At 39.9% G+C, this 144,179-nt stretch overlaps 5 protein-coding genes and 1 pseudogene across 27 annotated transcripts in view; all 6 read left to right on the top strand.

Moving 5' to 3' along the window:
• Window positions 1-16,428, top strand: part of LOC311088033 (protein NLRC3-like) — a gene marked incomplete at its 3' end in the record, with an annotated part of 18,079 nt that extends 1,651 nt beyond the window's left edge. The window contains exons 2-9 of one of the 8 annotated variants that reach the window (XM_084121663.1): window positions 3,408-3,431; window positions 8,370-8,468; window positions 8,720-8,842; window positions 9,073-10,953; window positions 11,128-11,301; window positions 11,381-11,554; window positions 14,811-14,857; window positions 14,939-16,428. In XM_084121663.1, the coding sequence (XP_083977789.1) occupies window positions 3,408-3,431; window positions 8,370-8,468; window positions 8,720-8,842; window positions 9,073-10,953; window positions 11,128-11,301; window positions 11,381-11,554; window positions 14,811-14,857; window positions 14,939-15,462 (3,046 nt within the window). Of the gene's footprint in view, window positions 1-3,407; window positions 3,446-8,354; window positions 8,469-8,719; window positions 8,843-9,069; window positions 10,958-11,127; window positions 11,302-11,380; window positions 11,555-14,810; window positions 14,858-14,938 lie in introns of those variants that run through there. The other 7 variants (XM_084121662.1, XM_084121667.1, XM_084121664.1 and 4 more) reach the window with 7 other exon arrangements.
• Window positions 16,429-16,790: 362 nt separating this feature from the next.
• On the top strand, window positions 16,791-43,147 carry LOC311088036 (protein NLRC3-like; the record flags this gene model as incomplete). Of its 11 annotated transcripts, none has more annotated exons than XR_014607419.1 (9): window positions 16,791-16,875; window positions 20,157-20,291; window positions 20,777-21,816; window positions 27,253-27,369; window positions 27,575-29,461; window positions 29,552-29,714; window positions 35,703-35,876; window positions 40,954-41,000; window positions 41,086-43,147. XR_014607419.1 is itself a non-coding variant. In XM_084121672.1 (4 exons), the coding sequence occupies exons 2-4, from the start codon at window positions 20,239-20,241 to the stop codon at window positions 29,463-29,465; spliced, it is 2,061 nt and encodes a 686-aa protein (XP_083977798.1). In that variant the 5' UTR covers window positions 16,791-16,875; window positions 20,157-20,238. The 11 variants fall into 11 exon arrangements, 1 of the variants encoding a protein (XP_083977798.1); XR_014607420.1 differs by having other exon boundaries at window positions 20,772-21,816; window positions 27,256-27,369; XR_014607421.1 differs by having other exon boundaries at window positions 20,772-21,816; window positions 27,578-29,461.
• Window positions 43,148-49,513: 6,366 nt separating this feature from the next.
• LOC311088037 (glutathione hydrolase 1 proenzyme-like) lies at window positions 49,514-81,676 on the top strand. Its single transcript, XM_084121673.1, has 11 exons — window positions 49,514-49,634; window positions 49,807-49,869; window positions 54,116-54,250; window positions 54,379-54,509; window positions 64,802-64,891; window positions 65,053-65,245; window positions 65,403-65,560; window positions 66,177-66,326; window positions 66,960-67,117; window positions 78,039-78,146; window positions 78,257-81,676. The coding sequence occupies exons 2-11, from the start codon at window positions 49,841-49,843 to the stop codon at window positions 78,407-78,409; spliced, it is 1,305 nt and encodes a 434-aa protein (XP_083977799.1). The 5' UTR covers window positions 49,514-49,634; window positions 49,807-49,840; the 3' UTR covers window positions 78,410-81,676.
• An 8,514-nt stretch (window positions 81,677-90,190) lies between these two features.
• Window positions 90,191-113,063, top strand: LOC311088035 (NACHT, LRR and PYD domains-containing protein 3-like; annotated as a pseudogene). Its single transcript, XR_014609618.1, has 6 exons — window positions 90,191-90,443; window positions 103,367-105,228; window positions 105,351-105,533; window positions 105,619-105,792; window positions 106,913-106,959; window positions 109,380-113,063. The product of XR_014609618.1 is annotated as an NACHT, LRR and PYD domains-containing protein 3-like (transcript).
• A 10,314-nt stretch (window positions 113,064-123,377) lies between these two features.
• LOC311088667 (uncharacterized protein) lies at window positions 123,378-125,167 on the top strand (the record flags this gene model as incomplete). The annotated part of the gene is made up of 7 exons (XM_084122910.1): window positions 123,378-123,677; window positions 123,766-123,857; window positions 123,998-124,102; window positions 124,199-124,392; window positions 124,493-124,657; window positions 124,796-125,040; window positions 125,127-125,167. The coding sequence occupies exons 1-7, from the start codon at window positions 123,500-123,502 to the stop codon at window positions 125,165-125,167; spliced, it is 1,020 nt and encodes a 339-aa protein (XP_083979036.1). The 5' UTR covers window positions 123,378-123,499.
• Window positions 125,168-128,219: 3,052 nt separating this feature from the next.
• On the top strand, window positions 128,220-137,354 carry LOC311088032 (NLR family CARD domain-containing protein 3-like; the record flags this gene model as incomplete). Of its 5 annotated transcripts, XM_084121660.1 has the most annotated exons (9): window positions 128,220-128,309; window positions 129,392-129,605; window positions 130,250-132,202; window positions 132,373-132,654; window positions 132,841-133,014; window positions 134,845-134,891; window positions 134,975-135,227; window positions 135,696-135,755; window positions 136,942-137,354. In XM_084121660.1, the coding sequence occupies exons 2-9, from the start codon at window positions 129,454-129,456 to the stop codon at window positions 136,991-136,993; spliced, it is 2,973 nt and encodes a 990-aa protein (XP_083977786.1). In that variant the 5' UTR covers window positions 128,220-128,309; window positions 129,392-129,453. The 5 variants fall into 5 exon arrangements, with proteins under 5 accessions (XP_083977786.1, XP_083977784.1, XP_083977785.1 ...); XM_084121658.1 differs by lacking the exon at window positions 136,942-137,354 and having other exon boundaries at window positions 135,696-136,909; XM_084121659.1 differs by lacking the exon at window positions 136,942-137,354 and having other exon boundaries at window positions 132,481-132,654; window positions 134,975-135,836.
• Between the last annotated feature and the right edge of the window lie 6,825 nt (window positions 137,355-144,179).

The following is a 144,179-nucleotide window of genomic DNA, read 5'->3' as shown; positions in this document are numbered from 1 at the left end:
TTGCAAAATATTTCATCATACAGTATACCATTTCTATTCATTTACCACTGAATTTTGCGAACTGACCTAAAACAGGGTACAGAGCGATGTCTGTCTGTTCTTTTCCGGGTTTTGCATGGGTTTATGACTCAGTGCACGCTGATTCCATCTGGAGCTGTCAATCATCTTACATGCATAATTCCTGCCTTCTGCATAACCACGTCCTGTGTAAACTTCCTCCATCACAGCTCAGTGAAAAACAGAGCCAAAGAAACATTTCTACTCATTAACAATGAAGAGAATAAACACATGATTACAATAGTAGGCTATGGGCCCTATTTTAACGATCTGAAACGCAAGTATCAAGCGCGAAACGCAAGTAACTTTGTGGGCGGGTCTCGGCGCTGTTGCTATTATACCGGCGGGATAAATGACTCTTGCGCTCGACGCAAATCTAAAATGTGTTGGTCTGAAGCAGCTTCATTACTCATAGGTGTGGTTTGGGCGTAACGTGAAATAAACCAATCAGAGCGACATCTCACATTCCCTTTAAGAGCAGGCGCGCTTGTTCTATGGCGGATTGCTATTATAACGGCGGATTTGCCAGGAGCGGTTCACAGCCAAGGAGACCGACGTTCTCGTCAGGGCCGTAAAACACAGAGAAGTGACATTAGGGATGGAGAAACACACCCAGATTAGCTTCGGTTAAACAGGTGTATAATACTTTGGGTAAATGTGTAAGATAGATTTATGCCTATTTTTTCACTTCTTCATGGACACCACAATGATTTCCCTCGTGTGTTAATATTTTTCCTTGTAATAATGTATGGTTTTCTAAAAATGAGAACTGCTGCTTCTGTGTAGATGAGAGAAGCAAAGTGTATGTGTGTTGTGCACACGCTACATTGGTTATGGCCAAGCATGCGCCCTTAAAATAGCATATGACTAACGCGCAACACGGCACTGACTAGGGTTGTGCCGATAGACGATAGTATCGTGTATCGACGATAGACAGAGATATCGCTGCTGGCAGATGCCTTTGACGATATCAATACGATAATTGGCTTGTTTTCCCATTAATGTATTAAATTATTATTATTATTATTATTATTATTATGAAGCTAGTATAGTTATTAAATTAATTAGGAACTACAATTATATTTGCCTTGCCTAAATTCATAACGACATCACCACATAACCACACTTGCGACATCACCGACGCGCGCGTATATGAGGACTCCTCAAAGAAAATGTTTTTAAAACAGACTAAAAAAACTACATCCCACAACGAAATTGAATTGCAAGGTGATCCATTCACAAATTGTCAAGAGTGCTTGTTTTAACAGACGCATCATTCTTATACAGAGCCAAGATGAAGACGGCATCGTTGTTCGTCAGTATTTTGTTTCCATAGCACATTAACAAAATATTTAATGACACTAATAACACTAAAAACAATACAATTACAAAATATTAATTATAATAATATCAATAAAATTATATAGGCCGCCTAGGCCTAAAAGACTTTAGTTCACGAAGCATATCTGTGAAACTCTGCCATCTGTGAAAATCACAAGCAACTTCAAACTTGTTTAACAAGAAATATTCTTCAAATTTTTTCACTGTCAATAATGTAAGTCCACAAGAGAAATATTAAGGCAGTAAATTGATAGTTGCTGTACCGTTATGTCCACCGTCGTCTCTGAGAGAACGCGCCGTTAATGCAGCGAAAGCTCAGTTCGTTTCTGCTTTCATTTTCAGGGAATGAGCGCGTTTACATGCACGTTATTAACTCGATTATGCTGAATAAACTGACAATGCATGTGGTCATGTAAACGCATACCCGTTTTCCTTTATCAGAGTCAAGTCATAGGTTTAAGTATAACCGATCGACTTTTAGATTTTTGCCTCTGATTTCTCCCGGCATTTAAAACCCGCGTTATTTGGGCTTATTGAAGTGCGGGGCGCATAAGTGAAGTGCATCCAGACAGAGAGAGCACTGGTGGGAGGACATATATCGCAGACTCCAACACTTTTTTTTGACCCAAGAAATTAAAACGTGTTCTCATCTCGTGCAGAAGTAGCCTACAGGCAAAATGCTGCATCTGTAACAGCATGAGAGGATAATGTGTGTCCGTAAATTTCCCGCTGACGATTAGGATCTTTTTTTACCTCACTATACCGGGAAATAACCTGATTTAGCCTGTTAATAAACACTCCACCTTTGCTAGCAAAATAGAAAAAAATTCTCATATTTAAAACGAAGTAATAAAACAAGCAAATTGATGAGTAAATAAGCAAGTTAATAATCAAATAAGTAAGCCCCGCCCCCCTCACGATAATATCGTGTATCGCCGATCTCACAGGCTGACGATAAGACGATATGAAAATGGAGCATATCGCCCAAGCCTAGCACTGACTTTAGACGAGGTTTTTCTAATTGTTTTCTAAACCTGCAAAATACGTTTGCGCCAGAACACGCCTCCTCTTTTCACTGAACCGCCCCCGGGAGCGCAAGTTCATTTGCTAGTTTACCGACGTGCGTCTGTGGAGGGAAAAGTCTGCTGTGCGCGGGTGAAAAATAGGAATGAAACACGCGTCGGTGTACAAAGTCAATTGCGCTGGGTGCAAGATAGAGCCCTATATGTTTTATGTATGTTTTCATGCTATTTGGGGTATTTTAATATCAATAACGGATGTTTACATTATAAATGCTTAGCAGGTGTAGCGATTAGCTGCGTAAAAAATGTTAAATTTAACATACTTCAACAACATTATTTGACCAAAATCCATATTAGATCACGATTGGAAGTTAATACAAACACTCGACACACATAATGGCTGAATACAAAGAAAGAATAATGATAGAAGAAAAAAGAAGATTAAGTCTCATACCAGCAGAGGTGCTAACATTCGTGGAGAGAGAACAATTTAATCGAGAATGGGCAATTCTCCGCGCCAGACATTAGTATGCAGGGGAGTTATAGGGGCCATAAATAATTTCATTAGCATTTTATTAGCCTTCTCACATTACATGGTCTTAGAAAATGTTCCATAAACTGCATAGTTTTAGACATACAGTATCATCCTCAGATTTGAGGTGAAGCATGAGCACACTTGTGGCTTCACCGTAACTGTGTTTTTATACATAAAAAACAAAAATAAAAATATTGAGAATATAATTTTTAAATGTATAAAAATATTATATATTTTATAATATTTTTATACTTTAAAAAAATTATATTCTTAAATATAAGAATATATTTATACTTCTTTTATACTTATGAGCAGAAACCTTTTTATTTGTGTGTGTGTGTGGAGGGGGGGGGGGGGGGGGAGGGTTAGTAAGGGGTTAAAAGACAAACAACAAATAGGTCTAAAATTTAATTTAATTTTTTTTATTATTTTTTTTATTTATCTTTTGGTAGTATCAGCATGAGGCAGAGACAGAGTCCTCTGACCCCAGGTAAGAACTAGCTAGTTTTGCAGTGTAACAATGAGGCAAGGACGAAGCGGAGAGAGAATCCACATGCAAGCACTACTTTAATGAAACAAACAGGTAATCCAGGGCAAACAACAGAACAGGGAACTCAGGACAGGGACTAGGAAAAGTTAACAGCAAACAGCTACAACGACCGACAAACAACAACTGAAGCACAGAGGTTTAAATACACAGGCAAACAAGCTAAACAAGATAACAAGGGGGCGGGGCTAATTAGAAACACCTGGAGAGACTAATAAACAAGAAAAACTACAAAGGACTACAAAACATGGCACAGAACAGGAAATAACAAAAGTCCACACAAGACAAGGGGAACACAAGACAGGAATCATAACAGGCAGACACTAATAACAGAGGTTTAGATGTTGATGTTTAATTGAAAATGTTTGGTTTGACATCACCATTATGGAGATCAGTGTTTGCTTTAGTTTAGCTCTTGACCCTTGACTTTTTAACATCAGTTTTTTGTTTCTCTGACTGCATTAACTGTCTTTGCAATCCACATATGTTATGCTGATAACGATAACAATAAAACTATGACTATAATGGAGATCAGTGTTCGCTTTAGTTGGGCTCTTGACACTTGACTTTTTAACATTAGTTTTTCTCCTGCTGCTGTGACAATGAGTTTATAAAACACATTTGTTATGGCAAGAAAAGGCCTAGATGAAGTTGATCACGTGTTTTTGGCTGTTGTGACGATGCTGTAATCATCTTGGACTTTTCTGATTCACTGATCTCTTCCTGTGTCTAATCTTTAATTTAATGGGTATTTTAAAGCAGAACTTGGTAACTTTTTTAACTTAATAAAACTGTCTAGAAATCATTTGGATGGTTAAACAACCTGTTCTGGTGATATTGGTGACTTTCCCCGCTCCCCCCAGCGTTCCCAGGCGGAAAACCAACCTTGCAACTTGGGGACTACCGTCCCGGCAAGATATAAAGAGCGTGAAACACGAATTGCTTTACGGCAATTCGACATAAACACACACGCATGTATGATGTATTACCAGATTACCCACCTCGGTAGACATAGCTCCACACGATACAGTTGGCTTGCTCCGATCATAACAAACGCACATGAGCAGCGGTAGAGAGGGGGAGGAGGCCACCACAAGTGAGTTTTTTACGACCGTGTTGTGAAATATACGCCCCACAGCTGTAGCGCTCGTGGGGAAAACATGCGACAACAAAAGGGAAAATCAGCGAAGAAGTGACTAGAGTTCGCTAGAGTTGCCGAGTTCTGCTTTAATTTTATATTTATTGATTATAGTATCTCTGTGAATCTACAGCATGAGATCCAGCAATGCTTCAGTAATGAGTTGTTTTGAAGGATATTACAATCATATAGGGCATAAAACATTTTGAACTCCTGCATGACTTAGACACACACAGATATCAACAATCAGCATATGAATCTCAACAATCGTGACAATCAAAAGTTTCATGTTGTAATGCACGCTGGATGCCAGCATAGTGCAAAACTCCCAGCATGCACCTCAGCATGAATAAATTATGCAGCTGAATGGTCTTTTTTTATTGCCACCATTGTTGAGATTCATGCGTGATTTTTTATATCTTTGTGTGTCTAAATGACTCTATAGCAATTTTTTTTTTTTTTTGTATGATGTGTTTTAACTCTTGCTGAAGCTTCACAGTGGTGGTAATGTAACACTTTTGATAAGGAATTAAACACTGGATGAGGTCAGTGAATCAATAGACTATATGATGGTTATGATATCAATACACAACAATCACCATAACGGCGGTGTTTTGATGGAGGGAGGAGCCATGGAGGAATACTGATGAGGGCCGCATGGGGCTGACCGGAGACGACGACGGTGAGGATGGAGCCCACCGCGCAGCCGATGAGCCGAGGTGGTGGAGAGATGGTGGAGATCTTGGTGGCTGCGACAGAGCCGCAGCGATGACCTCCCGAGAGCGAGGTGGGGGTCTGGAGGTCTGAGGGCGAGTTGGGGCGACCGAGGGCGGAAGTGGAGTGGCTGGCATCTCTTTTCATTGTTATGCTGATGACACTCAGTTGTACCTGCGAACCAACTCAAACCTATGCTCTACCCCGGTCCTTTCATCATCATCTGCTCCCTCATCATCTTCTGTTCCCTCTTCACCATCATCTCTAGCCCTCTCTAACTGCCTGGAGGAGATTAGGGCATGGATGAGTCATAATTTCCATTCAGATCGACACCCCTCATCAGGTCCAGTCATCACCCATAACCACTATCTCTTTCTCCGGTCAAGACATCCCCCTCTCAACTACTGTTACCAACCTCGGTGTGAAGCTGGACCCACAACTGACCTTTGCAAATCACATCAAATATCTGTACAAAACCTGCTTTTTTCATATCAAAAACATTTCAAAACTCCGCCCCTTCCTCACTTTCCCTGACGCAGAAAAACTCGTCCACGCCTTAATTTCATCCAGGCTTGATTACTGTAACAGCCTGCTTATCGGTATACCAAATAAACACCTTCAAAAACTTCAATTCATTCAGAACTGTGCTGCCCGAACTCTGATGAAAACCCGCAAATACGAACACATCACTCCCATTCTTCAGAACCTCCACTGGCTCCCCATAACCTCAAGAATTCAATACAAGATTGCCCTCATCACCCACCTTTGCATCTATAACAACGCCCCACAATACCTCAAAGACCTCATTACCCCTCACACATCCACCCGTAACCTCCGGTCCCAAAGCACAAACCTCCATCAGCCACGCTCAAGACTCCGCACCATGGGAGACCGAGCCTTCTGCTCTGCTGCCCCTCGCATCTGGAACTCCCTCCCTGAACATCTGCGAAAACCCCAGTCTGTGGACACTTTTAAAAAAGAGCTTAAAACTGTTTTGTTTAGGCAGGCGTTCTTAAGTTGTCCTTAGGCTTTGCTAATTTCATTCTGCACAAAAAAAAAAAAAAAACTCCTCTTTTAGCTGTTTTTTCCTTATGTATTTTATCACTTGTTTTTTATCTTTATTTTTCTGTTTCTGATTTTAATTAGTTCAATGTGGTCCCTGTAGCACTTTGAGATTCTTTTATGAAAAGTGCTTTACAAATAAAATGTATTAACATTGGAGCCTGAGGTAGGGTGGAGCAAGCAGCAGCAGAAGGGGTGGAGGAGTCCACAGCGGAGGTGAAGCGATGTCTGACCTCGGTGGAGCCGACGTGCAGAGGGAGTCCGGCGAGTCCGAATGGCTGATGGTCCACGCAGAGGTCGAGGGTGGAAGGAGCGCAGGTGCGGGAGCCAGGGCGACAGGTCGATGCAGAGCGTAGCGCACCGAAGCTGCAGGTGGATGCCTCGGGCTCCTCGTGCCCAGGAGAAGATGGATCCCGACAGGTCCGAGGTGGTACCACACTAGTGAGAGACAGAGGTGGTGCTGAGGGACTGAAGGGTGACAGAGATGACTGGGTGGCACAGATGGCTGGAGACTAGGGGATAGACTGAAGTCCTATGCAGAAACCTAAAAAAAAATAAAGTGTTCAGGATAGTTTGGAGAGGTGGTGGGAGAGGAAGGCTGGCCGGGGCTAGCGTGACAGGTAGAGGACTGACAGGTTCAGGACTGACAGGTTTGGGCAACAGTACAGGGGCTAGACAAATCTCCTCTCCAAACTCAAAATCAAAAAGTGTCCTTGCCAAAAACGCACTCTCAGTAGCGGGGGGTGGGGTGGGGTGGGCGGGGCTCACATCCAAACCCTCGAAGTCCACCAGTACTCGCTCGGATGGCTCGGCCGGCTCGCACACCTGGTCAGGCGTACGCTTCTCGGGCTCCGTGGCGATGTGGTCCTCAGTCGTTCTGGTGGGCGTGGGCTCATACATTGCGGCGGTCTCCGTCGCGCTACCTGCGGTGGGCTCAGTTCGTCAATCCTCGCCGTCTTGATGGTTCTGACTGGGCACTGGATGGAGAGTGAGGCACCCACTCCACATATGTTGTGAAGCTCTCTCTCCCCGGATAACGTGTGGCGGCGTTGAGTCCGACATCCAGGAATCTGACAGGCAGTTGTCCGGGAAGGTGGTCTGATGGGCGAGATCCAGAAATGTTTCTAAATGTTCCTCGGGAGAGCATTCTCCCTGCTCAAGGCACATGAGTTGAACTGCAGGAAAGTTCATGATGCAAGCAGAGGTGGAAAATGGAACAAAAACACTGAACACGAAAATGGGGAGGAAAGAAAAATATACAAACGCTTTCAAATTGTTTGGTCCGGTATTCTGCCACAGGTGGTTGCTGACAGACAGATGAGGAAGATGTATAATCCAATACAAAGGTTTATTTACTAGAGATCCAACAGACAGGCGAACAGAGAGCAACACACACTTAACATTGACGATACCGGACATTGAACTGAAACAGAACTGAACATATATACAGGTGTTAATGATGGTGACTGATGAGTGTACAGCTAAATGTAATTTGTGTTCATGACAACTGATGAGTGACGAAGGCAGTTGAATAAAAAACATAACGAGTCCAAACTAACATGAATGTAACACCCACGAAATGTATTTTAACTTAATAAACTGTAAGTTAAAAAACAGTAAGCAGTGACTGTAGTTGCTGATCTAATGAAAATCTTTAGTGTACTAAAATTAAATTATTTCACAGTAATAATATGCTCACATTATTAGCACATTATAAATATTAGTGTATGGCTGTTGGTCAATTTAAGGCAGTCGATTTCTGCAAATGAAATGAGTTAACTCAAGTTTTCATTTAGTACCTGGGATTTTTACAGTAACATACTGTAGATTACAGTAAACAACTGTAAAATTAACTGTACATTTTACCATTAATTTGCGAGACAGTGTTTTACAGTGTATGTAAAATGCTGTTTTTGTCTATCTTCTTGGTATATTAAGTGGGAAGAGACAGAGATCAGAATCTCCAGAACCTAGTGGTGTGTCTGTGAAGAGTAACAGATCCATGATGCAACCCCATACATTCAGTGATGCTACAGTGACCTCTGACCTCAGGTAAGAACTAGCTCTTTTAGCATTTAGCAGACACTTTTATCCAAAGTGACTGACAGTACATTCCAGAAGCCTGCAGTTGGTGAGTGAGCGGCATCTCTGGTACCATCTCAGAGAGGCACAGTTTACTGAACATCAATGGAAACATCTTCCCATCTAATCTTCGAATTTTGTATTACTTAATTACTAATGTCATTTATATTGAATATAGCTATACAAAAAGTATATGTAAAATGTTGTTTTGTTCTTCTCAGTATCAGTAGGAGGAATAGACAGAGATCAGAGTCTTCAGAACCCAGTGGTGTGTCTGTGAAGAGTAACAGATCCATGATGCAACCCCATACATTCAGTGATGCAAGAATGACCCTTGAGCCTTTGTTAGTATAAACATGTACTTGCTGATTTACTGTAGTGCAGTGTCAGATTAATAATTATTTAAGAAACTCAATGAAATAACACCTAAATATACTCTAAAATATGCAACATATGCTCTGCACAAGGGGGTGTCAAAATCATATCCAGTAACCAATTTATTTCTGATGGTCTCCAACAGTCATTGTAATCACTGTATCCGTGCTCTTTTATTTTGAATTTTTCTTTTCAGCAGGAGGGAGATTCATGGGCTGATCAGATCTGTGCCGTCCTCTACATCCCACTATCAGACCCACATCAGACAGGACAAAACTGAAGCAGTCCTACAGACACACACATTGGAGACTGGAGACCTGCAGAGAGTCAAAGACCAGCACAAAACCAGCATGAAGAACAAGTACGAGAGATTATTTGAGGGAAGCAAACTCCAAGAGAATAAAACCTTCCTGAACAGGATCTACACACAGCTCTACATCATAGAGGGAGAGAGAGAAGGAGTGAATGAAGAACATGAGGTTTTACAGATGGAGAAAACAGCCAGAACACAACACTCACAAGACACTCCAATCTACTGCAATGACATCTTTAAAGCCTCACCTGAACCAGGACATGAGGAGAAAGAGCAAATCAAGACTGTTCTTACTAAAGGCATCGCTGGAATCGGGAAAACCGTCTCTGTGCAGAAGTTCATTCTGGACTGGGCCGAGGGAAAAGCCAATCAGGATGTAGATTTCATGTTTGTGCTGCCATTTCGAGAGCTGAACTTGATCCGAGATCATCAGTACAGTCTTCACAGACTTCTGCTGGACTTTCATCCTGAACTTCAAGATCTGGACTCAAAGATTTATGAGGAGTGTAAAGTTGTGTTCATCTTTGATGGTCTGGATGAAAGCAAAATCACACTGATGTTTTCAGACGCTCAGAAAGTCTCTGATGTGACTGAGACTTCATCAGTGGGCGTGTTGATATCAAGCCTCGTCAAAGGAGATCTGCTTCCGTCGGCTCTCATCTGGATCACCTCCAGACCAGCAGCAGCCAATCAGATCCCCTCCAAATACATCCACCGTCTGACAGAGATTCAGGGATTCAATGAACATCAGAAGGAGGAATATTTCAGGAAGAGAATCAGTGACGAGCATCAAGCCAGCAGAATCATCTCACTCATCAGAAGAGCAAGAAGCCTCCACATCATGTGCCACATACCCGTCTTCTGCTGGATCTCATCCACTGTGTTTCAAAAGCTCCTGGAAGAAGATCTGAGTGCAGAAATCCCTCAAACTCTGACTGAAATGTACATCCACTTCCTGCTGATTCAGATCAACATGAGGAATCAAAAGTATGAAGAGAGAGATCCAGAGAAACTCCTGCAGTCCAACAGAGAAGTGATTGTGAAACTTGCTGAAGTGGCTTTCAAACAGCTGATGAAGGGCAATGTGATGTTCTATGAGGAGGACCTGAGAGAGAGCGGGATAGACGTCACTGACGCCTCAGTGTATTCTGGGATTTGCACTGAGATCTTTAAGGAGGAATCTGTGATTCATCAGAGGAAAGTCTACAGCTTCATTCATCTGAGTGTACAGGAGTTTCTCGCTGCTTTCTATGTGTTTTACTGCCACATAAGCAGCAATTTAGAAGCATGTTTTGATTCACTGCATAAACTCTATAAAAGAGTAGTTGATGAAGCCATTATGACCAAGAATGGTCAGCTGGATCTGTTCTTGCGGTTCCTGCTGGGCATCTCACTGGAGTCCAATCAGAGACTCTTACAGGATCTACTGACTCATACAGAGAACAGCTCAGAGAGCATCAGAGAAATCACACAGTACATTAAAGAGAAGATCAAAGATGGACATGGACTCTCCACTGAAAGATCCATCAATCTGTTCCTCTGTCTTCTGGAACTGAAAGATCAAACTCTGTCCAGAGAGATTCAGGAATTTGTGAAATCAGACAAAGACTCGGAGAATAAACTCTCTCCTGCTCACTGCTCAACAATCGCCTACATGCTTCAGATGTCAGATGACGTGCTGGATGAGCTGGACCTCAAGAAATACAACACATCAGATGAGGGTAGAAGAAGACTGATACCAGCTGTGATCAACTGCAGAAAAGCACTGTGAGTCAATTACTTTTATTAAAGTTACGAACTGTTTCTGCAGTGTTAAATTATCCTCTCTTAAAGGAAATTATAAGTTGTGACATTTGCAAGATTTAAATTGACATTGAAATTTGCAGAGAAAATAGACAATAATAATTTATTAACTGAAAATGGTGCTTTGCTTTGTTCCAGTTTAGCTGGCTGTAATCTCACTTCCCAGCATAGTGAAATTGTGTCATCAGCTCTAAAATCCTCAAACTGTGTCCTGAGAGAGCTGGATCTGAGTAACAATGACCTGCAGGATTCAGGAGTGAAGCTGCTCTCTGGTGGACTGAAGAGTCCAACGTGTCAGCTGGAGATACTGCGGTATATAATGCTGATATGTGTTTGTATGTGATCTGACTGTGTATGTGTGTCAGTAGATGATCTGACTTTGTGTCTGTAGGTTGTCGGGCTGTATGGTGACAGAGGAAGGCTGTGGTTATATGTCTTCAGCTCTGAGTTCAAACCCCTCACACCTGAGAGAGCTGGATCTGAGCTACAATCACCCAGGAGAATCAGGAGTCCAGCTTCTCAACCACAAACTGAATGATCCAAACTACAAACTGCAGATACTCAAGTATGTGGGGCATTTTTTTTTTTTTACTCAAGATCACTAATACTGATAATCTGCTAATGCTTGGAGACAACACTTTCTCTTTAAAAAGCACCAGATCTTATGGATTTAATCTGTTTCAGTTTATCTGTCCCTTCATGTAATCTCAGACGGACTCGATGAAGGTGAGATCAGATCTCTGTCTGGATCACACCGTCTGTAGTTAGACTCCTTGTTCAGACAAAAATCACTACATTTTGACAATATGTGTAAAGAATGTTTGGAAATGTAAATTGATATTTCCTACTGACTACTACTAAAGAAAAATATATGAATAAACATCTTAAATCAAATGTTTTTTAACCATCTAAATTTGTGCCTAAAATAAGACTTTAGCATAGTACTAGATACATGTATCGTGCTAGTCCATAACAGCTTGAGGCTGTCCACAATGGATGCATTAAAGCAAATATTTGAATTCAATTTGTCTTTTGTGTTGAAGTAGTGCAAGTGCTGGAGTCTGTCAGAAATAGAACCAGGTTTCAGTTTACTTGTCTCTGACTCGTTGTGTGGCACTGCATTTAGTGTAGATACACTATCTCTGATTATTATGGGTTCTACTTTTAAAGAATAACAATGCATGTCTCGCATCAGGTGTTTACAGGGTGCAACCCACACCATAAAGGCCCGTTCACCATTACGGAACAAAAATATATTTCCATATACAGTATTTATGATCAATATATTATTTGGTTTAAATATACTGAAAATTTATGAAATAATATATTACATAAATAGATTGTGTTATATATTACAATATATTGAACAATACATAAGGATTTGCCGCTAAATATAATTTAATTTCATATATTGGTAAATATATTTACAATATATTTACACTGTAAAATGTAATTAGTTGAGTGTACTTAGAAAACGTGGAAAACGATTGGCTTAAATTTGTAACTTAAAAGTTGTAAGTTGCTAATATAAAAACACACAAAAGAGTGTCGGGACAATGATGACTGTGCATTTATTTGTATTTAACAAACTGAAACTTAACTGAATAAATAAAATAAAAAAGATTAACTTAACAAAGACGACAGAAACCCTTTAAATCCCAACAGATCATTATACACTAACAGATCTCTCAAGATCTCAGCAGAGGAGGATTAAACAACTAAAACAGCATTACCAGCTCCACTTATTACTAACCAGATTGACTTTATTCCTGTCATTCGTCTACAGAATCTCAATACGTCTTACTGAGAATTAACAGAGGTTTAGATGTTGATGATTATTGAAAAGAATATAATGTTACAGTCACCGTTATGGAGATCAGTGTTGGCTTTAGTTGGGCTCTTGACTTTTGACTTTATAACATTTGTTTTTCTCTGGCTGCTGTAACTGTCTGTTTATACAACACTGTCGTTATGGCAAAAAGGTGAGTCACAGATCTTATCCCAAGGTTTAGTCAAGTCACCTTTATTTATATATCAACAGCATCAACATTGATTCCATGTGACAATATTAGATCTAAAGTATATGATTACGGTAATGAGTGGGTCCTGACACGTGTTGCCTCACTCCAATAGAGTTCAGAATGCCTGTAAATGCCAATCCCAATGCGACTTTTTCATTATCTACATGTATATTAAAATCACCAACAATTAGTACTTTATCTGCAGCCAGTACTAACTCTGATAGAAAATCAGCAAATTCTTTGATAAAGTCTGTATTGTGCCCTGGTGGCCTGTATACAGTAGCCAGCACAAATGTTAAATGTGATTTATCATTTACACTAGATATTGCTATATTTAGCAACAACACTTCAAAAGAATTATATTTAAAACAAGACTTCTCAGTAATTCTGAAGATATTACTATAAATTACAACAACACCTCCTCCTTTGCCTTTCAGACGAGGTTCATGTTTATAACAGTAATCTTGCGGGGTGGACTCATTTAAAGTAATGTAATCGTTTGTTTTTAGCCAGGTTACTGTACTACTATACACAATAATGTTTTGTTTATTATAAGCGCACTGCAGTTTTGTCGTTTTAAATGCTCGAGCTCTTTAAAGCATGATCGATTCTGATTGGTTGTCTGTGTTTTTATTGTTCATCAGTTGGAAAAAATCATTCTGAAAGTGATTCCAACCAGGGCTTAAAAACGGGGATAAAATTAAATCGGTTCACTCCAAGCAGAATCAGTAATTTAACGTTTCGTTTCATGCGTTCCGTCTTTAACATTATCGTTCTGAAAACGTTTTGATTGGAAAAGCTACTGGTTAATAATGTATTTTTAAAAAAAAAATGTGCCTATACTTTATAATAGAGCTTGAATTGAACTTTATACTAAGAGCTTAACTCGAATGGATCCTCAAACGAATGGCAAAACCTCACACAGAAGCTCCATCTGCCTCAATCGTGAATGAAGTCTTGCACGTATTTTGGAGACTGTCTCTGCTTGTTTTCAGTGCAAGGGTAAATAAAGAACTGGTTCTAAGAATAAGTACAGCATTTTCTTTATTCAAAACACAATGTATGTAAAGGCTAATGTTTTATATATTTAAGGAGTGGAGAAGTCTTAAGTCAGGTATTTGCTGTCTAATCATAGCCAATACAGTCTTTGCATAGCACTTCATCTTGACAACAAAGTAAAAAAAAAAATTGAATTCCAGAATAGGAGAGGTTCTACACTAACCTGCAATTTTCACTGGTATCAAAACACACCACGCTGGATATAACTCATGTGATCCAACAGCTAATGCCAGCTGCACATTGCCTTGCGACTTACATAGGATGACTTGACAACTGAGACTGTGACTTTCACACACGTTGGAATGCGTCAACGCCACATTTGCATAGGCCGTACTATTTAAATTTATATTTGATTGACTCTTAACTAAAAATCTTAAACAATGGTATAATAATGGTATTTCAAATAAGTGTTTCCATTCAGTTAAAATTGCATTAGTTTCCTGTTTTTATTTTCATTCCTTGAACCGGTCTAGAGCCCTGATTCCAAAGATATTGTTTCTCTGCACTGTTATCGTTATAGTTGTGGTGTGAACTATGCTATTCTTTTATTTTTAGAACTAGATTTTTATTGTTATAGTTATCATCCTTAATGTGAACAGGCCTTAACACTCTAGAATTAATTATACTGTATTTGGCTCTTGATTTTGGATTTTGAGAATTATTCATTGATACTCACTGCTTCTGGCACACTTTTAATAATCAAACATTTATCATTTGTGCTTCATATTTGTGTCTTTCTAGTTTGGATCATGGAGAACATTTAAGAATCACACCAGGACTGAGAAAATGTAGGTCTTTTCTCTCTTTCACATACAGCTCTAAAGTTGTCCTTCATGTACTGTAGTTCTGATCTCTCTTGTTGTGTTCAGATGCCTGTCATCTCACACTGGATCCAAACACAGCAAACATTCATCTCATCCTGTCTGAGGAGAACAGAAAGGCGACACATGTTCAGGAGGAGCAGCCGTATCCTGATCATCCAGAGCGATTTGAGATCTGTGAGCAGGTTCTGTGTCGAGAGAGTCTGACTGGACGCTGTTACTGGGAGGCTGAATGGAGCGGCTGGGCTTATATAGCAGTGACGTATAAAGGAATCAGCAAAAAAGGAGGAAGTGACTCTTGGTTTGCATTCAATGATAAATCCTGGTGTCTGTACTGCTGTGAAAACAGATTCACTCTCTGGCACAAAAATAAGAACATTGACATACCAGCCCCTTCATCCTCTAATAGAGTAGGAGTGTATGTGGATGAGTCAGCTGGCACTCTGTCCTTCTTCAGCGTCTCTGACACACACACACTCACACACATACACACATTCAACACCACATTCACTGAACCCCTATATGCTGGATTCAGGGTTTATGATGCCTCAGTGTCTCTGTGTGAGATTTAACAACCCGCTGAAAGAAACTATTGAGACATCAAAAACAAACCGTCTATTTTCCAAACAGTCACAAACTTTAATTTTCCAATTTCTTAAATAAAACAACTTATACACAAAAACTTTATGAAATCAAAATAATGTTTATAAAGTAATAAAGTCTATTAGCTTTGAGGTTATCTACATGCTAGTGTACATTGACCAAATTTTTTATTTTATTTTTTTCTTGTGTGTGTGTGTGTGTGTGTGTGTGTGTTTGCCATTGGGAAAGAAACTCTTTCCCCGATCTTGCAGTCTTATATAACAAGCTGTTCTGGTATCAGGTATCATCTGTTATTGTGTGAATCCATGGAGACTTCAGCACGTCAAAGATGATGGTCTGCAGAAACACTCTGGTTCTTCATTTGGTGTGATCTTATAAAAGCTACTATAGACGTCGTCACTGTTTCAGAGGATCCACAGACTCAGTTTCATCCTGTTGGATTGTCAGAAATTGCTATTATCATAACTGTAATGACAATCTCTTGCAGCACTAACATTATGCTTTAAAGAGTGTTTGTTGAATTTCTTCGACTCACTCTGTGTTTAACAATATTGACTTTGGTAAATGATGCTAGCTAAAACAATTCTAATAAAATTCTGAGCAATTTCTATGTTTAAATTATATGTTTTGATTTGTTGAAACCTCGACTTTATACTTTATATTTATCTGTTTATATTTCTTACTTCTTTTTTCCTGTGTTTAGAATTTGTCAAAATATTTTGTTGGGGAACCTAAAATGTGTTTTTATTTTAATCAAAATACATTACAAATATGAATTATTATGACTGAATACTCCTGACTTCTTTATGTTGCAGCAGTGAAAGTAACTTTTAATGGACTGATCAGGTGAAAATGTCTCTTTAATGTAACATCTGCTCTGTGTAACACTGGGTTACTGGTTTTCTTCAATAAATCTTTGCACATGGTGAACAATTCATTGTCTGTCATGTTACATCTGTAATGTTCAGATTCTTCAGGTACTTCTATAACAGAATCTGAATTGTGCAAATGCACATGTTGACAGGCAGGCAGGACCGAATGTAATGATTAGACAAACATATTATGGTGTGACTGAGACTTTAAATTTAGAACACTTTAATTATTGATTGCTATCAGGATGTGAAGAGACTTTCAAGCAGTATAACAAAACAAAAAAAGGTTTGATGCATGAAAAACATTACCTACCCTAGCTTTAATACATGCAACAGATCTGAGAGTCACCTGAAAATGTAATAATGCTCTGTGTCACTCGAGAGAGTTTGCTTTTCATGTGGGTGGAGTTAAAACCATCTCACTAGTAAAAGGAAGTGAAAGTAGAAAATACGCCATTCCAAGGTTTAAACCTGTTAACACTGGGTATTTAAACGGCCGCATATTATGTGGTAAGTTGAAAACATATTCTTCATGTAACCATGTAGTTATATAAAATCAACTGCTATTTTTCTTTTTTGGTCTTCCTTAAATGGGATTTCAAATCTGGAACATTATATTTCAACAACTGTAATAGCTCAGAAAAAAATTGGCAACATGGTTGACAGTTAAAGTGCTTTATGGAAATTATATTGATTAAGTAAACTATTTTGATATGCAGTCAGACTTACTCTGATAACATTAGAAAAAAAAATTATAGACTGAAAGCCAACTAAACAAAGAAAGTTGAAAAAGTAATATATACAAATATATGTCTTTACCATGACACTTTGTAATGCACTGTGATGGCGTTATTGTTTACAGTAATCAGAAACAATTATCAATGAACCAATGCCTGCTGATTCTGTTGCACAAACATGAGAAAACAACACGAGTGCTGGTTGTTGTTAAAAAAAACATTGGTTCTGCTAAACAGTGCAGACGTTAGTTGGGCAACAGGTGCATTCAATTCATAATTAACCCTCTGATACGGTATTAGTATAAAGACCTGTGTGCCTTCGAGTGAGCTCTCTCCTAATATTTTCCTTCCCTATTTATTTTTAGAGACAGAAATTATGCTTATTTGGTAATCACATGCATGTGTTCCCCAGTAATTTTTCTTCCTCGCCTGTTCAACTCTCCTGTGGAGTGCCGCAGGGTTCAATTCTCGCACCCATTTTTTTTTTTTTTTCTGTATTTACTTCCTCTGGAAGCATGGTGTATCATTTCACTGCTATGCAGATGATACCCAAATTTGTTTACCTCTGAAACGCAACAAACATACTGCTCTGAAATCTCTTTTTGCATGCCTAGATGAAGTGAAAATGTGTTTTTCTCAAAATTTCTTATTTCTGAATGAATCTAAAACCAAGATTATAGTCTTTGGCCCCCATGAAAACTTTAAGAGCAATAACATTGACCTGGATTACCTTGCTCCTTTTACTTCATCCTGCATTAAGAACTGTATTCTTGGATCAGAACCTCAAATTTGAAAAACATATGATAACAACAAATAAATGCTGTGATTAGTTCTTGTTTTTTTCAGCTACTTTTTCTTTCTAAGATTAAATCCTCTCTCTCTGAGAAAACCTTAGAGATTGCTATCCATGCGCTCATTACATCTTGTTTGGATTATTGCAACTCTCTTTACTATGGCATGTCCAAATACCTATTGCTCGTCTCCAATTAGTACAAAATGCTACTGCAAAGTTCCTCAAAAGAAAACGTAAATTTGATCACATTTCTCCAATTTTGAAATCACTGCATTCGCTACCTGTGCATTTTAGAATTGGGTTTAAAATTCTTCTCTTTGTTTTAAAATTCTTAAATAATCTGGCACCAAGCTATTTGTCTGAGCTACTCTGTCCATACAATCCCACACGAAATTTGAGGTCCGGTGATAAGAGACTTTTATCTGTCCCCAGATCACGATTAAAGGATAGAGATAGAGCCTTTGCTATTGCCGGCCCTAGGCTGTGGAACAGCCTTCCGGTTTACATCAGATCGGCACAGTCTTTAACTGTTTTTAAATCTTCTCTTAAAACCTTCTTTTTTTCTTTAGCTTTTAATTCATTATGAGCTTCTGTCATGAATGTGTTGTTTGCCCTTGTCTCTTTATCTTGTGTTTTGTTCATCACTTTGGTCAGCCATGTTTGCTGTTTTTAAATGTGCTATATAAATAAAAACAAACTTGAAACATGAAACTTGATCAGTTCACGGTGCCATGCCCATCACAGGACTCGGTCGTGAAGCCAGCGCTGAAGCGGTCTCATATGAATCAATCGTGCGGCGTGACTGCGGCTGGGAATGCCATATGCCCCAGGAGCCTCTGAAACATTTTCAGTGGAATCACTGTCCTTCCCCTGAATGTATTCAGGCAGTTCAGCACCATCTGAGCATGCTCGTCCGTAAAATGCACAAGTCATGGCGACCGAGTCCAACTCCATACCGAGAAAAGAGATTCTCTGCATGGGGGAGAGTTTGCTCTTTTCCCAGTTGGCCATAAGCGCCAGATGGCTGAAGTGGGAGAGCACCATGACCATGTTTGCATGAATGATCTCGCGACTGGGCTAGTATGAGCCAGTCGTTGAAATAGTTGAGGATGCGAACACCACATTCTCTCAGGGGAACAATGGCCGCCTCCACGACCTTCGTAAAGACACGGGGGACAGGGACAAGCCAGAGGCGAGGACTTTTTACTGATATGCCCTACCCTTGAATGCAGGAATGGACTGTGTTGAGGCAGAAACAAGACATGAAAGTATGCATCCTTCAGGTCGATCACTGCAAACCAATCTTGACTGCGAACGCACGTGAGGATCTGCTTTTATGTCAGAATCTTGAACAGGAGCTTGTGAAAGGCCCGGTTCAAGACTCTCAGATCTAAGATTGTTGTAACTCACCGCCTTTCTTGGGCACTATGAAGTATGGGCTTGTAAAACCCTGACTTCATGTAGGCCGGAGGGATTGGCTCTATCTCGTCCTTTGCCAATAGGATTGCAATCTCCTCACACAGGACAGGAGCATCCTTGTCTGCCACTGAGGTAACCCAGACGCTGCTGAATCTGGCTGTATGCCGGGCGAACTGAATCGCGTCGCTGAGTCTAATCGTCCGAAAGACCCAGTGAGACGGGCTGGTAAGAGCTAGCCAGGCCTGCAGACACTGTGCAAGGGGGACCAATGGACAACAGATGTACCCGCTGTGGTGCTCAGGGGCCCAGGGGCGTGAGTGTATTTGCACTCCATGGAGAGGCCGGGTGTTGTGTGAGAAGGCATTGTGTCCTCAAAACGCATCATCCTGCCTGTTGGCCAAAGAGAGGGGTGAGAGAGGCAAGGCATTGTGACTGTCAACCCAGACTTCTTGTAACCCAGAGATTGAGGAAATTGCTCTTTTGCTGAGGTTTTGGGTACCACTGGCTGTGAGACCAGTGGCGGAACAAAAACTAACTTGAACAAAGGATTCTCGGCCCAGCCCTCCACTGGGGGAAGGAGCGGTGCCTTCATAGAGCAGCTCTCAGCCCTCTCTCTCTGGGTTGCCTGTCTCAGGGACGCTTTGTCTGCAGCTTGGAGTGTTTGGGGCTCTCCCCTATATTTAATGTAGCTGCACTGCAGTGTAATACTTTTTTTATTTCTATCAGTATTTATTCACCCTCACGGAACAGCATCTTTCTCTGTTTATATGTCTCTCTGTTTGTTTATTTATATTTTTTTTCACAAAATTGATCAATTATTCTCTCAACACTATTTTTTTTAGCAAAGAGGAGGACACTCCAAAATAAGTCTCTATGAAAAGATAGAGGATGAAGACATTTCCTAAATTGAGTTTCAGTTAACCCATGAAGAATCTGCCCTCTGCATTTAGTGATACAACGATGACCTCTGACCCCAGGTAAGACATTTTTGCATTTGGGAGAGGCTTTTATCCAAAGTGATTTAATCCAAATATAAATGAAAGTCAAAAGCACATTTTTAGTACACAGTCATACCTGGAAACAAATCCTGTTCAAATAGGCTATATGGGCCATTCTACAGAATTGGTTCAAAGTTAGAGTTGGAAACATCTTGAAAAAAAATGCTTTTTTCCACAAATTATGTATGCATGCAAATTGTATTGCATTTCTAGTAATTTTGCAGTTAATTCCCAAACTGTATTTTCAGAAAGTTTTGGAATATTTATCTTCTCCTCAAATGTGTCACTAATAAAAATCAATAATAAATAATTTAATGAGAATAATTTAATTTTGTTTACATCTACATATATAAATATGTAAATATATTTTTTGATATTTTATTAAAAAGTTTTCACATGTAAATCAACAACAATTACAATTTTAACAATATTTCAAGTGTAATCTTTCTTTTTAAAAAGTATAGGCTGACTTCCGGTTATGGCGGCCATGTAGGAAGACGTGTTTTTTTGCTGCTCTGCTGCTAAGTTCGCAAAAAAAAGCTCTCCTGCTCACTTACAGTTTCAAATAGAAGAAGATTTTGAGGTGTGATGCCTAGCTCGGTAAAGTCACAAAAGGGGAAAGGTGGGACAACCAGACAGCCAAGCCTCTTTGACTGTAATCTTCGTGACGAAGCATCCAAGGCTAACCAGGCCATGACTACACAAACTGACAATGAAAATGAACCAGCAGGCACCAAAGCTGATCAAATACTGGCAAAATTAGGCTCAATGGAAACAGGGTTCACCTCTAGGCTTGATAGTTTGGCAGCAACTCTACAAGATGTGAAAAAGGAGATTAGTGACTGCAGTGAACGCATGTCCCATGCGGAGGAGCGCATTTCCACCGCGGAAGACGAGCTAATTAGCCTGCAAGCTAAAGTCAACACGCTACAAGCTAAGAACAAAACCATGGAGGATAAACTTATGGATTTAGAAGCCAGATCTCGTTTAAACAATCTACGGCTTGTGAATTTGCCAGAGGGCGCTGAAGGTGGGGACATGTGTGCCTTTTTAGAGAAATGGATCCCCGAGGCGTTGGAAAATGAGGGGCTACAGTCCTCTATTGTTTTGGAAAGAGCACACAGAATTGGACCAAAGAACGACAACGCATCACACCCGAGGACCGTGATAATGAGGTTTCACAACTATAAGAACAAGCAGGCAGTATTTACCGCTGCACGGGAGAAAAAGGAGGCTTATTACGAAGACCAACAGGTCCGTTTCTACCCAGATTTGGCTACGGGAATTGCCCAGCTGAGGAAGAAGTTCGACCCAGTTCGCGCGGAACTACGTAAACTGGGTATTCGCCATGGAATGTCTCATCCCGCGACCCTGCTTGTGACTCACAAGGGCAAAACTCATTCTTTTAAAACCCCTGCTGAGGCACACGTTTTTCTCAGGAGAATCCAAGAACACTTACATGAAGAAGAGACAGGAACACAAGATGATAGAGCCAATTAATGTGGTATGTGATTTGTTGTAGGCAGGACACAAATAACCATGACAAGCCCATTTTCAATTTATTTTATTATTTTATTTCACTTAATGACTGACACGTAATTATTTTGTACTAAAATTTGAAGCTATATATTTACAAAAGTGTATTATATAGCATGACTGTGTACTTCTATTCAACAGTGATCATAAGATGCCACATTATTATGAGACAAATTAAGATGTTACTGTCATACAACAAGCCGAGTGTTAATCGAAGTGAGCAGGAGTTATAAGTTAATACTTGTTAGAGTGTAGCAGCAGCAGTAGTAATTGGAGTAGGTTGGAACAAGAGAGTGGTTTGACTGATCCTCACTGGTGTGGACCGGTCTTAGCAATAACGGGAGACCAACAGCAGGGGGGGGGATACCCTCTTGAGTGGGGGAGGGGAGAGGGGGGTTATGCTTGTTCAGAGTGTTGGATGTTTGTTCTAACATCCCAATTTGTTATGCCTATAAACAAGGATAGTTTTACATTGCAAAGCAACCTGGTAAATTTAATTTTTTTTCATAAGTTTTGTCTCAAGAAGTGAATCTTAATTTTATTTCATGGAACTGCAGAGGTCTGCAACGTCTTCAAAAGATAAAACAGGTTTATGAATAAACTGAAAGAAATGAATGCTAAAATTGTACTGTTGCAAGAAACTCATCTCATTGATGATAGTATAAGGGTGAGAAGGAGGTGGAAGGGCACTGTGTATGCGGCATCGTTTACATCTCAAGCTAGAGGGGTTATGACACTAATTCATGAGACGGTTCCATTTAAAATAAAAAATATTATTAAAGATAAAAGGGGAAGATTTCTAATACTTCAAGGATCTTTGTTATCAGAAATGCTAAATATAACAAATGTTTATGGTCCTAATGTGGATGATAGCAATTCTTATAATGACCTATTTCTTACTCTCTCAACACTTCCAGGACTTCATACGATAGCCGGGGATTTTAATTGTACATTAAACCCAGAAATAGACAGATCAACTGGGGTTGATAATTCACATAACAACTGTAGGGCTACAATCCAAAGGTTTATGAGAGATTTAAATTTATTAGATATATGGAGAGAGAGAAACCCAAATATTAGAGCTTATTCCTGTCATTCGGGTACCTTTAAGACATACTCTAGAATAGATTTCTTTCTTGTTTCTTCAGAATTGCAATCTAAAATTTCTGACTGCTCTTATGATAATATTGTGATCTCAGATCATGCACCATGCTGTTTGGTCTACAGGGATGATAAATTATTAAGAGATCCACCCAGATGGCATTTCCAACATAAATGGTTACAAGATGAAGACTTGGTGAAATATTTAGGAAAACAGATAGATGAGTACTTTCAAATTAATACTACACAAACTACTGCATGTGTTAAATGGGAAGCTTTCAAGGCTTTCTTGAGAGGGCATATCATTAGTTATACAGGTTCTAAATCAAAAAAGACACAGGAAACTAGATTACAGTTGGAAAATAGGATAAGAGCCCTTCAAACGAAAGTAAATAATTCTAAAAATATTAGTAATTCACAATTAGAGAAAGAATTATTATTATTGAGAGCTGAATATGATAAGCAGTCTGCTTTTAGAGCTGCCTCAAGTCTTCTACGCTTGAAACAGACATTTTACGAGCAAGGTGATAGGGCTGGCAAATTGTTGGCATGGCAAATAAAACAGCTTGAAACAAAATCGCCAATTACATCATTAATATCAAATGGGCAGACACTGTTGGATCCAATAGAAATTAATAATGCGTTTAAGGGCTATTATGAAAAATTGTATAAAGCACAAGCAACAATTTAAACTTGACAATATAAGCATCTTTCTAAATAAAATAGATATTCCCATTATTTCGGAGGATGATAGAGTTAATTTAAATTCAAAATTTACAATAGAAGAAATTGGACAAGCCATTGATAGCATGAAATCTGGAAAAAGAGCAGGGCCTGATGGCATTCCTATAGATCTGTATAAGAAATTTAAGAATAAACATTTGGTACCTATATTGGACATGTTTGAAGAAATCTTTCAATCGAATTTTCTTCCTCCTTCATTAAATACAGCCTTGATTACTCTCCTGCCTAAGCCAGGAAAACCTTTAGATAAATGTGAGAATCTAAGACCCATTAGTCTTTTGAATTCAGATTTGAAAATCATTTCTAAATTATTAGCAAAACGACTACAAAAAACTCTCCCTTATGTAATAAATCAAGATCAAAATGGATTCGTCACAGGAAGGCAGGGCTTCCATAATGTACGGAGATTATTAAATATTATTCATTGTAAAAAGGATGCCCCAAATACAGCTCTTCTATCATTGGATGCCGAAAAGGCCTTTGATAGGGTTGAATGGCCATACCTTTTCCGGGTATTAGAAAAATTTGGATGTGGAAAAATTTTTATTAAATGGGTAAAATTATTATATGACAGCCCCTCTGCTGAAATCATCACTAATAGAAATATTTCTCAACCGATAGCAATAAAACGCGGGTGCCGACAAGGCTGCCCGCTCTCACCTTTATTATTCACGTTAGCAATAGAACCATTTTCAATTGCAATACGTTCCCATCCCCAACTTAGTGGAATTACAGTAGGACCAACTGAACATAGGATTTCTCTGTTCGCAGATGATGTGATCTTATTTATTTCGAATCTAAACACATCAATACGGATCATTCTGGAAATCATCCAGTTATTTAGTGAAATTTCAGGTTACAAGCTCAATAAAACCAAGTCTTCTATTTTATTGTTAAATGAACATGAAAGAGCAAACCCAATCCCAGATGTTATACAGTTTAATGTTGTGACACAATTTGAGTACTTGGGGTAAAGATTTTACCAAGTTTAGAAAAAATAGTTGAGGTAAATTACAATCTTTTAGTAACAGGAATACAAAACTCAGTTGATAGATGGATGCCGCTGCCAATATCTATAATTGGGAGAATTAATATTTTAAAAATGAACATTCTTCCAAAGCTACTATATCTGTTTCAGAATATTCCCCTTTCACCCCCGTTTGTTTTTTTCTCACAAATGAAAAAAATGTTTATACGTTTTCTCTGGAATAATAAAAGGGCAAGACTTCGTTTGTCTTTACTGTACTTGCCTTATGAACGGGGAGGTTTGAAATTTCCTAATTTTAAGCTGTACTATTGGGCTGCACAGCTAAGGTCTATTATGTTTTATTATACTAATCATTCACCACATTGGATAGAAATGGAATCACGAGGATTAAACTTACCTCTTCCCTCATATATATACTCAAATACAATAAGAAAACTATTAAGAGAAATTAAAAACCCAATTCTTAAAAACATGATAAAAGTATGGAGTGATGTGAAGACACTTTTAAAAGATTCACACTGTGTGTCTCAATTTAGTCCATTATGGGGCAACCAATTTTTTCCACCAGGCAGGGCAGACGCAACATTTAAGTTATGGAAAACTAAGGGACTGAGAATGGTTCAAGATGTGTATTTACCAGAATCTGACATACTTATGACCTTCCAAGAATTACAAGATAAATTTCACTTAGATAAAAAACATTTCTTTAAATATCTCCAACTCAGGAGTTTTATAAGAGCAAGTCAAAACAATATATTAATGAAACCCACCACTTCAGACTTGGAAGAATTGCTGTTAAAAGATAGTCAAAAGAAAGCCATTATTTCTCAGTTTTATAATCTGATTATGTCTTAAGTTCCTGAAAGTTCTCATGATAGATTTAGAGCTTGGAAGGATGATTTGTCATTGCAACTTTCAGAGGAAGACTGGCAGGATGCATGCACTTTAGCCCACACAACATCAATAAATACTCGTCTTAAAGTTATTCAATTTAAATGGTTAATGCGAACATATGTGACACCAGTGGAACTCTGTCGATATAATGGAAACATTCCTGATGTGTGTTCAAAGTGTGAACAATGTAGAGGAACACTGGTTCACTGTATGTGGCATTGTACAAAAATTACACTCTTTTGGGAAGAAGTAAGAGACATTATTCAAAATATTATTTCCAAACAAATAATATTAGAACCAAAATTGTTTTTATTGGGCTTATATCCAGAGAAGCATAACTATACAAAAAATGAACGTACATTTATAGACCTTAGTCTGCTTAACGCCAAAAGATGTATAGCTTTATTTTGGAAAAAAACATGTAGACCAAGAGGCAATTTATGGTTACGGCAGATGCTGTCTGCTTTGCCACTAGAGAGGATTACATATGTGCTAAAAGGCAAACAGGGACTTTTTGAGAATATCTGGAATACTTTTATTGATTATGTCAAAGATTTGGATTTAACAGATGACAATGACTGAGATGTGTGGACACTGCAGTTCACTTCTGGACAATAATTTGTACCACCTGATTTGTATAATTCATGTATTTTATTTTATTTTATATTTTTATTTTAAAGATAAGTGATAAATATTTATAGATTGTTGCTTTGTACAGAGATGTCTTTCTGATCAAAAAAAAAGTATAGGCTACATTTTATCATACGTATTTCAAAGTTAAGGATTCATTAGTTTGAATATATACACTATAATAACATCTTAGTTGATGACTTTATTTTTGACAAAACATACTATACATTTATGGCTAACAAAAGCTTATTTGATGTGGCAGTAGTCTATTTTACAGTAAAAACTGTATAATCTATCCAAAACTAGTCAACAAAATGTTGTCTTTCATATTTCGTCTGTAACATATGATATATTAGGGCATATAAATGTTAATTTGCAGTTTAATACGTTGCTTATACAAAGACATTTTATTTAAACATATTTCAGTCTATCTTTACTCATCTCAGTAAAGCAATATAGTTTGGTAAAAGCTAACGTTTACTAATGTAAGTGCGAGTGTGAATGAACAGCACAGATGCGCGCTGTTGTTTACTACAGACGCGCAATTCATATTTAAACAGTCTTTTTGTGGTTTACAGACACTATTCCATATTGCGCTTAGAACAAAGCACTTAAGAATAAAGAACTTACTATTCACAATCCTCAGCTGGAAAAAAATCCAGCAAAATGCGCCGGTGCATTTGTCGACCTCAGAGGGTTAAAGTGCATTCCAGAAACTTGCAGTCAGTGAATGAGTGGCACCTCATGGTACCATCACAGAGAGACACGGCATGACTTTTCCAGAACCTCCAATATTCTTGATGTGTTTATTATTTGTCCCATGCATTTCATTCCTGAACAATCGTATAACAGCACTTCTCATGTAACTGAATCTCTTTGTTGTATTCCTTCTTTTTAAATCGCTTTGGATAAAAGAACCTTCTAAATGAATAAATGTAAATCAAAGGTGCATTCAAGCTATAGACATGGGCCATGGCTTGAGACAGGATATTGACAAACAGAAGAGAAGTTTAAAATGCTGTTTTGTTTGTCTTTTGTCATTATCAGCAGGAGGCAGAGACAGATAGCAGAGTCTCCAGAACCCAGCAGTGTGTCTGTAAAGAGTAGCAAATCCATAAGGCAACCACCTGAATTCAGTGATGGATCAGTGTCCTCTGACTCTACGTTAGTATATTCTTTCACTTGCTAATATACTGTAGTGCATCACAGAAAAATAATTATTTAAGAAATTCGGTAAACATACACAGCATATGCACTGCACAGGGGTAGCGAAGTCATACCTGGTAATTAATATATTTCTGATGGTCTCCAAGGGTCATTGCAATGGCTGTAATTGTATTTTTGTTGCTCTTCTCTTTTTTAATTTCAGCAGGGGAGAGATATATGAGCTGATCAGATCTGTGCCATCCTCTACATCCCACTATCAGACCCATATCAGTCAGGAAAAATCTGAAGCAGTCCTACAGACACACACACTGGAGACTGGAGACCTGCAGAGAGTCAAAGGCCAGCACAAAACCAGCATGAAGAACAAGTATGAGAGATTATTTGAGGGAATGAAACAACAGGGGAATCAAACCCTCCTGAACAGGATCTACACACAGCTCTACATCATAGAGGGAGAGAGAGAAGGAGTGAATGAAGAACATGAGGTTTTACAGATGGAGACAACAGTCAGAACACAACACTCACAAGACACTCCAATCTACTGCAATGACATATTTAAAGCCTCACCTGAACCAGTACGTGAGAAAGAGCAAATCAAGACTGTTCTCACTAAAGGCATCGCTGGAATTGGGAAAACTGTCTCTGTGCAGAAGTTCATTCTGGACTGGGCTGAGGGAAAAGCCAATCAGGATGCAGATTTCATGTTTGTGCTTCCATTTCGAGAGCTGAACATGATCCGAGATCATCAGTACAGTCTTCATAGACTTCTGCTGGACTTTCATCCTGAACTTCAGTATCTGGACTCAAAGAGTTATGAGGAGTGTAAAGTTGTGTTCATCTTTGATGGTCTGGATGAAAGCAAAATCACACTGATGTTTTCAGACACTCAGAAAGTCTCTGATGTGACTGAGACTTCATCAGTGGGTGTGTTGATGTCAAACCTCATGAAAGGAGATCTGCTTCCCTCGGCTCTCATCTGGATCACCTCCAGACCAGCAGCAGCCAATCAGATCCCCTCCAAATACATCAGCCGTCTGACAGAGATTCAGGGATTCAATGAACGTCAGAAGGAGGAATATTTCAGGAAGAGAATCAGTGACGAGCATCAAGCCAGCAGAATCATCTCACACATCAGAAGAGCAAGAAGCCTCCACATCATGTGCCACATACCCGTCTTCTGCTGGATCTCATCCACTGTGTTTCAAAAGCTCCTGGAAGAAGATCTGAGTGCAGAAATCCCTCAAACTCTGACTGAAATGTACATCCACTTCCTGCTGATTCAGATCAACATGATGAATCAGAAGTATGAAGAGAGAGATCCAGAGAAACTCCAGCAGTCCAACAGAGAAGTGATTGTGAAACTTGCTGAAGTGGCTTTCAAACAGCTGATGAAGGGCAATGTGATGTTCTGTGAGGAGGACCTGAGAGAGAGCGGCATAGACGTCACTGACGCCTCAGTGTATTCTGGGATTTGCACTGAGATCTTTAAGGAGGAATCTGTGATTCATCAGAGGAAAGTCTACAGCTTCATTCATCTGAGCATTCAAGAGTTTCTCGCTGCTTTCTATGCATTTTATCATTATGTAATCAAAAATGTTGACACATTGCAGTTCTGTGATGTGATGCATAATCTGCATAGAGATGCAGTAAATAAAGCCCTTGAGAGTGAGAATGGACACCTGGATCTGTTCTTGCGGTTCCTGCTGGGTGTCTCACTAGAGTCCAATCAGAGACTCTTACAGGATCTACTGACACACACAGAGAACAGCTCAGAGAGCATCAGGAGAACCACACAGTACATTAAAGAGAAGATCAATGATGGACATGGACTCTCCACTGAAAGATCCATCAATCTGTTCCTCTGTCTGCTGGAAGTGAAAGATCAGACTCTGTCCAGAGAGATTCAGGAGTTTGTGAAATCAGACAAACACTCAGAGAAGAAACTCTCTCCTGCTCACTGCTCAACAATCTCCTACATGCTTCAGATGTCAGATGAGGTGCTGGATGAGCTGGACCTCAAGAAATACAACACATCAGATGAGGGTAGAAGAAGACTGATACCAGCTGTGATCAACTGCAGGAAAGCACTGTGAGTGTTTAATCATGTCTTAATAATTTCATTTAAACATATTGAAATAGTTGAAGAATGAGGTTAAGGATGTGTTTTTCTCTCCTTCAGCCTTGTTAGTTGTAATTTTACTTCTCAGTGTTGTAAGAGTTTGTCATCAGCTCTACAATCCTCAAACTGTGTCCTGAGAGAGCTGGATCTGAGTAACAATGACCTGCGGGATTCAGGAGTGAAGCTGCTCTCGGGTGAATTGAAGTCAGTTGGAGATACTGAGGTGTGCAAAATTTATCTTTTAATATCTTAGTTGATATCTTAGTACTTTGAATAATATAGGTGGAATCTTTAGCACTAATATGGATTCATTTTTAGGGATTCAAGCATAGAAATGAATGAATTTTAGCACTCTGATTAAGGAAATTTCAGCAGTTCCAATTAAGGTTCTGTTGAGTTTTGTTAAGTTAAAAGCTTTTAGATAGAATGCTACAAATAATCATGTTTTCAAAATTGTATGTTTTTAGGTTCCCAAAACGTTTTTGTGTGTGTGTGTGTGTGTGTGTGTGTGTGTGTGTGTGTGTGTGTGTGCAAATGAACAGCCACAACCCATAAAAGGTTTTCAATTTTTATTTGAAATCAGTGTAGTGTAAACAGCCCTTCAGAGTGTTAAAGGTGACCTATTATGCCCATTTTCACGTGATGCAATATAAATCTCTGATGTCCTCAGAATGTGTCTGTGAAGTTTCAGCTCTAAATACCACCCAGATTTTTTATTATAGCTTGTCAAAGTTGCCCCTTTGGGAAAATGCTCCGGTTTTACATCTGACATGTAGTAAAACAGTGATGATAGTGAAAAATGTAATTCTATTAATCGCAATAAGCCACTTTCTTTTGGTGATGAGATTTGTGAATCAGTTCACTTTGTAATGATTAAAAATTAATCAGCATCAATAAATAACCAACATCATCTGGTCATCTGTGTTTTTGCCTTCCTTTGTAGTCGTTGTAGTCAGTTGTAGTTCTTGTGTTTCTCTTTCCTTCAGTTATGATTCTGCTTGTTAACAGCAGGTGTTCATCACTAATGCTCAATCATCACTTAATTATCTCATTAACGTCAACACTGCTTCAGTGATATTTGAACAATCTTTAGTGTGGACACATAAGAACACTGAGCAGTGTTCATTTAATACTGGGGAGTTTACTGTGTAATGAGAAAAACTGTAATGAGAAAAATAAGTAAAAATGTTGTAATCAGGGCATCTTTGTAGGTTTAGAGACATATTAATAGGTATAAATTAGTAGTTCCTTTCGAAGGGAACTCGACACTACGTCATTGACGCTTTGGGGAACGCCTCAGGCATGACAGGTGTTTGAAATCAAGTATCAACTCACAGCAATCATGTTGACCGGCAACAGCCCGTGCATCATCAGCTTGAATGATGAGCGCACGACCTGGATGTATAAAAAGGGCGCCTTAAAACCATGACAACATCCTTTTCGTCTTCAGGGACTGCTTTGTTTGTTTGAGAGTTTTTTCTCGAGTGCAATCGGAAAAATTAAGCGTACAGAGAAGAAGAGAAATTCCTTCCGCAAGTGTGCCGACCCGTGTCCCAGATATCTGACACCGGAGGATTCACACGATCTGTGCGTGTTCTGCCTGGGTGAAGAGCACGCACGGGAAGCTCTCGAGGGAGCTTCCTGCGCAAACTGTGAGCGTTTTTCTTTGAGAACGCTCCGCTCTCGTCTGTCCCACTTCTCGAGGGAAGTGGGCGCGGCATCTGAACCCCGTGGTTTCGGTCCCGCTCGGGCTGAGGCTCGGCGGCGCTTGAGTTTGTGGGGCTCTCAGATGGAGCTGGTAGATCAGCTGGAGAGGGGCGTTAACCTCACGGATGATCTGCCAGCTGACGAGGGTGAGTTACAGATCGATGTAGAAGATGTTTTGTCTCTTTCTGATGGATCTGTAACTGGTTCTCTTCGGGCCGGGCAGGAGTTGGCTGCCGATGATGTCAGTCTGGTTGAGACTGAACCACCTCAGCCCTCCTGCCCAGTGTACGCTGAGCTGGTGGACGTTATGGGGCGCGCCACCGACAGACTGCAGCTGCAGTGGAGGCGCGTCCGGGAGGAACCTGTTCGTGGTATTTTGGACGATCGGTTCCTCCCCACCCGTAGGCCACCGGCTCGGACGAGCCTTCCATTCCTTCCTGATCTCCACTCTGAGATCGAGAAGGCATGGAAGAACCCGTTCTCTGCGCATCTTCATCTGCATCAGCGGGCTAGTTTCGCTGCTGTGGAGGGGGCCGCAGAGCACGGGTATGTGTCGATGCCGCCAGTAGACGAGACGTTGGCCAACTATCTCGCCTCTGGTAGGACATCGTCACTGGGAGCTCCGACCCTGCCATCCAAGCCGTTGAAGACAACATCACGCTTGAATGGCAGAGCGTACACGGCAGCAGGTCAGGCAGGGGCGGTTCTGCACACCCTCGCGGTCCTTCAGGCCTACCAGGCCGACCTGCTGCGGGACCTCGATCAGGGGGACGGCCTGCCCCCTGACGCGGTAGCAGAGCTGCGCCGCACCACGGATTTGGCTCTCCGGGCCACCAAACAGTCAGCTGCTTCCATTGGTCGTGCGATGGCGGCTATGGTGGCCATGGAGAGGCATCTGTGGCTTAACCAGGCTGACATCGGGGAGAAAGAAAAAACCTTTCTCCTCGATTCGCCGGTTTCGCCTTCCGAGCTTTTCGGACCTTCCGTTGAGACGGTGGTCGATAAGTTCAGGGAGGCGAGGGCGCGCTCTGCGGCATTTAAGAGCTGCATTCCACGGAGGTCCTCGGCCCAGCCCAGGCAGGTGGGAGGGCCTGGTCCGTCGTGGTCTGAGGATCACAGACAGACCCAGAAGGCCAGTGTCGCTTCCCGTGCACCCCCTCCTCCTAATAGAGGGAGCAGTGCGCGCAGGAGGCGTAACTCCCGCGGGAGGCAGGATCTCAGGGAGGTGATCCAGAGTAAACGTTCTCAGACCGAACGTTAGACATCACCTTCCTGGATTTTGCCTCCTAACCACCATCGCTCCCAGGCTCCTCCTACATCAGGCCTGGGGCGGGGCCCATGATGAGTTCAGGAATTCTCTGATGGCCCGCTTCAGCTTGGTTGATAGGAGCGTTGATACTGCACGCCGCAGGTTTTATGTTGAGTGAAAATGTTTTGTGCGCAAATAACATTTTTCTCTTCTTTTTCAGAACTCGTCTCCTGTACAGAGCCTGGGACATGTTGGTAAGCAGGTAATGTATTGTAAAGTGAGTTGAGCTCCCACATACTGTGATAGCCAGGTTACAGGCCTCACCAGGCCTTCTTGGTTATGAGCCTACGCATGTCAGGTCACAGGCCTCACCCGGCCTTCCTGAATGTGAGCTCCCACATACTGTGGTGATCAGGTTACAGGCCTCATCCGGCCTTCCTGGTTATGAGCTCCCACATACTGTGGTCACCAGGTGACAGGCCTCACCGGCCTTCCTGGTTATGAGCTCCCACATACTGTGGTCGCCAGGTTACAGGCCTCACCCGGCCTTCCTGAATGTGAGCTCCCACTTACTGTGGTGATCAGGTTACAGGCCTCACCCGGCCTTCCTGAATGTGCCGGCCTTCCTGGTTATGAGCTCCCACATACTGTGGTCGCCAGGTTACAGGCCTCACCGGCCTTCCTGGTTATGAGCTCCCACATACTGTGGTCGCCAGGTTACAGGCCTCACCGGCCTTCCTGGTTATGAGCTCCCACCTATTGTGGTCACCAGGTTACAGGCCTCCCCTGGCCTTCCTGAGTATGAGCTCCCACACACCGTGGTCGCCAGGCCTTCCTGGTTATGAGCTTCCACATGTCAGGTTACAGGCCTCTTTCGGCCTTCCTGAATGTGAGTTCCCACATACTGTGGTCACCAGGTTTCAGGCTTCACAGGCCTTCCTGAGTATGAGCTCCCACATATTGTGGTCGCCAGGTTACAGGCCTTACCAGGCCTTTCTGGATTCGGAATGGCTAAGTACACGCACTTTCATTTCGTGTACTTTCTAAAATCCATATTTATGGTAAGGGTTATGCGCTGTACGCTTCGTTCACTTTTTTACGTGGCTCAGACTCCGGTTCTTCACCTCGAGTTCCACTCTAGAGGCGTCTTGCTGTCACAATGTTTTACGACAGACGCCTCCCTTTTAAGCTATCTCCCACATTCTGTGGTTACAGGCCTCGTTAGGCCTTTCTGAAGGTAGCCCCACATTGTGTGGCTGTCAGGTTACAGGCCTCTCCGGCCTTCCTGAGTATGAGCTCCCACATATTGTGGTCGCCAGGTTATAGGCCTCACCAGGCTTTTCTGGATTCGGAATGGCTAAGTACGCGCACTTTCGTTTCGTGTACTTTCTAAAATCCATATTTATGGTAAGGGTTATGCGCTGTACGCTTCGTTCCCTTTTTTACGTGGCTCAGACTCCGGTTCTTCACCTCGAGTTCCACTCTAGAGGCGTCTTATTGTCACAATGTTTTACGACAGACGCCTCCCTTTTAAGCTATCTCCCACATTCTGTGGTTACAGGCCTCATTAGGCCTTTCTGAAGGTAGCCCCACACTGTGTGGCTGTCAGGTTACAGGCCTCTCCGGCCTTCCTGAAAACGAGCTCCCACTTACTGTGGTCGCCAGGTTTCAGGCCTCACAGGTCTTCCTGAGTATGAGCTCCCACATATTGTGGTCGCCAGGTTATAGGCCTCACCAGGCCTTTCTGGATTCAGAATGGCTAAGTACGCGCACTTTCGTTTCGTGTACTTTCTAAAATCCATATTTATGGTAAGGGTTATGCGCCGTACGCTTCGTCCCCTTTTTTACGTGGCTCAGACTCCGGTTCTTCACCTTGAGTCCCTCTCTAGATGCGTTTCTGTCGCAATGTATTACGACAGGCGCCTCCCTTTTAAGCTATCTCCCACATTCTGTGGTTACAGGCCTCGTTAGGCCTTTCTGAAGGTAGCCCCACATTGTGTGGCTGTCAGGTTACAGGCCTCTCCGGCCTTCCTGAAAAGGAGCTCCCACTTACTGTGGTCGCCAGGTTACAGGCCTCACCCGGCCTTCCTGATATGAGCTTTCACGTACTTACCCGTCTCTGTGATCTGGAACTGAATGGTTTCTGCCAGCTTCGCAGGCCTTCGGTTTCTGGATGCCTTATCCAAGGCAACTTCCAGAGGCTCTGTCTCGGACAGACAGGCAATGGCCAGACTGTGTATCTTAGTTTAGATCACCAGGCCAGCCTGGTGGCATTTCAGGAGGCATGCTCCCCTGAATAGTGACTGGCTGGGAGTCCCTTGGGTCCCCTAGCCACACTCCCTAGAAGGGACCCCTTCTTTTGGAAGTTGTGGTCCTAAGCCTTTGAGCTGGCCCAGATATACCCTCCATTAACTATGTTCTGGCGGTTTTCTTGGTTCATTAGCTTGGGCTATGACCGGTAGGGAGTGCTGTCACTGACAGCCCGATGTGACCTAAGGGTGAGTGGTTCCAGTGTTCTCTGAATTACTGGTTCTGACAGTTGTCGCTGCCTTTGGGCATGCACTCCTCTCAGCATGGCGGAGTGGGTATTTCGTTCCCCAAAGCGTCAATGACGTAGTGTCGAGTTCCCTTCGAAAGGGAACGTCTCAGGTTACGACTGTAACCTATGTTCCCTGAGAACAGGGAACGAGACACTACGTCTCCCTGCCATGCCTCGGGGCCTGCCTGCAACAGTCCCTTCAGACGATAGGATGTTGTCATGGTTTTAAGGCGCCCTTTTTATACATCCAGGTCGTGCGCTCATCATTCAAGCTGATGATGCACGGGCTGTCGCCGGTCAACATGATTGCTGTGAGTTGATACTTGATTTCAAACACCTGTGACGCCTGAGGCGTTCCCCAAAGCGTCAATGACGTAGTGTCTCGTTCCCTGTTCTCAGGGAACATAGGTTACAGTCGTAACCTGAGACGTTTTCCTTACTTAGACTGTTTTGTGTGTTTTAGGTTTTCAGGCTGTATGGTGACAGAGGAAGGCTGTGGTTGTGTGTCTGTAGATGATCAGTCTCTTGATGTGTGTGTCTGTAAATGATCAGTCTGTTGATGTGTGTGTCTGTAGATGATCAGTCTGTTGATGTATGTGTCTGTAGATGATCAGTCTGTTGATGTGTCTGTAGATGATCAGTCTGTTGATGTGTCTGTAAATGATCAGTCTGTTGATGTGTCTGTAGATGATCAGTCTGTTGATGTGTGTCTGTAGGTTGTCGGGCTGTATGGTGACAGAAGAAGGCTGTGGTTATGTGTCTTCAGCTCTGAGTTCAAACCCCTCACACCTGAGAGAGCTGGATCTGAGCTACAATCACCCAGGAGAATCAGGAGTTCAGCTGCTCAACGACAAACTCAATGATCCAAACTGCTCACTGAAGATTCTCAAGTATGTTTAGCAGTTATGACTCATATGTGTGTCTGTATGTGATTGAGGTCACCTAAGTCTGGTCACACGATAAAAGATTTTAAGCCAGATTTAGGGCCCGATTTGCAACCCCAACGTTCTGGGGGGTGTGGTCCGATTCAAGGCTTCTTTTTATTTCTGTCCAAACGATCCTCAATTGTGTGGCGCCATTACGATTTTTGTACTGCTTCAGATCGGGCTGCCTCTGTCGTGATACCCGCGATTAGCCAATGAGAACGAGCAAGTTCACCAACTAGATGTTGCCACAAAAGTGGAGCATTGAGAAAGAAGATCACCCATATTTTGTTTCTACTATGTTTTCTTCCCGTAAGACAAAACAAATTTTGGATTTTGTTTGGATTTTAAGCAAGAACCAATGAGGTTCATTCTCGTGTTACACAGCATGTTTGAGATTCTGAAAGAACCAACGAGGTTCATTCTCGTGTTACGCATCACGTTTGAGTTTCAGCAAGAACCAATGAGGTTCATTCTCATCTTACGCATCACGTTTGAGCTACAGCAAGAACCAATGAGGTTCATTCTCATGTTACGCAGCACGTTTGAGCTTCAGCAAGAACCAATGATGTTCATTCTCGTGTTACGCATCACGTTTGAGCTTCAGCAAGAACCAATGAGGTTCATTCTCATGTTACGCAGCACGTTTGAGCTTCAGCAAGAACCAATGAGGTTCATTCTCATGTTACGCAGAATGTTTGAGCTTCAGCAAGAGCCAATGAGGTTCATTCTCGTGTTACGCAGCACGTTTGAGCTTCAGCAAGAACCAATGAGGCTCATTCTCATGTTACGCATCACGTTTGAGCTTCAAGAACCAATGAGGTTCATTCTCGTGTTACGCAGCACATTTGAGCTTCTGCAAGAACCAATGAGGATCATTCTCGTGTTACGCAGCACGTTTGAGCTTCAAGAACCAATGAGGTTCATTCTCGTGTTACGCAGCACGTTTGAGCTTCTGCAAGAACCAATGAGGTTAATTCTCGTGTTACGCAGCACGTTTGAGCTTCTGCAAGAGCCAATGAGGTTTATTCTCGTTACGCAGCATGTTTGAGCTTCTGCAAGAGCCAATGAGGTTCATTCTCGTGTTACGCAGCACGTTTGAGTTTCAGCGAGAACTAATGAGGTTCATTCTCGTGTTACGCAGCACGTTTGAGCTTCTGCAAGAGCCAATGAGGTTTATTCTTGTTACGCAGCACGTTTGAGCTTCTGCAAGAGCCAATGAGGTTCATTCTCGTGTTACACAGCACGTTTGAGCTTCTGCAAGAGCCAATGAGGATCATTCTAGTGTTACGCAGCACGTTTGAGCTTCAGCGAGAACCAATGAGGTTCATTCTCGTGTTACGCAGCACGTTTGAGCTTCAGCAAGAACCAATGAGGTTCATTCTCATGTTACGCAGCACGTTTGAGCTTCAGCGAGAACCAATGAGGTTCATTCTCATGTTACGCAGCACGTTTGAGCTTCAGCGAGAACCAGTGAGGTTCATTCTCGTGTTACGCAGCACGTTTGAGCTTCAGCAAGAGCCAATGAGGTTCATTCTCGTGTTACGCAGCACGTTTGAGCTTCTGCAAGAACCAATGAGGTTCATTCTCGTGTTACGCAGCACGTTTGAGCTTCTGCAAGAACCAATGAGGTTCATTCTCGTGTTACGCAGCACGTTTGAGCTTCTGCAAGAACCAATGAGGCTCATTCTCTTGTTATGCATCACGTTTGAGCTTCTGCAAGAACCAATGAGGTTCATTCTCATGTTACGCATCACGTTTGAGCTTCAGCAAGAACCAATGAGGTTCATTCTCATGTTACGCAGCACGTTTGAGCTTCAGCAAGAACCAATGATGTTCATTCTCGTGTTACGCATCACGTTTGAGCTTCAGCAAGAACCAATGAGGTTCATTCTCGTGTTACGCAGCACGTTTGAGCTTCAGCAAGAACCAGTGAGGTTCATTCTCATGTTACGCAGCACGTTTGAGCTTCAGCAAGAACCAATGAGGTTCATTCTCGTGTTACGCATCACGTTTGAGCTTCAGCAAGAACCAATGAGGTTCATTCTCGTGTTACGCAGCACGTTTGAGCTTCTGCAAGAACCAATGAGGTTCATTCTCGTGTTACGCATCACGTTTAAGCTTCTGCAAGAACCAATGAGGTTCATTCTCATGTTACGCAGCACGTTTGAGCTTCAGCGAGAACCAATGAGGTTCATTCTCGTGTTACGCATCACGTTTAAGCTTCTGCAAGAACCAATGAGGTTCATTCTCGTGTTACGCAGCACGTTTGAGCTTCTGCAAGAACCAATGAGGTTCATTCTCGTGTTACGCAGCACGTTTGAGCTTCAGCGAGAACCAATGAGGTTCATTCTCGTGTTACGCAGCACGTTTGAGCTTCAGCGAGAACCAATGAGGTTCATTCTCGTGTTACGCAGCACGTTTGAGCTTCAGCAAGAACCAGTGAGGTTCATTCTCGTGTTACGCAGCACGTTTAAGCTTCTGCAAGAACCAATGAGGTTCATTCTCGTGTTACGCAGCACGTTTGAGCTTCTGCAAGAACCAATGAGGTTCATTCTCGTGTTACGCAGCACGTTTAAGCTTCTGCAAGAACCAATGAGGTTCATTCTCGTGTTACGCAGCACGTTTGAGCTTCTGCAAGAACCAATGAGGTTCATTCTCATGTTACGCAGCACGTTTGAGCTTCAGCGAGAACCAATGAGGTTCATTCTCGTGTTACGCAGCACGTTTGAGCTTCAGCAAGAACCAATGAGGTTCATTCTCATGTTACGCAGCACGTTTGAGCTTCTGCAAGAACCAATGAGGTTCATTCTCATGTTACGCAGCACGTTTGAGCTTCTGCAAGAACCAATGAGGTTCATTCTCGTGTTACGCAGCACGTTTGAGCTTCTGCAAGAACCAATGAGGTTCATTCTCGTGTTACGCAGCACGTTTGAGCTTCAGCAAGAACCAATGAGGTTCATTCTCGTGTTACGCAGCACGTTTGAGCTTCTGCAAGAGCCAATGAGGTTCATTCTCTTGTTACGCAGCACGTTTGAGCTTCTGCAAGAACCAATGAGGTTCATTCTCGTGTTACGCAGCACGTTTGAGCTTCAGCAAGAACCAGTGAGGTTCATTCTCATGTTACGCAGCACGTTTGAGCTTCAGCAAGAACCAATGAGGTTCATTCTCGTGTTACGCATCACGTTTGAGCTTCTGCAAGAGCCAATGAGGTTCATTCTCATGTTACGCAGCACGTTTGAGCTTCAGCGAGAACCAATGAGGTTCATTCTCGTGTTACGCATCACGTTTAAGCTTCTGCAAGAACCAATGAGGTTCATTCTCGTGTTACGCAGCACGTTTGAGCTTCTGCAAGAACCAATGAGGTTCATTCTCATGTTACGCATCACGTTTGAGCTTCAGCAAGAGCCAATGAGGATCATTCTCGTGTTACGCAGCACGTTTGAGCTTCAGCGAGAACCAATGAGGTTCATTCTCGTGTTACGCAGCACGTTTGAGCTTCAGCAAGAACCAATGAGGTTCATTCTCATGTTACGCAGCACGTTTGAGCTTCAGCAAGAACCAGTGAGGTTCATTCTCGTGTTACGCAGCACGTTTAAGCTTCTGCAAGAACCAATGAGGTTCATTCTCGTGTTACGCAGCACGTTTGAGCTTCTGCAAGAACCAATGAGGTTCATTCTCGTGTTACGCAGCACGTTTAAGCTTCTGCAAGAACCAATGAGGTTCATTCTCGTGTTACGCATCACGTTTAATCTTCTGCAAGAACCAATGAGGTTCATTCTCGTGTTACGCAGCACGTTTGAGCTTCTGCAAGAACCAATGAGGTTCATTCTCGTGTTACGCAGCACGTTTGAGCTTCTGCAAGAACCAATGAGGTTCATTCTCGTGTTACGCAGCACGTTTGAGCTTCAGCGAGAACCAATGAGGTTCATTCTCGTGTTACGCAGCACGTTTGAGCTTCAGCAAGAACCAATGAGGTTCATTCTCATGTTACGCAGCACGTTTGAGCTTCAGCAAGAACCAGTGAGGTTCATTCTCGTGTGACGAAGCACGTTTAAGCTTCTGCAAGAACCAATGAGGTTCATTCTCGTGTTACGCAGCACGTTTGAGCTTCTGCAAGAACCAATGAGGTTCATTCTCGTGTTACGCAGCACGTTTAAGCTTCTGCAAGAACCAATGAGGTTCATTCTCGTGTTACGCAGCACGTTTGAGCTTCTGCAAGAACCAATGAGGTTCATTCTCGTGTTACGCAGCACGTTTGGGCTTCTGCAAGAGCCAATGAGGTTCATTCTCGTGTTACGCAGCACGTTTGAGCTTCTGCAAGAACCAATGAGGTTCATTCTCGTGTTACGCATCACGTTTAAGCTTCTGCAAGAACCAATGAGGTTCATTCTCATGTTACGCAGCACGTTTGAGCTTCAGCGAGAACCAATGAGGTTCATTCTCGTGTTACGCATCACGTTTAAGCTTCTGCAAGAACCAATGAGGTTCATTCTCGTGTTACGCAGCACGTTTGAGTTTCAGCAAGAACCAATGAGGTTCATTCTCGTGTTACGCAGCACGTTTGAGTTTCAGCAAGAACCAATGAGGTTCATTCTCGTGTTACGCATCACGTTTAAGCTTCTGCAAGAACCAATGAGGTTCATTCTCATGTTACGCAGCACGTTTGAGCATCTGCAAGAGCCAATGAGGTTCATTCTCTTGTTACGCATCACGTTTGAGCTTCAGCAAGAACCAATAAGATTCATTCTCGTTACGCATCACGTTTGAGCTTCAGAAAGAACTAATGGATCTTGAAAAGTTTTGTTGCACTTACAATGGAGGGACAGAAATCACTCAGGCGTCATTAAAAATATCTTAATTTGTGTTTCAAAGATAATCTGATGGGTCTGATGGGTTTAGGATGACATGAGGGAGAGTAAATGATGACATAATTTTCATTGTTGGTTGAACTACTCCCATTAAGATTAGCATACTCCCAATTTATCAATGTTTCCTCATAACAAATCATTTTTGTTTGTGTGTATGATTTGTCAATGTATAGTTTGGACCATGGAGGACATTTCAGAAACAAACCAGGACTGAGAAAATGTAAGTCCTCTCATGCACACACAAACACACACACACCTTTATTTAATGATGTCATAGTTGTTCTGATCTGTTTTTCTGTGTTCAGATGCCTGTGGTCTCACACTGGATATAAACACAGCACATACTCAACTCATTCTGTCTGAGGAGAACAGAACAGTGACACACACCAAAGATCATCAGCCGTATCCTGATCATCCAGAGAGATTTGATCACCGGGAGCAGATTCTGTGTCGAGAGAGTCTGACTGGACGCTGTTACTGGGAGGTTAAATGGAGTGGCTCGGGTCATGTAGCAGTGACATATAAAGAAATCAGCAGGAAAAGTGGGATTGATTGTTGGTTTGGACTCAATGAAAAGTCCTGGAGTCTGTATTGTTCTGATAAGAATTACACTGTCTGGTTCAATAATAACAGCACTGATGTATCTGGGCCTTCAGCCCGCTCTAATAGAGTAGGAGTGTATGTGGACGTGTCGGCCGGCACTCTGTCCTTCTTCAGCGTCTCTGACACACACACACTCACACACATATACACATTCAACACCACATTCACTGAACCCCTCTATGCTGGATTTGGGGTTTATCCTGAATCTTCAGTGTCTCTGTGTCAGATTTAACAACCTCCAGTGAGGAACGTCAGTAGCACTTTTTTCCACCTCAGAGCAAAAAAACAAAAAGGTTATTACGATATTATATATTGTAAATGCAATTTTCTCACAATTGTGACATCAATTAATAGTCACAGTTGTAAGAAATAGAGTTGCAATTGTGAGCTATAGTCAGGGTTCGAAATGAGGGGGGTCTGGGGGGGGGGGGGGGGGTCCCAGACCCTCCATAAGTCATTAGGGACCCCCCATAAGAATTTATTTTTGGATTTTGGGGGGTCCCCAACAAATATATTTTAACATTAAAAATGATTGTGAAAATTATAGGTCTTTAGTGATGTTTTATATTTATAACAGTAATTAATTTATTTCCTAGCGCGAGGCTGCAATCAGGGCAGCTATTAGCCGAGTGAGTTCCTATACAGCGTCACAGATTGTTGTTGTGGTGCTCCCGCAGACACGCACTGTAGCTGAACGCAGCAAAACCAAACCTCACAAAGAGTGAAATCCTGAATGAAAATCCTGTAAGTGCTTCGATTATGTTTATATCTCCATAATTGCTTATAGTAAAATTTTAGGAGTTCGAGTTCCTATATCAAAAGTTGCATTAACTAGATACCCAGTGTAATGATTAGAAGAGGACGTTTGTCAACGTTTCTTGCTAGCTGTATGTGTATGAAGCCAAATGATCTGCCAGCTAACAGCAGACTATGGAAGCTTGTTTCCGCCACAGAGTGAAAAATAAAAAAGGTAATTGCAACTTTTTAATCTCACAATTCTGATTTTTTTTTCTCACAATTACGTGATATAAAGTCGCAATTGCAGGTTATAAAGTCAGAATTGCGTGATATAAAGTCGCAATTGTGTGTTACTAAGTCAAAATTGCGTGATATAAAGTCGCAATTGCGTGTTATAAACTCGCAATTGTGAGAAATATACTTTAAATTCTGACTTTTTTTCTCAGAATTGCATATTTATATCTCGCAATTCTGACTTTATAATACGCAATTGTGTGTTATAAAGTCCGAATTTTTTATTCTGAGGTAAAAAAAACAATTTTTTTCCTCTTTTTTTACCTTAGAATTGGACTTTATATATCACAATTGTTAGTTTATATCTCACAATTCTGAGAAAAGATGTCAGAATTGCGAGATATAATTTTGTGTTACAATTTACAATTATGTGTTATAAAGTCAGAATTGCGTGATATAGCCTAAAGTCGCAATTGCGAGAAAGAAAGTCAGAATTCTGACTTTATAAGACGCAATTGTGACTTTATTTCACGCAATTCTGACTTCATATCTCGCAATTCTGAGAAATAAAGTCAGAATTGCAAGATGTAAACTTGCAATTGTGAGATAAAAAGTCGCAATTATCTTTTAAAATGTTTTATTCTGTGGCGGAAACAAGCTTCCATAGCAGACCTAGCAGCTAGACTAGTTATTCAAAGCTAGCATAACAACCTACTTGTCCAGTCAGTGATTACGAAAGATAACCAGGACTTAATTCAAGTCTGTGAGTTGATTAAAGTGAATGTGATTTGAGCATGAATGAGTATATACATGAGAGCTTGGTAAGCTATCTTGGAAGCTAATATTATTTTTCTTAATTTAGAATCCTGCATCATGGAGAGAAAAAGAGCTTGTAACTTTGTTGCTCCAGAGTTGGAGGTTTACCTGTTAGATTATAGCCACTTCTCCAGACACCACTACAATACTGGGCCTAGCCCAAACCATGAAAAGCATCCCAAGACCATTATCCCACCTTCAACATTGGTCCATATAATTTTGCCTACAGTATATAGTGTAGCAAGGTAGTCTTCAGAATTTTTAATAATTTAATAATTTAATTTTAGGGTACCCCCCAAGAGTCCTAAGTCATTTTGAACCCTGGCTATAGTCACAATGTATGAGGTTACTTTGCAAAAAAACAAGTCAGATTTTAATATAAATTTGCAGTGTGAGATATAGTTATGAGAAGTAGTTGGAATTCTGAGATTTAAAGTCACATTGTGAGATATAAAGTCACAATTATGACGTCACCCCTTCAATGACCTTTGGAGTACAACTTCACAAGTGCAAAAAAGAGATGAGATTGGTCAGATCATGATGGTAATATGAATGAATTACAGGACCCTTCAGAATATTTTGTGATAAGATAAGATAAGATGCTCACACAGTAACGTATAATGTATCCAGGGCCGGATTAACATGAGGGCTAGGTGAGGCTGAAGCCCCAGGGCCCGCGGGATTAGGGGGCCCGTGATTGGCTGGAGGAAATGAGATTGTCAAGTCATAGGTGGTTGATTTGTGTATAATAAAATAACAAGAAGTTATTGGAAAATGTGCCTGACTGATATAATTCACTGCCCAATCAAATTAACTCTACAATTTGCGCCATGACGTTGGGAAACGCCTCTTTTCGTTATGCTTTCATGTAGAACATGGGTATAAATCGCTCGCTAGAGTTCAAAAATGATGAAAAAAAAGTGATAGTGGTGCACAAAAAAGGAAAAACAAACTCGAAAGGCAGAAAAGGGATGCAAAAATTCCTAAACTAACTAACTAACTACTTTGGTTTACTTTCATCCGTGACCGTGAAAGACCCCGAGTGCAGTGCCAGGCAGCAGCCCACAGTTAGCTTCACCCTCCTGCGTCGTCACCGATCCGCGTGTTTTATATGTCGAAGAAGGTAAGCAAGCGGCTGAAGTAAGTTAATGAGTTAAGCACTATATGGATGGTAATTGTTTCTCGTGGAGTCGTAAGGTATTTTCAATATTTATAGGGGCTATATAGTCGGTGATTTTATTGCAGTCTGAATCCAGAATGTCAGTGTTTTTTCTCCCACCACCCACCCGCGTAAAAATCCCAGGCCGAATTACTGTTTTTTGACGAACATCAAGGTCCAATATATCCAAGGTACATGGGCATTTTTGCCCCGATTAGTTTTTGTCTTATTGTATTTGTAATATTACATAATATAAAATAAATATATCACACAAGTAAAAGCGAAGTTTTCCTCAAATATAAGCACAATTGCTAATGTGATATAGGCTATATGTTATGCAACAATAAATGAGTTGACCAATAAGTTAACATTGAGAGTTAAGTTTTGGTTTATCGTCATTTCGCCGATGAAAATTCCAAAATGAAACCACAGCAGAAACAATCTCTGAAACTGATAGTGGTGATTCGTTACTGAATAATCCGCGTTTTGAACGAATGGGTTCATTTAATGATTCATTGACTCCTCGTTTGCTTCGTCGTTGAATCAAACAGCCGTTTGAACAAATCGGTTGAATGAATGACTCGCTTATTAAGACAGTGACTTGCCGCCACCTACTGTTAGTTTTAGGTTCATAATTAAAGTACCCTTTGAATAAAAAATAATAATTAGAAATAATTTTATATTTAAATATTAAATAAAATAACAATCATAGCATTTATGTAATTGTAAATGCAGTGTAAATGTATTCATAATTTTTTACAGATATCCACATGAGAAACAATTACCATCTGAATAGGGCTTTAGAAAGCAAATGTTTTATTAATGCTTACTTTGTCCCTTTAGATAAAAATGAGAGAAATATCCATAAATGCACTTATGGAAGAGGAGGGGGTAAAAATGTTTTATCAATAAAATGTTCCCAAAATGAACCAAGAAATTATGTGGAGTAATTTTTATCATGATGTTCCATCAAAATCTGTGCAGTAGAGGGTTAATGTGTTAAATAGCCTGGACTATTTAGTGTGCAAAAATGATAAGAAGAAATAATGATGAAGAAAAACATTAATTAAATACATTGATTAATAACAATAAAAAAATATTTTGTGTTATACTGTGGCGTGGCAATCAGATGAAAGGGGGCCCTTGGTGTTGCTATAGCCCCAGGGCCCAAAGTCCTCTTAATCCGGGCCTGAATGTATCGTATAATGTATCGTATAATGTATTGTATAATGTTTCTATAGAGTAGGTGGTAACTTGGCTTAGCTATCATCACCTCCTCTATAGAAACATTATACCTAAGCTAAGCTGAAATATATAGCTCAATTAAAATAGACAGTTCATCTACTTACAGTACATGGCAAAAGTAGCTGATACAAACTTTATCAGGCTATAATTTGATCTAATACTTTTATTAGAAAACAAAAGCTTCTCCAAAAGTACAACAGATTAATTTAATTGTCATTTTCTCACTCTCTGTGTGTGTTTTGAAAATTACCTCACAGAAAGGTGTATGTTTATTTCTGTTTAGTTTCATTGTGTTTTGGTTCTGTTTTCCCTGCTCTAGTTTGCCTGTGTTCCCTGATCTTATTAGTTTCCATAGTTCCTAATTAATTCACGCACCTGTTCTCTCTTCTGTTGATAACTCCCCTGTGTATTTAAGCCCTCAGTTTACTCCAGGGCCGGTTCTAGACATCTGGACATCTAGGCAAAATGTATGCTGGAGGACCCAGCACCACACCACTCCTAATAAAAAGCACTTGAAAAAAATATGATTCCATACCCTTTTATATATACAACATTTGTTATAATTATTATTTTTTTTTATTTTTTTTACTTAAATGTCCATATTAATCAAACTTTAAAAAAAAAAACTTTTTTTGCAGTACTTTGTTCAGTAATTTAGCAGTTTCTGGTTTTATAATTTTTCTAGCGGGGCATATATATATACAGAAATCAACAGCCAGTGGAAGTGAAAGAGACTTGAGACAATTTATGATTTGGAAACTGAAATTAAATATTATGTTAGGGCAGTAAATGTAAACATCAGCATAATTTAGAAGATACAGACAGCTAAGGTCATTTAAAAAAAATAAAAAATCTTTCAGCTGTGTTTGCTCTTTGACTTTGAATCAAAGTTCGTGGGGATAGAAGAAAGCCCCACACACACTCCTGCCACTGAATCTCCATCACTGTGCACTCATTACTACAACCACGTCACACCAATTGCACACATTTTTTAAACTCTATTTGGTTGCATTAAGGCAGAGGTTCTCAAATGTGTCCTAGGGACCCCACCTCTGCACATTTTGTATGTCTCTCTCATCTAACACACCTGATTCAGTTCTTCAGCTCATTAGTGGAGACTGAAAGGTCTGAATGGACTCTATTCACGGCCTACTGCATACGTATTTCTGATAAAACCTTTGCTGTGTGCAAGCTTCCGGTACTCTAAGAACGCAATAATAAGCATTTTCAAAAACTGGTACAATGAGATGATATTATTCTTCTTCCCTTTCAACCATTGAATATTAAAAGGACATTTTAAAAATGTGAAAGCATTAACAAATTACTACAACAGACCATGACCCCAAAATATTGATTATTTCTGCAGCAATATTAAGGATGTGTGAAATATCACTCTAGTAATAAATGTCTGTATATGTAACATACATTGCTTAAATCAAAAATGCTCATTAACTGGAACATTGAGTGATAATATTTCAGAGTGATTTCCGTTATTTTCCAGACAATAAATATTGTATTTGTCTGCTTTAGAAACATTCCAGTAAACACTGCTAATATGGATTAGAGGTGAAAAGGGGAGACAATTTCATTTTAAAGGATCCGTGTGAAAACACCTGGAAAGAGACGTGAGGATTTGGGGAGGAAAATGGGAGATTCTAGGTACATTTCAGTGAATTATTCATGGGTTATGTCGTAAATTAAATCAGGAGAACAGATCATGAATGTGCAGAACTGTCTTTTTTACATTCTGTTACAGTGGAAAAAAGGAAAAAAAGGATTAAAAAAGATTGCAGCAGACTGAAAAGAGCTCTTGCAATTGATATTATTGTGATATCATGTCAGATTAAAATACCAAGCATTATGTTATTCTTTTGAAGTCTGAAACTTCTTAATGCTGGCCTGCAATTTTTATCAATAAAATAGCATCACCACTGAAGAGCTCAAGGTGTTGGTAACATCACTGTTTTTGAAGCAGTTAAACTCACAGCTTCACGGTTAATAGAGAAACGTGGCGCAGACTGAGGTAATTCATACATGGACAAACTATCTCTCTCTCAGGCCCGTAAATCAACACAGACATGATGTAGTACACTTTTCTGTGAATAGGATATTGAACTGGAGATCTCCAAACTGCAAGCTTACCGATGATTTCAAAAAGCCAGCGCTTTTATCCACAGTGGAGACAGAGTTGCCAGGTTGAGAAAAATAAGTAAAACACAAGTGTGAAGCTCTGATTGGAGGATTACGTCTCTCTTGATATCAGTTCTGTTCCTCTGAGGGACAGATTAAACCTTCTTCTAGCCTATATATTAAATTCTATTCACTAGTGCAAATACTTCACCAGTAAAATATTTGGTTACATTTTATTTTAAGGTGTCATTGTTACAATGTAATTATACATTTAAGTACTGAGTAATATTAATGAACTACATGTACTTACTATAGGGTTAGGGTAGGATTAGGATTTGGTTGAGGGTTAGTTGCATGTAAGTATGCATAAATTACTGTTATTACTATGGTAAGTACATGTTATTATGTAACAAGGACACTGTAAAATAAAGTGTTACCAAATATTCTTGAGAAATTTAAAGCACCTTGTGTTTTCTTAGTATACTCAACTAATTACATTTTACAGTGTAAATATAAGCACAATATATTATTTAATATATTTTTCAGTATATTTAAACCATTTAATATATTGATCTTAAATACATGGAAATATATTTTCATTCCATAAGGGTACATTACAATATAAATGTATTAGAATGAGTACATTATTATTTATGTGCTTAAAAAACAAGAAGATAACTATCAGAAACTGGTGGGGAGAGCCCAATGTTAACATGAAGCCTATGCCATTACCTATATTGTTATACAGTGCTACACTGGCCCTTCATAATGCAGAGGCCAAACTGCCTACAGTTACAGTAGCAATGGCCCTGTAGTGTTTAATAAACAGCTATTATACTATATTCTGCTGAGGTGAAATTTAGTGCAGACCCGCATCGTGATATAGTCAAGGCAAATTAATGAATGAATGAATGAATTAAGTTTAGTGATGTTTCATTTTTGTTGTAAAAAAGTTATTAATTTAGTTCATTTATATATACATATATAGCCGCTCTGGAGAAAACCGTGATGTCATCGCCCAGCTCAGTTCAGTTCTCATATAATGGTGTCAATGCAGGCAGAGCAATAATATTGTTGAATATTAGATTAAATGTTAAATTTAATGTCCCCAACAAAGCAAGCCAAAAGCCAATGGCAACAAAGGTGAAAAAGGTGAAAAAGGCGATAGTGAAGGAACCAAAACTCCATCAGTGACAGAATGGAGAAAAAAACCTTGGGAGAACCCAGACTCAGTCGCTCAGTTCTCCTCTGGCCAAAGAACGAAAAGTGTGTGATTATGAGTCAGGCATTTCAGGTCAGACGTCAGATTGGATTGGAACACTCAGAATATATAATGTATTGTGGTGGGATACGTATCGTGACTTTTTTGCCAATACACAGACCTAATTTGCATACAAGGTATTTACTTTTTGATAAATATAAATAAATGCACTGTCTATCCCTGTCCTGACACTCTTTTGTATGTTTTTATATTAGCAACTAAGAACTTTGAGTAAAACATCCTTGAGAAATTTAAGGAAATCTTTTTCCTCATATGAAAAGTATCAGTTATGTATTATTCAATATATTGTAATATATGAAGGCAATATATTAACACAATATATTATTTAATGTATTTTTCAGCATATTTAAACCATTTAATATATTGATCATAAATATATGGAAATATATTTTTGCTCCGAGGACGTACACCACAGATGGACTAATGAAAATGGTATGCACAACAGGCTAGGTTTAACAGTTTGAAATAAAGCTCAACAGATCTGTGAAGGCAATGGTTTGCAGACACAAACAGGAAACAGCTAGACAGGAAGCAGCGGTCCAGCTGGTAGTATGTGATTATTCAACCGTCTGTTTCTCTGACAAATATTACATCAAATCTGCTGGGCCTGCACAACTGCTCCCCTTTCAACTCCTCCTCGGACTATGGTAATATGTTATTTTTATTTAATGCGTTGAAATTGACAGAGTGAAAGAAAGTTCCATATCTTTTGAATCTTTTACTATTTTTTCCAGTGAAAGTGTTAATTTGAGAGAATCTGTCTTTTTGTATGGGATACCAGCCTTGTAATTCTGAAACCAAACTGTTATTATTTTACAGTTTCTTTAAACTGGTGAACAGGGGCTATTCAATAATGGGTTGTCTCACAAGCAAGTCAAGAAGGTGATGAAACATGTACTGACACACACACACACACACACACTATATATATATATATATTAGGGCTGTCAATCAATAAAAAAATGTAATCGAGTTAATCACAGTCATGGGCTGTGATTTATCATTAATACATTACAGAGAAAGTTGAAGATATCTATAGCTCCACGGTTACTGGTCCCTCTCGGCTGTTTAACGAGCCCCATTCTATAAATTTATCTTCTACTTTTACTAATTTTGTCACTGTTAGCACAGATGATATTTCAAAACTGGTCATGTCTATGGATTCATCTACATGTTTTCTTGACCCCATGCCTACTGAGATTTTTTAAAAGTGTTTAACACTATTGTGTCATTCTATCACTGGTATTATTAATCAATCTTTATTAACTGGTCAGGTCCCTTCAGCCCTTAAGTTAGCTGCCATCACACCAGTCCTTAAAAAGACTGGTTGTGATGTTGAGGATTTGTCTAACTATAGGCCTATTGCCCATCTACCTTTTCTGGCTGAGGTCCTGGAACGAGTTGTAGTTGGCCAGTTACAGCAATACCTGTCCATCAACAATCTCCTAGAGCCATTTCAATCCGGATCAGGTCATAGTACTGAGACTGCTCTTGTCCGGGTCACAAATGATCTTCTCATTTCTGCTGATATGGGTGCCTGTAGTGTCTTAGTATTGTTAGACATCACTGCTGCTTTTGACACAATATCTCATGCTGTCCTTCTTGAAAGATTGTCTGTATGGCTAGGAATCTCTGGTACTGCGTTTGAATGGTTTACATCCTATCTCACTAATCGATTCCAGTTTGCGTATTTGGGGAAAAACAAATCTGTACCAACACTAGTTCAGCAGGGTGTCCCACAAGGGTCTGTGCTTGGTCCCATCTTATTTAGCATTTATATGTTGCCTTTGGTGACATCATTCGTAAGTTTGGGTTAGGGTTTCATTGTTATGCTGACGATACGCAGATCTATATCAGCATGCACCCTAATCCAAACCTTGCAGTTACAGCTCTTACCACCTGCTTGGATGAGATAAAAGTCTGGATACATGACAATCTTCTTAAGCTCAAAACAAAAACAGAACTTCTATTCGTTGGTACGCCAATGGCTCTACTTAAACTTAACAGTTCAAATTTGTTTACTAGCAATGACTTTGTTACTCCGTCCTCTCAAGTGCGCAATCTTGGCGTTATCTTTGACCCAGAACTGATGTTTGATGCCCATATTAAAATGGTATCAAAAACTGCATTTTTCCATCTTAGAAATATCGCTAGATTACGACCGTTTCTATCGCTGCCAGATGCAGAAAGGCTTATTCACGCCTTTATTACATCGAGGCTTGATTATTGCAATGCACTTTATGCTGGTCTTCCAAATCGATCCATCAAAAAATTACAATATATTCAAAATTCAGCCGCCCAGTTATTGACACATACAACTGCTTGTTAACATATTTCCCTGGTACTCTATGACTTGCATTGGCTGTCTATACAAACACTGGTTTTAACAGATAAAGCTATTCATGGGATCTCTGCAGTTTAGTTACCTCTCCTACTCCAGCTCGCTCTCTGCGCTCTTCTAGGTCATGCATCCTTCAGCAGCCTCGATATAAATTAAAGTCTATGGGTGGTCGAGCATTTTCGGTTTCAGCACCACGTCTATGGAATGCTCTACCATCGGGAATTAGAGACTCTCCAACATTGGACTGTTTTAAGAATTCTTTAAAGACACACCTTTGTAGAGCTGCTTATTGCAGCTGAATGTGTTTGTTTTATTGTATCTTATTGTTGTTATTCTCTTTTTGTATATTGTAGCGCTTTGAGTCTAAGAAAAGCGTGTTAGAAATAAAATGTATTACTATTATTATTATTATTATTATTATTATTAATGTCTGCTACAAAGTCACAAATAGCTTAACTGTAATTTAAAACTGAATTGTTTGCATAGTAAGTAACATCAACTCAAATGAATGCAACAATAAGTAGGCCTATTTTAGAAATGGAATGCCATAATGTCTGTGAAGAGTCAGAGTGAACAGTCTTGATTAAATATAATTACTTCAAACAGTGTGCATCTGTGCAACATGCCTCCTGTCAGCCAATCATACAGTCTGCTCTTCTTTCAACCAGTTGCTCAGGCAGACTAGCTTGTTCACATTTCCAGAAGATAGAGCTGACCTCTTCTGCAAAATGTGGTCTGCCGAAGAGAACAGCCTCTCACATGGCACTGTTGTGGCAGGTGTAGCCAGGTATCTTTTTGCTATATGGGCCAGATTACCAAATGCGCCTGCTTGTGACGACCACCACTCTAGTGGACATGTGTCTATGCCTTATACCTCTCTAGAGATTTATCTGTGGCCAGTGCCTCATCATCATCAGACTCTGACTCTGATCCCATCAGTAGGAGGGCCATATTCTTCTTTGGTGGCTCTGGCTCCACTTCTTCTCCAGAGGTCTGTGGTGCAGGTTCTCTATCCTTCAGCATCTGACTCAGCTTTTGCCACACGTCTCCCCTCTTTGCTCTGGGCGAGCACCTAACCTAGGATCTAGAGCGGTTGCTACCTTTAACCACCACAGGTTTGAGTTATCCTTTCGCCCGTTGAGGTCCTTAGTGAATGCAGCCTTGAAGCACACTATGTAGGCAGGGTCAACATCAGAGACCTCCATTGTGCGCAGGAGATGACATCCTGCAGGTAACACCATGGATACATACCTTTCACCACCTTTCACTCAGTGATGTACCTACAGTACAAACACAGCACCACACAATTGACTTAATGACTACAGTTTTCATTCAGATGGCATCTATTCAGGGCATAGGCCTTAAATTATATCTATATGACTTACAAATTACTTAAGAGACATTTTTATTAGTAAAACTGGAGAAGACAGAGAAATAACATTATATGCAGGGCTCTAGCAACGTTTCCAACTTTGCCAGCTTATCGGGTTAGCATGCCTAAGTTGTGCTTCTGCTGTGCCAGCGTTGCTTTCAGTGGATTTTTGTTGTATTGAATCCGCGTCATCATCTCCAGAGTTGAATTCCAGCGCGCATGTACATCCTGGAAGAGGGACTCCTCTATTAGTCCATGAGAGGCTTGCTGAGCTTTCAGCTCTGCTGTGTTTGCGGGACTGTGTCTGAAGTGTCCGACTATTTTACGGCACTTAGCTAAAACACTGTCAAATCCGCTGTCCCGTAAAGCCACAGTGATTTGTATCATGCTCGAACTGTAGACTCCTTGCAGCGGCAATCATATTGCAAGCGCTGTCTGTTTCTATAGTTGTGACCTTTCCCGTTATCTCCCACTCATTTGCAACTTTAAGAAACTGGTTGACCACTGGTTAACCAGTCTAAACCAGTCTTCTATTGTTTTTAACATGCCTAAAGTGAATGAGTGCAGCTGCCAGTTGTCATCGATTAGGTGTGCTGTTACACTGAGGTAGTTTTGTTTACTTACTGATGTCCAGTGGTCTCCTGTAAGTGCAATAAAAGTACATTCTGCCAACTGCCTCACTTTCGTAGTTTTTTCAACGTCGTACAGTTTATGCATTCTTGCAACAATAGTTCCCCTCGAAGGTAGCTTGTATAATGCATCTCCTGTGGCGATCTGAATGATGTCCTGAAGTCCCCAGTCCAGTACTATGTTGATGGTCCTGCAATCTGTGGCGATCCATTTAGCAATTGCACTAGTTTTGTTGACAGGCTTGCCCTGGCTGCACTCCGCCAGTGTCGTTTGACGAGCACGCTTGTTGACCCTGTCTCGGCAGCATCTTTGCTAACATCAGCAAAAATGTGTTTCGCCCAAAGATGGCACCTCAAACTTGTTGTGCTTCGGTGGAAGGACAGTTCATCACTGTAATAAGTGCACACAACTTTCATTTTATCAAAACTTCCATCTGGAAGCTTTTTATAACCAAACTTTACGTTCAGCAGAGCGGGCACCGTCTCCTCTGTCATCGTGTTACTTGCATTTGCCATGCCCTTATCACACAAAGCTATAACCATCCGCGCTGCGATAACGGGAAGTTGTTGGGGTCAAACTTGATCAAATGATTAATTTGCGTTAAAAAAAATTAACACGTTACTTTTTTTAGATTAATTGCATGTGTTGACAGCCCTAATATATATATATAGTTGATAACATAAGGAAGAGATAAGTGCATGGCAGCCTACAAAATAAATAAAATGATTTCTGTTTGTGTGATAAATAAATTTCACATTTCTCAAACTCTGGTGGTTTACTTTCAGATGCTTGTTCGTCACATTTCTGATTGCAGTGGTTTTGATAGTACTCATAGTTACACTCCATAAGAGACCCTCTGAAGAGTGCTATGCTAAAGCAGCAGTGGCAGCGGATGCCAAAGTTTGCTCTACCATCGGAAGGTACGATTACAAAGAGTCACATTTATGTTTCTGGGAAAGATTCCATGCATTAGCGTTGAGACTTTTGCAACTCTACATTGCTAATATGTAGAGTCATTGAATTTACACAGAGCTCTTTGTGTTTGCAGGGACATGTTGAAGCGTAACGGTTCAGCAGTCGATGCTGCCATTGCTGCTCTGCTGTGTGTGAGTGTGATTAATCCCCACAGCATGGGCATCGGAGGAGGTGGGGTTTTCACCATATACAACCCATCAACAGGTACATGGGCTTTGAGATACTTAGGTTCCCTGAAGAGGGAACTCGCGTTGCGTCGAGATTGACGCTATGGGGAACGCTTTGCGTGATGACGTCTTGAAGCACATGTAAAATCAGTCCAATGGTGTGGCGGAACGTCAGAGGCGGGTGACGTCACAATCCGTGTATCATTCGTTCAGTCGTTTTTTTATTTAATATTGAAAGTAGAAAAATGAGAAAACAGTTCATTTTTCGATTTTTCATTTTTTCCCAAAAAACGAAAAACAAGAATTCAGCTTTAGTTTTCGTTTTTCGTTCTGAGGTAGCAAAATTAATAAACAGCTTGATATTCGATTTCTACACATGGGCGGGAATGAAACGCCCCTTTCCTCTGATTTGTCAGCCGAAGATCAAACTGTCCCGTCATCAGTTCTTCCTCAGATCTGCACTGCAGAATAAGAGTCCTCCGTTGTGCGGATTCTTAACGCGTTTATTGCAACTTTTTCATATTTTTTTCCATCAACCAGACTAACGAATGGCTCGACACAATCCGTACTGGGGAATAGACTAGACAGGGCTTTCTTCTTTGTAGACCAGAGTTCTCAAGTGCCAGGGGTTTGCTATTTTCCGAACTGTAAAGTCACGTTTTTTTTTTTTTTTTATCATGAACCACGCTGTGTTTTATTCCTAAGTGACTATATAATGCATTTTACTTAAAATAATCTAAATGTTGACTTTCAAAAGTAGGCGCGTCAGAAGGCTATTCACTCTATTTTGGTTAATTTTTGGTGTGCGCCAGAAAGATGTTCAAGGAGTCTGAGACGCAGCGCATCATGTTGTTTTCTTTATTTTTTAAAGGTCATTTGTAGTCATTTTGAATGTACACAAATAAAAATATAAATTTTACTGCTTCGAATGACAGTATTAAAAGACAGAATATTAAGTTATTTCCCCTGCTGAGCAACAAATCCAAGTGATGGCGCTGGCGCATTGCTCGCTCACACAACATCTAGGCCAGGGCTATTCAATTAGCTTCATTCGAGGGCCGGATTATCAAATCGAAAAGTTGAGGTGGGCCGGTGGGTTGGTTTGGGGGTTTAGCTTATTTATTGAAACATAACAGTTTCAATAAATAACTTAAAAAAGTATGGTATTTACTTGAAAATGTGGTACCCAACAGTATGCAGATATATAAAACCATAATAAATAAAAACTTGATAATTTACAGCTGTGTACAACTATTTTCCTTGGAACAAATACATTAATTATACAAACTCGTAGCTGTTGGTGAGAAATAATAATTATTTTATTTATAATTGTTATGCTTAAATGAAAATATTCTGACAGTGAGACTTGATAACCACAGGCTACTCACTCCCACTGTATAAAAAAATGCCTAAACACAGGTTAAAAACTATACGCACCTTTACAAAGAAACTGACATAATTTCATAACAAACATTAATTATATATTCCTCTACCCACCTAATAAATCTAATGCAATATAAATCACTATATTTACTATTATACTGTATAATATTATAGTAAATATATATATTTACTATATTTATTTATTACTACACAGTAATTCAATATAAATATTACACATTTCTGCCCAACCATGGTAAATTACTACAGCACATTCATGGTAAATGTTTGTAAGGGTGATTAGCGGATTTAAAGTCTTCTAATTTCGTTCATGCCACAATGTTTCTTCTCCTGCTTTCCTCATCAGTCTTGTTGGGAATGTTGAGGCTGTTTCATCTGATTTAATACTAGTTAAATCGTCAAGTGATTTGTGGTTTGTAACAGAGAGGTTTCTGTCGAACTGAAAAACGCTTCCCACTGGTTGTCGCAACGCTGTTTAATAATAGTGCCCGGGACCGGAGTAAACGCAACTATTTGTTGTTACTGTACTGACCGAGAAACCGCTTCAGATGATTCAGTGACGGAGCGGTCCGAATGAATCCGAATAGTTTTAGACCGTTACTGACCGGCCACTTTGACGCTCTCGTCTCGCTGGCGGCGGTGTGAACGCACAGTTATGCAAGCGCGTTTAGAAAGGATCGAACTAAAAGAATGATTCATTCACGAATGATTGGTATCGCTGGTTCAGTCGACATAAATTCGGGACACATAACTGCTGAAATATTCGCACGTAAAACGTTTCTCAGGTTAATCGGAGCGAGTATCAAACTAAATTAGCCGCACCGCCAGGAAAAGAGGGGGAGGGAGGTTGGTGCCGTCGGGCCGGATGGAGATGATTGGCGGGCCGCATTTGGCCAGTGGGCCGCCAATTGAATAGCCCGGATCTAGGCTATTATCAGTTCACTTCTGGCATTGCTAACTTGACATCGCAGCCTATTCATTATTAAAATAAAACACAGTTAACCAAATATATAAAAATTATTCGGCTTAATTTAATTGGTCTTTTGTACAATATAAAGGCTGTGCTGCACAGTCCTACTTGCTGTTATTCCAAACTCATTTCCCTTGCTGTGAAGATGATGATTTAGCATATACTTGTATATTGGGACTCGACTGAAGTACGAAGCCTTCTTTACATTACTAGTTAGCATCCAAATGTTACATTGCAAATATGGAAACCTTGGACCGAATGAGAGATGCGCGAAACCAATGTCCGTACAGTTTCAGTTTCAATAAAGGACATAATAGGCTATTATTATAAGTTATTAGGTTAGGCTATATTTTTATTATACGGGCTACTTATTTTTCATTCTTGTTGTTTTCTGAATACCATTCATTTAAGGATTTGACAGGCTACAGTAAGGGGAAGTAAAATACGCATAGACATATGTTATTAATAGCGTTTATAATGTTAATGTTGTATTTTATTTACGGTCTTTTACACTTTCTGAATAGGCTAATAATAAAATGCGTTTGTTTCCCTCTCAACATGACCGTGCGCTGCGCGCAAGCGCACATCTTTGAGATATAAATTAATACATTTCAGAAGAGTATGTATTTTAATATCTCTGTTGTTCTCTGTTCTCCGGTTGTTAGATAGTCAGTCTGAATGACAGTTCATGCGTTTACGTTAAAATAGGCCTATTATATAGTCAATGCATTATTCTTTTCTTTGTGTATTAGTGTTAAAAATATTTAATTTACAACTAATTATATTGATTTATATCTTCATTTATTATTAAAAAAATAAAATAATTACTGGGTGAGGCGACCATGGTAGCCGTCACAGCCGTCATTTACCCTGCATACCCAGCTGATGCAAAGCGTATGTGAATTTATATCTACACAGAAGAAAGCCCTGTCTAGTCTATTCCCCAGTACGGGTTGTGTCGAACCATTCGTTAGTCTGGTTGTTTGATGAAAAGAAGATTAAATGTAGCCTAGTTGCAATAAACGCGTTAAGAATCTGCACAATGGAGGACTCTTATTCTGCAGTGCAGAACTGAGGAAAATCTTCGGCTGACAAATCAGAGGAAAGGGGCGTTTCATTCCCGCCCATGTGTAGAAATCGAATATTCAAGCTGTTTATTATTTTTTCTACCTCAGAACGAAAAACGAAAAATCAAGCTGAATTCTTGTTTTTCGTTTTTTTGGAAAAAATGAAAAATCGAAAAATGAACTGTTTTCTCATTTTTATACTTTCAATATTAAATAAAAAACGACTGAACGAATGATACACGGATTCGTCACGTACCAGGAAGCTATAAAGCCTGCCCGAAAACAGAAAACGAAAGCTTTCTGAGTCTTCAGTAGCGCTCTTTGTGAACTGTCCCGTTATTTGGTGTTGTCTGTCTATATTATATATATATATTCAGTATGGCGAGTAAGCAGCAGCAGTTTAGAGTGTGTGTTCACCCCTGCCCGCGTTATTTAACGGGTGGAGACACTCACACTCTTTGTGTTGTCTGTTTGGGTGAAGAGCATGCCCAGTCAGCACTCGAGGGTGGTGGCTGTGTGCATTGCGACGCGCTTCCATTGCGTACGCTCCGATCCCGCCTGGCTCTATTTAACCAGGATCGCGTTCCCCAGGGCTCTGGTCCCGCCGCTGCCGAGGCACGGCGTCGATCTCAGACCTGGGGTTCGCAAATGGATCTATCAGTGGATGTTGAGATGGGCTCTGCCTTATCTCAGCCTCTTTCTGACAGATCCAGTGCCTCTCATCAGGATGTGGAAGCACGCGCTGCGGTTTCTTCCCCCCCGATGGAGGCACCAACACTGCAATTGTCCAGCTCTGAGGAGTTGGACGTTGTTAGTGTTGACGCTGAGTCTGAGGATTCGCCACCTCAATCTCATGCGTTTGAAGAATTACTCGATGTAGTGACTAGAGCTGTCGAGAGACTATCAATTGAGTGGCCAGAAGATAGGCAAGACGTTCGCTCGAAGAGCAAGCTCGACGAACGTTTCCTGCCATCTCGTGCACAGCCTCAGCGCAGAAGCCTTCCGTTTTTCCCCGATCTCCACACCGAGGTGTCGAGATTGTGGGGGAAACCCATGTCATACAGAGTTTACAGTGCACAAACATCACACTACTCCACTATTTCCAAATATAAAGAGCATGGTTATGGGGAGATGCCGAAGGTGGAGGAGACGCTTGCGAGCTATCTCTCTCCAGCAATGGCATCTTCCCTGAAGGCTCCTGTGTTACCCACCAAGCCAGTCAGATTCACATCTTCCCTTATCAATAAAGCATATTCCGCCGCGGGTCAAGCTGCAGCGTGTTTACATACAATGTCTCTAATGCAAGCATATCAGGCAGAATTGCTGGGTGATTTAGATGAGGGCGGGGGGATTGGTCCCGAGGTAGTGTCCGAACTGCGTAGGGCCACAGATTTGTCTCTCAGGGCCACCAAGGAGACCGCTAAATCCATCGGCCGCTCTATGGCAGCCCTGGTGGCCACTGAGAGGCATCTGTGGCTCAATCTCAGCGACATAAAGGACAAAGAAAAACATTTTCTTTTGGATGCACCTGTTTCTACCTCAGGATTATTTGGAGATGCAGTTAATAGTGCTGTAGTTAAGTCTCAAGAAGCTTCTAAGCAGGCAGCCGCACTTCAAAAACTTCTCCCCCGCCGTTCTTTCTATGAGGCTGCTGAGCTGGAGCAGCCTCACTCTTCTAAAAAGAGCGCTGAACATCGTGCCACTCAAAAACAGAGCGTGTCCTCCCGTGCTCCCCCACAAAAATCTCGGGGACGCGGAGGGCGCTCTCAAACCCAGCAGTCTTCGAGGGGTAAGACGGATCTGCGGACCGTCATTACCGCCAAGAAGGCTGCTGGGAAAAAGTCCTGACGTCCGAGGGCTCAGGACAAATGAGGGTAGTCCCCCCCGAAGCAGAGATGTTAACACCTCTTTTTACGGTGCCCGTCTCTCTTCTGTGCCCTCAGGGGACCGTTCTGCCAACCCTGCCGCCTCCGGTGTTTCAGGGCGCAGCGGTCTCCGGCGAGCACATATCTCAAGGACCACCCGGAAACGTAGTGGCCTCGGGATGCCCGCCCCCTCTGAGGAGGGTGTTAGAGCAGTCCATTCAGTCGTTCCCTGCCGGTGTGCCGTTACAGGGCGACGAACCGACTACTCAACAGCAACAAAATCCAGAAACCAGTCTCGAGAGGCTGGTACCTCTAGTAGAATCTTTGACAGCGTGGAAGCTACTGCCAAATGTTTCTCGTTGGGTCCTGCAGACCGTAGAAAAAGGGTATCAAATACAATTCAAGAAACGCCCACCTCGGTTTATGGGGGTCCTACCCACAGTGGTGGGCCCCGAGCAGGTTCTGGTTATGGAACAGGAAGTAAACACTCTGTTAGAGAAAGGGGCCATAGAATATGTACCTCCCTCCAACAGAGAAACCGGGTTTTACAGCCGGTATTTCATAGTTCCAAAGAAGGACGGGGGATTGCGTCCCATTTTAGATCTTCGAGTTCTGAACGAGTCAGTCATGCAGCTCAAGTTCAAAATGTTGACATTGAGACAAATCGTGCCACAGATCAGGTCCGAGGACTGGTTTGTCACGATAGATCTCAAGGACGCATATTTCCATATTTCCATCCGTCCGTGTCATTGGAAGTTCCTGAGGTTTGCTTTTGGGGGCAAAGCATACCAATATCGAGTTCTTCCATTCGGCCTAGCTTTATCACCCCGCACTTTCACCAAATGCGTGGATGCAGCTCTGGCGCCCTTGCGCCTTCAGGGTATTCGCATCATGAACTACATCGACGATTGGTTGATTTTAGCTCAGTCGCATCAGATGGCGGTTCGACATCGAGATGTCGTTCTCGCCCATATGAAAGAGTTGGGGTTACGGCTGAACGCCAAGAAGAGTGTGCTTTCTCCACTTCAGAGGACCACTTTCTTAGGCGTGGTTTGGGATTCAGTGTCGATGCAGGCGCGCCTGTCACCGCCACTTATAGAGTCCATCCTTGCAGCTGTGAAAAGTGTAAAGCTAGGCCAGCTACTCACTGTCAAACAGTTCCAGAGACTGTTGGGTCTCATGGCAGCAGCTTCCAACGTCATACCTTTTGGACTGCTGCACATGAGGTCCCTGCAGTGGTGGCTCAGGACCAGGGGGTTTTCCCCGAGGGGCAACCCATTTCGCACAATCAAGGTCACGCGGCGATGCCTACGTGCCTTGGTTATGTGGAAGAAACCTTGGTTCCTGTCCCAGGGCCCAGTGTTGGGAGCTCCTTATCGTTGCAAACTGCTAACGACGGATGCTTCCCTCACGGGTTGGGGAGCGATCCTAGAGGGTTGCTCATCTCAAGGTCTGTGGGAAGACCATCATCGTTCTTGGCATATCAATCGCCTAGAGATGTTAGCTGTCTTCCGGGCTCTGAGGAGCTTTATCACAGATCTCAGGGGACACCATGTCCTAGTACATACGGACAACACGTCGGTAGTCGCCTATATCAATCACCAAGGCGGTTTGCGCTCGCGCCCATTATGCAATCTGGCACGCCATATCCTCTTGTGGTCCCAGGGGAAGCTGTTGTCGCTCAGGGCAGCTTACATCCCCGGGGTCCAGAATATAGGAGCAGACACTCTGTCGAGACAGGGGCTGAGGCCCGGGGAATGGAGGCTCCACCCCGAGGTGGTGGAGCTGATATGGAGGGAGTTTGGCCAAGCACAAGTGGATCTGTTTGCGTCTCGAGAGACGTCTCACTGTCCACTTTGGTTCTCCCTCACGCATCCAGCTCCTCTGGGACTGGATGCTATGGTACAGACATGGCCGAGGCTACGTCTGTACGCCTTTCCCCCAGTTGCTCTGCTCCCGGGAGTTCTGGAGAGAGTTCGCAGGGACCGGGTTTGCCTGCTTCTTATAGCCCCGCGCTGGCCGGGCAGAGTATGGTTTCCCGACCTTGTGTCTCTCCTCGACGGGCCTCCTCTGGAGCTCATAGAGTCAGGTCTCTCAACTGAGGTTGTTGAGACCATTCTACAGTCCAGAGCTCCCTCCACGAGGAAACTTTATGCCCTGAAGTGGAGAGTATTCACTTCTTGGTGTAGTGACCGTCGGTTGGACCCAGTTAACTGCCCAATTGGTACAGTGCTGGAGTTCCTGCAGGACCGGTTCACTGCAGGTCTGACCCCGTCCACTTTAAAGGTTTATGTGGCGGCCATAGGTGCTTACCACATTCCTTTGGGTGGAATGTCTGTGGGGAAAGACCCCTTGGTATCTCGTTTCCTTCGTGGCACCTGGAGGCTGAGGCCTGCAGTTCGCTCTAGGGTGCCACCATGGGATTTGTCCATTGCGCTGCAAGGCCTTTCCCTGGCCCCCTTTGAGCCTATTGAGGAGGTTCCGGAGAAGTTCTTGACATTGAAAGCTCTGTTCCTTCTAGCTATTTCTTCTCTCAAGAGAATAGGGGATCTTCAAGCATTGTCGGTTGCTCCGTCATGCTTAGAGTTTGCACCGGGTATGGTTAAAGCTTTTTTGCATCCGAGACCGGGTTATATCCCCAAGGTCCCCACTAATGTGGCTAGACCTATTGTACTGCAGGCCTTCTGTCCTCCTCCCTTTCGAAATGCGGACCAGGAGGCGAATAATTTGCTTTGCCCAGTCCGGGCGTTAGACGCTTATGTCCACAGAGCTGCCCTGTGGCGTAAAAGTGATCAATTGTTTGTATGCTTTGGGTCCCCTTACAAGGGATTTCCAGTGTCTAAGCAAAGAATGAGCAAGTGGGTGGTTGAGGCTATTTCGCTTGCTTATGAGGCGGCCGGGCAGCCTTCTCCTATGGCTGTCGGGTCGCACTCTACAAGGAGTATGGCGGCCTCTAAGGCCCTTATATCAGGAGTGTCTTTACAGGACGTTTGTGATGCGGCAGGTTGGTCCTCACCGCACACCTTCGTCAGGTTTTACTCTTTGGACTTAGACTCTACTCCAGGGTCTCAAGTTTTGTCTTCCTAGTGCTGCTCACTCGATTTCACACAGGACATACATTTGTAGCTATGGTGGCGTTGGTATAGACGTTCCCCATAGCGTCAATCTCGACGCAATGCGAGTTCCCTTGAAAGGGAACGCCTCGGTTACGACTGTAACCTCGGTTCCCTGAAGAGGGAACGAGCGTTGCGTCACCTTGCCATATCTCCTTCATGCCTGTCAGCGACGACTTCAGACTTTACGAAGCTTTCGTTTTCTGTTTTCGGGCAGGCTTTATAGCTTCCTGGTACGTGACGTCACCTGCCTCTGATGTTCCGCCACACCATTGGACTGATTTTACATGTGCTTCAAGACGTCATCACGCAAAGCGTTCCCCATAGCGTCAATCTCGACGCAACGCTCGTTCCCTCTTCAGGGAACCGAGGTTACAGTCGTAACCGAGGCGTTTCTCAACATCTCAACACAACTACAACATTTCTTATATTTTTATATTAATAAATGTTGGGCCAATAAATCGCATATTTAATAATTCATTTTAATTAACAAATTGTCACTTTAACCAAAATAAAAATAAAAATCACAATTAGATTTGTCCCCCAAATCGTGCAGCCCTAACGCATGTACATAATTAAAGAGTCGCACTTCACTCTGAACCCCGCAGCACATTTATTTATGTAATTATCAAATGCAGTAAATTATCTTCGACATAGAAGATATGTTTGACCTGATAGTTTCATCCTTAAATTACATCTACTTTAATACAATATATTGTTAGTACCGAGATTCTTCACACCAGTAAATCAATACATGGAATTTGCATGGAAGCCTCTTGTGCCGTTACGGTCTTGTTAAGCATGTCAGAGAGGTTCTGGGTTCTTATCCACCCTTGCATAGGTTTTTTCCCCATTAAAACCAAAGATGTTCATCAGTAATTGTATGTCAAGAGTGTGGACACGTTTGTATGCATTTGATTTGTGATTTCACCGGAACAAATAAAGAGTCATCGCGATGGCATTAAGCGAATGAAGCGCTCGTCTGTGAAGTGCAAAAGTGCCAAGTTGCCTTCTGCCACTGATAACAGCAGCAACGAACACTCAGCATGATTTAAAAAACCACACATTCCAGCGCCAGATCGCTAAAACTAATGAATGCTCTGCTAGTCAGCTGTAGATGTTTCATTTGAATTAAGTACATCCATGCCACAAAATGTAAAAAAAAAAATGGAAGGGACAATATCGACCCTGGCAAAAAGTGGTGGGGACAAGTCCCACTCGCGAATTAAGCCTATGTGTAACCGGGACTACTCAACCCTCTCCCAGCGGGTATTCAAGCTGTGGTCTCTGACATGGGAGTCAGGAACTCTAACAAGGAGGCTAAAGACCACAGCCACTAGCATCAGCCACTAGAGCGCCTCTTGAGATCAGGGGAGTGAGGTTTACAAGCAGTTGGTTACTGTAATAAATCTTTAACAGCCATTATGGCAACAAACTGACAAACGGTCTTTATAAAGTTACAAATAACACCAATCACCATAATGATGACTACAAACGTTTATTATTTTCAATAAAACATCTAAATCTTTGTTAATTCTCAACAAGTACATTTGTACATGTATGAAAGAAATAATGTCAAACTGGTTTCATACTCAGTGTGACTGGAACTCAGTTGTAGTTCTTGTGTTTCTGCTCGTCTCTTTTATCTGTTCTTGTCCTTCACTGATTCTAATTATCAGGTGTTCATCAGTGTCTGAATTCACTCACTTCTTTTCATTCACTCACTGTCAAGTGGACTATATTGTGAACTAATGTAGGAAATAGTGAATGAGGGTATAGGGTGGGATTTGGAACACAGATCTCAAGTTAGATTCTTAAATTCTCCAGTGTCCTCTTTGGCCAATCACTGCAACCTCTTGACCACTGGGACACATTTTTAGTGTTAAACAAAAAGTATATGTTTTCATCTTCAGGAAAGGTGGAGACAATTAATGCAAGAGAAACTGCTCCAATGAGTGCTTCAGAGGACATGTTTGTCAATGACCCCAAGAAAGCAATACCAGGTAAACCACCATAAATCTTTATATCCCTGAATTCAGCCTCCATGATGACTGGATCCAGCACAGGTAGAAGCACATTGGTCCACACATTAAAGCAGCTCTGATGATTTCTTGCCAGTTTGGCCATTGAATGATGTGCCCACTCCTCTGTTTTGTGTGAATAGCAGGGTTGATTATAGCTGTGCCAGGAGAACTGTGTGGTTATGTGCTGGCACACCAAAGACACGGGAGACTGAAATGGAAGGAGCTGTTTGAGCCCAGTATAAAGCTGGCATCAGAGGGTTTTCGGATTGGCAAGGCATTGGCTTATGCCATCAATGAGACTAGTGGCACAATTCTGAATGATAAAACATTGTGGTAAGAATGTGTCATGTGTAAACTAGCAAAAAACTAGGATATTTAAAAACAAAACAAAAAAAAAACATACTTTGTCAGTGGAAAATATTCTATAAGCATCTGCCTTTTAAATGTTATGACATCATCTGATTTCTGCACTTCTGTCTCTTCTTTCCAGTGAAGTGTTTTGTGACTCAAATAATAACACCTTGAAGGAAAATGACATAAGTTTTCCTAAACTAGCTCTCACCTTTAAAAAGATAGCAGAAGAAGGACCAGATGCCTTTTATGATGGATCATTGACTCAGACTATAGTGGAAGATATTAATGCTGCAGATTATTTCATGCTTAAATCTGACTCATATCTAAAGGATCTTGTGACTTAATATTATCAAAGTATGCAAATCTGTCTCAATCTTTTGTGTAAACCCTTTACAGTACGGTGCACTAATATGCATTAATTCATGCTTAACTGCACAGCTAATCATGAGAATGAATGACTCATGTATTTTTTTATTTTAGCTTTTTTTGATGGCTTTAACTATTTTGTATTCCTATGTGTTCTTTTATTTGTTTTGTACCGTTTGCAATTTTATCTGTCTATTTTATTGTGTAAAGTACCTTGAGAAGCTACATTATTTATAAAATAAAGTTTATTATTATTTTTATGATTACTGCATCGGCAACTAATAATTTAATTTACATTATTAGTTAATACTATGTTGATAAGGAATAAATACATGATGACACATTTAATTAATAGCATTCATATAGTACCTAATCTATTAATCAGATAGACTCTTTATTAGTTGTTGTGCAATAATCTTTAATGAATGGTTTAGTTCTTCATGAGTCAAACATTAACTCCTCTATACATTAGTTAAGCATGAATGAATGCTTATTAGTGCACCCATTTAATAAAGTGTTACCATTTTTGTTTCTCATAACACAGGAGGGATTATAACACGCGAGGACCTGAATAATTATCAACCAGTGCTGAATGAGTATGCATTAAACTTTACTGTGGGGAAATACATATTTCATGCTCCTGATGCTCCATTTGGTGGACCCATCCTCGCTCTGATACTCAACATACTCAAAGGTGTGTGTGTGTGTGTGTGTGTGTGTGGGTGTGTGTGTGTGGATTACAGTTAGGGAGTGCTAAGGCCAGCACTCTCCAATTACTCCAAATAATTCTCCATATTAAGACAGCCATCACTTCATTCAGGACCGGCCCATGGCATAGGTGACCAGTATGGTTGGGGTTAGGATTAAGGGTGGGGTGAGGTTAGGATTACCCAATCAGTTAGCGGCCTCAATGAGTTAGGGTTAGTAATAATCTGGCAGGCAGATCAAATTCAGCACAACACCAGCTATATGAGGAACCTTATGAAGCACAAGAGTTGATGACATACTGTATGTGAGAAACGCGTTCAGTTCAAAGCTACTACAGTATACCTTCTCTATATGATCATCCAACACAACATGTCCTGTTAGCTTTATATTAATGTAGGTCTATTCAAATTTCCTTGTGTTTGTTCTCAGTTCATGCCACCATATTTTGCTCAACCATGAGTTACTCCAGACATTCACCATTAATATGTTGAGATCCTATCAAAAACTCTGAAAAGCAACAATTGTAAAGGACCAAAAGACTTGTACAGTGTGAAACATGGGTTTAGTAATCTCTCAGAGTCTGTCTTGAATCTAAGTCTTTAATTCTTTTAATTTTCAGAAATTAAGCATTTCATTTCAGGCTACAACATCTCAAGCAGCAGTGTGTCCACAATACAGAACAAGACTTTGACCTATCATCTTATGATAGAGGCGTTCCGCTTCGCTGATGCCCAGAAGAGTAAACTGGGAGACCCACTTCATGAAAACATGATTGAGGTGAACTCAACTCAACTCAACTCAACTCCAATATACTTATATATTTCTTCGGCCTATACTGGATAGTTTTAAATGAGAACTCCGGTCAATTTTAACATTGAGCTAATTTTTTTGTAAATTTGGAGTGCTGTCAATACAGAGAACAACGACAAAAATCGGTGTTGCCTACACCGTGTTATCCTCTTTTTAAAATTTGCACCCTGTTGACTTCAATGGGGCAAGTTTTAAACCTGCTTTTAGCCTCTTAACATCCTTGATGTGTCATTACAAGTGCACAGCCAATGTGAGTGATTCCTTCAGAGTGAACACGGGTGAATCTGACTGCAGTAGATGTGAAAGATATGAATAAAAATGATGTTATTTCAGCCAGCGCTCATACCTGTATTTACATCCTGTTTTCGGTCGAAGTCCATAGTAATCGATTGTCGAGTTCACGCGCATAGGTTTAGTTACCTATGATCACGCGCGTGAACTCGACAAAACCGATTTTTGTCGTTGTTCTCTGTATTGACAGCACTCCAAATTTACAAAAAAATGAGCTCAATGTTCAAAGTTCTCCTTTAAAGCAGGGGTGGGGAATGCTGGTCCTGCAGAGTTTAATTCCAACCCTAATCAAACACACCTGAACAAGCTAATCAATGTCTTCAGGATAACTAATGCTGCGTTCCAGTCCAAAATTGTCATACCCTTCACTCGCTAACTTCCCTCCATCTCGTTCACTCGGATGTACGTCATTGCTTATGTCACCGAGTGACATAAAAGGAACTTTGGGAGCGGAACGAGTTGCCCTGGGGGGAAACTTCCGGCTAATCAAGCAGCCATTGGAGCGCGTCTCCAACGGGGGATTTAAAAGTGGCGGCTTGAAGATGCACGACAGGCAGAGCAGTCGCGATCAAAGTGTGAGTCACGAGAGCAGGGGGAGAGCGGCAAAAGCGGTGGGGCAGCAGCAGAAGCAGAGACGGGAAGGATAAAGTGCGGTTGAGGCGCGGGGCACGATTGAGATCGAGAACGGACAAGAGACTGGCCAGTAGGACTGGGAGAACGGAACGAGCGAAAGCATTGTTGGATATGGATCTTCGGATCGTTCGTGCAAACCTGATGTCCCCCTTTTGAAGATCACGACAGTGGATTGGCCGGCCCCGACGAGATGGAGTGAAGGTATACTTTTCACTGTGAAGTGGTGTGTCATTGCAGTGTCTGAAGATTGAAGTGAGCACGTGTGAAGATTTACAGTGGTTTGCATGCACGAGTATGGGAAAATTAAACGCTACCAGCACTCTGAAATCTTTGTCGGGGATCATCTAGCCCGGTGGGGCGTCAGGAAATAATTTGAACTGCTGTGGGTAAAGCTTTACACAGGTGTCCCAGTTCATGCCACTGTGGTAAAGAAAGGAGAAGTTCAGCTCTGTGTGTCGTTGTGAAGATCTGCATTCTGCCATTACTGTCCTGTGGTAAGAGAAGACTCAGTTATTAACTGCTGGATTCTGTACTCACCAGTGGCGGAACTAGAGTTTTATACATGGGGTGGCCAGGGGGTGGCCACTGCTACTTTCGGGGGTACACAGTACACACACACACAAACACAGTGGAAAAGCTTATGGAAGGAATTGGGTCACTCTGTTTGTGTCTATAAGTGTTGAACATCCAAAATATTTGCAGAAAACAAAGCTTAAGCACCAAGGAGATAAGATACCGTAGCATGTGTCTGTTATGTACTGCTGCGTTTATTTACAAAAAAACTCACATTTACAAAAAAAACAAACAGTTTTTTTAATTGTACTTTAAAAATGTAAACAATTGTATTGCCCATCAATATAAAATCTTATCCTAGGAAGATTTAATACAACATAATTCTTTCTTTATAATAATTTATAATTATTCTTTCTAAATATAATTATTTTTTTTGTGTTCATTTTTGGGTGACCTATCCTTTTAATCTGGCAAAATCATCTCAACTTAAATTCCTGAATTGGGTATGTGATTGACTGCCTGTGTCTGGTAGATGCTCTGACCTGTTGCTGGTCCTGAAGTCTGACCACACTGACTCTGACTAGCCAGTGGTGATGCAAGGGCTGGGATCTGTTTGCACCTGATCTGCCTGTTAGTCATTTTAAGCCAAAATGGGAGTCAACCTTGAACTAATTGCAACAGAAGCAAACTCAACAGAAGCAAGAGATTGGGTTTGGGACTGGGTCTGTGGGACTGTTTCTGGGGGACGAGTCTGAGGGAAGAACAGGAGACAATGGTAAGGAGAATGCAAAGGACAAAAGGTAAAATAAAAAGTGAATCCCCAGAAACAGTTTTCGAAACTTTCCCCTAATGGGATTCTTCTAGACTTTTTTTTCCTTACTCAGGACATATTGAGGATACAAAATTATTTGAGTTTGCTTCTGTTGCAATTTGTTCAACCTTTTTTCATAAAATGACTGGACTATGTTTGTGCTTATTTAAAAAGCACTCTGATATCTCTCCCTTTCTTTTCATGTTTAATTGACCCTGTTCAAAAATATGACAAATTTAAAATATGATTCCAATCATATTTATATTCTAATCATCATCCAATTACCAACATTTTTATCTTAACTCTTTCTCGCAGTAGTCTATAAAAAAAATGGTGTTTTTGGTAATTTTCACAATTTCATGGCACCCCAGAATATTTTGTTGTATGAATATCTGAACATACCAAAAGAATGGACAGACAAAATTTTTTTTTATTCTAGCTTTGTGCGTCTTTTTTTATCAACACTTGAATGTTGGCAAGTTTCATAAAAAGCAACATGAGCAAAAAGCTGAGAAAATCGCATTTTTATCAAAGACTACATCTAGATCAGATTCATAATGATGATCAAAACACAGTAGATCGAGTCCATCAACACCCTACACCCATAAAGCTTCATAGTCCTATAGTGATCGCATTATGATATCACTTGTTTCTGCTCTTCTTTGCCTGCGTTTTGATCTCCTATCCTCACATTAGCTAGAACATTTGTATACTGTAACGTACACACTGCAAGGTACTGCATATGCGTGTATTAGGCCTAATGTAGGCTATTCGGAGCAAACCACCCTGATGCTAAACCTTAAAAACTTACTTCAAATATGATGTTTTCTTATTCGGTGAAGTTCGGTATCTTGCAACCATCTCTTGTCCTCTGCTCGTCCGTTTGAAAACTGTGCGCGCGCCGCGCTGCCGGCGAACATAATTTTTTTTTTAAAATCAGCATCAGCAACTGCCAGTAGCAAATAAAATGTTGGGGTGGCACCCGGGGTGGCCAATCGCATGTCAGGGGTGTCCAGTGCCACCCCGGACCCCCCTCTGGCTCCGCCACTGGTACTCACCATTGCTGTTCTGTGAACAGAGAGATCCTGTTATCCGCCGCTGCATTCTGCCATTGCTGTCCTGTGGTAAGAGAAGACTCAGTTATTAACTGCTGGATTCTGTACTCACCATTACTGTTCTGTGAACAGAGAGATCCTGTCATCCGCCGCTGCATTCTGCCATTGCTGTCCTGTGGTAAGAGAAGACTCAGTTATTAACTGCTGGATTCTGTACTCACCAATGCTGTTCTGTGAACAGAGAGATCCTGTTATCTGCCGCTGCATTCCGACTGCTGCTGCCCTGTGAAAGAAAGGTGACACTCAGTTATCTGATGCTGTCCTGTGAAAAGAGAAAGCCCACTGTCTGCCGCTACCTACCTGTAGTCCCTTGTGTCCTGCCCGCCACCTACTGTTGTCTGCTGCACTTTATCTGACAGTCATTGCTCTGCCCACCACCTACTGTTGTCTGCTGCTCTTCATTGGAAGGTCCTGGTCCTCTGTCCAACCCCCACACTGTGGTCCTACAAGTGGAGATACCCAGTCATCCGCTGCTACTTACCTGAAAGCCAACGCCCTTTGTCCCCTCACACTTCTGTTCTGTAAAAGGAGATGACCAACTGCCGGCTGTCCCGAGTCTTCCTCCATTGAAGATTCCTTTGACCTGTTTCACCGAGCGGCCCCTACGAGGAGGCCTGTGTCAGTGACATTTTCTTAAAGTTTTTTTTTTCATTCAATAAAAAGAATCAAGCTTTTATATCATGTTGTTGTCTTGCCTCGTTGGTGTACTTTGGTGTAGCTCCTCCGGAGTGGTGGTTGTTCTCGGCCCTAGCGGTGACACTTACGTTGCACGAGTGCCCACTACTGGCGGAAACTGCAATGGGCTGAATTGGAACGTCCTAAGCCCTTGATCACTTGGAATCAGCTATGGAGTTGATTTATTATTATTTATTTTTTTCCTTTAAGAATTTGTTTAATGCAGCATCCAAATGTTTATAGGTGTGTTTGGGTTGTTTTAAATTAAAAAAATTATAATTAATATATCATAGAGTTGTCTGTTGTGGTGATTAGACGAGATATGTGGTGACTAGGGGTGTAACGATACACGTATTCGTATTGAACCGTTCGGTACGAGGCTTTCGGTTCGGTTTTCGGTACGCATTTTCAAACCGAACGGTTCGTTGGACCATTTTTCCTGCCGACCAAAATTTTGTTATTTCAAATGTAGGCGGGTCGCGCGTGGCAAGCACGCTCATAATGTAAGAGACGCCGGCGCAACCACAACATTGCCCAACATCAAATGGCAAACGTAATCGCTTGAAACTGCTCGTTATTGTGTGGTTGAAGGACCGTTTATCAGTTTGGACCAAGCGGCAACCTCCCCGTCTCTCTCTTGAAACCAACACGGAAGTGAGTTAAACTGCAATTCGTTGACTGGCCGCTTGAGGCTGGTGTCAAAAGTGAGTCAAATCTGTATCTCCCCCATGTTAAAATGCCAAATTTTACAGCAGAAAAAACGTGTTTACAGCCTGGATCTCTATGTGGCTTTGGTCTATACAGCTAATTTTGCCCTTCATGACAACTGTGAGGGGGGTGAATTTTTTTATAACTCATAAGTTTAGTTTATTAATATTTAAAGTTCTGCATGGGTGTGGCCACTTGAGTGACAGGTGGATTGCCACTGATGTCAATGCTAGCCGTTTGTCTGCTGTTACTAGCCGTCACTTCACCTCAGCAAATTTTAGCTGCTGAACTTGCCATCTCTGCAGTGTTTTGTGCTTTTTTTCAGGATTATTTCATACAATTTAATTCACCCATTACTTTGCCCACGGCTTAGGATTCCGTCGTTGTCGTCGAGTATCGTTCAAGAGAACAACCAGCGCTGTATTTCAGTTGTTTTCCTCTGTGAACATGCACTAATGGATGTCTGACAATTTCGTTGCTTTTTGGAGTTTTCAGATTTAAAAACGGCAATAAAGGCTTGTTCGGCATTATATTTAATGACCAACTGTGGGATTTCATTGAACCTGAGGTGATAAATGAAGTTATCAAAAACAACTTAATTAAACCAGGTAAAAAAATAATTAAAAAACTTGCATGCCTTGAGTTTAAATGATTTACAATATTAACTTTTTTCCCGCCATTGACTGAATTTTTTCGTCATTTATGACACAATGCTTCCCCGTCATTGATGGAATTTTCTGGCAATCCATGTTTTCATTGTTATACGGCTGAGGGCGCTATTACACATCTTCTGAAAGAGTCCAGAATCTCTGGATCAAAACAGGCAAAGAAGTAGCAAAAACAAGCGATTTTCATAAAGAGGACACCATTGTGAAGCTTTGGGGGTGTTGGCTCAGTCTACTCCATCTTTGTTTTGATCATCGCTCTGAATCCGATCCGGATGTAGTCTTTGACAAAAATGCGATTTTCTCAGCTTTTTGTGCAGAATGTTGGGTGGTTTTTTATGAAACTTATCCACATTCAAGTGTTTATAAATAAAAGAATGCATGAAGCTAGAATTCTTTTTAATCTGTTCTTTCGTTAGGTATATTGCATGTTCAGATATTCATACAACAAAATATTCTAGGAGCCATTAACATTTTGTGAAAATGCTCAAAAATGCTTTCGATGGCTGGCAACTTAAAAAAACTGGCGGGGAAAGAGTTGAGTACAAGAAAAAACACCTATATAAATATGGTGTTCACATGCAAAATACTTTTTGTTTTGGCAAGGTAAAAGGCCACTTTCATCAATGTGTCCCACAATAATATTGGACAAACACAGCGGACAAGTCAAAATGGTGGTTGGAGGTGCAGGTGGGACAAATATCACCACTGCAACTGCTCAGGTAACAAAAAACACTTACAGCATTGCTCAACTTTATATAACAGCACATTACAGAAAGCAATATCAATACATTGACATTTGGTTATTCTGAATTACTATTCTGAACTTGAAAAACATTTGTTCTAAATTTGTCAAGGTTGGCTGCAGGACTTGACTTGACCTAACTAACAACCAGTGTTGGGTATGTTACTTAACCCTCTGAGGTCTGAGCTGTTTTCTGGGCCCTGGAGGTGTTCTGACATGCTCTGACATTTCTGGTTATTTCTGTTACTTGTGACATTTTCATGGCTAAAGTCTAATTACACTGTATTCCGCACAAACTCTGCTACGATAATATATCAGCAGCATGTATGTAAAAGTTTGTAGTTTTGAGATAATGACATTTATGCGTGGTTTGTGAAAATACAAAAAAAAAATTCTCACTGAAATAAGGCCATGAAACCCATACTGATTATTTCTTCACAAGACTTTTGAAAATTGTATCACGTAGCCTAGAATATTTGCTCTAAAACTATGTGACAATCACCCCGACTGCTCATTCAGATAAGACAATATATTGATTTAAAAATTTTACGACGTGTTTTGTGTGAAAAAGCTTTATGCGGAGGTCATTAATATGTATTGTTTTCACACCTGAGAAAGACAAAGACCCTCCCCTAACGGCCCTATTAGGAGCTATCAGGCCCTGTCATTCTGAGCAACCTTGCACAATACTGTAAATGAGGAGATTTAAAAAAGAATGGCTTTTAAATTGTTTGGATTTATTTACAACTCAACATAGTCCAAAGATACACACAACAAATGCCAAAAAAGCACTTATTGAAAACAATGATCCAAAGATAGAGACCTTTGTGCCATTCCTAAAAACATTGTACATACCTTTCATTTCCAAGGTGTTTGATTTTCACTTTACCATGTTCATGTTCACTGAAGTCCTCAGTGGCATCTGGGCCCTGAAAAAAAAAGTGAACATACTGATATCAAGAGAAAGGCCTGCACGATTTTGGGAATAAATTTTAGATTTTTCTGGTTAAAATTGCTTTTTAAAATTCACAGAATACACACACACACACACACACACAAATGTTTCCAACAATATATAATATAATGAACACCAGGTTTGTTGTGCCTTGTAGGCATAAGCTATGCGCAGTGCTGCATAAAATAACAATAACCTTATAGCAGTATAAATCTTCCAAAAGATTTCAGTAACAACTAAGCTAGAGAAAAATATATTGATTATCATGTTACTTCAAATGTTTCCATTCGTTATGATGATATGAAATGAGATAATAGTAAAAACATGAAGCTGTTTGCTTTTCAAACGCGATCGCGCTGCAAAATATGATACATTCAAACGCGATCGCGCTGCAAAATATGATACATTCAAGCGCGATCGCGCTCAAATATAAAACATTATGGTTACCATATACATATCTACGTTTGAGCAGATATCCACAAACACATTAACAGTAAACACGGGTCTAAATAATAGTCACCATATATCTAGCAACAGTTCAACTGCAATGTGAAATTTATGCAACAATAGCAAACTAATATGTAAGAATTTCTTACCTTACATCTTTCTTGTCTTCAAATCGCGTTCTTCTTCTTCTGATGTAAATCCAATGTAAGCTCAGGCGCGTCTAAAAGCAGAGACTTGTAAAGTGTTTTGGTGTTTTGTTTTTGAGATAGGCCTAATGAGCGCGATCGCGTTCCATGTGGTGATTTGCATGTGAATATCTTTTGCGCGGGTGGGCGTGGTAAATTAAAAAATAATGATCAAGCGTTTGAGAAGCTGGACATCTTGTTGGTTTTATACAAATTACTTAAACAGAGAATATTTGTTTTCAGTTTGAATCCGATCATTTAAAAGTACACACTTAAATGTTTATAAAGGTATATGGCTCTTAAATGTGTGACAAGTATTCGCTGAGTTTTGTTTCAGTTTATAGACGTGCTCAAGAAAAAAAAGTTCACCGCGACGGAGAGGCAGAACGCACACCCTGTTTATTTCCTTTATTTTACAAAAGCACAATGTTTTTATTTGATTGTAAGTGGACACATACAAAAGTAGAAATATCACAGATTCTTTTTTATATTTCTTTTTTCTGTATGACCATAAATGACGGAGTAATTTAAGTTTATAGTGCTACAATGTGGAGAAAATCCAGCAAAACGCGCCCGCGCGTTTGTCGACCTCAGAGGGTTAAAAAAGTACTTCTCACAAATAGTAACTGAGTTAGTAACGGAGTTACATCATTATAAAAGTAACTAATTGCTAGGGAAAGTAACTATTGCACATTATCTGTTCCCTCCTTCAGGGAACGAGGGTTACATACGTAACCAAGACGTTCCCTTTCAGTCGCTCACGTTCGATGTAGTCGACGTGTCGACTGATTGGGATCCCTATTAAAACGCCACTAGTGCTGCCACCTTCCAGTGCCTAGAAAAAAGCCTCCTGATCCTCCCGCATATTGAGGCGGATATAGGACAGGGCTTAGGCCAGGAAAGTCACTGCTGTTCCACAGGACCACTGGGAAAGCATTAACCTTTCGTTGGAAGGCAAAAATTGCGGAAGCCACATCCTGCCCATAGGGAGGTAACGTGGAGAATAACACATATGGACTGAGCGAAATACCGGGCAGTACAACATATGGAATGTCACTGAGGTGGCTCCAGCCTATAACAGGGGGGAGACGCAACCGGTCAGTGACGGCAGAGCAGACTCTGCCAAGGGAAGACACAGGCTCGCCACAGGGAGCCGTACCGTGGAAGAATACACATATGGGATCGCAGTAGGGATCGCAACATATGGACCCAGCCAAGCACAAGTTTCACCAGTGCATGCGAGTGATAGGCCTAGCATCGGATGCTCCACCACGTCCAATGCCAAAGGGGTATGGAGGAACTCAACAGGGTTCGGCAAGAGGGGAACTCAGCTGGAGCAAAATGGCGCACGTATCCAGTCCATAGGAGGGGAATGGCGCAGCAAGCCGACACTACAAACCGGACTAACAGTGAAGCTGGCTTCATGTGAAGGGAGCCCACGGAAAGCAACCGGCTCGACACATAGGCTATTTTCCTAGCAAATGGGCTGGTGTCGCCCAGCCCGTAGCTCTAAAAAATCTGTCAGTGAGGCACTCTGTGTCAACGCCCAGGAAGGAGTACAGTCTCTCTTTGGACGAGCTTACTACCCAGGTGGGCACGGTGCATCTTGTGAAAACACACCAAGATGATGGCAACCACTATCACCTCCACCTAAGCTGGTGTTTAGCAGACACTTGTTCTAGGAGCGAATGGCCCGGAGAAACAAAAGGTCTGAACACGGCTGAGAGTTTGGCAGCAGGCCGGGTGTTGTAAACACACGGAGCGTGCCACTCTGCCACGGCCACCTCGGGACTCAGTCATGAAGACTCAGTAGTGCTGAAGCGGTCTTCATATGGAGGAAGCCGGTTTATATGCGGCTGCATCTACCATATGCCCCAGGAGCCTCTGAAGGTTTCACTGGGAACCTTTATCACTTCTATGAAACACCGACCGGACACCGTTCCGATGGACATCCTGTCCTCTGGAGGAGCCCCGAACTAAATGGCTGGTTGGTCCATTACAGTGGGACCAGCGCGTTCCTCGGGGAGCTCCACCGGTTGCGGTGTGAGAGAGGAGGGAGGGATACATGGGGCTTAGCCGGGCGGATCACCCAACCCCTGCGGCACTCCAGGCTTCCCCTGGGAAGTTAGCCCAGAGGAAACACCAGAGCGGGGCATGAGGACTCCAGTCTCGATCTCAACACCAAGATGACCATATTCCCACAATGAGAACATGAGTCATCCACGAGAGCTGCTTCAGCGTGCTGTTAGCCCAAAAACGTGATGCATCTATCGTGGCCGTCAGAGGGGGACAGAGCCCTACCGCACCCAGAAACGCACGGATGGAATGGCATCTTGACAAAGACGCAAACACAGCCGTTTTGCTCTTTCAGGAAATTTGACCCATCACCAGTGCCGGAGCACACAGGGGAACAACCGCGGCAACACTTTACAGTGAAGCACTCACTATTTCCACCCTCAACCGGCCGTCAACAAACACTCTCAAAAAATGCTGTTAAAACAGCAGTTGACAGCTTCCGTAGCACGCGATCACCACTGCACTCGCTGTAGAAACACCAGCACTGGGACAGTCTTCCAGAAGAACACAGACACACTCGCTCGTTGTAGAAAACAACACTCTTCAGAGACATCAGAAGACCCGATCGGCTCCAAAGCGAAAGACAACTGGGACTGCACAGGACTGCTAACATAAGGAGAATGAATAGGGCGGCAAACAAAGCAGGTAACGAGGGAGGACAGATGGAGCAAACTCAAACAATTACAAGATGGACGAGCTTAAGACAATAGATAGGAGAGAACATGGCACAAGGAAACATACATGACAAGCCCTGTGCTCACAAACATGACTAAAACACAAGCACATGGCCAGCGAACACAATCACAAACCATGTGCTCAAACAGGACAAGACTTGAGCAAGCAGCTAATGAGAACACACACTTCACGCAAAACAACTCACACGGACAGAAGACAAGACAATAGCAGTATCAGAACTCTGTCACCAACCCAAGAATAAGCAGATCAAAGTGACAGAACAGGTCAGGTTAAGGTTGTGTGATTTTAAAAATAGACAATAGGTTTGTGTGATATTTAAATCTTTTTGTCTTTAATCTAAACCTTTTCCCCTCTCCTGTCTCTCTAATCTCAGGTGATCCTGAACTACCTGTTCTTTGACTATGACCTGCAGAAAGCTGTCACTGAACCCAGAGTTCAGATCACGCTACATGACACAAATGTAGAAGATAAATTTGATCAGGTAGGATTCATACACTTGAAAACAAACGTTTGTCATCTAAATTAGATTCACAAAGTCAGAAAAGTGATAATTATACAAATTTTCTCTCTGTGTTGTATTTCTGAATGCAGAGAGTAATTGATGGCTTGAAGCTGAAGAGTCATAATATCCATCACAATACTTCGTTATCAGTGGTCCAGGCGGTTGTTCGACAGCGGGACAAACTCTGTGCTGAGTCAGGAAAGGTGGCTATCCGGCGGGATACTGAGCACTCCTGTGTTTGACCCAGCTAAAGTTAAACCCTTGACCGGTTACAGATCCAGATACTGTGCACTCCTGTGTTTGACCCAGCTAAAGTTAAACCCTGGACCAGTGACAGATCCAGATACTGAGCACTCCTGTGTTTGACCCAGCTAAAGTTAAACCCTTGACCAGAGACAGATCCAGATACTGTGCACTCCTGTGTTTGACCCAGCTAAAGTTAAACCCTTGACCAGAGACAGATCCAGATACTGAGCACTCCTGTGTTTGACCCAGCTAAAGTTAAACCCTGGACCAGTGACAGATCCAGATACTGTGCACTCCTGTGTTTGACCCAGCTAAAGTTAAACCCTGGACCAGTGACAGATCCAGATACTGAGCACTCCTGTGTTTGACCCAGCTAAAGTTAAACCCTTGACCAGAGACAGATCCAGATACTGTGCACTCCTGTGTTTGACCCAGCTAAAGTTAAACCCTTGACCAGTAACAGATCCAGATACTGAGCACTCCTGTGTTTGACCCAGCTAAAGTTAAACCCTGGACCAGTGACAGATCCAGATACTGAGCACTGTGTTTGACCCAGCTAAAGTTAAACCCTTGACCGGTGACAGTTTCAGATACTGAGCACTCCTGTGTTTGACCCAGCTAAAGTTAAACCCTTGACCGGTGACAGATCCAGATACTGAGCACTCCTGTGTTTGACCCAGCTAAAGTTAAACCCTGGACCAGTGACAGATCCAGATACTGAGCACTCCTGTGTTTGACCCAGCTAAAGTTAAACCCTTGACCGGTGACAGATCCAGACTTGTTTGTTGGGGTGTTTTATAGGTGTCAATTAAATTGAGCAAGCAACGTGCAAAAAAAAAAAAATCATAATATTGTTTCAGCCATCCTGCAGTACAATATCCCACAGCTCATAAGAATGCTACACATTTTATCAGTAGTATTTCAGCTTTTACATTTTTATTTAGCGTATCTATTGCTATCTATTGCATTTTGAAATCTGCTAAAAAAAAAAAAAAATCTTCCAATGGGGTAAGAAAAATACACTCAAGATTCTTTTTCTTACCCCATTGGGAGATAATTTTGCTTGTTTTAAGCAAAAACTCACTTCATTTTGATTTTTTTTTTTTTTTTTTTTTTCACAGAAAACAAGACATAATATCTTATGGCATTTTACTACTTTAGTAAATGCATCTTGATTTAAGAATTTTTAGATATTTGGACTGGAAACAAGACAAAAATACTGAGTAAGAAAAGCATTTTTTGCCATGTATAAACTCAAAATAATAATAATAATAATTTTCCATGTTGTAAGCTTTACTGAAAAGGGTTTAATAGTTGTAAAGGAGTTGTTGCAAATCAATAAAGTATCCTATCAACTTTAACTTGCTTTATAAAGTGTTGTTCTGTCAATGCAACATTGGTGAGTACCCAGCTAACACAGTTTTGTTACAAGAACGTTCTCCAAATATTCAGTGTTGGTTCTGGGAATGTAAAAAATGTCCAGTTTTCTGTTTAAAAGGTATGATGTTCCTCAAACATTCTTTCAACTTAATTTTGATTAACAATTCAACATTCTATTTGTAACATTCCAAGAACATAAAAATGTTAGTGTCCTGAATGTTAATAGAATGTTATTTAAAGGTTAGTGTGAAGTTCCTGAAACATTCTCTCAATCATTCTGTCACGAACTGCTCCGAGACACAAAGGTTGAGATCCAATTGCAGCTTTATTTGAAGCGTAATCCAGAATCGTAATCAGCACAAGCAGGGGTCAAACACAGGAAGGCAGTCCAAACAAACAAAATAAACAAACAATCAAAACAGGCAGGGGTCAGAGGCAAAAGAGTAATCCAGGGAACAGGCAAGAAATCCAAAAACCAAGAGACATGAAACCAGGGAAAACGCTCGGAAATGCAGTGCAACAACATACAAAACTTCGCCGTGAGTGATGGGGTGAACCAGGCTTATATGGGGTGAACTAAACAAGAAGATGAGATACAGGTGAATGTGATAATGAGTGCTGATGAGTCCAGGCAGAGAATGATGGGAGATGTAGTCTGTGAGTGAACATGAAAGTCTGGTGTGGAGTGCCCTCTGGTGGCTCTCATGGGCACTCCAGCTGGTGACCGTTACACATTCAAACACCTGCTGTGAACAAAGAGAAATAAGAACACAAACTACAACTTTCTTCAGCCACAGGATTAGAGGAAAGCAACCAAAGACAAAAGAAGACATTAAATCTCTGAAGATCTCAGCAGAGGAGGATTAAACACAACTCCACAAACAGCATTACCAGCTCCACTTATTACTAACCAGAATTACATCTCAACTGCAAGTGCATAAAAACAGTAACAATGGTAAATATGAGTCTGCATTGAAGAAAATACACTTTTTTTCACAGCATATACTGATTTACTTTTAGTGGACCAGGGGTGTATGCAGTAGCAGTTCTTTCCTATTTGGTGCCCTAGGGAACCTTTGAGATATGCCGCCCCCTAAAGCGTACTCAAATCAGCTTGAAAAAGGCTATCTCATCAAATTTGTACATGGAATTATTAGACATAAAAACGGATCCTTCATTTCTTTACAATATAAAGGTACACTGTGCTATTTTACCAATCAATTGTGGAAGTCTGGTAGTTGAAAGCTTCAGGCAACATGTTGTATATTCCGTTACCATACGTTTGTGTAATTTATGTAGGTTAATAGTCTACATATTTATAACTAAAATGTATTATTCATTAGTTAATAAATCAAACTTGAAGATGATCTAAGTGATAAATGTCTGTTGCCATGTTAAATATCAAAATTTACATTACATTTAGTCATTTAGCAGACGCTTTTGTCCAAGGAGACTTAAATGAAGACTAAATTAAGCGAGTCATCATGAAGAGGCAAAAACAACACAAGAAGTGCTCAAAATACAAAGTTCCGGCATTGCAGAGTAGCATAAGCTAGACAAGGGAGGATTAAAGGAAAATTACTTTTTATTATTATTAGTAGTAGTATTGTTTATGAGGTAAAGTGCTCACGGAAGAGATGAGTTCCGTGTCTTTTGAATGTTGTCAGGGATTCTGCATCCGGGATGAAGGTGGGGAGATCAATGTAATAATGTAGTTATTTTATAATAACTTAATTGTATTATAACTTATTGTAGTTATTTTAATAAATGTAGTTTATTTTAAAAAGCGTTTACGTAATTTATTTATTCTTTACTAATTTTCATGATAGTTGCATTGTAACTGTAGCGTCTCGCGCACTTCCTTCCCCGCGTGTATTTCCCTCACACTGATCGCGCAGTGACATGCATTCCCCTCTCCACTTCAGATGTAGTGATGATCGATGTTCCCTACACCCTATGCCGTGTGCAGTGCCCTACGAGCTCGAGCTGAACACGCACTGGAGGCTCATCAAGATGGCGGAGGACCCTATGAAGTGCACTTCGCAGAGCACAGGCGTTCGAAGGGAACACACACCTCAAGTCACCTGTGTGTCCAGAAAACAAAAGTAAAAGAAGAAACGGAAGAGACGCCAGTCCGGAGATATAAACAAAACTTGGCAAAATCAGGACGTGCATAGAAATACGCTATCATTTAGGTTTCTTTACTTCCTTGCAGAGGATTTTACACGGGATAACAGTTGTTGAATGTGCAAATAATGGAAGCATCCTCTGTTAAACTAATTTATGTAGGCTAAATCGCTTTTGATATTTAGAAAGATGACTCAATTGTTTAAATATTTAGACTAAAAGCATTGGCGAATTTTGAGTGTAATTTATCTAGTATTAATTTATTTATTTATGTGATAGTTTCATCCTACTGTAATGCAATATGTTGTAGCCTATGATAGGCTATTTTAATCAGTCAATGAATAAATACATAGATCACGTTTAATGCTTGTTTCCCAATGGTCTGGTGGTTGAACTAGCTTGAGGAGGTATGAAGGAGGTATTCGAGGTATGGAGCTCGAATATTTTTTCACTTTTTTTTTTTTTAATCTTTGGTTTTCAAATAAGATTTAAAAACATTGTTTTTCTATTTCCCGACAAAGATGCGTCCTATATCAACTGCTCTGCGCTTCGACAGGGATGTGGGACACGAGCAGAGACACCTATTCTCTTCTCTAATATCTTCCTGTTTTCTCCTGATATTGCAAGAAACTGACACTTGTTGTAAAAAGTCTGAAGACTGAATGTTATCTTCCGCAGTGTCAAGACATTTAGGGTGCTGCCAGAGAAAGCGAAACTAAAATCCCAACCCAGCAAACACATTTGGGTCAATGACGTATAAGGATTTTCAACAGGCCAATTTTAAAATACGAAAATTAACAATATATATTGCAATTGTTCAATCATTAAGAATGTTGTGTACATATAAATTCAAATAAAAAATTTAAATTAAGTGATTTTAGTGTTTTTTCATCTAGATGAATTGTCCATAGGCTTAAAAAATGTCATGTGGGGCGACCGTGATTTATCTTAAAATTAATTAATTTCCTTAACATAAATGTATTTTTTTTTTACATGTTCTCAGTAATTAAAGTGTTTAAAAACAGAGTATTTGAATTTCTTTTGAGTTTTTTTATATAATGATCTCATATTTTTGTTCTGCAACTTCAGTCGCCTTCTAAAATGCAGTTAACAGACTTATTTTTCCTGTAAATCGCATAAAACTGCTAGAAATGTTTTAAAAATATAATTTACTAAAGCATACTGTATCAGTGATTCATATTTCAGCCACAGAAATAAGATATTTTATTTTAAATTTAATACAGTGATAGCTTTTATTGGTCGCACCACATGATAAGTGGTCGCTCCAAATGACACGAAAACCTTATATAGTTAAAAATCTATTTAAAGAGATCAATGAACAATACATTTTATAAAAATTTTTTTATTTAAACCAGATTTTATACAAATTTCACAGAATTTTCCTGAACACAAACATTTTATAAACTCACTTTTATAAAAAAAAAATCACTTCACAAACACAAGTGCACCATTTAATTTAACTTGACTTAGAATTTCTTTCTAACAAATAATAATGTTATAGATATAAATTATTTCATAAAAGTATTGTATACAGGTAACATTTGGGGTCAATAGTTTTTTTAAGTAATTAATACTTTATTAATCAAGGACACATTCAGTGTCACATTCAGGCGCAGGCTATAATGTTCCGAAAGATTCTATTTCAAATAAATGCTGTTCTTTTGAACTTTCTATTCATCAAATAATCCTGACATATAAAATGTATCACAGTTTCCAAAAAAAATATGAACATTGATAATAATCAGAAATGTTTCTTGAGCAGCAAATCATTAGCAAATCAAAACCAGTCACAAGTCGCACAGGGTATTTGTGGCAATAGCCAACAATACATTGTATGGGTCAAAATTATCGATTTTTCTTTTATTCCAAAAAATCATTAGGATATTAAATAAAGATCATGTTTTATATTTTGTAAATGTCCTACCATAAATTTATAAACATTTATTTTTGTGAGTGAATATAGCAATATTGCAAACATAAATGGACAACTTTAAAGGCGATTTTCTCAATGTTTCGATTTTGTAGCACCCTCAGATTCCAGATTTTCAGTTGTATCGGCCAAATATTGTTCTATCTTAACAAATCATACATCAATGGAAAGCTTATTTATTCAGCTTTCATATGATGTATAAATCTAAATTTCAAAAAATTTACCCATGTGACATTGACCCATTGAGTGGTTTTGTGGTCTAGGGTTACATATTAGAATTATTTCTGAAGGATCATGTGACACTGAAAACTGGAGTAACGATGCTGAAAATTCAGCTTTGATCATAGGAATAAATTACAGTTATATATTCACATAGAAAACAGATATTTTAAACTGTAATAATATTTCACTCTTCTCCTATCAAGGTACTCTGCTCTTGCTGCAGGGTTAGAATTTTTTCGCTTGGCAGTGGCATCTGGTAAAATAGATTAAAATAGTTTTAAATAAATAAATAGGCAATAATAAATACACTACTAATACATGCATTATTACTAAACTGAAATTACATGCTCTAATCATATCTCATATTGTACAAAGAGTAAACACAAACTGTCTGAAATCTATAAAAAAGATCTCAAATTGCATAAAAATCTATTCCAAATGATATTAAATTAAAGTACTTTTTTTATATAAACCGTCAATTGAATATAAAAGCATAAAACTGCCAATCTAGGACATATATCTATCATGGAAAACAGTCTGCAGTGGTCGCACCACATGATATTTGGTCGCACCACATGATATTTTCAAATTCAGTCATAATTTACAGGCACAGAATTGGCCACCTAAACAAAACAAGCTAGCTTGCCAAAAAAGGTCACTATGAAATTTATAATAAAAATATATATTTGTAGAAATAACTTTAATATTAAATTTTTTTTGAGGTCATCCCACATGACATCCAAATGTGGCAACTACATACCAACCATTACAAAGGTTTATTTTTTTTCCAATTTGAGAGAATTACAAACCTGCTTGCTGCTTCCATGGGTCCTTGGTATATTGGTTTATGATGTAACTTCCTGTGTTTGAATAGTTTTCAACATATAAGTCCCAAAATGGTAGTTCCTTGATGGTCGCACCACATGATATTTCATAAAATGGACATCATCGGACAAAGTTTGTTTGTATATTATGATGGAAATATAAATACAAATGCTTTGAATTTTTTTAAAGGATTACAAAACATTTTGGAAATCATGCCAAATAGTGCAGAAAATAAATTTGAATAAATTCAGAGTAATTTCAAAGACGTTTTCAAAACAGAAGTTATGGCCGGACGGTCGCACCACATGATGTTTTGACACTTTAAAAAACAAAAAAAATAACAAATAAGTAAAGGTTTTTTAAAAGTTAAAGTGAGTACATACATGGGAGAGGTACTATAAATATACAGTATCTTTTTATGCATTTAAACCCATTTTTGCCTGAAAAAATGCAATCGGACAGAAAATGTAGGCGTCACGTCATTGACCCATTTACGTTGTGGCAACGTCTCTGGCACGTTGCATTTCTGCTATGGCAACGTCGCTGTCTACGTGCTCGCAACATTGTAACAACGTAGAATTGTAAGACGCAACAGGGCTGTAGCAACGTTGTTGCGCGACATTCAGCAACTGAGAGGACGTTCTGACAATATTTGTATATGCTGCTATATCCTCCATTTAACATTTTGTTAGATAATTATATACTTTTTTATCGTTTATTGTTTATCTATATAATTATTTAATGGGGCTATCAACACCTGCAAGTGTACACTTTGAAGAGTAAAAATGACAGAAGGTTAATTTCGTTAATTCAACTTTATTAAAACTGCATAATATGGTAATCAAATTGCACTTCCAAAAGTAATACATTTGTGAAAAAAGAAAAAAAAAGAAAAAAACGAATATACAAATTTATTTTAAGTATAATAAATAAAACATAAAAAGCAAAGGCAGATCAGAACATTTAAAGTCCACATGAAATCAAAATTGACTATACTTACTTTGTTTGCCTAAATTGATCGTTTTGTGGTGAACAATTCATCCATGCAAGTCAATCCACACAAAAAAATTTTTTGGCTTCGTAATCTTTAATCAAAATCTGAAAATGCCCCTCCCCTCTGCGTTGGAGGACCTTCCCTGATGACGTAGGTCTGAGGACTTGGGTTGGGAAACGCTTAACCACTCCCCTCAAACCATTAGTCTGCTATGAGCAGAGATGGAGAGGAGGAGCGCTAGAGTAAAACCCTGCCCTCTGTTCAATATTCCGTTTCACTGGGAAACACGTCACAACACTGGAGAAAAGTCGTTTGCAACTTCCGGTTCACGGGGACTTTAATGAACAAAACCGGGTCTGTATGGCAGACAGTTATGGAGGCAGATTAGTCTCAAATATAAATCACGCAAAAAACATGATTCACACATGCGTAGACAATTTCACATGCATGAAACCTAATTCACGTACACACAAAAAAAATCCACGTGCGTGAAAAAAAAAAATATATTCACAAAAAGCAATTCACATGCGCAAAATAAAATTATATACTCATAAAATACATTTCACAAATGCAAAACACAATTCGTAGATATACAACTGTGCACAAAAACCTTTGAATGTTTAAAATGTACGAGTGTATCCTTGCATTTGAATGTGCAAATCGTCATTCACGTACGAATCGCCTTAGATATGTGTGTGTGTTTTTGAGACTTTCCTGGCAGCATAACACTGGTAACACAGAGCAGTCGTACTCTTTAGCCAATCAGATTTAAGCTTATCAATTGACCAATCAGTATCACGTGAGGGCGGGCCTACCTACATTTTACGTCATCAGCTTTCGACCAGTTCATGGCTGAGCAGAGGTAAGTGCAGTTAATCGTTCATTTTTGTGTTTAGAAGTCAGAGATCAGTTGAAGCAATAGTTTATTAACTGCTGTTTAGTCCACATGTGAATATAAACATTTATTTTTAGTATTGATGGATTTTCATGTCCTGTCCACCACACATTCAACTGATGATAATGTATGTAATGACGTGCATATATAGGAGACATGTTTTGATCTGCATATATTATGTAGTTTTATTGTTTCAGATTTCCAAGACAGATGATGTATGAAGTTGCAGACAACCAGTACTGTGATCTTACCATTTCTACTGTAATTCTTTGAAAACAGTCATGTTGCAAGCCATCCACTATGACAGTTGTTTCAACAAGTGGTTGAAAGTGATGCATTGTTACTGTATTAATTTGTCTCCTGCGGACTATATGAACACGCTTTAGGAATAAAGCCTTGCTATGCATGCATTATTAAATGTTCTTGTAAGAATTAAAAGATTCAGACATAGTTCAATTTGATGTACACGTTTTATTAATTTGAAAGTTTCCGAATCCTTTGGGAATAAAATATATAAAATGACTTGATCATGATTAATGTTCCTGTTACATATGAAGATCATGAACTGACAGTCTTAAGTGTGAAGCACAATATTCAGTACAGAGAAATATACGTCTCTTCAGGAGTTGTGAGATCCAGTCAGAGTCTACTTTGCTTTATAAGTATATAAATATAAGTGCAATACATCAAGTGAAAAGTTAAAAAATGAATTGTGTTCAGTCCGGTCATCAGTAGACCTCTCTATTAGGACATATAAGATTTTGTCCTGATATTTAAAGTACTAAAACCCTATAGTACAAGAGGTGCAGACAGAGGATGTGGGAAATTAAGTGATGGTATTTGAATAGAGTTTACTGAGTAATCTTAGTCGCATAATCTTAATTGCCTCTCTATGATAAGTACATTTGTCTTATCAGCATAAAATCAGATTTGCCTATTTTATAGGCAAAGTAAAATTAATGCTTCACAATATTGTCCTGTGAGACCTTAAGATGACAATAAAAAACCTTATTTAAAAACCTTGAGATTACAATACAGCATAAGGAAATGCATGTTGAATATATTGGTAACACTCTACAATAAGGTACAATAACTAAGTTAACATTAGTTCATGTATTAAATAACCATGAGCAATACATTTGTTGCTGTGTTTGTTAATCTTTGTTAACATTAGTTAAAAATACAGCTGTTCATTGTTAGTTTACAGTGCATTTACTAATGTTAACAAGATTTTAATGAAGTATTAGTAAATGTTAACATTAACAAAAAATAATAAAGGCTGTTCACGTGCAGTTCATTATTAGTTCATGTTAACTAATGAAACGTTTTAATAAAGTCCAATTAAGACATAAATACAAAAAAAAAAAGTATAAAAGAGAATAAAGAAACAACATGAATTAAGATGTTCGTGACTGCTATCCAAATGTCACACCAAAGGTGATTAATCCTGAAAAATGCAGGGAAACAAGTGTTAATAATAATTTAACATCATACACAAATGGCAAAAAACACTGGCTGCTCATTAAAATAGGTCTATTCACTATTTAAAGAACAATCTCGATGGGTATTGACCACAGATGATTGTTTTGCAATCATTAGCGTGATTGTAGCTGTGAGAGCTGTCTGTACCTTCAGCTAAAATACAACAAAACAAGCATCATTCTTCTTCATTTTTGACACGATATGGGACATCTGATTACAACAACACTTGCTTACATCAGTTAATAGTTCATAAACTATTGCTTCAACTGATCTCAAACTTCTTTAACTTCAGTTAACACAGAAATGAACGATTAACTGCACTTACCTCTGCTCAGCCATGAACTGGTCGAAAGCTGATGACGTAACATGCAGGTAGGCCCGCCCTCACGTGATACTGATTGGTCGATTGATAAGCTTAAATCTGATTGGCTAAAGAGTACGACTGCTCTGTGTTACGAGTGTTATGCTGCCAGGAAAGTCTCAAAAACACACACACACGCATATCTAAGGCGATTCGTACGTGAATGACGATTTGCACATTCAAATGCAAGGATACACTCGTACATTTTAAACATTCAAAGGTTTTTGTGCACAGTTGTATATCTACGAATTGTGGTTTGCATTTGTGAAATGTATTTTATGATTATATAATTTTATTTTGCGCATGTGAATTGCTTTTTGTGATTTTTTTTTTTTTTTTCACGCACGTGGATTTTTTTTTTGTGTACGTGAATTAGGTTTCATGTATGTGAAATTGTCTACGCATTTGTGAATCATGTTTTTTGCGTGAATTATATTTGAGACTAATCTGCTTCCATAGACAGTAGCCGAAAGCCGGCCGATAAAGGTCGGTAACCGGGGAAACATCCACAAATCCAGAGGAGCAAAGAAACGAATGAGATAGCGGAAAAATCAAATGACAAACTAAACAGTGCAAGCGAGGCTACATTAATCAAATTAGAAATTAAAGTTGTAAGTTGTGTTTGATAGCTGAGGTAGGATGAATTAAACGCAATACTCACGTATCCTTGCTCGATGATGAATGAGAACACAATGAGCCCAACAGGTGGTTGGGATTTAAAAGGCTGATTTTCGCGCTTCAGGGCAGTGACGAGTACATGTAGTCCAGTGGTTGTCCAGACACTGTTGGCACAACCTTAAGCAATGGCCCTGAACGATGGTTTAATGTCAACATTGTGACAACGCTGTAACAACCTTCACCACACAACGTATTTATAGCAACGTTGGCCATGTTGATAAAACGTTGTTAGAAGGTTGGCTACGTTGTGCCAACATTCTGTGTTTGCTGGGAAGCGTGTGTGAAATGCGCTATAGTGTAAACTTTTAGGCTTCCATAATAACAAGCACAAACTGTGGTAAATAAAAATTGACGTGCAAGCAAAAAGGTATCAGGTCTTTTTGATATTTTATTTTGGTGAAGTAGAAAAACGCAGAAGGACAACTTAAAAGCGAACCAAAGGAAGAAACGTTTATAATCCCCTGCGAAAATGGGCGAGACGTGCATGAAGATTTGGGGAAAGAAACAAGATATTCCATGGCCAATGAAATATTGTTAAATTCACTGATAAATGGGTGACCAGATCGCAAAACATAATACAAAGCCGACCTAAATTTATGGGCTCACGTGACGTAGGCTACCTCTCTCATTCGGCAAGAATCCAATTGTTTCCATGTCTGCAATGTAAAGTTTAATTGCTAACCTATTATTTCTTTTGTAAGCAAAATTTTGTGCTTCACTTGTGTTATAATATTCATGTAAAACAGCATTTACGTACAAAAAAATGTGTTTTGGCGGACCAGCGCCAGTGCTACTACCGCCGCCATGATCCGGTCTCAAGTTTACCGGCACAGCCCTAGCAATGGAGCTTAAAAAGTACTGTTTTAATCCATGAATCTGAGAGATGAAACATGATTGTTGCCAATTATTACTGGAAATTTGTTTTTATTGTCCTTTTGAAGATAATTAACAGATAAATGTCTTAAATCAAGAGAAAGAGGAGGGGAACACAACTCCAAAATGCATCACTGTGAGGAGAGAGAGGAGGACCTGAAGGAGAAAGAAGAGCACAGTGCAGGACCCAGCTGTGTGTCAATGAGGATTGATCAGTCCATGCGCAACCCCACCACTTTCAGGTACAGTACCACACCCATGAATGCATTTAGCAAATGCTTTCAAAACTATTTACAGTGCATTCAAGCTACCCAGTACAACATGTTGGGACAACAGATGCTGATGGGTTCTTAATGCAACCTGATGATATTTACTGTGTTAACTGTTTGGCAGAAGCTGATTGGTTCATGTTACATCTGCAGCCAATGATCTTGCTGCTTAACATTTAAAGGGCCACTATTATGCTATTTTAAAGTTTCCTAATGTTGTTGTGGAGTCTCCTACAACAGGTCTACATGCATCAAAGGTCAAAAAACTGTTTCATTTTCTCATAATATACATTTGCACATAACCAGATTTTCAATGATTCTCAAACGACTCGTCAAATGAATCAATCTCTCTAAATCCCGTCTTTTCGCAAGTTACTCTGCTCTGATTGGCCAGACAGCTCAGTCTGTTGTGATTGGTTTACCGTGTACAGCGTGTTGAAAACAAAACCGCCCATTGCCATAACAACGTCAGCTCTGCGTGTCCCGAGGCTTCCTACACCGTAAACTAAACACAGTAATGAACAATGACGTTGATTTGACCATATCAATGTGAGCGCGAGTCCGATGATGAAACATTCATTGGAAGAACTAGTTATTCAACCCGAACCTCCATCAGGACGACTCGAGCAGGACTCAGTGTCTCTCAGTGATACTCTACTCAGTTTGAGGTACATGACATGTTGCAGCTGTAATTCCTCAGCATCAGCATTAACAAGTGCATGTCCATCAACCGATTATTTTACAAATTTATTTGTAAAAGTATTTTTCTAATATATTGCGTTGAACACATGGAAACTGTATCAATAACAGTTCATGTAAGTTATGCAATACATTAGCCGAGATCTAGAGTGAATGACTGATGTAACGTAAACATTGGTAAAACAAATCTTGCTCTATGCTTAATCTTTCCTCAAAGTAGTGAGAACGACAGACGATCTGCATTAATAGACACAGTTATAGGTGATCGTGGCCCACAGCTGATTAGCAGAAGTATTTCAGTAAGACAGTGATAACGTGAGTTAGCCAGTTAGCAGGAGACGACACAATATAAAACTCAAAACTAAGTATTTTGAACACCATCTTTCCAGAGCAAGCGGTTTGTGAATCCTGCATTGAACTCCGAGATTTGAGAAGCAGTCGTCAGTGAAATAAAGGGAACGCAGCAAAAGTGTAGGATTATACTGCTGTGATACCGTGGTAAAGATGAACTTTAACCTCTGATTCTCCACATGCTCGTCCTTGGGCAGTGAAAAACACACCTTCACATTATAGAGCACAGCGTCTCCTGGACATGATGCTCTCCAGTGTCCACAGGGTTCAGCTGCTGGTTTCCCTGGTGTCTGCGCACGCAATAAGTGGGCGGGCAATATGCTAATGTGTCGTCTTGATGTCACAACGAAACGACTTATGACTCGTTTTAAAAACAATTAATTTCATTGACTCAGAGTCGACTCTTACTTTTGAAAGACCATAACTTTATATACGGTGCACTTTCAGATTTAAATGATTGTTTTCATTCACTTAGCTGTGTTACACACTACATGAAAAGTCATTTTCAAAAATCCATAATAGGGGCCCTTTAAATGGCTGGTTACCATCAACTATAGTAATTTGCAGCACACCTTCAGAGTTCGTCTTAAACTCAATAGCCAATCAATATCAGTGCATTTTTGTGTTCGTCAGCTTTTATTTTCTAAACTAGCTAAAACCAAGCGTCATGTTATACATCTTATATTCAAGATAGGAGTAAATTACTAAGAATACAAGCAATTATCATGTCTACAGCAGCAGCAGCAAGCAGTTAATGAGTCAAAGCATCGCAGATTTAAAACAGTTAAAGTGTACTGGGCATTAGCGAACGTATAGCCTACACATTCATTCAGAGATCACTTTATTTGCTCGAATCCTCAAACGCTTTCAATATTTTCTAAAGGACATTCATTTCTACATTGAATGCGGTTGATCCAGATGCACACCAATGCTAGAACCACACCATGGTGCTTTGCAAAACGCAACTGAATTCAGGGGCGGTAAACAGTTTGCAGCGCGCTTTCAAGAGTTTCCCTAAAACTCAACGGTTGGATTGAGAACGCTCTTACTCCATATCTCAGTGCATTAAATTGAGTTTGTCAGGGGGGATGCAAAATGGCGCCGTAGAGTGAACACGCGTTTTTGCGAGCTGCGTGGCAAGTCTCGGGTATCTATCAAAATTAATTTTTCATTTAATCAGAGGAGTGGCTCTGTGACTAGCTTTGTTTTAGTAGGATGAGTCTGAACAATTATTTTACTAAACCCTCGGGTGTTTCACTGAGAAGCGCTAAAAAAACGAGGAACACATCACAGAAGGCGACAGCCATGGCCACGGATAGCATATCAGCTAACGTTACTGCTCAGGTAATCTCGGATGAAGAGGTCGCGAAAGTTAATTCTGACGACCCTGCTAACAGGCCTATCACCGACCCTAACCTTATACAAGCTATGAAAAGCATGGCGGACGACATTGTGGCAGTGATTGACGCTAAGATCTCGACAGTCCTCGAAGCGATAGATAACCAGTCGTCTAAAATTCAAAGCATTGTACAGCGGGTGCAAGAAGCAGAGGACAGAATCGAGGTGACTGAAACCACCTGCACTGCCAATGAAACCAAGATTCAGGTCTTGGAAAAAAGAATATGTGATTTGACTGAGCAGATAGACGATTTGGAGAATCGTGGAAGAAGATGCAATGTACGCATTATTGGCTTACCGGAGGACACAGAGGGAACTAATCCACTCAAATTCTTCGAGAAATGGATCCCAGATTACCTCAACTTGGACAGGTAAAGTGAAACTGGAAAGAGCCCACCGCTCCCTCGCTCCAAAGCCAGTTCTAAACCGCCGTCCGCGACCTGTCATCGTTCGATTTCACAATTTTCAAGACAAGCAAAGAGTGATGGCTGCATCGAGTAAACGCTTCGCTCTCAACAACAGCAAGCAAACATCTGACGCAGACACCCCGCGAATTTCGTTTTTCAACGATTACTCAGCGGCTGTGGTGCAGAAGAGAAAAGCGTTTAACAAGGTTAAAATTCGTCTTCGAGAGATGCAAATGGAGTATGCGTTGCTCTACCCTGCCACTCTTAGCGTGAAAGTCGGCCAGACGCGCAAGAAGTTCACTTCTCCGGAGGAGGTGGCAGTTTTTCTCGACTCTCGACAAGTGCCTGCTTAGATACGATGTAATCTCCCTGCGAACTTTGTTTGGACTTTGAATTACACTTCCTCTGTTTTATTTCACCCAAAAGAGACTGACTGCGCAGTTTCGCACACGTCCGAATCATGTTGCGCTGACTCTCGGTGAGGATGAAGAATGTTGTTTTGAAACAAGTGTGTGTCTATCTTCACATCTAGGTTTGTTTGGAAACCCTGGTGAGATGCCTGAAAGGGTGGTTCCCCTGTTTTTTATGTTTTGTTATGTGTGTTTAATTTGTACTATAGTTCTGGTTAATATTTTCTGTTTTTGTTTAGCTCTGCATAGTTCTGTTTTAGGCCACTGTGTACACCACTCAAATATGTTTAGGTACAGCGGTTTCTCAATTGAAGTTTATGACAATGGATAATACACTCCGTATTTGTACTTGGAATGTCAAGGGAATTCATAATCCTATAAAAAGGAAGAAGGTTGTGTCATATATAAGAAAAAAGAAGATTGGTATAGCACTATTGCAAGAAACACATTAAGATAAACAGGAACATTTAAAACTAAAACAGGGAGGATATAATCAAGTATATTTTTCATCCTTTTCATCAAAAAGTAGAGGGGTGGCTGTGTTGATCAGTAAAAATATCCCACTGAACGTTGTCAAACTGATAGAAGATGACAGAGGCCGTTTTGTTATTATAAATGGCACCTTATTTGGTAGTTCTATTTCTTTGTTTAATATATATTTTCCTCCAGGGCACCCTTCTGATTTTCTTATTAAGACATTCGCAGACTTTTATGATTTGAGATCTGACTATATGATTGTTGCAGGTGATTTTAACTGTATGTTAAATCCTCTCATTGATCGATTTCCCCACAAAATAGCGACTCCATCTAAGCTAGCTAAACAAATTAATGGTATTTGTGAGGACTTAGAACTTACAGACGTTTGGAGAGCTCTGCACCCATCTGGTAAAGAATACAGTTTTTTCTTCCCACCACATCAATGTTACACTAGGATTGATTATTTTTTTATGCCCAGAAGTTCGTTACACCTAGCTATCTCATGTTGTATCAATAATATTGTTATTTCAGATCATGCTATTGTTGTTCTTGAGTTGAAATCGTCAAGTAGAGATAATTTTCGGCAGTGGAGACTAAACACTAATATACTCAGAGATAAATTATTTAAACCTTTCTTCTCGACAGAGTTTACTTCATTCTATAACATTAATGCTCAAACCACTAAAGACTCTTCACTTTTATGGGAGACTAGTAAAGCTTATATAAGGGGATTAATTTTGTCCTTTTCTGCCTCTAAGAAACGTAAAAAAACGAGACTCAAAGACAGTTAGAAGAGGCCTTGAAGGAAAAAGAAGGAAAATATGTTAAGACTGCAGATAAGACTTTACTTGGAGAAATATCTGCACTGAGGTGTGCTGTAGATTCGCTGCTTACCCAAGACGCGGAATACAAACTGAGATTTGTGAAACAGAAATTCTATGAACATGGAGATAAGCCAGGTAGACTTCTGGCTTATCTTACTAAAAAGAAAAGTGATTCACGTTCTATTATATCAATATTAGATGAAAATGATAAATTACATTATGATTGTACATCAATTAGCAGCACATTTAGAAATTACTATATGAACCTATATAACACTGAAGTATCCAGCAGCGATACTACCCTATTAGAAGACTTTTTTTCCAAAATCAGTTTACCAACTATCTCAGAAGAGCAGAAAGTTAATTTAAATGCTCCCATCTCTAAAGAAGAGTTACTAGAGGCAATCACAAAGATGCAAAGTGGAAAAGTGCCAGGTCCGGATGGTATAGGCTGTGAATTTTATAAGGATTGGCACGCTTTGCTACTTGAACCCATGCTCAATATGTTTAATTATTCATTTAACATTGGGAAGCTTCCCGAATCTCTGAGAGAAGCTAATATTTCTCTTATATTGAAAAAAAGTAAACCTCCTGAAGCCTGTTCTTCATATAGACCCATATCGCTATTAAATACAGACAGAAAATTGCTAGCTAAAATTCTAGCTTCTCGGTTGGAGAAAGTAGTAACTGATGTTATTAGAGATGACCAAGTAGGTTTTATAAGAGGCCGCTCGTCTTGCAACAATATGAGACGTCTTCTTAATATTATACAAACTTTTCAACAACGTAAGATTGATGGGCTAGTGCTATCTCTTGACGCGGAGAAAGCATTTGACCGTATTGAATGGTCATATTTATTTTTTGTTTTGGAGAAATTTAATTTTGGTGAGTCTTTTATCAGATGGGTTAGAGTGTTATACGAAGAGCCTAAAGCGTCTGTTCTTACAAATAGTTCCAGATCAGCAAGCTTCTCTTTACATAGAGGGACTAGGCAGGGGTGCCCATTGTCGCCCCTGCTTTTTGCGCTCGCTATTGAACCCCTTGCCGAGGTGATCAGAACTGACCCTTCAATTGAAGGCTTGCAAACTAATGAGAAACATCATAAAATAGCCCTTTATGCAGATGATGTGCTCATTTTCATTTCAAATCCTGCATCTTCAGTACCATCTCTTCTTGATGTAATTAATAATTTCAGTACTTTCTCAGGATATAAAATTAATTTAAATAAGTCTGAGGCTATGCCTGTTGGTACCATGAAAACAATGCCAAAGGTTAGTTCATTTCCATTTAAGTGGTCCCCTGGTGGTTTTATATACTTGGGTATCTTTGTAAGCCCTGTCTTCAAAAATTTATACAAAGACAACTTTCCCCCTTTGTTTAGTAAAATAAGAGAAGACTTAAATCGATGGGATACGTTACCTATCTCCTGGTTGGGTAGAATGGCTCTTATAAAAATGACTATCCTCCCTAAGTTCCTATACCCTATTCAAATGATCCCTATCCTGTTCTCTAAAAAGGTTTTAAAAGATGTGAACGGCTGGCTCAATTCCTTTATCTGGAGCAAGCGCAAACCAAGGCTGAAATTCTCTGCGCTACAACTACCAGGGTCGATGGGTGGCCTGGACTTGCCCAATATTAAGCTTTATCAGTGGTCTGCTCATCTAAGATATATGTCTGAATGGGTTGCGCTTGAAAACTCTTCTACGTGGTTAGATCTTGAACAATCTTTATCTAACCTTCCCCTTGCGGATTTGTTGTTTCTCAAAAAATTTTAAGTTGTATTTGAGAATTGTAATAACCCTCTAACGGTAAATTCACTTAGGGCATGGAGAGCTGTTTGTCGTTATGAGGGAAGAGCTAAGTTAACCTCTGCACTCACCCCAATTGTGAACAATCTGGACATTCCTCCAGGTAGATTTGATGGGAGGTTTAAATTTTGGGCGAACCAAGGTATTAATCGGCTTATAGATCTGTTTGATGAAGAAGGTTTGATGTCTTTTGAGGAGTTGAGTCAACGGTATCAATTATTAAAGCAGGACTTTTTCCGTTTTCTACAGATTAGAAATTATATCTTGAAAGATACCTCATTGTGTCATACCAGAAGTCCTTCTCCTATAGAAAAAGTGTTATTTCAGACACCTGGGGAAAAGTCGGTGAGTCAGTTATACAAGACTCTCAAGGCGACTTCTGAGGGAAATGTAGTTCTAAATACTAGACTTGTTTGGGAGAGGGAACTTTTTGTCTCTATAAGTGAAGAAGAATGGGGTAATATTTGGAAATATGCTAAATCTATTTCGGTATGTAATCGTGCTAAAGCTATTCAGTTCAAAATTGTACATAGGATGCATATTTCACCAAACCGTAGACATGCATTCAACAATTCCCTCTCACCTCTTTGCCTTAAGTGCAAAACACAAATTGGTACACTCACTCACTGTCTTTGGTCATGTAATCAGTTACAAATATATTGGGCCAAGATAATTTCGGAAATGAGTAATATCTTTAATAAGGAGTTGGCATTGGATCCTTTATTTTTGATCCTTGGTCTGCCTGATAAAGCTTTGATTTTCTCAAAAGAAAAAAGATTGTATAATCTTCTTACTTTTGCTGCTAGGAAAAACATATTACTGAGGTGGATAAGTGACAAGACTCCAACTATATCGGGTTGGCACAATATTTTGATGGAACTTATTCCGCTGGAATACTTAACTTGTTTAGTTAATGATCAGCCAGACCAGTTTCATAGTGTCTGGAAACCCTATATCAATAATTTAGGGGCTGATTTGTCAACTATTCTGCAGAAAGGTTTTCACCCTCAAATGCTTTGAGTGAGTACATAATGTTTTTGAAATTGTAATGTACCTTTATTTTTATTTATTCTTTTACGCTTTTGGTGGCCAAGGTTATATGTGCTTTTTTCTTTCTTTTTTTTTTTTATTGTTTTTTTTTTTTTTATTATTATTGTGGTTGGAATTTGTGTTGTGTTTTGTAAAAGTGAAAAATGTTCAATAAATATATATATTTAAAAAAAAAAAATTGAGTTTGTCAGCTTTTGATTTCTAAACTAGCAAATATATGCAAGTTCTAAAACCAAGCGCCACGTTATACTGTCTTGCACTCGAGATAGGTCAATTGATATTCATACAAGCAGCAGCGTTTACGTTAGTGTCTACAGCAGTAGCAAGAGGTCATGTAGTCAGAGCCGGTCCTGACCTCCCTGGGGCCCTAAGCAAAATTCTGTTAAGGGGCCGTCCTACCTGGCCCATGAGCCATGTAAACCATTAGCCATTGCCACACAGTCACCTGACACCCCAGTGCTCCCACTACAATCCTCCCTCCTTTAACTAGGACTAATGAAAATGTAATTCCTGATATCAGAAATAAACATTGTTCCTAGACAAAGTACATTCTTAATATCAAGAATTCACATTTGAAATAGTAAAAATTTAATTATTGATATTGATATCAAAGATGCAACCTGTGAATGAATAAAAGCTAAAATGGCTTGTCATAGCATGTCACTGTGTTTTAAATGATAAAAGCAATACTTGATACTTGATGGTTATTATTTACTGAGGGATGTGCATCCATATTGACCAGTATGTCCAGCCAATCAATATTTGAAATGCAATATAGCCTATAAATCAATAGTCAATGTCAATACATTGCTTTGCATATGCATCTTGCTTTCCATCTTGCATGCTTTCCATCTCGTTTGCATAGATAACAATATCTACCTCATACTACTACCGAAAGCATGAAACAGTATTTCACGTCTCAACCTAAACCTAGTGCAAAAAACCTTCAATGATTATTTCCAAAGGGCAACGTTTATAAGCATGCGGAGACCAAGAGCTAGGTTTATATTTACTTCATATATAAAATTTAAATTAATTTAAAATTAAAATTAAAGTCCAACTGAAATCAAAATTTACCCTATTTACTTTGTTAGCGCATATTACTAGTCTTGTGGTGAAAAATTAATCCGTGCAAGTTAATACACAGAAAAAAATTGTTTGCCGTTGTAATCTTTAATCAAAGTCTGAAAAGTTACTTCCGGTCTGGAATGGCGTTCCTTCTCTGATGTTAGTCTGCTATGAGCAGAGATGGAGAGGAGGAGCACTAGAGTAAAACCCTGCCCTCTGTTCAATATTCCTTTTCACTGGGAAATACGTCACAACACTGGAGAAAAGTCGTTTGCAACTTCCGGTTCACGCAGACTTTAACCCTCTGGGGACCAAGCTGTTTTTGGGGTCCTTGAGATGTTCTGACATGCCTTGACATTTGTGCTTTTTTCATGTTAAACATGGGGGTAACATGTTTAACATGTTAATGGCAAAGGTGTAAATTCACTCTATATAGCACAAACAGGGCTACCATAATATGCGAGCAACGTGTATGTAGATGTTTGTATTTTTAAGAGAATAATGTTTATGCGTGGTTATTGGAAAAAATTAAAATGAAAGTTGCTGAATTAAGACCACAAAACACATATTAAATATGTGTCCACAAGACTTTTGACTAATGGATGTTGTCCCTTTGAGTTCTAGCTTCAAAATGATGTAAAAATAGTCTTGCTTTATCGTTCACAAAAAAAAATACATTGATTTAAATGGTGTAAAACAGGTTTTGCTTGGAAAGCCAATATGCGAGGGGGAGGAGTAGTTTACACCTTAGATTACAATGTCCCACCCACTCTGCATAATGAGCCATTCATTCAGGTGTGACACTGACTGAGCCACAATGCAAGGACAAAATATGTATTTAGAAGAAGACTTATATTGACCATTTAAGATTTCGCTTACATCTCTCTTGTAAATATGTTTTGCTATTTTATTAAAAATGTTACAATTACAACAATAATTACAATTTCAACAATATTTCAAGTGTACTCTTTCTTTGTAAAAAAAAAAAAAAAGATTATAGGCCTACATTTTATCATATGTATTCATTAGTTTGAATATAGCCAACATTGGAACATCTAACATCTTAGTCTATGAATTTATTTTTGACAAAAATAGTAGCTTATACAAATACATTTTATTTCAACATATTCCAGTCGATTTTTACTCATCTCAGTAGGCTATAGCAAAGCAGTTTATTCTTTCACACACAGACGCGCGATTCATATTTAGGCTAAACAGTCTTTACAAATATGTCCCCTTCATTCATCTCACAGAAAGGCGAGTCATATTATAGAAATTCATCTTTTTGCGGTTTACATAGGCCTACACTAACGTTATTCCATAACGTTATTCCACACGTGAGAAAAGAAAACAGCCTACCTCACTCCTCAGCGGAATCTGCTCCTCATTTCAGGAGATATTGCTCCTCATCAGCACTGTTCTGAGGAATCTTTTCTCCATAAGGTAGGCTATAATGTCTCACTCGCGAGGAGTCGTGACGCGCTTTGTTTACAGCTGATGTGGGCGTTTGACAGCTCTGAAATAGTTCTCAGAATTTGCGTTTGAATAGCACGCGCTCTCCGGGGAGTGGTCACATTACTGTGAATTAGCTCGTAATGAGCTCGACAGGAGTCGCTCTCTTTTTATACAGATTACAGAAGCTGAGAATATTTGTTTTTTATATAAATGACTTCATTTAAAAGATGCGATCTCAAGCTTTATGCCCGTGGGTCTGTTTGCCTGTTTGACTGAATTTTCGCGGAGTTATAGATCATTTTCGAACGCGTTTCAAATGGGAGTTTACTGACAGAGAGAAGGCAGAAATCGCATCATGTTAATTTTTCTTTATTTGTCAAAAAGCAAAACACTTTATTTTTATTGTGAGTATACAGAAAAAAAATAGAAACTGAACAGGATCGATTGATGTATTACACGAAAATGAAAGATCAAAATTAACAGAGCATTTAGTGTTTATTTTCATTGCTAAAAAAAAAAACGAGCAAAACGCGCGGGCGCGTTTGTGGTCACCAGAGGGTTAAGTAAATAGATAAAATAAAAATTTCACCCAGGTTCACATTGTTAAGCCACTAGTTAATTTCTCTTGGCCTCACTAGCCCAGACACATTTTGGGCCCTATTTTAACGATCTGAAACGCAAGTATCAAGCGCAAAACGCAAGTAACTTTGTGGGCGGGTCTTGGGCGCTGTTGCTATTATACACACGCTACATTATGGCCAAGCATGCGCCCTTAAAATAGCATATGAATAACATGCGCAACGCGCCACCGACTTTAAACTAGTTTTTTTCGGTCAGTGTTTTCTAAACCTGCAGAATAGCATCAGGGAACGTTTGCGCCGGAACACACCTCCTCTTTGCGCTGAACCGCCCCCGCGAGCACAAGTGTATTTCTTAGTTAACCGACGTGCGTCTGTGGAGGGAAAAGTCAGCTGTGCGCGGGTGCAAAATAGGAATGATACATGCGTCGGTGTACAAAGTCAATTGCGCTGGGTGCAAGATAGGGCCCTTTAAGTCAAGTCACTAGTTTTAAGCTATTTTGTCAAGTGACCAGGTACACACAGCAATAGTCCACTAGCGTTAAGCCATTCGCCAAAGCAGGCCCAGGAACACATAGATAGCAAACATGCGGTTCTCATGGCTCCCTGGAGCAGCAGTAGTACATATGTCTTTGTGATAGATCACTTGTTTTGGGGGGTGGTTTCATTTTTCATTGCAGTTTCATCTCTTCTTTTGCTTTGATGGGGGATCATTACAAGCATATTGTTGTATATCAGCAGTATATTTTCATGCTCACAGCAGCATACACATTTTGACTGTATTGTTCATCTTCTTGTTCCAGCTTTATTGGAGGGTTATTGATATATGCTATTTGTGCAGCAGCAGTTTGTCTTACATACTCACAGCTGTGTATCGGCATATGTATTGGCAGTAGCAAGTTCCTGTACTTGCTCTGCAGAAGCAATAATGTAGAACAACAGCAAGCAGCATCCAAAGCAGGCCAAATACATTAACATGTCATATCCATTATCATGCTTAAAATATCACAAAAGTTGTCATGATAGAAATGCCTAAGTTCTGTCATGAAACACTAGATGGTGCAGGCTGATAGGTTGTTGATATATGTTATTTGTGCAGCAGCAGTTTGTCTTACATATTCACAGCAGCAAATCAGCATATGTATTGGCAGTAGTAAGTTCCTGTACTTGCTCTGCAGCAGCGGCAATAATCTACAACAACAACAATAATCAACAGCAGCAGCAATTCAGCAGCAGCATAGCAGATCTATTCTGCCAAGACCAAATACATTAACATTGTCATATCCATTATCATGCTAAAAATATCCCGCGCTAAAAAGTTGTCATGATAGAACTGTATTTTTCATTAACAAGTGCCTGACTAAGGGGACATGTCCTCTAGATTAAAAGCATGCAGTTGTGACTCCACTTTTAAAGAGACTTAACTTATCCCCAGAGGACATGAAGAACTATAGACCTATTTCCCATTTACCTTTAATTTCTAAAATATTGGGAAAAGTAATCTTGCAACAGTTCATCATTCATAAACATAAATGCCATAGTTGAGACTTTCCAATCGGCTTGTAGAGCAGTACAGAGTCAGCTTTGGTAAATGTACTAAACATTATCTTTTTGGCCTTAGATAAGTATTTGATATTGATGACCTTAATATTCTCATCTCATGCCTTGAACACTTGGTGTGATGAAAAGGCACTGTTTTGAGGGAGTTCCAGTCTTATCTTACTGACAGATAATTTTCAGTTAGCATTGGAGATTCTACCTACGATAAGAGACTTCTTCCTTGGGGGGTTCCACATGGCTCCATCCTTGCCCCTATTCTTTTTTTATACCCTGATGGGCAACATCTTTCAGAATATGGGCTGTCTTTCCACTGCTAGCAAATGAAACAATTGTAGCTCCCATTAAGGCATCATAACAAACACTTTAGAATTCATTATTAGCTTGTCTAAGTATTTTTTTTTTTAAACAAACTGTCTTCATAATATTTGATGTCTAATGATTTGTATTTCTTGAGGTCCAACACATCCAGCACCTCCTCTGACATTTTTTGAAGAGTTTTAGAATCAACTTCACAAAAAAAATAAAAATAAATGAAGCCTTGAATAATTGGGCTCTGTGATCTCCCTTTGAGATCAGAAAAACAAAATTAACTTATGCAAAGAACAAGACTAAAAAAAAAGCTGAACGATCGATCAATGGTCCAAAAATGGAATGAGCTACCTCTAGATATTAAGTCATTCCAGACTCTATCAGCCTTTAAATTTAAGTTGAAATTTAGGTAGTACATTTAATATATTTAGATTATAATGCTGTGTGAACTTTTTAATGCATACATTTTGTTGATGTTGTGTCTTTTGTATGTCTTGATCAGATCTGTGCCAACCTCTACATCCTACTATCAGACCAATATCAGTCAGGACAAATCTGAAGCAGTCCTACAGACACACACACTGGAGACTGGAGACCTGCAGAGAGTCAAAGACCAGCAAAAATACAGCATGAAGAACAAGTACGAGAGATTATTTGAGGGAATTAAACTACAGGGGAATGAAACCCTCCTGAACAGGATCTACACACAGCTCTACATCATAGAGGGAGAGAGAGAAGGAGTGAACGAAGAACATGAGGTTTTACAGATGGAGAAAACAGCCAGAACACAACACTCACAAGACACTCCAATTGACTGCAATGACATCTTTAAAGCCTCACCTGAACCAGGACATGAGGAGAAAGATCAAATCAAGTTGTTCTTACTAAAGGCATCGCTGGAATCGGGAAAACCGTCTCTGTGCAGAAGTTCACTCTGGACTGGGCCGAGGGAAAAGCCAATCATGATGTAGATTTCATGTTTGTGCTTCCATTTCGAGAGCTGAACTTGATCCGAGATCATCAGTACAGTCTTCACAGACTTCTGCTGGACTTTCATCCTGAACTTCAAGATCTGGACTCAAAGATTTATGAGGAGTGTAAAGTTGGGTTCATCTTTGATGGTCTGGATGAAAGCAGAATCCCACTGATGTTTTCAGACGCTCAGAAAGTCTCTGATGTGACTGAGACTTCATCAGTGGGTGTGTTGATAACAAGCCTCGTCAAAGGGGATCTGCTTCCCTCGGCTCTCATCTGGATCACCTCCAGACCAGCAGCAGCCAATCAGATCCCCTCCAAATACATCAACCGTCTGACAGAGATTCAGGGATTCAATGAGCCTCAGAAGGAGGAATATTTCAGGAAGAGAATCAGTGACGAGCATCAAGCCAGCAGAATCATCTCTCACATCAGAAGAGCAAGAAGCCTCCACATCATGTGCCACATACCCGTCTTCTGCTGGATCTCATCCACTGTGCTTCAGAAGCTCCTGGAAGAAGATCTGAGTGCAGAAATCCCTCAAACTCTGACTGAAATGTACATCCACTTCCTGCTGATTCAGATCAACATGAGGAATCAAAAGTATGAAGAGAGAGATCCAGAGAAACTCCAGCAGTCCAACAGAGAAGTGATTGTGAAACTTGCTGAAGTGGCTTTCAAACAGCTGATGAAGGGCAATGTGATGTTCTATGAGGAGGACCTGATTGAGAGCGGCATAGATGTCACTGAAGCCTCAGTATATTCTGGGATTTGCACTGAGATCTTTAAGGAGGAATCTGTGATTCATCAGAGGAAAGTTTACAGCTTTGTTCATCTGAGTGTTCAAGAGTTTCTCGCTGGTTTCTATGCATTTTATCACTATGTTATAAAAAATGTTGACACGTTGCAGTTCTGTGATGTAATGCATAATCTGCATAGGGATGCAACAGATAAAGCTCTTGAGAGTGAGAATGGACATCTAGATCTGTTCTTGCGGTTCCTGCTGGGCGTCTCACTGGAGTCCAATCAGAGACTCTTACAGGATCTACTGACACACACAGAGAACAGTTTAGAGAGCATCAGGAGAACCACACAGTACATTAAAGAGAAGATCAAAGATGGACATGAACTCTCCACTGAAAGATCCATCAATCTGTTCCTCTGTCTGCTGGAAGTGAAAGATCAGACTTTTTCCAGAGAGATTCAAGAGTTTCTGAAATCAGACAAACACTCAGAGAAGAAACTCTCTCCTGCTCACTGCTCATCAATCGCCTACATGCTTCAGATGTCAGAGGAGGTGCTGGATGAGCTGGACCTCAAGAAATACAACACATCAGATGAGGGTAGAAGAAGGCTGATACCAGCTGTGATCAACTACACAAAAGCACTGTGCGTGTTTAATTTAGTCTTAATGTCTTAAATTGTGTCTTAATCATTTCATTTGAATGTCTTTTACAAAAAATTATGATATTATAAAAAATAAATTTTCATGTGTTTTAATCTTTTTTCAGTCTTGGTGCCTGTAATCTCACTGGTCAGTCATGTGAAATTGTGTCATCAGCTCTTCAATCCTCAAATTTTGTCCTGATAGAGCTGGACCTGAGTAACAATGACCTCCTTGATTCAGGATTGAAGCTGCTCTCTGATGGACTGAAGAGTAGTCAAGCACCAAAGTGTCAGCTGGAGATACTGAGGTGTGTAAGAAGGGATAATGTACAGTCAGTCGGTCATAATGTTGATGTGTGTTTGTAGATGATCTAACTGTGTGTGTGTCTTTAGGTTGTCGGGCTGTATGGTGACTGAGGAAGGCTGTGTTTATGTGTCTTCAGCTCTGAGTTCAAACCCCTCACACCTGAGAGAGCTGGATCTGAGCTACAATCACCCAGGAGAATCAGGAATTCAGCTGCTCAATGACAAACTCAATGATCCAAACTGCTCACTGAAGATTCTCAAGTATGTTTATATGTTATGACTCATATGTGTGTCTGTATGTGATTAGGGGTCACCTAAGAGGGATCTTTTGTTCAGAAATTGCTACTGAAATATCTGTTTGGTCTCATAACTCTTTAACTGGCTTTATCTGATATAATACAGCAGAATTCACAAATTTCACATATGAGAAAACAGTGAGCAGTTGGTATTTCAAATTTTGATTGTGTATCGCCGACAACTTCTGTCTGGTCCGCAAACTACATTTCGCAACCAAACACACGCGAGAAGTGATAAGGAGATAGCGCAAAATCCCGCGTGCGTAAGACCGCAGTTCTCGCGCGAGACTGAAATTGTTATTTAAAATGATAGCCTGCAAGAAGCTTGCGATCCAAATTGTCTGTGCACTGATTTGCAGCGAAAAGGAGAAAAAGAAAAACATTATGTATGAGGAAATGGCTGGGAAGACAAGGGGAGCAAGGACTGTGTGTTCTGCAAAGAGAGTTGGGGGTAAATAAATATGTGCTGCTTTGCAATGTGCTGCTGTTGCTGCTGGTCAAGCAAATGTTTGTGCTTTGTTTCTGTTTGATATAATTGTAAATATATCTATTAAAATACTGATATTGTGACCTATAACTCCTCCCTGAACTCCCCGCTGCTCTGTATCTTGCTCTCTCATTGGCTGTCGGTCATCGCCGATGTAGTTTTCAGTCAGAACACTTTCACACAGCAGGATTTTGAATCGCCGACAGGTCCAGATATTTAGCATGCCAAATATCTCACGGGCGTCGGCGACTCGTCGGTGATTCTCTCAGATCGCGTCTTTGCTCATTCACACTGAGTGATTGTCACTCGCGTGAACGAGCACCGATTTGCCTGTGATTTCGGGCATTTGTCTGCGATTTCTCAAAACCTGTCGGCGAGCCAAAATCGGGGCTAAAATCGTGCAGTCTGAACTCGGCATTATGAACACACCTTTGATGGGTTTGGAATGACATGAGTAAATGATGACATAATAAAAAAATTTGGGTGAACTCATTAAAGTTCACAAAACTCATTTTATTTGCAATTTTAGGAATCTTCCCACATATCATGTAATTTGTGTTTGTTTGGATTTTTTGTGTATGTTTTTGTCTATGTGTAGTTTGGACCATGGAGGATATTTCAGGATCACACCAGGACTGAGAAAATGTAGGTCCTCTCATACACACACACACACACACACACACGCACACAGACAGACAAACACACTGGTAGAGCTGGGTAAAAAATAAAAATTTCTCGATTTGAATAGATTTTTGTCATTTTGAAGAACCATTATCAATTCTTAAATCCCAAAAATGTAATTCTCAGTCAATAGCCCTATTCGGATGGAACTAGTTTTCCAGGGGGTCGTTAGTGAAATTCGTGTTTCACAGACGTGAAAATGTACTTCTCCTCATGTGCGAAAAAAACCCATACAATTAATAAATGGAGCCAAATCGTGGAAACTGCAAAGACTGCCCATTTTAATATCAGTGTCAGGTATGAGTAAGATACTTGTCTAGATTTCTAGACAGCCTATAAATCAGTTAATTGTATTTGTAACTTTTAATATAATAGTGATGTAACTAAAGTTTACAGCATTAGTCAACAGATTTACAGTTTTGCCATGTACTGTACCTGATAGGCCTCAATTAATAGATTTAGAATTGAATTGTATCGAATTGAAATCAAATCAAATTGCAAACTTGTGAATCAAAATCGAATCTTGAAATTTGTGTAAATGCCCAGCTCTACACTGGTATTCCTATCATTATGAGGAAATTACATAGGTGTAATGATTTTTATGCTGTATAAACTATTTCTGTCATGACAGAGAGTTTGGTATGGTAATGGATGTGACAATGTTGATATGTTTGGCTATAGCGTAATAGATCTGCTACGCTGCTGCTGCAGAGCAAGACATGCTGCCTCTGTACAATATAACATACATTAAATAAACCATAGCAGATCTATACAGGTGGAGCTGGGGAAGGTGGAGGGTTTCTGAAAGCGCGCTGCACTGCTACAGCAAATGCTGACCATGTATTTGAAGGTTGAGCAGCGAGCTCATTGGCTACTGACACAACTAACTAACCCTACTTATAATAACCAATCAGCTGTGCCCTATAGAAAATTATGTGATTACAAGCAGATTGAGTTAAAGACCTATCAGCCTGCGTATATATTATCCCCCTACACTAACCCTACCCTTTACAGAAAACTTTCTGCATTTATACATTTTCAAAAATAAAACAACAAAAATTAGTATGATTATAAGCTGTTTTCCCTCATGGGGACCAAAACAATGGCAAAAATTACAGTTATTATCTGCCTTGTGGGGACATTTGGTCATCATAATGTAGGGCAGTGGTCGGCAACAGGGCCAAAACTACTGGCCCGCCAGCAATAACATAAAAATAGATCTGAAATAGATCTGTCATGACAGCAAGAGTTACTCACAATCACTTCGTCTTTAGTGATTTTGCCTTCAAAATAAAAGTACGAGAACATTTTTGCAGCAATGTTTTATTTTGAGATGAATTGAGAGCTTTTAATTTGAAAAGTTCTGAAAGACATTCAAAAGAGTCTGTGGCTCACTTCGTTGCAGATCAGACACACCGGCTTTGCCTTCAGGTAGGATGAAAGCATAGTTGTCTTTGATCTTCTTTGTCTGCCCTATTTTCACTGTCAACTTTCGTCTTTAGACTCTTTGATAGTGCCATTTTCTCTCAGCTAGCTAGCTTAAATGTTAACATCTCTCTGCACACGGTGTAATAGCGTACCTCCAGCATGCAAACAATTAAATAAATTCAGTTTCGTACATGAGGATGCCAAGGTATAATTCTGAGTGTAAAAGTAGGCGATGTCAAATAATTATTACAATAAGTTAGGCTCCATTGTGTAACAAGTAAATTAAAATGATTCACATTTATTATTCACAATATGGAAAGAGAAAATAAAACATAGTTCGTCAAGAGCATGATTTAAACTTATTCAATAATGGGCTTATTCAAGTCCTCTTTTATTTTTTGAGTTATTTTTATCAATTCCGCATCTTCCACATACAGTATGTGTGTTTTAGCAAGGCGGTCTGTGTTGCAAGTTGGTGAATGAAAATACTTGCCAGGTTACGTGTCACTACTGCTTTATTAATTTATCCAGTGTAAAACCCGGAAACCGCCACACAAATGTGGCTTTTTGTTAATGACTGTCCTACGACAGGATTTAACACAGAGTAACAGCTCACTACCAGTTACAAAAGACACTGTCACAGTCTGTCACAGGCAATTATAATTGAATTTTTCATCAATTCATTTCTTAAATTATCCTTTGACTATGTTGTAACCCGCCATCTACTGGCGAAATTTATTTATTGGCCTGAGGACAAATTTACTTGCCGACCCCTGACTTTGGGTTTACCAAGTACACGCACATAAACACACACACACACACACACACAGCTGTGCATATTTAACATATAAAAATATAAAAATGCATATAAGTGCATATAAAAATATATTTTTTCTCCTTCACCAAAACATATTTAACAATGTAAAAGATGTTCTGATCTCTCTTGTTGTGTTCAGATGCCTGTGATCTCACACTGGATCCAAACACAGCACACACTCAACTCATTCTGTCTGAGGAGAACAGAAAGGCAACATGTGTGAAAGATCATCAGCCGTATCCTGATCATCCAGAGAGATTTGAGCACCAGGAGCAGATTCTGTGTCGAGAGAGTCTGACTGGACGCTGTTACTGGGAGGTTAAATGGAGTGGCTCGGGTCATGTAGCAGTGACATATAAAGAAATCAGCAGGAAAAGTGGGATTGATTGTTGGTTTGGACTCAATGAAAAGTCCTGGAGTCTGTATTGTTCCGATAAGAATTACACTGTCTGGTTCAATAATAACAGCACTGATGTATCTGGGCCTTCAGCCCGCTCTAATAGAGTAGGAGTGTATGTGGACGTGTCGGCCGGCACTCTGTCCTTCTTCAGCGTCTCTGACACACACACACTTACACACATATACACATTCAACACCACATTCATTGAACCCCTCTATGCTGGATTTGGGGTTTATCCTGAATCTTCAGTATCTCTGTGTCAGATTTAACAACCTTCGGTGAGGAACGTCAGTAGCACTTTTCCACCTCAGAGCAAAAAAACAAAAGGTTATTACGATATTATATATTGTCAATGCAATTTTCTCACAATTGTGACATCAATTAATAGTCCCAGTTGTAAGAAATAGAGTTGCAATTGTGAGCTATAGTCACAATGAATGAGCTTACTTTGCGAAATACAAGTCAGATTTTAATATAAATTTAGTCAAGTCACGTAAGGGTTAATGCCCGACGAGGTGTCCATTGTCAGGTATTAACCTGACAATGGACACCTCGAAGGGCATTAACCCGCTTATACCATGGTCACTTGCCAAATAACACATTTTTAAAACATTAGTTTATATTTTAATTAGTTTTACAATCGAAAAGTTTTTACAAACAATAACTTGGTTTCCCTGGTTACGCCTGACGGTTTATTTAGCAACCGGAGATATTTATAGTCCACTCGATTTATAGTCCGTATAGATACTCTGACTGCCTGTTGCTATGGTTACTCACAGCTGAAGTAGCCAGCGCATTTATTTATTAATTTCGAACGCTAAACAGTCAGTTTCACCAGAACTCCTTTACTAGGTGTCCTCTATCACTTTTTAATGGACACCCTGCAGCCAATCAGAATCGAGTATTCACCCAGAGTATAACTTCATTTATACATAGCGCTTTTAACTATGTAGATTGTTCCAAAGCAGCTTTACAGTGATAATAGGAGATTACAGTAACAGAGATTGTTTAGGCTTTACAGCAGCTCTAGAATAAAGTTATTGCCCAGCTAAAGTTAGTTTTGATTGATTGATTCACTTCCGTTGCAACGATCATTAGTTATTAACTTAGGGGCCGCTTACACGACACCATTCTAACAGAAAACCCTTAATGCGCTCCGGCCGCTCATCCGCACAACATATGAGAACGCAAACCCCGAAATAGGTTCCAAGGTGCAAGCCCTGAAAAACAAAATAATAATAATAATTATTTGAATCTCTGTGCAAGCTTTAAAAACACAAACCTGTGAAAACGCTGATGGCGGGCACATGCGTATTACGTGTTTAGTCTATAGGTATGCGTGTTTGAATATATATGTGCACAGGCGTGTAGTCTATCTTTACAAGTTGACCTCAACAAATTACTTGTCTGGCCTTAATAATGTATAATACAGAACTATTTATCGGTTCCGCGTAGCCGTGTGAACCGGAACTATTTTGACAACGTTTTATCTGTACAGAGGTAAAGGAAAGGGAAGGGAAGGGGGCCTTCTGAGATATAAAGCTGCAGTTATAAGAGAAGTAGTTGCAATTCCGAGATTTAAAGGGGTCATATGATGGTTCTAGGTTACAAAAGTGATTATTTTACACATACTGTACTTTACTGTTGCTCCTCTATGCCCTGCCTTTCTGAAACACGTCGATTTTTACAAAGCTCATCGTTCTGAAAAGCCCGGTATGCTCTGATTGGCCAGTGATGCAGTGCATTGTGATTGGCCCGAATACCTTATGCGTGTGACGGAAATGTTTACCATATTTACCTTACCATATTTGGAACATCAGCCCCCAAAGCAATAATGACTGGTGATAATGTTGGTTCTACCTTATCCATTCGAGCCTTGTACTGTCTTTTTATGCGATGCGACACGCTACGGGTGTGAGAACAGTATGTCTGCATTTGTGATCGTAGAAACAAGCAAGTGCTACTCTATACTGTTCAAAACTCGCGTTTGAATTGTCAAAAAATTTTAAAAATTGTTGAAATGGTAAAATATGAAATCATACTTACAGGCTTAGAGTCAGAAGCGCCAGACTGCATCTAGAATCAGCTTTGTGCACAGCCGGCCTTGTACTCTCGCAGGTTCTGGAAACTCCTCCGAAAAGTGCGCAGCACACAGTCGAATATTTAGTTGTACTGTTCTGGAACAGTGTTGTATATAAAGCTTAAGCACTGTTTGCTAATTGAGTCCTCTTTTGGAAGGCCAAACAAAGTAGTGTGGCTTTCACAATGAAAAACACAGCGTCTCTACGACATGATGGCGGCGCTGGCGGCAACAATAATACAGCGAGAATAAAAGTTACACCTTTCTTTGCTTATACATTTGGGTGGTGTTATGAAAAATTTGACCAGAGCTGAGGGGAGCCTATATTCATTCCTCTGGTGCTGATTGGCTGATTACCTGAACGTGCTCCTCCCAAACTTTGTTACATAAAACTTCATTAAGAGATGATATTGGTCAGTGTTTCTGTCATATTGCTAATGTGTCAGATAAATAAATTATACTGTTAAATATATTGAGGAGGATTAACACAAAATTGTCCATATCTGCATATGTGGTATAGCTGTCTATTTGTGAGGGTTTTCCCTTTAATAGAGTCAGGATGTGCCTACCTCTCCCATGCAATTTCATCTTAATTTAAAATATATATATGTATATATCCATGTTATCTCATGTTTATAATGTTATTTTAATTGACTGTGTTATTAAATTTGTAATGGGCACATGCTGATAAGATTTACCTGAGACAGAACATGTAAGTAGTTTCACACAAAGAATGATTGTATGTGTTTGTATCAAGTATTTTTTTCTGTTTTATACCATTTTCTTGTTTAAAGCAATCTTTTTCGCTTAATTTGTGTTTGTTTTTTGGCTTTTTGGACCATTTTGCACCATGATTGTGTGGGAGTGACAGGATAGACTGCTTGTGTGTGCGTGTTTATCAGGAGCGAAAATAAAGATCCAGATGAACCAACGATGTTGCCCCGTGTTTGAGTGACCAACAGTGCTCAACATCTACACAACACAGAAGTAGCAGTTTCATCTAACTGGTTTCGTGAACTCCAGCAACATCAGTCACGCTTGGTGTCGGGATCCACTGGTCACACTAAGAAGAATGAATTACTGAACCCTAAAGAATACTTTGTGAAGGCACACACAGTGATGATGAACTCACAGAATAATGCTTTTCTTTTTTTTTCTCTGTGCTGCTGAACCTATGTTTGGTTCACTTTTAACAGTTTGTGTTGGTTGTGTATTATTATCTGAGTGTCACCATTGTTGTGTTTGTATGTGGAGAACTGATGTCTGTGCATCATTAGGTGATGGAAGAAAAGATGATGTCACACCTTTCAAAGATAAACCTCAGCTGCAGATTTACTATTGTGAAATATCCGTCTACAAACAATTATGAATTTGAAGGCTTAGGGTTAATTGACACTAATAATAGTATAGTTTGACTAACTTAAAATCAGCCAATTAGCTTATTTTATATTCTAGCTAATTCCCATTATGGTGACTTCAAAACAATTACAGTGGTAAAGAACACATTTCTTACAGTGGCATGGTTAAATAATGTGAATTTACAGTAAAGAAAGCGCAGTAAATTACTGTGATTTCAGCATCACTGTGCTGTTGATTAACAGTAATTCGTAAGAAAATTACCCAGAATGCATTCATTTCATTGTCAATGTCTTACTACAGTAATTTATTGTAAAATAATAGTCTTTAATCTTGTAAATTCCTGGCAATCTTTTACAGTGCACACACACACACACACACACACACACACTACTCCTCCCTATACCCCCCAATGGAATGATCCTGACTGTTTCTGTCACCCGTTAACGGGAACTTCCAGACTGTGAACTGTCGATAACTCCCGGTGATTAGAGATGTCATCCGGCGTCCACTGGGACGAAGATCTGGCTCTTCATGCAGTTCATGGTGAATCACATTCACTCTCTGTCACACTGCATCTTCATAGTTTTTTTTTATTTTTATTTTTATTCAGGCTGAGAGATCCAGATTAAGGTCGTTGCTTGGTTCATCAAGTGTCACCTGACCAGACAAGACATATTCAATCCCAGTTATGACACACACACACACACACTCATATGTATATTCTCCTGTGTATGTACTGCACATATGGAGCCTGTCATCAGTGTTTGTAGTGTGTTCATGTGAGCTGCAGGTTCTCATTAGATTGTTCAGATGTGTGTAGTTGTCGTGTTTTCTTCAGTCAATGCGCTGAAACAGGATCTGGAACTGTGACCTCATGAAACAAACCTGTAAAACTGCTGTTCAACACAACCAGGTGAGTCCAGAAATATATCCATGCATCATAGTATATCCATATATTTATATACTTCATTAGTTCTTGGAGTTGAGTTCTCTAGAACAGTTTGAAAACATGGATGAAAAGATTGATCTCATTTCCAGCAGCATCAGAGCAATGAAGGAAGAGATGAAGAGGGATAGTGCTGATGTTCATGAGGTATAATCTGCTTTTCTGGGCTGCGTTTCCCAAAGACAAGTATGGTCACAGGTTCCCTCAGTATCAACTCAACTCAACGATACCAACACAACTCAACGATACCAACACAACTCAACACAACTCAACGATACCAACACAACTCAACTCAACGATACCAACACAACTCAACGATACCAACACAACTCAACGATACCAACACAACTTAACGATACCAACACAACTCAACGATACCAACACAACTCAACACAACTTAACGATACCAACACAACTCAACGATACCAACACAACTCAACACAACTCAACGATACCAACTCAACTCAACGATACCAACTCAACTCAACGATACCAACACAACTCAACAATACCAACACAACTCAACACAACTCAACGATACCAACACAACTCAACACAACTCAACGATACCAACACAACTCAACTCAACGATACCAACACAACTCAACGATACCAACACAACTCAACGATACCAACACAACTTAACGATACCAACACAACTCAACGATACCAACACAACTCAACACAACTTAACGATACCAACACAACTCAACGATACCAACACAACTCAACACAACTCAACAATACCAACTCAACTCAACGATACCAACACAACTCAACGATACAAACACAACTCAACGATACCAACACAACTCAACGATACCAACACAACTCAACACAACTCAACGATACCAACACAACTCAACACAACTCAACGATACCAACACAACTCAACTCAACGATACCAACACAACTCAACACAACTCAACGATACCAACACAACTCAACGATACCAACACAACTCAACACAACTTAACGATACCAACACAACTCAACACAACTCAACGATACCAACACAACTCAACGATACCAACACAACTCAACTCAACGATACCAACACAACTCAACACAACTTAACGATACCAACACAACTCAACACAACTCAACGATACCAACACAACTCAACAATACCAACACAACTCAACGATACCAACACAACTCAACGATACCAGCACAACTTAACGATACCAACACAACTCAACGATACCAACACAACTCAACACAACTTAACGATACCAACACAACTCAACGATACCAACACAACTCAACACAACTCAACGATACCAACTCAACTCAACGATACCAACACAACTCAACAATACCAACACAACTCAACGATATCAACACAACTCAACAATACCAACACAACTCAACGATACCAACACAACTCAACGATACCAACACAACTCAACACAACTTAACGATACCAACACAACTCAACGATACCAACACAACTCAACACAACTCAACGATACCAACACAACTCAACACAACTCAACGATACCAACTCAACTCAACGATACCAACACAACTCAACGATACCAACACAACTCAACAATACCAACACAACTCAACAATACCAACACAACTCAACACAACTCAACGATACCAACACAACTCAACGATACCAACACAACTCAACACAACTCAACAATACCAACACAACTCAACGATACCAACACAACTTAACGATACCAACACAACTCAACGATACCAACACAACTCAACACAACACAACTCAACAATACCAATACAACTCAACAAAACCAACAGAACTTAACGATACCAACACAACTCAACGATACCAACACAACTCAACGATACCAACACAACTCAACACAACTCAACGATACCAACACAACTCAACGATACCAACACAACTCAATGATACCAACACAACTCAACGATACCAACACAACTCAACACAACTTAACGATACCAACACAACTCAACGATACCAACACAGCTCAACACAACTCAACAATACCAACACAATTCAACGATACCAACAGAACTTAACGATACCAACACAACTCAACGATACCAACACAACTCAACACAACTCAACGATACCAACACAACTCAACGATACCAACACAACTCAACACAACTCAACGATACCAACACAACTCAACAATACCAACACAACTCAATGATACCAACACAACTTAACGATACCATCATAGGCCGGACTTCCAGCATGTGCAACCAAACCTCTACAGATGATCCAGAATGCTGCAGCTCGTCTTATCTTCAACGAGCCCAAGAGGGCCCACGTCACTCCTCTGTTCATCTCCCTGCACTGGCTACCTCTCGCTGCTCGCATCAAGTTCAAGGCATTGACGCTTGCTTACAGATCTATCACAGGCTCAGCTCCCTCCTACTTTCACTCACTCCTACGAGTCTACATCCCTACCAGAAGCCTACGATCAGTCAACGAGCGATGTCTCGTGGTTCCATCACAGAAAGCCACAAAATCACTTTCCAGAACATTCTCATTCACAGTTCCATGCTGGTGGAACGCTCTCCCCACCCTCATCCGGAATGCAGAATCCCTGACAACATTCAAAAAACAGCTGAAAACCCATCTCTTCCGTGAGCACTTAACCTCATAAAAAAAAAAAAAAAAACCTTTCCCTTTAAAACCTCACTTATCGGGCTTATGCTACTCTGAATAATGCTTGAACTTCGTATTTTGAGCACTTCTTGCGTTGTTGTTGTTTTTGCCTCTTCATGATGACTCACTTAATTTAGTCCTAATTTGTAAGTCGCTTTGGATAAAAGCGTCTGCTAAATGACTAAATGTAAATGTAAATGTAAACACAACTCAACGATACCAACACAACTCAACGATACCAACACAACTCAACGATACCAACACTACTCAACACAACTCAACGATACCAACACAACTCAACGATACCAACTCAACGATACCAACACAACGATACCAACTCAACTCAACGATACCAACACAACTCAACGATACCAACTTAACTCAACGATACCAACACAACTCAACGATACCAACACAACGATACCAACACAACTCAACTCAACAATACCAACACAACTCAACGATACCAACACAACTCAACACAACTCAACGATACCCACACAACTCAACGATACCAACACAACTCAACTTAACGATACCAACACAACTCAACTCAGCGATACCAACACAACTCAACACAACACAACTCAACACAACTCAACGATACCAACACAACTCAACGATACCAACACAACTCAACGATACCAACACAACTCAACACAACTCAACGATACCAACACAACAAAACACAACTCAACGATACCAACACAACTCAACGATACCAACACAACTCAACACAACTCAACGATACCAACACAACTAAACACAACTCAACGATACCAACACAACTCAACGATACCAACACAACTCAACGGAACTCGCGATCATAGTTTGCTTATGATGCTTTTGGTAAATGCATCCCTGATCATCTCTTTCTTATAGAAGTACAAATTTATAGAGATGTTCCCTTATGGAAAGAAAATACGTTTCCATATATTTATGATCAATATATTAAATACTTTAAATATATTGAAAAATATATACAATTATATTACAATATAATGAATAATACGCAAGGAATTGCCACATTTCATATATTGGAAAATATGTGATAATATACTGTATATACAATTACACAAATTATTTTTGAGTTAAATCAAGGCAGTATTTTTTTTTTTACAGTGTGTGGAAACTGATTGCTTTAAATTTCTTAAGAATGCTTTATATTGATCATAAATATATGGAAATATATTTTCTTTCCCTAAGGGTTGTCACACATTCTTAAAAAATAAAACGATGTCTAGCACTAGTGATATTATTGATAGTATTGTGATGAAACACTAAGTACGCAGTGTTCGTGCTCCAGATCTGTTGTTGAGAAGAGTCTACTGCTACTTTACTGAGTGATCAGACGCAACTCCCTTCTTTCTCCATGTTAGGGGGATTTCACTTGATGTATAAGCACGTATTCTCAATCTTCATTGTGACTCACAGCAGTGTGTCGTGTGTGTATCGCAGTGACAAGTTACGTACTATAATCAACAGCCGCAATAATGGCAAGACCAAACACATCAACAGTGTCATATTCATTACCATGCCAAACTCTCAGAGAAAAATACAAAGTTCTGTCCTGAAACTCTAGATGGCGCAGGCTGATGAGTGCTTAACCTTAATAGGGCACGGCTTATTGGTTCCTGCTGTTTCATCAGCCGATGAGCTTGCTGTTCAACATTCACATACTTGCCTATAGTTTGCTGTAGCAGTTTGCAGTGCGCTTTCAGAAACACCACATCTTCCCCAGCTCCTCTTACGTTTTTAACATTTGTACTGCAGTAGTAGTTCATCTCGACAGGTTATTCTCTGCCTCACACAATGTGCCCATGTTGTATTTTTTACACACAATAAACACCACATTCACTGTGTAACAAGTGGATTGTTAGTTTTCCTGTCATGTTCCCAAGGGGACAGATTTGAGTGACACACAGACGGATTTGAGTGACGTACAGACAGAGAGCTAGGCTATGACACTTGTAATGCTGTTATGCACATGTGTTAAATAAAGTAAGCAATGATACTGCTTTAATCGTCCATTCTGTATAGTTTGATAAAACAGAACAGTATGAAACACACTGAACCCCTCTATGCTGGATTTGGTTTTAACAATGATTCCGCAGTGTGTCTGTGTCAGATTTAACAATCTCCTTTGAGGAACCACAGAAACATCACACAATGGGATAAATAATTATTTTTTTACTCTCACTATTCAACTTGGTGGTTAACTCATTAATCAATGTTAATTAGTTAACATTAGTTAGTGTATTAGCTAACATGAACTAACAATGAGCAATACTGAATTTTGTAATATTTGTTAATGTTAGTTAAATAATACAGCAGTCCATTGGTTGTTCATGTTAGTTCACAGTGCATTAACTAATGTTAAAGGGACTCTGTGTAGTTTTTTAGGTATTTTATTATCTAAAATCAATATTTTTATTCATAAATACATCCTCAACGGTGAACAAACACCTCGGCCAATTATCTGACTTATTCTCGTAAACGAATAATTTATTGTCTTTATATACATGGGACGGGTAGGTCCACGGAGGCTTCCATGTAGTTCCGCCATCTTGCAAAACTATAATAGCAGAGAGGGACAAAAAGTACTAGGCCAACGCGTTTCCACAACGCGTTTTCGTTCAGAGCCAGCATCACGTGACTGAAGCCAGCAGAAGCGGAGGAGCAGAGCAGAGAGACGCGCTTTGAAACTGCCCCGGCAACTTTAAAAGGCTGCACTGTTCATTTTAATGGCGGACCATACATATGCCGAGCCACAGGAGAAGAAATCCTTGTCGCCAAAAGAGTCCAGATTAGAACGTAAAAGGAAACGTGACCGGAGATTACAGAAAACAAGAGTTAATGTCGGGATAGCTTTTTCCAGGTGGAAAGAGCTAATGCTGGAGAAAGATTTCAAAAGAGACGCTGAATTTGCCTGCTTTCTTCTCGACAGGTAAGTCAATGTCTTAATTACAATCTTTTTTCATTGCTTGGCTGTGTACTTTATTATATAGACAGACGAACATTTATAGTTAAAAGTTAAACAGGCTCTTTGATTATTAGCAGCTATTGAGTAAAGTAGAGAAGGCACTAAAAACAAGGTTTGTGATTTTACTTTTTGTAACCTAGAAATTCGATAATAATATATTTTAATAAGGCATATGATTCTTGCATTGTTTGCTGCACACCTAAGGCTACTTCAATTTTTATGTTATCTGACATTTTCTGTTATTTATCATTTATACTGTGTCCTCACATTGCAAAATACAGACGCATACAGTAATTCTGCATGTAGCCTATGCGTATAGTGTTATTTGTGAACATGTTGAAGAGGGTCAACAACTGCTGGAGTCAATTTCTTTTTATGTAAGAATAATTGGCCAATTAACCATGATCTGATTTTTCCATCTTATTTGTCCAGTTATGAGAGTGCCCTTTTGATTAGGAACACATCAACCCCCATCAAGGCCAAACGTTCTCAATTGGCAAATGCTCCAGCATTGTCAAGCATTTCCAGTGGGACAGATAGGTAAGTCATTGCATGGAAATAATGTTGTAATTGTTTGTTTAAGTACTAGTTTCATATAAAACTTGTATCTTCCTATACCTCATAGTGTGTTATGATTATTGCTTTTAGAGATGAACCAAGTGCACCGGAAATTGAAACTCTTGAGCAGAGGTAACCCATAAACTGTCATTGTTTTTAGCTCTGTAGTCTGTGTCCCTTCTCAATACTCTGGCTGCATGTTTTCATCTGATACATGTGTGGCGACACGGGAGAATTAAATGGTGACAGACACGCTCTCAAATACTGAGCTATAATGAATCACGACTACGCCACCCCAGCATTAACCCAGCTGGGGAAATACCCATAAGAAAAAGGGCACACAAGTTCGCTTCTCCCTCCCACAATCACCAGACACTGAGACGTGAATACGTACAAAAATATATATAATTCTTTAATGATCATAAATAATTTAAAACAGGGTACTAGAGTCAGTCAAACAATGGGGCTAGATGGCAAGGCCACTACTTTGTACATGAGCAATGAAGTTCAACCAGTAAACAGACAGGTCGACTCTCGTGACGGAGCTGGGGTGTACCATTAGCTGGACAGGCTGAGCAGTAGGCCTCGAATCAGCCCGCAAAGAGTACACCGTGCCCAAAACTTCCAACGCACACACACACTTGTGAAATCCACTACAAGAAAGCCTCTACCGCACACTCAAAAGAGAACTTCTGTTCGCCATGCACCGGACGGCTAGCCTGCCCGCTTTTGGGTCACCCCTGCTCCTATGAAAGAAAAAAAGGAAAACCAATTACAAACAACCAGCATTAGTTGGTAACAGCATTAATTGTTAATGTGGCCAGCAATAGGCAGTTAACGCTCACACAAAAACACAGTTGCTTACCGACAGTGAAAACAAAAAAAGCACAAAAACAAATAATCAATTATATCAGAATCTAAGCATACGCAAAATATTACAATGAGAAAAAGAAAACCCAACAGCAAACAGCTGCACTCAAAACAGCTGCACACAAAACAGTTGTCAGAAACGGTTCTCAATAAAAACAGATAGGAACAAATCAAAATAAACAAAACAAACAGAACTAATAAAAAGAAAACAAAGCAAAAGAAATAGAAACAAAACAAGAGGAAACAAAACTACAAACAAAACAGCAGCGTCGAGGCTAAACCGCGTTGCAATCAAGCGCCCTCTTTAACGGCCTAAAATACACAAGAAACAAGATTAAAAACACTTTTACTTTAAAGTGGACAAAGACATGAGTGGGTTTACATACCGATCGGCCGGACTTCCGTTCGAATATCTGGCAGACCATTCCCTCATCCCATTTACTACACAGAGGAATTCACGCGTCATACATTTACAAAATAAATACATTCCCACGTCCACATATACACAATAAAATGGACCTACCTCACGCACCGAACAGTAAAGTTGCAGTCTCTCACAGCACGCCGGGTTATACGTGCGATCGATTCCCTTTTCTACACTGGAACTACAGCAGCAGTGTAGGGGAACAAAAACCCCTGAGCAGTACGCTCCGTACTTCCACGCAGACACCAGCTGGGTAGAAAAGTCAGTAAACACGCGCTCTAGACGCCAAACCATCACTATGGCAAACAGACACCTACCTCACGCACCGAGCAGTAAAGCAGCAGTCACTCACAGCACGCCGGGTTATACGTGCAATCGGATCCCTTTACTACACTGGAACTATAGCAGAAATGTAGAGGAACAGCAAAACCCTTGAGCGGTACGCTCTGTACCTCCACACAGACACCAGCTGCGCGGAAAAGTCAGCTCATACAGAGCAAGCGAGCACCAGCAACCATGACACCCAGATGAACGCAAGGATGACACCATATCCTACCACTCTGGAAATGCCCTTTATAAGGCCCGCTAAATAATCAGGGGGCGGAGTCATGCTTAAAGGAGCACTTCACCACACATGTTTTAAATTATCATTTATTCTCATAGTATGCATGACATGAGTATTGTTGAAGAGGAGTTGAACGAAAATGCCTTCAATGACCCCATGAACAGTGTGTAAGTGGGCTTCTATTCTATTCTATCATTGGATTTTGATTGAGTTGTTTTTATTCATTCCAGTTTGTTGTATCTTACAGGATTGATTGGGAAGAAGAGGGACCCTCATTTCATGGTTACCCGGATGACAGCTCTGATGAGGAATACCTTCCAAAAATTTCATTGCGGTGAGTCATTTTCTATTACTACTTTTTACTTTGTTTATGTGCTGAGTTTTTACATGTAAAAAATGTTCAGGGCTATTTTGAAATGTTTTTTTATTCTTTTAGTTCACACTGATGTTTCGGGTGTTAAATAAGATCATGGTTATATGCCGAAAAGTCATGGTAATAATTTAATTTAACTGTGTATGATTCTTGATGTTCTGCTTTTCCAGAATGGGTGGTGCACTGAAGGGAGCACAGGTAATTGATAATCTGCCAACTATTGGGATTGATGAGACTGTGCATGATTTGCCTGACCCTGAAGTCCCTCTTGATGAGCCCTTGAGTCCCGAGCTGCCAATTTTGCCAGGCCCTCAGAAGGTCCTCAGTGAGGATGACATTGTTGGCTTCAGAGCAGCAGTGCTCTATATGAACTGCTTGAGGCAGCTTGTCACATTTTTAACTCTGCCCGTGAACAGATGCACTGGTGTCTTGAGGACTGGTTTAGTGTGTGACAGTGTTGCCCCCTTTTCAACAAACATAGCCATCAGGGGCACTGCAATGAGTGTTGAATGGGTAAGCCTTTCACATCACATCAAAATGTATGGTAACAGATAGCACTGTATATGCCTTATGAATTTATATGGCTACCCTTATCTTACCAGATCTGCCCCAATGGACATTGCCTATGGCGGTGGAACTCACAGCCTGTATTAAAGTTTGGCATGCAGGCTGGGGACTTTCTTCTTTCCACAAACATTTTACTCTCTGGAAACAACTACACTAAAGTTGCTCTCCTATTTAAATTCATGAACATGCGAATGGTAAACCCTAACACATACTACACCATCCAGGAAACCTACTATGTTGACCCTATTAAAGATTTCTGGGAAGAGAAGAGGTCTGAGGCTATCAGCTGACTAAAAGGGAAAGATGTTGTGCTCCTAGGTGTGTTTATTTTTACATTTGACCTTGTTCTACATACATTTTTATGTTATTATACAATTAAACTAATTCTGCAATCATCTATCATACAGGTATTGTATTTTTAAAGTACCTTTTTTAATTTTTTTTTTCTTTCTTTTCTTTAGGTGACGGCAGAAATGACTCACCAGGGCATTCTGCCCAATATTGTAGCTACACAACCATGGAGCTTGACTCTAAGGAAATCATCCACGTGGCCACTATAGACAAGCGGCAGACCAACTGGAACTCCAATGTCATGGAGAAGGAGGGTTTTATCCAGACAGTAGACAAGCTTACCCAAGAGATAAAGGTAGTGGAGTTCTGCACGGATGCTCATGTCCAGATTGGAGCCCTTTTGAGTAAGTGGTCATATAATAAAATGTTTGAATAGAAATATTAAATTGTTGATTGAGACACTTGGGAATAAAATGATTACATACTTCACAGACCCAGACAAAGGCAGATATATGGATCTGAGAATTCACCACAGCCTGGACATGTGGCATGGTGCAAAAAATCTGTGCAAAAAAATAGCAACCGTAAGTTCTAAAACATCTAATTTCATTAATAATGAATTGTACCTTCCTGCATGTCGATGGAATAATTTTATGTTATATCTCCATCAAAATATTTACAAGGAATAACTTCCATCGTTTGTGTTTTGTTTAATCACCATAAGGCAGGAAAGGTGAAAGGACAGTCTCTTCTCCTTCACTGGCTGAGGGATATAGTAAACCATTTCTGGTGGTGCTGCAAGACAGCAGAAACATTTCAGCAGTTTCTTGTAAGCAGGATGAATGTTATAAAAAAACAAATTATAATAATGCCATGATTCAAATTCCTGTGATATGATAATGTTTATTTGTTTTACTTTCCTCAGGCACTTTGGATTGGAGTTCTGCATCATGTTTGCAACAATCACACCTGGGAAACGGGAAGCTACCAACACGACCACCTTGAAGACGCTCAGGATAAAGAATGGATTGAGAGAGATTCCAAGAGCCATAAAGCGCTAGTGGAGATCGTCCTCAACAAGCGCTGGCAGAAGGATGTCCACAAGTATCTGCGCTTCAGGTAAAGTGTGGGGACATGACATTTAAAAAGAAATGTAACAGTGCCATAAGTCATGTGTGGGTGGGTGTTTTTAGTGTCAATTTTTTTTTTATTCATCTAGATCGACAGCACATCTCGAGTCGTTTCAGAATCACATTCTGATGTATGCCAGCAAGCGCCAGGCCTTCACTCCCCGAGTGTATGACACGAGAGTTGTGCTCGCAGCACTGGACTACAATTTCCACCGTGAACGGCCAACATACAGAACGGCTGAGGGCCAACAAGTGTATGTCAAACTCTCATCAAAATTTGTTTTATTCAAATAATTGCATATTCACATTATAAATTATGTATTCACAAGTATGACAGTTTATTTCTCAGAATGACTAAATGACTTGTAGTAATTGTCTTTTGTTAATTTTAGTTATAGGAAGAAGTACAATAAAAATGCAAGGAGATATAGCCTTTACGCCGTAAAGTGTCAAAAATCATATGATTACATCCCTGAGTTACAAGCACGAATCTTGAAAGGGAGAGTCACAAGCGGAATTGGGATGCCGCGAAAGAGGTCCCTAAGAGCGGATGACCCAAGGCAGCTTGGTGTTGTGCCACCGATACCGCCACCACCGACATCAGAGTTGGTACATACACAGGTCAGCAGAGGTCTGGGTAAGTGACACATCTACTTGCCCTTATTTTAGCCCATAAACTTATCCACAAAGTAATACTGAATTGTGTGCACATGTCTTTCACAGGATCAGCCTTCCATGCTGTTTCCAACTTGGAGACAGATTGAGATGTTGTTTTGCTGGTATTTGAGTTGTAAATACATAATAAAAAATCATTGTAAATAAAAATAAATCTATATTTGTGTTTTCAAACAAACTCCATTTCAATCATTTTGTGTATCAAATTTTTTCCCCCACATAATTCATGACATTTTTCACTATCCCTATTGTAGAACAAATACAGCACAATTACAAATCTTTTATTTTTTACAACAAAGTTTGAAGTCAACAGAACTTCAAAGAATACAAAATATATAAATAGATATAACTATTTATAATATTTACAAAAATTTGGAATGTAGCCGGTGTATTGTCCCTGAGGGTCTGGAAATTTTTCCCTATTTTCCCTAATTCTGCAAACACAGCAGCTGGGAATGACTCTCCTGTTCCCCTGTCCTAATGAACCATGCTGCCAGAAAATAAAGTGTCTGTAAGCTGCATGTCTGTATTCACGATTATCATCACCGGGCTCCCTTACATTTCCAAAAGCAGTGAGATCCTCCCGGTACTGCCTATGTATCCGCAGATATCCCTCATCCAGGCAGTATTGTGTAAAATGTGGAAGGAGGCTCACACAGTGGGCAGGGTCTTGTCCACAGCATTTCCGCTCCCTGTCCGTCGGCATGTCTCTGCAGTGGCTACAGGTACACCAAGGTACCCCCGGAACCTCCGCAGATGTAGGGGCACCATGTCTTTGCTGATGCTCCATCAATATATCAAAGACCAGACCCGGCTGCCTCTCCAACACTCTACCTGTGAGGTGTATGTGATCCTCAAGACTCATATTCTGCAGAAGTCTCTGAAGAAATAATAGGAAATAAAATAGGGTTAGTCCATTCGATATACATGTAGGTATTAGATACACCTATATAGTCACAAGGTTAAACAACATGTTTTGCAGTATATTGCATGGGAGGCATTGCAGGGATCTCATGTTTCAATGTTGACAAAATAAAACTTTATTTGTGTGCAAAAGAAAACATTGTTCTCTGTAACATTTTCTATAAATCATCTTTTTCATAAACAATCAATTAGCTCAAGTTGTGAATATTTTGCTACGTGTAAAGGATTGTACAGAGAATTAAAATTCAATGCTATTGCTAGACACATAAATTATACAAACCTCGGTCGCTTCTCTTCTCTGCCTTTGGAAACTTTCAATTCTATCGAGATCGTCTCTCGTAGCTGCGGGGCATCTTTGTCGTCGTGGTATTGACTCTCGCTCTCCTCCTCTTCCTCGTCGTCCACCTCCTCGCCTAGATCCCACTGATCCACTGCCTCTCTGTCCTCTCCCTCTCCCTCTCCCTCTACCTCTACCTCTTCCTCTCCCTACTGTTGAATCATCTGATGATGATATCTAACAATGCACGTAGTTCAGAAAATATAATGAATAAAGAAGGCATAACTACTAATTATAATAGTTCATGTTTTTCACAGTCAGTAATTCATACTGTAACATTCGTTTGTTCGTTGCGTCATGTTGCAGTTTGTTTGAAATAACAAACCTGTTCACCTGAAGGAAAACTCGACGAAGTGCTATTAGAAGACATCCTGTCAAAGCTTTTTGGTACATATCGCCTACCGTAGATGCAACGCGCATTTGAAAAAGCGAGGCGCTGGAGAGCACAATTCGTTTGAATGCAAAATACAATTTCACCGCTAGATGGGAGAAATTCCTACACAGAGTCCCTTTAACAAATACAACCTTTGATTTTAATAACGTATTAGTAAATGTTGAAATTATTATTAACTAAGATAAATAAATGCTTTAGAAGTATTTTTCATTCTTAGTTAATGTTAACTAAGGTAGTTAACTAATGTTCACTAATGAACCTTCTTGTAAAGTGTTACCTATTTTTAGCGCAATTTTCCCCCGGAAATTGCGCTGGTTAACTCATGATTTCTGTTCTGTGCGTCTGTGCGCACCAATCTTGCACTTCTATCTACTCCTCAACCAGACCACCTAGAGACTTCGGGTTTTCGGCATTATGTTAAGGAAGGTCTAATCTCGGGAACGCACAAAAAAAATCCAGGAAAGAATTTACTATCTCTTAGTGTTGTGATCCCATGAGGTGAGAAAATTGCGCTAAAACACACACCGAGTTTTTATTACTTGTTTTTACTGTTCCATTCCAGTATATGTATATTTTGGAAGCAATGTAATTTGGAAAGTGTCTGCCAAATGCATAAATGTAAATGTAACACTTCTTTAAAAAGTCTTGTTCTGTTTTGGGTTATCATGGCATTATATGGTAACTTTTAATAGTGTCATTATTCATTTTTTCTCAATTTTGCAGTGGTTTTATTTGTATTGCTTTTTTCGTACTTTACTGTGCTTAATGTGAGAATCAATATGACTTCAGTAGTTTTCAGCAGTGAAAATAACTGGTCAGATCTGGTGAACATGTCTCTTTAATGGAACAGTTGCTCTGTGTAACACTGGGTTACTGGTTTTCTTCAATAAATCTTTGCACATGGTGATGGTGAATCACATTCACTGTCATGTTGTTATTTTAGACAGTTTTAACTAGGTAGGTCAGAAGTAACACACATAATGGTAACAGACATACTGGTAACCGACAGCAAAAAGCTCTCTGTGGTCATTAAAAATCCCATGGCATTTCTCGTAAAGAGTAGGGGTGTAACCCCGGTGTCATGGCCACACACCATTGGCCCTTACCAATCATGGCCTCCTAATAATCCCCTTACATTGAATTGGCTCTATCACTCTCTCTCCTCTCTCCACCTATATCCGGTGTGTGGTGAGCGCACTGGCGCCGTTGTACTGTGGCTGCCGTCGCATCATCCAAGTGGATGCTGCACACTGGTGGTGGTTGAGGAGAGATCCCCTGACATGATTGTAAAGCGCTTTGGGTGTACAGTAGTACATATGAAAGCGCTATATAAATGCCCGATTCTATTATTAAATAATATTTATAGTAATACAACTTCAATTCATACGGTGTGTGTGAATCACCTAAACCATCTTAAAGCATGACTGCTTTGAGAATGTGATGATGCTCTGCACCACTAGATGGAGTATGATTGCTTTTCAAATGGCTGGAAGTGAAAGTAAAAGAGGATGGAAGATTCTCAATGCCAAGGCTTTAAACCTGTTAGAACTGGATATTTAAACGGCCGCATATTTTGGTAAGTCCAAAACTTATTCTTAACCATGTAGTCATATAAAAATGAGCTTCAATTTTTTTCTTGTTTTCTTTTTCTTCCTTACATGACATTTTAAATCCAGATAATTATATTTTGATTTTTGGTTAAACTCTTATGTCCATACAATAGCGATCTTTGACCAGCTTTGATCAAAATAACAACTAAAGCTAAATTACTTTTGGAATTAACTACATATTTGATCAAATTTGTGTTACAATATTTTAAACTGTCAATATTTTCAGATCCTACATTCACACACTGCTGTAGCAAATATTAGAATCTGAAGAAACTGTAAGAAATTAGAATGTGTCATATGTCAGGTATATTCATATGAATATAGTGAGTATAATAAAAATACCTCATCAACAACTCACAATGAACTAATTTAAACTAATTAATATCTGAACTACATATTAATATATATTTTCATTAATATAAATCTACTTGTATACCTTATAGCCTCTAATTGTGGTTTTACCTAAAACAAAATTACAACAAGCTGAATATGCTAATAAATACTGATTGATTATTAAAACTGAATAAATACATAAACACAAAACAGAAATTCTGTGAAATATCTGTACAATCTAATGTCTTAAAAATATATGTCTTAATCATTATGTGTGTGTCGCCCATCATTATGTGTGTGTTTGTCTGTTATTAAGTATCTGTTCCTCTCTGCAGATGATGTGGTTTTTTGGCATGTGACAGTGTCTGTCTGGGCAGAAATGTGACTTCACAGTCTCTTTCGTTTATTTAAGTAAAATAAATTGTGTTTAGGATGACCAAAACACAAGAAGGCAGGAATAAAAAAAAACTGATCCCCAACAGAACAATTTCAGCTTAAGTGTTTGTATGGAGGATATGGTTTCTAAATACACCCTTTAAACAACTATCTTTGGTTATACTAGAATTAACTATAATTTTACTTTATCAAATTATGAGAAAGATAATGAGATATCAAAGCGGTTTCTGCAGTTTCCAAATATACTGTTGGTTGCAGCATGTTAACTTTGGTTAAGCATTACTGTACTACAGAAAAACTCTGTGTTTCCAAATTAAAGGCCTGCAATCAGTTTCTGAACACTCACTTGAGAAGTAAGAGTTGAAGGACAGTGACTTTAAAATGAGTCTCCATGTCAAGAGAGACGATGAGGGCACTGCCTCTAAAATGAGTTCTCCATATCCTGGATCAAGCTGTGTGTCTCTGAAGAGTAATCAATCCATGGAGAATCCTCTTCCTAAACTCAGTGATGGATCTGTGACCTCTGACCCCAGGTAAGACACTAGTGTATAAAGACTTTTCTCTGAGCACTTGACTGAATCCTGTTAATGCAGCACTGTCTCTCTTTAATAATATTAAAAATAAAAAAAGAGTAGTTTTCTCTGTAGTCTGTGTACTATTTATTACATTAATCTCTATACTAACCTGTACTCATCTGAACAGTCTTTTAAACTCGTATTACAGCACTTATGTCACCGAATCATTTTTGTATACCTTCTTTTTACACGAATAAATGTAAATCTGAAGTGCATTCAAGCTACGCAAGTGTGTAAAATGCTTGTAGCGAGCAGAATGTTGCAGAGGGCCGTGAGAGAACGGTGTGAGGCCGGTGGCGTGATTGATAATGATTGACACCTGCGCGATGCACCGGTCTTGTTTCTCTCACGGAGGAGTGAAAGCATAAAAGGAGGAGCGATGACAGTGAAGAGAGAGAGAGGACCAAGCCTGGACTTATGTTGTGTTTTGTTTTATTATGTGTGGCAGCAGTTGTCCGTGAGGGGCTGCCGTCTTTATTTTCATTTTGTATTTGTTTATTCATTTATCAAAAGTTGTTGAACGTTCGCCAGTTCCCGCCATTCTTCTTCCCACAACAACAACAAACTTTTTTACAATGCGTTTTTTGTTTTGTTTTTGTCAGCATCAGCATCAGCAGCAGACAGGAATCTGAGTCTCCCGAACCCAGCAGTGTGTCTGTGAAGACTGTCAGGTCCATGGATTGTCCTCTTGACTTCAGATATGGAACAGAGACCTCGGACCTCATGATGGATGACACACAAGCAGCCCTGCTGGTGGAGACTGGAGACCAAATACTGGATGATGAACTACAGAGAGTCAAAGACCAGCACAAAACCAGCACGAAGAACAAGTATGAGAGATTATTTGAGGGAATGAAACTACAGGGGAATGAAACCCTCCTGAACAGGATCTACACACAGCTCTACATCATAGAGGGAGAGAGAGAAGGAGTGAATGAAGAACATGAGGTTTTACAGATGGAGACAACAGTCAGAACACAACACTCACAAGACACTCCAATCTACTGCAATGACATCTTTAAAGCCTCTCCTGAACCAGGATGTGAGGAGAAAGAGCAGATCAAGACTGTTCTCACTAAAGGCATCGCTGGAATCGGGAAAACTGTCTCTGTGCAGAAGTTCATTCTGGACTGGGCCGAGGGAAAAGCCAATCAGGATGTAGATTTCATGTTTGTTCTTCCATTTCGAGAGCTGAACTTGATCCGAGATCATCAGTACAGTCTTCATAGACTTCTGCTGGACTTTCATCCTGAGCTTCAAGATCTGGACTCAAAGATTTATGAGGAGTGTAAAGTTGTGTTCATCTTTGATGGTCTGGATGAAAGCAGAATCACACTGATGTTTTCAGATGCTCAGAAAGTCTCTGATGTGACTGAGACTTCATCAGTGGATGTGTTGATGTCAAGCCTCATGAAAGGAGATCTGCTTCCCTCGGCTCTCATCTGGATCACCTCCAGACCAGCAGCAGCCAATCAGATCCCCTCCAAATACATCCACCGTCTGACAGAGATTCAGGGATTCAATGAGCCTCAGAAGGAGGAATATTTCAGGAAGAGAATCAGTGACGAGCATCAAGCCAGCAGAATCATCTCTCACATCAGAAGAGCAAGAAGCCTCCACATCATGTGCCACATACCCGTCTTCTGCTGGATCTCCTCCACTGTGCTTCAGAAGCTCCTGGAAGAAGATCTGAGTGCAGAAATCCCTCAAACTCTGACTGAAATGTACATCCACTTCCTGCTGATTCAGATCAACATGATGAATCAGAAGTATGAAGAGAGAGATCCAGAGAAACTCCAGCAGTCAAACAAAGAAGTGATTGTGAAACTTGCTGAAGTGGCTTTCAAACAGCTGATGAAGGCCAATGTGATGTTCTATGAGGAGGACCTGAGAGAGAGCGGGATAGACGTCACTGACGCCTCAGTGTATTCTGGGATTTGCACTGAGATCTTTAAGGAGGAATCTGTGATTCATCAGAGGAAAGTCTACAGCTTTGTTCATCTGAGTGTTCAAGAGTTTCTCGCTGGTTTCTATGCATTTTATCACTATGTTATAAAAAATGTTGACACATTGCAGTTCTGTGATGTGATGCATAATCTGCATAGAGATGCAACAGATAAAGCCCTTGAGAGTGAGAATGGACACCTGGATCTGTTCTTGCGGTTCCTGCTGGGTGTCTCACTAGAGTCCAATCAGAGACTCTTACAGGATCTGCTGACACACACAGAGAACAGCTCAGAGAGCATCAGGAGAACCACACAGTACATTAAAGAGAAGATCAAAGATGGACATGAACTCTCCACTGAAAGATCCATCAATCTGTTCCTCTGTCTGCTGGAAGTGAAAGATCAGACTTTTTCCAGAGAGATTCAGGAGTTTCTGAAATCAGACAAACACTCAGAGAAGAAACTCTCTCCTGCTCACTGCTCAACAATCGCCTACATGCTTCAGATGTCAGATGAGGTGCTGGATGAGCTGGACCTCAATAAATACAACACATCATATGAGGGTAGAAGAAGACTGATACCAGCTGTGATCAACTGCAGAAAAGCTCTGTAAGCATTTAATTCTCAATGAAGAATCTGGTTAAAACATTTTAAGTAACATCTTAAGTAAGTAACTGCTCAGTTCACCCATCAACAGATAAATGTTTTTATTGCAGTATTAAACATTTAAATGTAACAAAATTCTGACTAAATTTCTGATTTAATTTCCCTCTCTGTAGGTTGTCGGGCTGTATGGTGACAGAAGAAGGCTGTGGTTATGTGTCTGTAGATGATCAGTCTGTTGATGTGTCTGTAGATGATCAGTCTGTTGATGTGTGTGTCTGTAGGTTGTCTCTCGGTATGGTGACAGAAAAAGGCTGTGGTTATGTGTCTTCAGCTCTGAGTTCAAACCCCTCACACCTGAGAGAGCTGGATCTGAGTAACAATGACCTGCAGGATTCAGGAGTGAAGCTGCTATCTGATGGACTGAAGAGTCCAACGTGTCAGTTGGAGATACTGAGGTATATTATGGTGGTCATAATGCTGATATGTGTTTGTATGTGATCTGACTGTGTGTGTGTGTCTGTAGATGATTAGTCTGTTGATGTGTCTGTAGATGATCAGTCTGTTGATGTGTGTGTCTGTAGATGATCAGTCTGTGTATGTGTGTCTGTAGATGTTCTAACTGTGTGTGTGTGTGTCTGTAGGTTGTCAGGCTGTATGGTGACAGAGGAAGGCTGTGGTTATGTGTCTTCAGCTCTGAGTTCAAACCCCTCACACCTGAGAGAGCTGGATCTGAGCTACAATCACCCAGGAGAATCAGGAGTTCAGCTGCTCAACGACAAACTCAGTGATCCAAATTGCTCACTGAAGATTCTCAAGTATGGGGGGCATTGTAACACACTGACTTGAGTGTGTCTGTGGCTGCGTTTACACTTGTCTTTTCAATGTATATGTGGACAACATCCGGATACAGGTCGCATGTTAATGCCAAGTGTAAACACAGCCTTCGACAAGAGTTTTTAAACTGGGACACTCATCATTATTCCTCCATGTCCATGCTTATAATTCTTCCTTTTGGATTCAAATATTGGCCAGGATAAATATTTACGTTAGTTACGATCCATATTTATAGATCAGATTTATTCTAACAGATAATAGTGGTTTAAAATAGCATATAGTGGAGCAAAAGATTTAAAAGACTTTTAATGTTATATCTCATATTCTCTATATTACTTGAGCACTTTCTAAATAATTAAACTAGGGCTGCAAAAACGAATCGATTAAATCGTTTAAAATCGATTATTAAAAGAATCGATTACGAATTTCATTATTGATTCTTTGTGTCGCGCGACTATTGCGCCACTCAATAATTCGCAGAGATTTTTGAGTATAAAGGAAAAAAAGTTGAGTTGAGCACGGAGCGGAGCAGAGCTATGAGGCGCCGGACTGGACAAAAGCGAAGCGAGAGAGACCGAGTGTGTCCGAGAGTCCGCAAGCGACACTGCGCGCGAGAGAGACTGAGTGTGTCTGCGCGTGAGAGAGACCGAGTGTGTCTGCGCATTAGTAAATTGGTACATAGTAATATATAATTACTATATAAGAGGCATGGAAGTTTGATAAATGGACAACAATATAAATAAAACCAACAATTAAATTCTTACCACTGAATTAGCAGACTGTGATCTGAATCAGATAGACAGAAGATGAAAACACTTTCTTGTCTGTCCCAAGTACCACTACAAAGAGAATATTTTTTCCACAATTTGCAGCACTGAATTTTTCATTCTTTACTCTAAATGACTCAGAGAAACTTCACTATATGCTCGGAAAGGATGAGCTGCAAAATACCTTACACACCATACCAGGTGGTCAATCCATTGTATTTGTTTTTATTGTTTTTATTTTTATTTTATTATTTTATATTGTATTTATATTTTATATACATTGTATTTATAATTAATATTAGGATAGACTAGAGATATTATCTTCTGTTATCATTATTATTATTATTATTGCTATTATTATTAACTATTATCCGACTGCGCGAGACTTGTCTTTTGTGTGCATGTGCTTGTCAAATAATGTCAAACATTTTGTTAAAGATTATAACATCTTTGACAAAAACCCAAAAACCAAGTTTGTGAGTGTGTGCGTCTGTGAGTGAGAGGTTGTGAGTGTGTGCATCTGTGAGTGAGAGTTTGTGAGTGTGTGCATCTGTGAGTGAGAGTTTGTGAGTGTGTGCATCTGTGAGTGAGAGTTTGTGAGTGTGTGCATCTGTGAGTGTAGTGTAGAGAACAAGTTCTGATGTTCAAACAAATCCTGTTAAGTTTTCTGATTTGTATTTTTCTTTATTTTTTTTTAATTATTTATTGTTCTGACAGCTCAGGTCCCTTTAAACAAAGGCCTTTATTTAAAAAAGCCTTTATATTTGGCAGATGTAAAGCATGTGTATGTTTTTTTTTTGTTTTTTTTTACTTTAACAGCTCAGGGATGTTTCAAGGAGCAACCTGTTTGTGCACTTTCCACTGTGAATTTGCACTGTCAGTTCTGTTTTTGAATAAAGGGTTGGAAATTAATGTTTTTTTTAAATCCGATTCATTGATTAATCGAAAAAATAATCGTCAGATTAATCGATAATTAAAATAATCGTTAGTTGCAGCCCTAAATTAAACATTAATAATTTGTGGTTCATATTTGTCTCTTTCTAGTTTGGACTTTGGAGGCCATTTCAGAATCACAGCTGGACTAAGAAAATGTAGGCCCTGTTTCTCATTTTGTCTCTCACACTTTTTTAACAGTGTTATGAACTATTTTTGACAAAGATGCCTTGTATTTCAGATGCCTGTAATCTCACACTGGATCCAAACACTGCAAACACTTACATCGTTCTGTCAGAGGAGAACAGGAAGGCAACACATGTTCAGGAGCCACAGCTGTATCCTGATCATCCAGAGAGATTTGATGGTGGTGAACGGGTTCTGTGTCGAGAGAGTCTGACTGGACGCTGTTACTGGGAGGCTGAATGGAGCGGCTGGGGTCATGCAGCAGTGGCCTATAAGGGAATCATGAGGAAGGGAGGCAGTGACAGCAGGTTTGGATACAATGACAAATCCTGGAGTCTAGACTGCTCTGATAACAGGTTCACTGTCTGGCACGATAAAAAGCGGACTGACCTATCAGACCCTTCACCCCTGTCTAATAGAGTAGGAGTGTATCTGGACTGGCCGGCCGGCACTCTGTCTTTCTACAGCGTCTCTGACACACACACACTCACACACTTACACACATACAACACCACATTCACTGAACCCCTCTATGCTGGATTCAGGGTTTTTGATTCTGAACTGACTCTGTGTCAGATTACTCAACAAAGAGACAAACTCTAACTGACACACTTTAAAATTAAATCACATGTAAATTTAAAGTATTATAAGTGAGCCTCTTGCATGATATTTTTAAAGACCTTTTATAGACCTTTTATGATACGGTTTCTGTGACAAAAATGCTGCTATGGCTCTCGCCTTGCTCTTTTTAATTATTCCACTGCTTTCCTTGCAAGGAGAAAGAGAAGAGCATGCAGAAAAGAGTTTAAAGAAGATGATTGTGAAAAGATTAACAGGTACCGCTATTGTTGTGTTCTGTTGGGATCTGAAAGAGTGTTTGGGTTTTACAGTCATTGTATCGTTTTTATTCACAGTATTCACACCCATTATTACGCACACTTGAATATGTATACCAACTCCTACTCCTTACAACTACTAAAGCCATGTAATAAGTAAGCAAGAGTGGGAGTTGAATACTTTAAATACTTCAAAAATTTTCATTTATTAATAAAATTAAACTTTATACTCCAGAGTGATGAATCCTAAAACAAGCTATAAGCTGCATTGGCATAACCATACCATGTCTGAAATGGACAAAACGTTGTTAAATAAATAAACAAATAAAGTTGTGTGGATGTCTCAATTTCATTTCAGTATATTGTTCATAATCACCTACACAAAGGCTGCCTCACAAACACATTTTTGTCAGGTCCCCAAAAATACACTGTTCACCCTACAGCATAGGCTATAATAAATAATAAACTAAACAAGATTACTGCCAGCTGACTCACTGTTATTGTTGACGAATGGTGATTATTAACAAAATAATGTTCTCAATTTCAATAAGACTGTATTGTTTGTTTTCATCCATTTGTAGTCTTGTGTTTTGCTGTCAGTGTGTTAATTGTTTTTTTCATCCTCAGTTTTGCCTGCCGGTTTGTCACCATAGTTACATATTGATTAGAGTTTGAGTTCAGGTGTGTTTAGTTAATTAGTCTCATTAGTTCCTCTGTTTGCAGTGTCTGCTTCATCTCTGCTTTAACCAGCCCGTGATATAACACAGACACATTGAAAAAACAGTAACACTTTACAATAAGGTCTCCTTTATCAACATTAGTTCATGTATAAATTAACATGAACTAACAATGAGCAATACATTTGTTACAGTATTTATTAATATTTATTGTCAGTAAAAATTAGTGTTGTAGACCAAGACCGGTCTCGAGACCACTTTTTGGTCTCGGTCTCGTCTCGGACTCGGCCGCATTTGTACTCGGTCTTGTCTCGGTCTCGGACATTGAGGACTCGGGATTTTTTTTCAAGACCAGTCAAGACCATAACTGTGGAAATATCACTAAATTGCCATAATATATGTTGTCTAATTTTTTTGTTAACATCCTTGCTTTTATTGGATGTAAAACGTACTGATTCAAATCCAAGCAATAACGTGACTCATTGGTCATTGCTAATTATGTATTTTAGTTACGCTGTCACCCATCCCCACCCCCTTTCACTCGCACTCCCAAGAAAGTGAGCTGTGGTTGTCTTAGAGCGGGAGAAGATGTCTGCAAAATCTTCAGTAATAAAATTCGGCTACAAAAATCATAAAGAATATATTTGTAAAACAACATCCAGAAGAAAGCATACAGCTTCTTGTAAATTCTGCAGTGCTTCGCTTTCAGAGACGGTGGGGACTACGTCAAACTTTTATCGTCACTTGGAAAGGAAGCACAAAGAAAGGTAAGCTAACGTTATGTGTAAGTGATGTTAGCAAAGCTGGCTAGCTAACGTTAGCAATCTGCCTCGTACCAAAATGTTTTACCCCTCACACAAAGAGGTTTAAAACCTCAGTATTAGCTATACATATTAATAGGGATGGGAATTGATACCGGTTCCACTCGAGAACCGGTTCTAAGTTTTATGAACCATCGATATTGTATGCCCTCGACGTTAACGAGTCGTTATCGATGCTTCTGCTCCAAAGCGAATTTTTGTCCCGCCATAGTCTTATTTGATCGGTGAGTAATGTAGATGAACTGCTGCGCTTGTGACAGGGCGCAACTGAAGAACGAGCAGAGAGAGAACCCCGGTCGTGCGTGCGCACTCTCTCTCTCTTCGGAGCCAGGTGAAAGTATAAACCAGGCTTCACCATCTCCTAAGCGCTGTCTTGCTCTCTCTCCCTGGCACATATTAATCAAAATAAATCGACACGATGGTTAAAGGTCGGAAGACCATAGTTTCATGTGGAGCATTCGGATATCTTTTTTTTCCTGAATTACCATTGGGTGTGAATTGTGCTAAAATACCTTATCTTCTCTGAAAAGCGTTCCGCACATTCAGCTGACATAAACCACACTTTAAATAAACGAAAAAACCTATCCAATTAAATGTTTTCTGTGTTGACACAAATCGTGTGGGATGTCACGAGACAGGCCACATAAAGCTGTGTAGCTAATGTTAAGTTACATCGACCTTAGCTAATGTCAGCTCAGCTGCATACAGCTCCCGACATTAAAGCTACGCGCCGAGGTTATGCTCCCTCGTTTGGGTGAGAGAGCTAACCTAGAGATATGAGCAGAGAGTGGAGACTGAGTAATGCGCCTCAACTTATATGAGAAATGATTAAATTAAATAGGTTATGGCACATGGCACATTACTTTAAGAGAGCTAATTTTTAAGTTCCAATTTACAGTTGCAGATCAAATATAAAACTTTTTACCAGCACGCTCTCTCTGGCTCATACCATATCAATCATTTAACTTCCTTATTTACCTATTTGAAAAATGTGATGGCCAAAATACCATTGATTTATATTGTGTTTATCCACACATGTGTTCTTATGCAGTAACATTACACAGATTTTACATACATTTAAGAAGTTGCTACTTATTTTTAAGATTGTTCTTTTTATGTAATTGATATTCATATGAAGATATTTTACTGATGATATTTTACTGATTCCTCTTCCCTAAATTTTTAGGTTCTTGGAGTACAAGGCAGGGCAACAGACAGATGTCACACAGCCAACTATATCATTCTTTACACAGAAAGTGCAGCTCTACAGTCTACAATCGCCAAGGCAACAAGACATCAGTGAAGCCATTGTTCAAGATTTAATAATTGGGTGTTGTCTGCCTCTGTCACTTGTGGAAAATGGACATTTTAAACACTTTCTTGGGATTATGGATAGTAAATACACACCAATCTCTAGAAAAACTATTTCTGAGAGACGGATACCAGAGTTGGTAAGGAAGGTCAAGGAAACTGTTTTGAAGAAACTTGAGACCCAGTCATCTGTGTCATTAACAACTGACATCTGGTCTGATCGCAGGCTACGCTCCTTCCTGGGAGTGACTGCCCATGTGTGCTATAAATCAAAGGATTCCTATGCACTTGAATCCTAACTGCTGGACTGTAGGCGTTTTGTAGGCAGACATACTGGAGAGCATATTGCTTCTGCCTTTGAGGAGATCACAGAAGAATATGGTATCCGTCAGAAAATAAGCTATATCATAACAGACAATGCCGCCAATATGAAATGCGCTTTCAAAGTAAACATGCCCCAACAGCAATCTGACGACAGTGAGAGTGAGGAGGATAATCTAGATGATGAGCACTTGTGGGAGGACATTACTTCAGTGGAAGACACAGAATTACCCTGGTCATCAGGTGAACGTCTTTCCTGCTTTGCATACTCTCTGCAGTTAGTTGTGAATGACGGCATGAAGGAGGTTAGGGCCATTTCCCGCACCATAGCCAAAACATCACGGTTCACAACAAGGCTATGTTTGGCACTAATAGGACTGTTCCAGCTGCAAACACTACTCGCTGGAACAGTACATTCAAACAAGTACAGGCCCTCACAGCTCTGGACCACAAAGCCCTGAACGAAATGTGCAGCAAAGATTACGGGGATGTGGTGTTTAGTGTCCGTGAGTGGAACCAGCTGAAGGAACTGAGTGCAGTTCTTGCTCCATTTTCCGAAGCAACAGACCTGACAGAAGGAGAGAAATCAGTTACCATTAGCATGGTGGTTCCAACTGTCCTGGACTTGAATACACACCTCCTCAAGATGGAGGAGACCCGAATGCAGTGCCGGCCATTGGTCAGAGCCCTCCAGCAGTCTCTGGTGAAAAGATTCTCTGGAATCTTTACAAAAACAAATGTGGGCAAAGACAGCGGAAAAGAGGAACCTTTTAACCATAATGTGTACTTTTTTGCTACCATGCTGGATCCATAGTTTGGCTTAAGCTGGGTGGACTTAGATGTTACCAATGGGGGAAATGCAACATCAGTGAAGAAGTTCAGAGATGAACTTAAGAAGACACTGACAGGTTAGTATGCATTTTAATCCAGTGAAAATAAATGTCTTATTTGCAAAACTATGAATCCTAAATGTTTTAAATTAGTAGCCTATAAAAGCCTTAACTAGTCTTACAGTGGAATTCATAGAGTCTTCCTTTCATGTTTATTTTTGTCATTAAAAATATTTTGTAATACTCTGGGCCAACTGAACCTGATACTCTTTATATTTAGGCTGGTAACATGCCTATTGTACATAAACCAAACTCACTTTATACTATACTAGCCCATCATACTCACCTGTAGAGAGAAATCAAAGTACAGAGTGTTCCAAGTACTATTAAAAACAGTAGGCCAATGGTTAGATTTAGTACAGTAGCACCTTGTAACCTAAATAAGTAACTATTCATAAAATCATTTCATTACTGACCTCTGCACTGAATGAAATAACCAGCATTTACATTAACTTGCTATGTTTATTTGAATAACAAAAAGATAATGTAATTGATCATTTAAAAAATGTGTCTTATAAAAGGTCCTAAAAGTATTTAATTTAACTCTGATATGTGCATATCCTTTTAAATCTAACTCATTGTGTTTGTGTTTATGTTTTTCAGACACATTGATCTTAGAGGTGGAGAACATGATGGTCAGTAAAGATGATCATGAAACTGCCTCAGAAGCCATGAATGTGGATCCAGCCAGTGATTCGCCACCACCCAAATGCCCTCGCCTTCTGTCCCGCTACAAGGCACACAAGAAGCGCGGCTCAGTCCAGGATTCAAGTATTGTAACACAGATAAGCAAATACTTTGATGCCATCTGTGACTCTGATACTGACAATGCACTTGTCTTCTGGGCCAAAAACCATGCTAGATTCCCACAACTCCACAATTTGGCATTGAAGGTGCTGTCAGTCCCTACCTCCTCTGCACCAGTGGAGAGGGTTTTCAGTAGAGGAGGCATTATAATGAGACCTCATCGAGCACGTTTAGGTCACAGAATGTTGCAATCTCTCATGTTTCTAAAATGCAACCAAACTTTACTTTAAACTGATTTCTATTGATGTAACTTTTGAGGTGTCCATCTACTCCTCTATTGCAACTACCGTGCAACTATGTGGTTATCCTTGGCCTTGAGCTTGAATTTATGAAGAGTGTTTTGCCACTGCATATGATGAAACTGCTCCCAATTAAACAGTTGTGTATTTTTATGTAGCTTTGAAAACTTATAAAAGCTGACACATTCATTCAAAAGCAAACTTAAATCTGTAAAAGAGAGAAACTTGTGTCTTTAGTTCTTACTGTCGATGATTGTTTCTGAGCATCTACATTTTACATAGACTTACTGTATTCATATTCAGCTATACTTTTAATGCAGCGGAAAACCCTGGGTGAATGTTTAGATGTTGCTGTATAGATTGACTTTAAAGTTGATGTTTTGAAGTAAGTAATAACTCAAAACAACCATTGAATATGTATCTTGGGCATTTTTGCACACTGTAAAAGATGCTGGATATAATTTACTGTTTTTATAGTTTTTGTGGTGTTGTGCAACTACTCATCTATGCGTTTATCCATTGCAGTGAGCTTACATTTATGAAGAGTGTTTTGCCACTGCAGTTTGTTAAGGTTTGGCATATGATGAAACTACTCCCAATTAAATCAACTTTGTACTTTTATAAATCACATGCAGTTAGGCCACTGACTTTCTGACCTCTTTGTATTAAATACCTTTTGTTGCTTTGATTACACATAAAAGCTATAAAAGACTCTTACTTACAATAGTTGTTCCTAAACATCAACATTTCACATAGAATTACTGTGTTCATTACAATGCACAGCTTTTTTTTTTTTTTACACATTTAGCTATGTGGTTTTGAAAAAAAAAAAAAGGTTTGTTGTTGGTTTAAAAACAACATAACTTTATGTATTGTTTATAAAAGGCGGAGAAAAGTGAAGACTTTAGTGATGAACAATGAATAATTGTTTTACATTCTGTACTAAATGATGGAAGTGTTGTAAAGTTTTCTTTGTTCGAAGCAGAGACCAGTGAGACAGTCGGGATCGCGTTCAACAGAAGTTATTCTTTATTGAGAACTCCTCTGTACGCGGCTGTAGAAACGTCCAACATGATCTGTCTGACTAACGTAACTTTACATGGTTTCTTTATAGGCATTTCAGTGGGCTGTCCCTAAAGGTGCTGAACTTATACACAGCCTTTAGGGATGACTACTGCTAAAAACAATAGAGGCAATTACCCCCAACTGAGCTGATGGTACCCCCCAAATTGTATAAATAACACATGGTCACGAGAACGAAGACTTTGTAACATTCACATATAGTTCAACTCTGAGTAGGAAAGATTAAAGACTTCCCCAAAAGGTATAAACAACAAATGGTCACGAGAACGAAGACTTTGTAACATTCACATATATAAACAACAAATGGTCACGAGAGCTAAGACTATGTAACCTTCACACACAGTTCAACACTTAGTGGGAAGATCAAAGACTAACAAAACCCCTGACTATTACAATGTTTAGACAGCTGACTTAAAGCTGACTTCTGATCAGTAAATTGATGCCATCATGTTCACCTTGAATGCCCAATACAGTGTAATTCACCTTAGTTTTTCATGTGATGTTATGTAAGGAAGTAAGATCAGCAGATCTTAAACATATTCTTAAATTTGGATCCTTCAGAAGTCACCCAGGAGTACTGAATAAAGATGGTTAAGTTTATTTCAGCTTTGAGTGTTTAATATCTAGGTGTTTTTTTGGGAATGTGGATCTTTCAGATCAATTTGAGAAGCTCTTTTGATCATGTTTCACATTTTATTGTGTCATGTAGTGTGGGGCGCTGGTCTTGGACTTGACTCGGTCTCGCCCTCCCTCGGTCTTGGTCTCGACTTGGTCTCAGCCCCTAAAAGTCTTGGTCTTGTCTTGGTCTCGGGTTAGGTGGTCTTGACTACAACACTAGTAAAAATACAGCTGATCATTGTTTGTTCATGTAAGTAGTAGATACACACTGCACGCTCGCTCAGAGCCATCAGGGGGAGGTGTTTAAAGATGTAATTGGGCCAGCCCAGTGTCAATCAAGAAAAGAACCAATGAGAGCAGCTGATCTACATGTACGTGTTTCATGGGCCGGTCTGTCAGAAAAAAAATAAAATAAAAGAGATGTATCGGCCCAAAAGCATGTCAGCCCAGCGGAAATATGTCCTCTCTGCCAGACGGCCAATCCACACCTGGATTAGGCTATTGTAACGGTCACCAGCTGGAGTGCCTTCGAGAGCCACCAGAGGCCACTCCACACTAGACTGTGATCACTCCTTCAAACACTACATTTCCCATAACGCACTGCCCAGACTCATCAGCACTCATCTCTTTCACCTGTTTCTCATCACCTTGTTTCACTCACACCATAAATACCTGGTTTTCACATTCAGTCATTGCGAAGTCTTGTTGTACTGTTACATTTCTGAGCATTTTTCCCGTGTTTGTTTTCTGTTTTTGACCCTGGACTGTTTATCGTTTCTGACTCTGTTCTGCCTGCCCCTATCTGGATTGTTTATTGGACTCTGTTTATTGCTGCCTGCCTTGAACACTGCCTGTTTACTGGATTACGAGTTTGGATTACCCTTATTTAATAAAGCTGCGTTTGGATCAATCTTCGTGTCTCGGAGCATTCACAACAGCTATATTATTTATGACTGGTTGTATATAAAAAATAATGTACATCCAATGTCCCCATTTAGATTTAACATGTAATAATCAAATAATTAAATCGGACCATGTTAAAAAAGCATCAGTAAATGATCCCCTCCTCCAGACTCTAGATGATGGAGGTGTTTACAGATCAGATACAGAGAGTTTAGAGAGAGAAGCTTTTTACTTTGTAGTTTTCTGTTTATTTTTAAAATAAGGTGTGATGTTTGTGACAGAAGTGTTCATTATGAACACAGAAAAATACTTCAATGTCAGACACCAACCTCTTAAGCAGGATATGCTTTATTGACACAACCATGGCTGCGTTCGAAACCGCATACTTCCCTACTATTTAGTAGGGGTGTAACGGTTCACAAAATTCACGGTTCGGTTCAATACGATACACTTGTGTCACGGTTCGGTACGTTTTCGATACAGCGAAAAGAAAGAAATGCCAGAGTTTTTTTATTTTTATTTTATTAAAACTAACATAAAGTATAATATTTTTTTTTTTTTACTTTGAGCAATGATGGAGCTATAATAGACTCTTCTTAGGATCATATAAAACAAAACAGCTCCTTGGAAAAAATGAAATGTAACCTAATATTGTAGTAGTTATAAACAAAGGTCTATTTTAGTTCAGATTAACATTTGAGGGCAGCAATTGTATTTATAATGTCAAAATAAAACCGACGTAATGTTACTTGAA

The sequence above is a fragment of the Abramis brama genome (assembly GCF_963993115.1).
Source record: "Abramis brama genome assembly, chromosome: 8".
In the NCBI taxonomy this organism is placed as follows: domain Eukaryota; kingdom Metazoa; phylum Chordata; class Actinopteri; order Cypriniformes; family Leuciscidae; genus Abramis; species Abramis brama.
The sequence above is the reverse complement of the archived record's forward strand: the minus strand, read 5'-3'. Positions and strand labels throughout refer to the sequence as shown.

Coding starts and splice junctions, on each gene's coding strand:
- LOC311088037 (XM_084121673.1), top strand. CDS start 49,841: ATGGGTTGTCTCACAAGCAAGTCAAGAAG. Junction 64,892..65,052: donor CCCCAAGAAAGCAATACCAG/GTAAACCACCAT, acceptor TTGTGTGAATAG/CAGGGTTGATTATAGCTGTG. Junction 67,118..78,038: donor TTCATGAAAACATGATTGAG/GTGAACTCAACT, acceptor CTCTAATCTCAG/GTGATCCTGAACTACCTGTT.